The following is a 121418-nucleotide window of genomic DNA, read 5'->3' as shown; positions in this document are numbered from 1 at the left end:
TTCCTATCTCTAACTCCCTCTGGTCCCCACATCCCTCCCTATCTCTATAATACCCCTCTGTCCCCTACATCCTTTCATCTCTGTAACCCATATGGTCCCCTACACCCCTCCCTATCTCTGTAACTCCCTCTAGTCCCTACACCCCTTCCTATCTCTGTAACCCCCCCCCCCCTCCTCCATCCCTACACCTATCCTTGTCTCTGTAATCCACTCTGGATCCATACACTCCTCCCTTTCTCTGTATCTCCCTCCAGTCCCTACTCCTCTCCCTGTTTCTGTAACCCCCTCCAGTCCCCTATATCCCTCCCTGTCTCTGTAACCTCCTTCAGTCTCCTACACCACTCCCTGTCTCTGTAACCCTCAGTCTCCTACACCCTACCCTGTCACTGAAACTCCCTCCAGTCCCCTACACCCCTCCCCGTCTCTGAACCGCCCCCCCCCCCTCCAGTCCCCTACACCACTCCATGTCTCTGTAAACCCCTATACCCTCCCCTGTCTCTGTAACCTCCTCTGGCCCCCTACACCCCACCCTGTCTCTGTAACCCCCTCCAATCCCCTATACTCCATCTTGTCTCTTAAACACCCCACCCCCACCCTTCCAGACCACTACATCCCTCCCTAACACCTACTTAGGTCTGGAATTCTGTTCATACCCATCCATTCTTCTCTCAAAGACTTTTTAAACCTCCCTCTCCAATGCCCTCTCTCCCCCTTACCCTCCCTCAGTGTCTATGTAGCCAGTGAGAAGGTTATTTGGTGGTATAGCACCAGACAACCAAGTCGCTTTACAAATGCAAGTCCTCCAGGTGGCGCATAAAGGTGAACCATCAGGTGAAAAAGACAATGGGAGCACATGGAACTAAAAGGGAGGTGAAATCCTGGAAAAGTTTGGCTGTAGACAAATGTGCCTTTATGAATGTCTAATTGCAGGCCTGTGGTATATTGAACCCGGATGCTGGTAAGCTGATATGATATCCAAACGACAACAGCTGTTTAGTGTCATAGTTGGGAATTTTTGTTTTTTTTTTCCAAAATAAATTTTGAATGTCAGTGGTTTGGCGAGGGACTAGAGATTTGTGTGTGGGAGCAGTGTGTAGAGGAAGACTGGAGGGATATGTGTATCTGATTGCCCATATTAGGATGTGTGTCAATTAGCATTTGATATTGCTGTTCCTCTATTGGGTAATTTATCCAAAATCCAAGTCTTTCACGGGCAGTGTGGAAAAGTTTCTGGACACTGATGTCAGCCCTCGTCTGCGTGATCCCAAATGACGCTCCTCACCTTTCAACGGCAAGCTCATTCTACAACAGTGCTTTCGTAGCAGCTTTTGTGACTGTCCTTTGGGGAGCCTGCGGCCCTGAACGGTGCCACAGAAATATAACTAAGGCTGAACGGGTCCCGAGGGCAGCTTAAGAAGGTAAAAGGCAATAACTGGAGGAAAGAATGAATAAAGATCTCCCCTCCCCATTCTTGCGATGATCTCTGGCCACTTATAAGATCCCTGTCATCCTGACCCCCATTCCCTCGGTCTGACCTCGTCGTGGAAACAGATTAAAAATTCCCGAGGGAAGGCACGCGGTTGTATTACTGAGACTTAAGGAATGCGTTAGTGCTCCGAGACCATGCTGCCACTTTATCTGAACCTCAGGGCTGGTTGGGCAGGAGTATTTTAATGTCCCTGTGCATGGGGCGGTTGAACGAGGGCACTTGGACCGCCCGAAATATGTAGGCCCAACTCTGACTGCATGACCATGGTAGTAAAACACGCAAGTCTGCGGACACCATGATTGAAGTTAAAAGCACATAGCTAGGGAATCCCGTGACTCTGGTAGCTTGTGTTTTAAATCCTGAAGTCATTAAACAAAACATCTGGTGTCGCGGTTAGCACAACGCCAGCCGATCGGGACCGGACCGGGGTTCGAATCCCGTGCTGTCCGTAAGGAGTTTGCACACTCTCCCCGTGTCTGTGCGGGTTTTCCCTGAGGGCTCTGGTTTCCTCCCACCCTTCAAAACGCACCGGGCTGTAGGATTATGGGCTGTAAATTGGGCGGCATGGACTCGTGGCCCGAAATGGCCTGTTACTGTGCTGTATGTCTAAATAAATAGAACAGAGCTCCAAAAGTTGTGAAAATAAGTTCAACTTACCAATCTCCCTTTCATTTCTGCCATCCTTCCCTGGTCTGGCAGTAGCTGACTCCAGTCCCACTGCACTGATTTCAGATTTATTGCCAGAGTACGTACACGACATCATATACAACCCTGAGATTCTTTTCCTACGGGCCAGGCAAAATCACCACTAATTGGGAGTGCAAAAAAAAAATGACACAGCGTAAACATGTAAACAAATGTAAACAAACTGTGTGATAAAGAGAGAAAGAAAATCAATAAAGTGCAAGAGTCCTTAAATGGGTCCCTGATTGAGTTTGTCGTTGAGAAGTCTGATGGTGGAGGGGGAGCAGCTGTTCCTGAACCTGATGGTGCGGGTCTGTGGCTCCGAGACCTCTTTCCTGATGGCAGCAGCGAGAGCAGAGCGGTGTGGATCCTCGATGATTGTCCGACAGCAGCGTCCCCGTAGATATTCTCGAAGGTGGGGAGGGTTTCGCCTGATGATGTGCCAGGCTGTGTCCACGTTCTTTTCCAGGGCTTTACGCTCAAGGGTATTGGGTTTCCCCCGTACCAAACCCCGATGCAGCCGTTCAGCGCATGCCTGCATTTCCTACACACCTTTTGCAATGGCAGGATGGTCCAACGCTGGGAAAGGTTTGGGGAGGGAGCTCCAGACTTGGGACTCTGACGGTCGAAGGAAATTCCATCACCGTAGGGAAGCCTATACGTTCATAGTGGCCAGAGTAGGAGCCCCCTGACAGCAGCTGGAGCTGCCAACGTGCAGAGGGCAGCAGTAAAATGAAGCCTTAACAGAAAAGACAGTTAGTTGCATTGCTATGGAGTACTTCACATCCCTACCAAGACATTCCAAAGAGTTTCACCATCAGAACATAGAATATTACAGCACTGTACAGGCCCTTCGTCTCTCAATGTGGTGCTGACCCATATACATCCAACCCAAAAAGATACAATCCTTCCTACCTTTTCATCTATTTTTCTGTCATCCATTGGCCTGTTTAAGAATCTATTAAATGCCGCCTAATGTCTTAGCCTCCACCGTCACCCCTGGCAAGGCATTCCAGGAACCCACAACTCTCTGTGTTTAAAAGAAACCTACCCCTGATATCTATACTAAACCTTCCTCCTTTCACTTGTACCCATGCTACTCCTGCCCTGGCCGTCCACCCTATCTATGCCTCTCATAATCTGTAGACCTCTATTAAGTCTCCTCTCATCCTTCTATGCTCCAAAGAGAAAAGTCCCAGCTCTGCTAACCTTGCCTCAGAAGACTTATTTTCCAATCCTGGCAACTTTGTGGTAAATCTCCTCTCCATTGGCTTCCACAACCTTCCTATAATGGAGTGACCAGAACTGAACTCAATACTCTAAGTGTGGTCTCACCAGAGAATTGTAGAATTGCAAGATTGAAGTTATTGAAGACATTGTTGTAATTTCCAGAAAGCCGCAGATGACAATGCCTCAGTGGTTACTGAAAAACCCTCTCTCTCCTGGTATGTCCTAGAATCAACGACCAGGTGTGAGATGCTGGGACTGACTGTCTGGAACGTTCTGCACCAATCTCTGACTCGTGAATCTTCAGTCATTGGAGTTCTCGGCGCGACTGACGGGAGCATCGACCAATCAGAAGAAATGCAAGAACTTGCCTGGGGCAAGATAGGAGATGCTGGAGAGACTCAGCGGAGAGAAATGAGGGGTCAGGCCACCTGTAAATTGGAGGAGCACCACCTAATTTTCTGTCTCCAACCAGACGGCATGACTTCTCCGGTTTCTGCTAGCCCACTCCCCGTTCTCCCTCCCTTCCCCAGCCCTCGTCTCCTTTCCTCCAGCTCTCCACCCCTTTCCCTCTCCATTCCCAGAGCAATCCCCCCTCCCCCTGTTTGCTGGTGTTCCCTCCCTCCCTTATTTCCAACTGCTTGTGGGACTGTGCTCCTCCCCCCCGCACAACCATTTTGTTCAGGCACCTGCCGACATTTTCCCACGCCTTGATGAAGGTCTCAGGCCAGAAACATTGGTTCTGTATCTTTATCTTTGCTACATAATGGACACTGTTTGACCTGATGAGTTTCTCCAGCCTCGTGTTTTAATTTCACTCATGGTGTCCGCAGACCTTCGTGTTTTACGGATGAGCAGCCATTGGTCCACTCTCACCCATGGGAGGGGCGGACCACATGCGCAAGTGACCAATCCAGAGTGAAGTTGGAATGGGTGGACGTTGAGTTGGAGCAGATGAAGGGTACAGGTACCAAGCAACAGACCTTGCATCCCTCAGTCAGGGCACTGATCTTCCACAACGGAGAGTGCGAGGGGAGGCAGAGACTTTCTGATGATCCTCACCACTTGTATCAACAGCACCTCCAGTTCCAAGCCAGCTATCAAACAAAGCCTAATCAGTTACCTCCACTGGCCCGAAAACCTTTTTCCTTGCAGCACCAAGCAGCAATGTTCCCTTTAATGTTTAGTCGTCAGTGCATGCAAAAATCTTACGTTGTACAAATTTTTTTTTTAACCTGTGACAAAAGTCTGGGCTCACTGAATGCTTGTGCAAATGTAAACTTGAAATTTTTTCAAGATCATTTTAGCCCAGCTCATAAAACTGTGTTGGCATGTTTTAATATCATACAATTACGATCGCATTCTACGAAGTAATGGATTTAGTTAAGATTTTAGTGATGTGCAAACGTGATACTTGAAAAACCGACCAACTAGTTAACAGAAGCAGTTGGCTAAGAGATTGTTTTCGATAAGTCTAATTATTAATTACTACATTATGTTAGGGAACTAATCCTTTGTGCGCACCTTGATTCCCTTTGTGCGCTGGTTGCAAACCGTGTTTGCGTGCCTGGCTAGCTCAGAGGGAGGAGTCCTGTACAGTTATACAGGCCCGAAAAGTTGGTTGTACATCTTTGCTTTTGTGTATTAGGTATAAATCCCAGCGTCTGCAGACTTCCTTGTTTCACTACAGGGTCTAACACAGAATCTCAATAGGCCTTACTCTGAGGTTATTGGATAATGAGCACCTAATGTCTCGGGACCCACAAGGCAGGGTCTAAAAAGTGACTTGATTCAAAATTCCCTATATTGTCATGTAATAATACAGAATATGTAATATTACACAAAATTGTCTTCTGCCTGTCGTAAGGCAAAGTGTCCCCTCAAAGACACTGAGTATCCGTGAATTTGCCTCCAGTGATCCCTCTGTAGCTACACACAGATCCATCGGCCCAAGCCCCAGATTCAAACCTCTGGTATGAATAGGAGGCTTTCAGTTCCCAAGAACCTTCAGGAGCCCTTCTTGACCTCAGCACCCTCTCGAATCCTGGCTCCGATACTCCCATCATCCAGCAGCCTGCGTGAGTCCCCCGCCCGCAGGTCCCCCGCAGCTTGTGTGGGTTCTTCAGCCGCTGAGCCCCCTCACTGATCCACTGCCTGTGGTCGCCGTCCTGAAAGCCCTTTGCTGGCCGACTACCACGGGTACTGTCCTGGAGGGTAATCTCCTCTGGTTCTCCTCAACGGTGGGGGGGGGGAGGGTGGGGGGTGTTCTCAACCATTTCTGGTGCCCTTTGCTGGTCCACTGCTCCCTCCGGAGTCTGCTACCCCTCGTGCCTGCTGCCGAGCACAGGCGCCACCACTTTGGGCCCGGTTCTTGCGGCCACAGGATTTTCTTTGAAGGAAAAGGGATGGGGTGAGAGCAATGGAAAGCTGAAGTCTGGGGCTCTGAGCTCCTGAAGGTGAAGCAAATTTACATCCTGGATCAGTTGAGGCTGGAGGGGATCGGGCAGCAGGGGAAATGAAACCAAGGATGAGATATAAATGGAGCCCTTACTTCTGAGACGCACAGTGGACCTGTGGGCTCAGTGGGTGGTGGGTGTCATTCAGCTAAGTATAGATTAGACTCTCCACCTCTTCCCAATAACCTTCTGAGGAGATGGGCGTGCCTGCAAACCACCAAAAATAGATGCAGAAATGAGATTTAATTTTAAACTGGCGGGAAGGTTTTATTTTTGAATATTGGGATGGGAGGGGGGGGGAGAATTCCCGTCTGGATTCTCATCAGATCCTGTTGACAGTTTTGTCAAAGCAACCAAACCAAGATCCCCACAAGCGACAAGGTGTCGACGTCCCGTGGTGTTTGATTGCAGGATGGAAACTGAATGGGGAGACGGATCTGGGAGTGTGGCTGATGAGTAGGGTCACTAGGTGACCTACATGATGTACCTAAAGAAAAATGTGACAGAGTTTGGATGAAAGCCAAAGCAGTCACTATGACTGCAATAAACATGATGGATGTAAGAATGCTTCCTCAAGAGTGAGCAGAGGTTTGGTATGTCATCGGAAAGCCGCAAATTTCTACAGATGTGTGGTGGAAAGTGTGCTGACGGCTGCATCATGGTCTGGTTTGGGGACACCAATACCCCTGAGTGTAAAGCCCTGCAAAAGACAGTGGACGCAGCCCAGAACATCACAGGCAAAACCCTCCCCACCATTGAAAACATCTACAGGGAAGGCTGCCATGAGAGAGCAGCAGCGATCATCAAGGATCCAACCCACCCAGCACATGCTCTGTTCTCGCTGCTGCCATCAGAAAAGAGGTCCAGGTGCCACAAGACTCGCACCATCAGGTTCAGGAACAGCTGCTCCCCCTCCGCCATTGGACCCCTCAACAACAAACTCAATCAGGGACTCATTTAAAGACTCTTACTTGGGCACTTTATTGATTTTTTTTTTCCTCTGTGTATTGCACAGTTTGTTTACATGGGGTGGAACGGTTGGAAGGGATACCAAAGTGGAGGGAGATGTAGCAGTTGCAGAGATAGGAAAGAGTATCATAATTAGAGCGGTTACAGAGACAGGAAGGGGTATAATGGTTAGAGGGGATTGAAGGAATAGAGTGTTGGAGACATAACACTGTGTACAGTTTTTTTTTCACTATTGGTAATTCTGCCGCGCCCGCAGGAAACAGAATCTCAGGGTTGTACGTGATGTCATGTACGTACTCTGACAGTAAATATGAACTTTGGAGTGGCAGTTGTCATGTGGGACTTTAACTTGCACAGTGATTGGATGAATCAAGTTTGTTGGGACAGACTTGGAGGACTTCATAGAATACATCTGTGGTAACTTGGTTGAACAGCATGGTACTGCAAACCACTACAGGTGTCCCGTCTCCTCTCTGCCATGCCTGAGGCAGGCTGGTTGATGGGCCAGCTCCTTCTGCATGGGAACATGCTGACTTAGGTCCAGACCTATGCAATGAGACAAGTAGAATTAATTATCATAGTTTGGGATTCTCTCCGATCACAGTAGGACTGAATATCTCATACAAGGGGAGACCCCTGCTCCTATTTCATATGTCCTTGTATCACTAGGGTCCTTTATACACAAATCATAGAATCATACATCGAAAGAAGCTCCGCATCTATCTGCATTAAATCTATTTACCTGTGTTAGGTATGTATCCTTCTGTGGGAGGGAAGGTTCCAAGTGATGTGCAACGTTGTGGGTATTGGAAAAAGTTCCAGAAAAAAGGAATGTATAGGAATTACAGAGATAGGGAGGGGTGTCATGGTTGGGGGGGGGGGGTTTGCAGAGATAGAAGGGGTGTAAGGGTTAAAGGGATTCTAGAGACAGAGGAGGGTGTAAAGGTTAGAGAGGTTCCAGAGATGGGGAAGAGTGTAAGGGTTAAAGGGGTTCCAGAGATGGGAGGGCTGTAAGGGTTAAAGGGGTTCCAGAGATGGGGAAGGGTGTTATGATGAGAGGGAACTGCAGATAGAGGGAGGATGGAATCGTTAGAGGGGATTGAAGGAATAGAATGTTGGGGACATAAACAGTTAAAGTGGTATGATGTAAAAGGTTTGAATGAAACAATCTGTTGCCCGGCACTAGTCAGTAGGTTAGTTGGTAGGTTATAGTGCCTTGGTAAGTAAGTAGGTTAATATTTAGGTAATTGGATTGGTTACACTCCTCTCTTCGTGAGGCACCCCTCTCTCCCCAAGAATTCCCTCTATCACCTGGACACCCATCTCTCCCCAGGACAACCCTCTCTCCCCTGGGAATTCTCTCCCTGGAACTATTGATTGTACCAAGCTCCCCAGGTTGGAGTTAGCTGTCAGTCGAGAACTGAACCTACTCTCCCCACACTCACACACATCGCACGGATGTTAGCTCATTAACAGCACTGAAATCGGGAGCGGGAAGGACAGGTGTCCCGTCTCCTCTCTGCCATGCCTGAGGCAGGCTGGTTGATGGGCCAGCTCCTTCTGCAGTCAGGGAGACAGATGGCAAGGCTCAGAGCACAGCAGTGGACCAGCAGACAAAAGGGGGATTCACTCAGGAAGTGCGTCTGTCAGTGATGCCAACATCTCTGTTTAGCCCTGATAAACCTATTGTCTCAGTACCTCATCAACTGCTAATTATGTTAAAGAACCACAAGGTTAACTCTCTGAAATTCAGTTTGCCCTCAGAATCTGTGAGGCAGAAAATCATCCTTCAGGGAGAGTGTCTGGGACAGAAACTGTAACGTGAGACAGGCTTCAAACCAGTGGGCAAACACTGCCAGTAAACCCAAGTGGTCCTGACAATACCAATGTCAGTCCTGGTCACCTGGATATGTCCCAGAGTGATGGAACAACCAATAAGGGACTTGGAACTCGGCTCACTCTTGTGTGGTCATTATTTCCTGTGGTCAGCAAGCTCCCACAGACACCAGAGTGACAAAGATCTGATGATCTATTGCAGTGGTTTTCAAACTTTTTCTTTCCACTCACATCCCTATACCATCGGCGCTCTGTGATTGGTAAGGGATTGCTTCAGGTGGGATGTGGATGGGAAGGGAAGGTTAAGAATCACAATAACCAATTGTTATTGAAATATTTTGCTTGAGAAAAATTGACATCGGCCCATTTCCTTTGGAGTTCTGAAACCGTGCACATAACGAGTTCATGAGGTACGATTAAAATGGTGGGTTTCAAACTTTTTCTTTCCACCGACATCTGACCTTAAGCAATCTCTTACTGATCAGAGCTCTGATGGCCTAGGGATTACTTAAAAGTGGAACATTGGTCAATAAACTCCAGGAGCATGCTTCTGTCTTTAAAAAAAAAATTATTTAATTGTTTGCATCATTACAGGAAAAAAATAAATAAAACATTAATCAAAGATCCAAAGCCCAATGAAACAAAAAAAAAATATTTTTCTCCCCATCTCCCCCTCCCACCCAAAAGCAAAAAAAGGAAAGAAACACCTACCATTTAATATACAATAATATTAGCATAAACAATCATTAATTTGTTATTTAAAAAATTACTAATTAAGAGGAGTGGATAACCAGTGCCATGGGATCTTCCCATTCTCCAGGAGAGTGAACAGGGCCATTGTTTAATGTCTCATCCAAAAGAAGGCCCCATGAGCAGTGCAGGCGACTCTAGTCTATAAGAACTGGCTGGTCGCACCACAGGCTGGTTTAGCTATTCAAGTGCCCAGGAATGCAGAGGGTAACGAACACAGCCAGGTCCATCACAGGCTCTGACCTCCCGTCTATCGCAGGCATCGATGTGGGGCGCTGGCTCAAGAGGGCAGCCAACATCATCAAGGACCTCCATCATGGTCTCTCAGGTACAGAAGCATGAAGGTCTGGCACCTCAAGATTCAAGGACACTGTGGTTAAAGTAAAAACACAATCGCTAGAGAAACTCAGCAGGGGTGTAAGGGTTAAGAGGGGTTCCAGAGATGGAGAGGGGTGTAAGGATTAGAGGGGTTCCATAGACGGGGAAGGGTGTTATGATGAGAGGGAATTGCAGATATAGGGAGGATATAGCAAACATAAAGATACATAACCAATATTTCCTCCAACAAATACAATAAATGTTAAGATGTAGATTGGTGCAAAATAACTTTCTGCACCAGTTACATCTCACACCGCAAAAGGCTAAATAAATGTAAATCCGATATTTCGGATCAGTGCTTTAGGTGCTTAGATAGGGAATTTTCTACACTCAACTCGGGCTTTTCAAAGGTAAGACCATTTTGGATAGATCTGGGGAAACTTTTCGAGCAAATTACCAGAATCCAATTTCCACAGAACCCAGAATTATTCTTTTTGGAGAATATTGCAGCCCTAAGATCCAAAATGAGGTCATCCCAACATCAAACAATATTCGTTCATATCGCATTGGCCGGGAAATGTATAGTGGTTGCTTGGAAGTCGGATTCGCATCTTGGTCTGGCCTCCTGGAATGCGGAAATGCATGGCTGTGTACCCCTTGAAGATCACCTAAGAAATAAGTATGACAAATATGGCAGGTGCAGATCTTCACTGGCGTTCAATCTCACCCATGGGACCCCCTTGAGATCTAAGTAAACTTTGAGAATGTGAGATTTGTGGGGTAGACAACGGACTCCCAACAATCCCTGCTCCCTTCTTTCTATTCTTTTCTCTTTTTTCATCTCTTCATTTCTTTCTTCGGGGCTGATTTCTTTACCTTATTTACTTTTCATGGGGGAGGGGGTGGGAAGTAGTGGAGGGGATTATAGCCACCACGTATCGAAGATTATGATTTTTACTTTGTATTCAATTTTTTATTCTATTGTTGATTTCGTGATTGAGGTGTAAAATGTAACTATTCCCTCAAAAAATCTTCATCAAGATTCGTTTCTTTCCAACAGCTATCAGGTTCTTCAACTTCCCCTTGGTACACGGGTCCGACACCACAAGAGGACCATCTGCTTCTTTTGTTTTGCATGGGGATTTCTGCAAATATATATTATTTATCTTATGAATTTCCTGTACCAGTTAATTAATTTACTATTGTAATATTTATTTACGAGTACCTGTTCGACTGCAGCAAGTCAGAATTTCATTGAATGTGTATGACAATAAACTCGCCATCATCAGCTGCCCCTCAGGGCTGACCCATCAGCATGATAAAATTCCCTCCCACCATGCAGCGCTCCCTCAGAACTGCTCCTTCCTGCACAGAACTGCCCCCTTTTTATTTTACCCTGATGGCCGTAGATCAAAACCATCCCTTTATTCTTACACCAAAAGTTACAAGTCCTACATTCGTCTACAATTCGCATAAAACACGAGTTACAAATTGAACCATAATTATCTCCGTCGATACCATCGTACCCCTGGGGGAGCGAACATTTCCTGGAGAGCCTGAGGGGTCCTTCTCTTTTTTTTTAAATTTTTTATTTTTAGGGGTCCTTCTCCAGGGATAGTTCACCCTTGATTTGGAGGGCCGTCTTGGCCAGTCCCAGTACCAGAAAGATGAGGGCAGCCCTCGACCAACCCTCCCTCCTCTGTACCGGGTGCCCGAAGATCAGGGCTGAAATGGAGCCAGATCTTTAGGAGTTACCTCTTCTCAGCACGTGACCAGGCGCTGCACCCTCACACACTCCATAGCTCCGGGAAACACGGTCTCAACCAAGCCACTGAAGTGTCAGACGGTTGGTGAGTCCATGAATCGACTCAATCGACCCTTTGGGTTTCATAGACAGATCACTGATTTCCCTTCATTTTTACACTCGCTGTAATGGCCGGGGTGGGATGCCATCACTCCCCAACATTTGTGGATTTTCCAACTGTGATATAGTTGGGGACAAGTATCATGAATGCATTCTTATCTTCCAGTGATGCGAGAGAATTCCTAACACAGAAGTTGTTGAATTTGTTGGCCCAGCGTGTGGGCCTCAGGTCTTTCAGAAGATGCGGTTGGCATATTTCTGTAAACAAAGGAGACCACTGTATAAAACAATAGACCACAGCAGGAGAAGGCAAGTCTCATGTTGACTGAAGCCCGTGCTAACTCAGTCTTCCACGGAGCGCAGCATCTCCTATTCCCCTCGTCGAGACAAGAGTCCTAGATGAGAGTCCTTTATCTGGGCGTCGAGATAGCAGAGCGGTGAACAGAAATCCCCAGACATTTCGTGAACTGGCTCCCTGGCGATCCGCCAAAGCCTCCCCAACTCCTCGAAGGTGAGGCCGATTCTCCCAGGCCTCCGAGATCCCATCGAAGAGTCATCGACAACCGACCGCCGAGCTAATCAAGGATGAACCGGCAATGGAGTCAGCGATGTTAAAATTTTAAGTGAAAAGTAGTAGCTCCGGGGTGGAGTAAATCCACCCTGGCAAACTCCAGCTAATTGCTCAAACTGAAGAGGGTGCGCAAAATCATTGAGGACCCCTTCCACCCTGTACACAGCACCTTTCAGCTGCTCCCAGCCGGGGAAAGAGATACAGGAGGATCAGAGCCAGCACCTCCAGGCTGAGGAACAGCTTCTTCCCACGGGCAGTGAGAACGCTGAACGACCAGAGGAACTGCTCACACTCACCGTCCAAGGCTCCCATATTCACAAAACAATATTTATTGATTCATTTGCCCTGCCTATGTATTGTTTGTGTGTAGTTGCGTTATGTCTTCATGTATTGCTCTGAGGACCGGAGAACGCTGTTTCGTTGGGCTGTACTTGTACAATCAGATGACAATAGACTTGACTTGCATTGTTTGATCTGACCCTGGTGAACCTGAGCCAAGTAACTGATGGGAGAAATGACCCATCAGTTTGGATTTGCTATCATGGTGTTGAGTTACTAAGGGAGGAGAAGAGGTCTCGACTGGGTGAGAGATGTGGTGGATATCCCCTCTGCCCCGAACTTACGTACCCCAAGAGGCAAGAAGTTTGAGTTGACTTTTGCAGATGGAACAGGTTCCTTGGGCAAATTGACCCCTGTTGAAGAGTTTGCAGACATTTGTCATGTTATGACAGAATACATATTGAATATAAGGCTAATGTAAACAGGGAGAGAGACCGGAAGTTGAGAATGTATACAGCGAGCTGAAGATCTTGCTTCTAATTTCCTTTCCACACGAAAGGTTTGTGACATCCCATTCCTTTGTGTTCTGGGGAGTTTGATGCAGTGGTGCCAATCCCTCTCTCCTCAGGCAGGATGTGTGGGGGTTGGGGTGGGGGGGTGGTGTTGGGGATGGAAGGTTGACGCTTCCTGCATTTCTGTGGGTTCTGAGGCTGGAGTGGAGCCTGGGCCCGGTGCAGGAGGTGTCTGGGTGAGGCAGGTGGACCCACCCTCCCATTCTTTCGCTGTCATTCCCACGGCCTACCCCAATGCCGCTTTCCCCATCTGTGGGGATGTTAAGGTGGGGGGGGAGGGTCCATCTGTGAATGATCTCTGCCATGAGCCTGGAAACCTTCTGCTGCATCGCAATGGAGCTCGGATGGCAGAGTGGAGGAGGTTGGTGTCAGGCATGTCTGATGGAACTACCTCAAGCCGTCCTGTTGGAGATGTTGGCCTGAGGAAGAACCTGATTGGTTCACACATTTAGAGTCCCAGCCCAAAGATTAGACTATTTCAGATTTATTGTCAGAGTACGTACATGACATCACGTATAACTCTGTGATACTTTTCCTGCGGGCGTAACAGGATTACCACTTATTGGTAGCGCAATAAAAAACTGTACACAGTGTACATGTATAAACAAATAAAGAAATGTAAATAAACAGTACAATCGAAAAAACATCAATAAAATGCAAAAGTTAGAATCCTTAAATATGTCCCTGATTGTGTTTGTGTTTGGGGAGTCTGATGGTGGAGGGGGAGCAGCTGTTCCTGAACCTGGTGGGTGCGAGTCTTGTGGCACCTAGACCTCTTTCCTGATGGCAGCAGCGAGAACAGAATGAATCCACTTTGTTGAAAAGGTGTTAATTGAATATGATAAGGGACTATGTGAGAATTTTTCATGTCTGCAGGAAAGGAGACAGGAGGGGGGAAGAAGGGGGTGGGTTTAACGAAAGGCAGAGAAGTCGACGTTAATGCCATCTGGTGGAAGGTTGCCCTGTAGGAAGATGAGCCGTTGTTGGTCTGGATTCCTCCCCCCATGGTTTGAATTCTGACACTTTCTGATATGTCCTGCTTCTGATTTTTCCATGAAAAAGGCCCGAAACCTCGGCAATGTATCTTTGTTTCCTATAGCTGAAAAGACCAGCTGAGTTCCTCCAGCATTTTGGTGATCTTACTAACATCAAGAGCTATCCAGCAGCAAAGATCCCCAGCAGAGTGGGCAGAGACGTAAAGTAATTAGGTTGTGGCGGGGGAAGAAGATGAGTGAGGAGAGGGGGTTCTGAAGCACTCTGGAGGGGTTGAGTTTAGGAGCAGGGAGGTTCTGTTGCCACCGTACCAGGTCCTGGTGAGGCCATGTCTGGAGAACTGCGCGCGGTCCTGGTCCCTTGACTTCAGGAAGGGTGGACTGGCTTTGGAGGCGGTGCAGAGGAGGTTCACCAGGTTGATTCCAGAGAAGGGGGTGGGGGTTAGCCTTTGAGGAGAGATCGAGTCGCCTGGGACTGTACTCGCTGGAATTTAAAGGAATGAGAGGGGATCTTGCAGAAACATGTAAAATTATGAAAGGCGTAGATAAGATAGAGGTCGGTAAATTGTTCCCATTGGTGGGGGTGACCAGAACTAGGAGACATAGCCTCAAGATCGAGGGGAGTAGATTTAGGACAGAGATGAGGAGGAACTGCTTTTCCCAGAGGGTGGTGAATCTGTGGAATTTGCTGCCCAATGGAGGCAACCTCAGTAAATGTATTTAACACAAGGTTGAACTTACCTAGTTGGGGAACAGGGAAAAGGCAGGTAGGTGGATATGAGCCTAATGTCAGATCACTGAAAGGCGAGCAGGCTCGACGGGCCGGATGGCCTCATCCTGTCCCTATTTCTTGTGTCTGAACGATGGGAGAGGCAGCGACCCCCCCTCGTTGAAATAGAGACATGGACCTGGGGTTGGGGGATTAGGCGGGTGATCTCTCTGTCTAGCATAGGCAGAGGGGCCGAACGGTTCGCTCTCTCTCTCCCGCAAGTGTTCTCCCCGCTCCCCGGCAGTGGGTCGGAGCTGTGGGGAGAGGGCTTGCTCCAATGAGACGGAGACGGAGCACACAGGGTTAACGCGACTCCGCTTTGTGTTGGGGAGGGGAGGGTCACAACTCGCTTCGCTCTCCCCCGGACCGAGAGGGAGAGCTGCCTCCTAACTCTGCGGGGACCCCTTCCCCAGGAGCTGCGGCGGGCAGAGCCCGGGCTGACTCCCACCTCCCCCCCACCCCAGGCAGGGCTGAACAGCGGGGGAGAGTCGCAGCGTTTCACATGGTGGCGGCGCCGAGCGGAGCTGGGAGGTGGGCAACGCCGGAGTTAGTCGGACGGTAAGTGGGAATGTTCACTCACTTAGGTCTCTCTCTCTCTCCCCCCACCCCACCCACCCACTCCTTTATTCCCTCTCCCCTCTCCCTCTCCCTCTCTCCCCCTCCTCTCTCCCCCTCTCCCCTCTCCACTTCTTTCTCCCCCCACCCACTCTTTATCCCCTCCCTCTTCCCCTCCTCCCTCCTCTCCCACCCCTCCCCCCACCCCCCTCCCCCTCTCCCCACCCCTTCCCCCTCTCCCCACCCCTTCCCCCTCCCCCCCACCCCCCTCTCCCCACCCCCCTCTCCCCACCCCCCTCTCCCCACCCCCCTCTCCCCACCCCCCTCTCCCCACCCCCCTCTCCCCACCCCCCTCTCCCCACCCCCCTCTCCCCACTCTCCCTCTCCCCACCCCCCACCCCCTCCCCCCTTCTCTCCCCCCCCTTCTCTCCCCCCCCCTTCTCTCCCCCCCCTCTCTCCCCCCCCTCTCTCCCCCCCCTCTCTCCCCCCCCTCTCTCCCCCCCCTTCTCTCCCCCCCCCTTCTCTCCCCCCCCCTTCTCTCCCCCCCCTTCTCTCCCCCCCCTTCTCTCCCCCCCTTCTCTCTCCCCCCCTTCTCTCTCCCCCCCTTCTCTCTCCCCCCCTTCTCTTCTCCCCCCCTTCTCTCTCCCCCCCTTCTCTCTCCCCCCCTTCTCTCTCCCCCCCTTCTCTCTCCCCCCCTTCTCTCTCCCCCCCTTCTCTCTCCCCCCCTTCTCTCTCCCCCCCTTCTCTCTCCCCCCCTTCTCTCTCCCCCCCTTCTCTCCCCCCCCCTCTCTCCCTCCCCCTCGGTTGCGATACAGCGGAAACACCCCGGGAGGTGGCGGGAGGTGAAGGGTTCACAGTCGGTCACGTCTTCACTCCGAGCCGCACAAAGTGTTGGAGTCGCTGCTCCGGGACGGTTGTGTCAGCGGTTCGCGGCTTCGAGTGAGTTGCCACGGAGCGGAATGAACGCGGAGAGTTCGGGCCCGGGGAGGGGTGTGAGGGGAGGGAAGGGGATGGGAGAGGAGAGAGGGAGGGAAAGGGAGTGGAGGGGAAAAGATGAGAAGGAGGGGGAGAGGGAGGGAAGGGGAGAAAGAAGGGGAAGGAGGGGGAGAGGGAGGGAGGGAAGAGGAGAGGGAGGGGGAGAAGAAGGAGGGGAGAGGGAGGGAGGGAAGAGGAGAGGGAGGAGAGAAGGATGGGAGGGGTGAGGGGAGGAGAGAGAGGGGGAGAAGGAGGAGAGAAGAAGGGGAGAGGGAGGGGAGAAAGAAGGGAAGGGGATGGGAGAGGGAGGGAAAGGGAGTGGAGGGGAAAGGAGAGAAGGAGAGGGAGGGAAGGGGAGGGGGGAGAGGAAAAGGAGGAGAGGAGAAGGGGAGGGAGGGGCGTGTGGGGGGGGGTGGTGGAGGGAAGGGGAGAGGAAGGGAAGTGATAGAAGAGGCCGAATGAGGTGAATCATCTTGGTGTGTTACTGTGATGGAGGAGACACGCTGGTCACATCCTCATCAGAGTTTGTGGGATCTCGCTCTCTGAAAATGTGATTTGTGCCTGTGTGGGGGGGGGGGGGGGAGTGGCTGGGACCCCCAGTATTTAAAAAATGATCAGAGGTATTTCTCATTCATATCTCGCCCAGACACCCTTGACAAATTGAACCCCCACCCTCCGGAATAATGAGACTTTGCCCTCATCAATGCTGTCACACTTCCTGGGGTGTTGAGGCAAGTTAACTGTATAATGTAATAATGAACAACATGCCTCAGGTACCACTGACTAACACTGTGTGCCTGTGTGCATTGGGAGGTGGGAATGGGTGGGTGTTGGTGTGTGCATTGGGAGGTGGGGATGGGTGGGTGTTGGTGTGTGCATTGGGAGGTGGGGATGGGTGGGTGTTGGTGTGTGCATTGGGAGGTGGGGATGGGTGGGTGTTGGTGTGTGCATTGGGAGGTGGGGATGGGTGGGTGTTGGTGTGTGCATTGGGAGGTGGGGATGGGTGGGTGTTGGTGTGTGCATTGGGAGGTGGGATGGGTGGGTGTTGGTGTGTGCATTGGGAGGTGGGGATGGGTGGGTGTTGGTGTGTGCATTGGGAGGTGGGAATGGGTGGGTGTTGGTGTGTGCATTGGGAGGTGGGGATGGGTGGGTGTTGGTGTGTGCATTGGGAGGTGGGATGGGTGGGTGTTGGTGTGTGCATTGGGAGGTGGGGATGGGTGGGTGTTGGTGTGTGCATTGGGAGGTGGGATGGGTGGGTGTTGGTGTGTGCATTGGGAGGTGGGGATGGGTGGGTGTTGGTGTGTGCATTGGGAGGTGGGGATGGGTGGGTGTTGGTGTGTGCATTGGGAGGTGGGGATGGGTGGGTGTTGGTGTGTGCATTGGGAGGTGGGGATGGGTGGGTGTTGGTGTGTGCATTGGGAGGTTGCTGTGCATAAAGTTTTTCCTCATTAGAACAGCAACTATCAGGTGTTTCATCTATTTTTAAAAAAAATGTAGGCATAGAGCATGGTAACAGGCCATTTTGGCCCAAGAGTCCGTGCCGCCATATTTACACCCCATTAACCTACACCCCCCCGGAATGTCTTTGAAGGGCAGGAAGAAACCGGAGCCCCTGGGGAAAACCCACGCAGACACGGGGATAACATACAAACTCGTGACAGGCCGCACAGGTTTCGAACCCTGGTCCCAATCGCTGGCGCTGTAAAGGTGTGGCGCTAACCGCTAGGCCAACCATGCTGCCCCCCTACTGTAAAATATTTTCAAGGTTCCATTATTCCTTTCTATTATCTCTTTTTCCGTGGCTTGGCACATTAAGGTTATTTAAGTTGCTGCACCTATGTGAGAATTTTGGTGCATCCGTACGTTCTACTCATGGACCTGACGGACTTTAACTCCACGGCGTTAGAGGTGGCAGAGAATACAATCAACGTGGTACTTTGTCATCTTATTCAGGGGAAGGAGATCCTCCTCAGTACGCTGATGCTCAGGGTCGGCGCCAGACCAAGTCTTAGTGGGAGGCACAATCTGACGCTCGAAAAGTCACTCACCAGAGGGGGTGGAGGGGCACACCATGTTAAATGCAGTGTCCCGGGGTTCAATGGCCGTATGCGGCCAGTTTCGTCTTGCACGTGTGCACTAGTTCCAGCCACTGGCATCACTTCACCCTCCCTCCCACGGAAGTGATGCTAGTGGCCCTGCACTCCGGTCCAGCCGGCGCTTGTGCAAGAAGAAGCACGGCCTGTGGACCACGGGACCGAACTTAACATGGTAAGTGCCCCTTTCTGTCCCTGCACCCCCCTCCCCCATGGGGACAAATTAACGTCTGGCTCGAGGTGGCGCTGGATGGAGGACAGATAACTCAAAAGCTGGACTTCCTGGCCTAAAACCGGACATCTGGCCACCCTGGCGTTTGGGAGGATCGTCTGGTATCATTCAGCTCCGTTCCTCACCAGAGCCTCGGTGAGGGTCTGCAGCGTAAGTGCAATAGCGCATCTCCCACGATGCAGAGGAACACCCCCCTGGGTTCCAACTGCCCAGGCGGTGCCTGTCTGCTTCCTGGAGGTGCTGCTGTGTTTAGGGTGCCGAAGAAAGCCCCAGGCACCCCAAACACTCTCGTAACATTGAAGTAAAGCCAGCCCTGCCCAGTGGGCTGTAAGGTTCACCCAGCAGGGTCTGGTCTGAGGAGTCTGTGCGGACTGAATCATCTCGAGTTCACCTGGATTGGAGGAAGGTGTAGCGACGTTCATCATTGCTTCACAGGCAGACCAGATGCTTGTGCATGCTATCCAGGCAAGTCAACTTGTTCAGCGGGTCGTGCAATGGTAACAAATGGACGAGTGTAGCAAGTAGTGTTACAGTAGCCCTCTTTTACACGTGGACCCCTCAATACTGTCGTAAAGAAGACCTGTCATTAAGCCGGCTTTGCTTGTTTACATTGAACCAAACAACGGCGGCATAATTACACACCAAACCGGCATTCTGGGTGCATAAAGTGTGACGTATAGCTTACACGTTCCCAGCCTGCCAGCTCATTTTTTAACACCGACATCAATTCGGCGCTGGGACTTCCTCCGCTGCCGGCTTAAAGGCAATGATCCCCCCCACCCCCCCCCCCATTCCATGTTTGCACCTTTTACACAGAAGGTGTGGCGCCATATTCCCGCATTGAAGTGGCTGCAAAAGGGGTAAGTAAGTGCAGGGTATATTAGGGAAAAGTACAAAGGGGTGTAATCTTTTGCCAGTACAGTGTGAGATTTTGTTGCCTTATCCCAGCCCAAGAGAATGATGGTTGACAAGATCTTGGGGTCCTAGTCGACAGGACACTCCAAGCAACCACACAGGTTGATAGTGTTGTTTAGAAAGAGTATGGTGTGTTGGCTTTTTTATTAACTGTGGGATCGTGCTCAAGCGCCATGAGCTAATGTTGCAGCGATGTAAGATCTCACTTGGAATATTGTGTTCACCACCTCACTACAGGAAGGATGTGGATGCTACAGAGAGGGTACAGAGAATATTTACAAGGATGCTGCCTGGATTGGAGAGCTTGCCTTTAGAGGATAGGTTGAGCGAACTTGGTCTTTTCTCCTCGGAGTGATGCAGGATGAGGGGGGACCTGATAGAGGTGTACAAGATGATAAGTCATTGATCCTGTGGATAGCCAGAGGTGTTTTTTTCCAGGAATTAATTGTAGTTGATCGTCCTTCCTAGTCGAAGAGGACCATGGCTTCAAAAAATAAATACTTGGGTTTGAAGTCATGACTTGGATTAAAGTGAGGGAGAGTTGCGCTGGTCGTCAGTCTCACTCTCTCTCTCGCCCCGGCCTATCTGGACCCAGTGGCAAGACGTAGTCGAGATGGCTGGAGACGGGTCAGGATGCAGTGGACGGCCAGCAGTGTTCTGTGTGCGTCTCACTGCGCCCTCTTAGCACTCCACGACGCATTGCTGAGAACTGCCCTTCTGCCCGTTGAACCAGTGATGGTTTCTTCCGCACAGTCCGCCGAATCACACGCTAGGTAGATGAGGCCTGAGTGTTGGGGGTCCACGGCAGCTCTTGCGGCGGGCTCACAAGCCTCCCCCACCATTGTTGGGCATCTTCATCCGCCTTTGGGAGATGTCTCCTCTTCCGCCTGCTCTGGCGTTGGGATGGAGTAGTAATGACACCAAACCCTCCCCCTCCACTTGTTTCCGCCTGCTAGCTGAAGCAGTTTCCAGGGTGTGGCACGAGGAGCCAACAAGTGAATGATGCCCCCCATCCCCACCTGAGTGAGGGGCAGTCCTCAGCTCCCTACCCCCCCAGGATTAATTACAGGGGGGATGTAAGTTTTTCATACATGGAATGCACTACCAGCAATGGTGGTGGAGGCAGGTACAACAGGATCCTTTTAAGAAAGGTACATGGTAAAAATACACAAATGCTCGAGGAACTTGGTTGGTCTCGCAATGTCCATAGGAGGAAAAGATATATTACCGACGTTTCGGTCCTGAGCCCCTCTTTCAAGGTATAAGCAAAAACAAGAGGGCATCTGGATAAAAACTGGAGAGAGAAGGGGGGGAGGGGGAAAAAGTCCAGGCCAAAAGCCAAAATGTGTTAATTGGATCTGATAAGAGGAAAAGTGGGAATTGATGTTGGATCTGTTAAAGGAGAGAGATGGGGGGGGGGGGAGGGGAGGTGGGGGGGAGAGGGTGAGACACGGGGTGGGGGGGAGAGAGAGAGACAGGAAAGAGAGAGGTGGGGAAAGGTAATGGTTCATAGATGGGGGGGTGTGTGTGGGAGATTTAATGGAAACTGGAAGTAGATGTTGATGCCATCTGGTTGTAGGATGCCCAGGTAGAAGATGAGGTGCAATTCCTCCAATCTGTGGATGGTCTCATTCTAGCAGTGTATGAGATCATTGATATGTTGGCAAGAGAATGGATGGGGAATGGAAATGGCTGGCCACTGGGAGATCCATGCTATTGCTGGAGACGGGGCCAAGGTGCTCAACGAAGTGGTCTGCGCCCCATCTATCCAAGGTATAGAGGAGGCCACAACGGGAGCACCCTGGTACACGGAACTGAGAAAAATGGAAGGGAGATCAGAAATGAAATTCTAGGCAGTCAGAGTAGGTTATTAGGTCAACACAACATTGTGGGCTGAAGGGCTTGTTCTGTGCTGTAGTTTTCTATATATGAGAGACCCATTTAAAAGTTTGATCATAGCAGAGAAACAATTGTGGAGATTTGAAGGGGGAGAAGTGGATAGATCTGTAACAAGTTAGCATAAACAAACATATTTGCTTTAATATGAACCTGGTGGGGTTTGAGAAGATTTTGTACTTTCAATTTTTGGAATGACTGACACCAGCTATTTTTTTTCCAGATTATTTAATTTGCTCGATTTAATTTCCTCAACTATTGTGTGCATGTGCTAGCCTGCAGCTGCCTGGTGCCTGTCCACACTCTGCAACAGTGGGTGCCCTGAATTCACTCCTGCAATCGTTCCCATCGGGCTGAGGCAGCAATGCTTGTCTCCATCTCGTTTGGAAGGTGGGAGAGTGCCCAGATCACTCCAGTGAGCACAGAGGGAAGGACCAACAGACCCAGACCCAGGGCTGTGTGTACCCAACCAGCTCCCACAGATCGTGGTGTTCACACAGCCAATAACCGCACTCCCATAACGCGCCCTTGATTCCGTGCTCCCACTTGGGAAGAACTTACCAAGGGGACAAAGGAAAAGATGAAAGAATATGGTGGCAGGGTTAGAACGTAGAACACTACAGCACAGGCCATTCAGCCCTCAATGTGGTGCCAGATATTCCTTAAAAAAAAAGTACTAAGCACTCCCTATTTTCCTTCCATCCACATTCCTGTACCTTTTCACACTGCCAACCCTCCAGAAAGGCAAGAAAACGACCCGTGTTGTAGTATCCGGTATGCCGTTCACAGTGAATCATGAATGACCTGGTTCATGAGGATATCTCGAATCTAAGTGGGGGGGGGGTGGGGGGGGTGTCACACCTCCACTGGTGACTTCCTGAGTGAAATATTATGTACTCGCAGGGCAGTGAAATCTAGCAGGAATAAAGCATATAAGCGCGCAATGTGTAAAAGACCATGGGAAAACCTAACTCAGTGGACTCCAGACTGTTCAAGCTTGGGAACTGAGCACTAATGCAGCTTCTGTGATCATACTGGGTAAAGAAGAACCACCTAGCATTTACATTGTATTGGGTACTACAAGTAACCTTGATGTAGTTTAAAGCACAGGTACACTCTGGCAGCCCCGCCAGCCGTTCTGTGACACCTCCACCGGCCACCTTGTGAAATATAACCGCACTGATATTAAAACAAGCAGAATAACACGCGCAGACAGGCACTGACGTCATCAGGGTACTTGGTAGAGCCGGTTGCCCGTTCACATTGCAGTCGACCAGATACAAGTCAAACCCAAGTCAACTCGGCCAGGCTCTGACACGAGAGTCAGAACCCAGTTGACTTTCAGGGGGGAAAGTTGGGACCTTTCACACCACCGGATTACCTGCTACGGACCCACTGGTTCAACCTACTTTGTACACACGTGCTCCGGTGTTTGCTATTCCTGCCCTGGGGGGGATAAAAAGCGCTGACTGCCCAACCCATCTATGCCTCTCATAATCTTGTGACCCTCTATCAAGTTTCTTTTAAATTTAGCACGAGCAGTGTTTACCCACTTGTGGAGGGTTCTGGCCGGAGGGTGCGGTGGTGTGAAATTGGGGCGGTGTAATGTGGGTTTGGCACCGTACGCTATATAGACTCGTGGCTGGGCTTCTCCAAGCAACTTAGACTCTCATCGTGTGAGGTGTGCTTGGTGGAAACACAAGCACGTCAAATCCACTTCTCATCTCCCCACGTTTGATTTTGTGCCTGAATTTTGCACAGCCAAGGGCTCTAGTCTGAGCTGGAGGGTTGCAATATTGGCCGGTTCAACATGTTCCTCCCCAATACCCTGGCAACAGCTACTGCTACTTCAGGACTTGGCAACCAGGGCTTTGACCTGAAGTCTCCAGGAAATCACAGTTTATTTCCAGGTCAGTCCTGGTAGTAAAAGTAACCCACATGCACTTTAAGGAACGTTCTTTGCAAAACAAAACTCTGAGAAGTTTTGCCCTTTGGGTGTAAAAGTTTTGAAGATGGGGGCCTTGGGGCTCATTTTGAATTCTGGTCAACCAATGGCTGGAGAGTATGAGCAGAGGGAAAGGGGGTCATGTGACATCTTCCAGGACACCTGCTGGAGACCTGGTGGTCCTGAGTTTAACCCTTGTGTGTTTGGTCACCTCCTCTCCCTATGGTGGGCGAAGATGGAATCCTTTGCTAACAACCCCCCCTCCCTAAGTTCCACTCCTCCCTTCTTCCTCAGGCCGTGAAGATCTGACCCTAACCCTAAAGAATAGTTTAAAACCCTGACTCCACGTGAGGGAGAGATTGGGGGGGAGGGGGTGGATAGGCTTGAGCCAAGGCTCCTTGTTAACATCTAGTTAAATTCATCTTGGTAAAGTCTAGACAGGGTCACTGCATGTATACGGGATGGCTTTGCAATTCGAGATGTTAAGAAATTAACAAAGGAAAAGATAATTTTGCACGAGGTGTTGAATTTAGGAGTAGGGAGGTTGTCCTGCAACTGTACCAGATACTGGTAAGGCCGTATCTGGAGAACTCTGTGTGGTTCTGGTCCCCTTACTTGAGGAAGGATGTACTGGCTATGGAGGTGGTGCAGAGGAGGTTCACCAGGTTGATGTCAGAGATGAGGAGGGTTAACCTATAAGGAGAGATTGAGTTGTCTGGGTCTTGCCGGAATTTTAGAAGAATGAGAGGGAATCTTAGAGAAATGTATAAAATTCTGAAAGGTGTAGATAATATAGAGGTAGGTAAGTTGTTTCCATTGATGGGGGAGACCAGAACTAGGGGTCACAACCTCAAGATCAAGGGGTACTTGATTTAGGACAGAGATGAGGAGGAACTGCTTTTCCCAGAGGGGGGTGAATCTGTGGAATTCGCTGCCCATTGAAGTAGTGGAGGCAACCTCAGTAAATATATTTGTCGAGGTTGGATAGTTTCCTACCGAGTAAAGGAATTAAGGGACATGGGGAAAAGGCAGATGAGTGGAGGTGAGCTGATTATCTGATCAGCCATTGAATGGCAGGGCAGGATCGACGGGCCGACTCCTGCTCCTATTTCTTATGTTCTTGTGTAATATTATGCAACGAACCTGGATTTGCTGAGGATATTGAAGATTCAAGCAGCACCGGAGCATGTCCTTTGGCCCATCCATCCACACTAGTCATCATCTACTCATTGTACTAACCTCAGGTGGTCAACTATAGTTCAGCAATTCCGGTGATAATCCAAATACTTTCGACATGTTGTGGGGGCACCTTCCTCCATCACCTCACGCAACGTGTCCCAGAATCTGATCGTCCTCTGGTTTGAAAAAAGTATTTCCTCCAATTCTGTCCAATTCTGCATTCTGAATAAGCTTCCTTCCTGTCTCATTGTATCAGCTTCTCAAAGGTCCTTGTGGTGCAGGAGGCGGCTGTTTAGTCCATCGGTATGAGCTCTCCGAGTGGTTCTATCAATTCCACCCAGCAACAACTTCTTCCCCCCCCCATCGACCACCAACGACTGCCCTCATTCTCCCACCCCTCACCAATTTGTCCGGGAACCTGTGCATGCAGACTTCAGTAAAGTGTTCACAAAAGCCCCTTTTACACAGCCGTTAAAAGGTCAGGAATTAACTGCCTTTTAACCACTTCGCCCACCTGTATCAACACAACGAAGGTGGGATTGGGGGGATGGGGGTCATTTTCATCCCATGTCTGACACTACCAAGGTTGGTTGTATCAGAGCCGGTGGGTTTCGCAATGGCTTCTGTCTAAAAGGCTTACCGGGCTTGCTGGGTTCGGTCGAAGGCTATGACGTTGAATGCATGTGACTTGCCAGTGGGAGATTCAAACTTGAACCGGTGGCAATGAGGTTGCGCAGATTATACATCGCACAGGACTCCGGCGCTGTGCTCCAGGATGCCGGCTTCCTTGTGTAAAAGGTTGCACTGGCCCGGCATTTCTTGATTCAGTGTGAACGACTCGAGCTGCCCTTAAAGACACGGGTCGTTCACATTCCGAGTAAGTGTGAAAAAAGGCCTAAAGCTTCGCGGATAAAGGTCCAGGGTGAAAGATTAAAACTCTTTGGAGGAAACCGGCCATCCCGCCTCCCCCATCCCCGGAATATTCCAACTCTCAGGATGCTTTATAATGATTATTGTTTTGAACTGAACAGTTTTTGTATGTCTGCAAGTTGTGGCTTCTCCACAGAAGAAGTTTGGAGGCCAGCTCGAAAAGTTTGTTGGCTGCAGACAAGGGGCTGAGTTGGCTCCCGGCATGCTGTTAAAGTTCCCTGGAATGATTATTTTTGTTGTTGCGAGAACTCTTGTCTGATTTAGTCCTGGTGAGCTGGGATGACATCACCTCCCATGCATCTTGTTGCTGCTTCTCCAAGGGGATTTACAGCCACAATTGTTCCTTATTTTCTTTTTTTTTAATTAATGGAATGCTGCAGTGGGTTGGTTGGCAGCCAAATGCAATGGCGGGGTCAGCCATCCTTTCGGATGCATTTCTAACCCAACCCCTCAGTGCCACTGCAGGAATTTGGGCTCTCAGTGCCCAGATCAAAGACTGTTCCTCGGTGGACTGGAATTTCTGGGAGCATTGGATACACCAAAAGCTGTGGGATCAGACAATATTCCCAACTGCAGGCTGCTCTGGCCAACCAGTTTCAATCCAGCTTCTAATTGGCGACTTGGAAGATTGCCCAGGTACATCCTGTCCACACACACACAAAAAAAAACATGCAGCCTGGCCAATTGCAGCCCATTCTATTCTCCATTGTCAGCAGATTGATGGAAGGTTCGTCCAGGTCAGGTCACTCGCCGGAGTGCTACTGGTGACTAAACCGGCTCTTCTCCACCCCCCCCCCCCCCACCACCCTCCCCAACCAGAGGAGGGTGGCTGGACGCCCTGCAGGATGAAAAACATGTCAAAGGGTGGACGAACCCTCTCGTGGGGTCAATGGCAGTCCAGTCAACTGGTGGCGTGAAGCGTGGAATGGGAATCCCTTGCATCGAAGCTTCGACTGGACATTCACTGCTACAGAACTTCTCCACCCGCCCCAGCCATCTTGGACCTCACCATCTGGGAGGGGATGTCGAGAGGTCGGGTTTGGAATTGTGCAACCCCCTTCTCACCTAAAATCCATTCACGCACACACATGCTGTTCCTTTCTGAGGAGTGAGGTACCCACGCAGTCCCTGTCAAGGATCGACCTGTACAGCCACTCTAGGACGTACGTATCAAACCCCACAAACTGAAGAGAACCACCTCCATCTAGGATGGATAACCAGAAGAAGAAGGAAAGTTCATGGTGCCACCTACTCACTGGTAACTTGCTCATTGATACCCAGCCTGAGATTTACCAGGACCATCCCTGTCCACAGCCGAAGGCCTGAATTCCAAGGTGAGAGCAACTGCCCTAGAGGTCATGTCACCGGTTGACAGAACATGGCACTGAGGAGGCCGGGTGAACCTGACGTTCAAGGGGATGAGTTGGAACAGCCCACTGGTTGGAGCCGTTCTTCACACCAAGGCGGACGGGTGTGGTTGTTGAAGATCAATTATCCCTAGTCCAGATCTCACTGCATGAGTCACTCAAGTCAGGGCCCTGGGCCCTGTCCCTCTTCACCCCTCCTCAAGGACAGAAGTAGGACACTTGCTCCAGTCACAATTGCTCGACAGACAACCTGGATAACGTTCAGAATCAGAATTTATTGTCATTAACAAGTCACAAAATTTGTTGTTTTGTGGCAGTACAAATATTTATATAAACCACCTTATAAAAACGATGCACGAGAAGTCAAAGTGAGGGAGTGTCTTTGATTTGTTGATCGTTCAGGAATCTGGTGGTGGAGGGGAAGAAGCCGTCCTTGTGCCGCTGAGTGCTCGTCTTCGGGCTCCTGCACCTCCTTCCCAATGGCAGCAGCAGAGTGAAGAGGACATGGCTGGGGGTGGGGGTGTCTTTGAGGATAGAGGCTGCTTTCTTCAGACACCGCCTCTTGTAGATGTCCTCGATGGAGTGAAGTCTGGTGACTGTGATGTTGCAGGGTGAGGTAATCAACCCTCTGGAGTTTTTCTCTTGTCCTGAGAGTTGGTGCCTCCGTCCCAGACTCTGATGCAACCAGCCAGAATGCTCTCCACGGTACTACACCTGTAGAGGTATTCCAGAGCCTTCCGAGACGTACCGAATCTCCTCAAACTCCTTACAAAGTATCACCGCTGGCAGTTTTCTTTGCGATTGCATCGACATGGAGGCTCCAGGACAGATCCAGATAAGTGCTGATGACCGACAAGTAACACACAAGTGTCAGGCGGGGACCATCTCCAACAAAAGAGAGTCCGGCACTGACCCATGACATTCCAAGGCATTGCTACTGGTAAGCACAGTTCCAATAACTCTCACGAGGCATGGTACCAATCAAGACAAAGCAGCCTACTATTCATTCCCTGTACTGTCGTACACTTGATACTGTCCATGAAGTGTACTGCAGTAATTTGTCCAGGCTACTCCATCGTCACCTTCCAAACGCATGACCTGTACCTATAAGGACAGCAACATGAGGCAACACCACAATGGTTTTGATGGTGCTCATACCTTGTGGAAGGGCTCAGGCCCAAAATGTTGGTGATATATTTTTACCTCCTATGGACGATGCGAGTCCTGCTGGGTTCCTCCGGCCTTTTTGTGGGTTTACTACAAAACTAGCAACTAGTACACTTTCGTGTTTCACTCCCAACTGGGCTCCGATACCCGGCCCATTGACCCTGGGGCGCCTTTAACCCGAAGGACTGCCGTGATGGAAGAAGAGGGCTCTTCCTGCCTTCTCAAGGGCAGGTGATGGATTATAAATGCTGACTTTGCCATCAATGCCCACATTCTGGAAAAATGCGCGCTGGCATCTGAGATGCTTTGTGAACTTGAATTTAGACCTACACCCATTTTGGCCCACAAGTCCATGCCGCCCAATTTACACCCACGGGTACGTTTCGAACAGTGGGAGGATACTGGAGCCCACGCAGACTCGGGGAGAACGTACAAACTCCTTACAGGCAGTGCGGGATTCGAACCCCGATCGCTGGCGCTGTAATAGTGTTGCGCTAACCGCTACGTCAACCGTGCCGCCCTCTAATCTTCCAGTCTTGCATGCCGGATGGCATGGGAGAGGAGCAGTGCCATTGTGAGGTTGGTGAGGATGGGTTGAGATTAGCCATGGCAGCAAAAGAGAACCCAAGCCATGCACCCTCTCTCTGAGGGTGGTTTCGGTAACAACATTGATTGAACTGATGGGGCAGTGGGTGCGTGATTCCACCAGAAGGGTTTAAATCGAGAGGTGAAAATGGAGTCTGGAATCCAACGTCAGTCTCGGTAACTGTGGACATGAGAGGATTGGATTGTCATAAAGTTCCCACCTGGATCGCAAGTGTCCTTTGGGGAATCAAACCTGCCTCCCTCATGGGCCTGGCCATGACCCTTGACTTTCTGAATTTTTTTTGCATAAAATGTTGTTTTTTAAATTTAGACACGCAGCACGATGACGGGCCATTTCGGCCCACTGGTCCGTGCTGCCCAATTAACCTACAACACCTGGTACGTTATGAATAGTGGGAGGAAACCGGACACCCTAAGGAAAACCCACGCAGACACAGGGAGAATGCACCAACTTTTTTAGGCACTGCGGGATTCAAACCCCAGTCCTGATCGCCGGTGTTGTAAAGGCGTCGCGCCAACTGTGCCGCCCTATGAGTTAACTCTTCACGCCCAAGCATGTCCCTTCGGTCTGGGGGAAGGAATGAATGTCAACCCTTCCTTCATCCTCTGAATATTTTTTTTCAACCGAGTGCTCAATATTTCTGAAAAGTGGTAAAGAAAAACCTTGGGATAAGATCAGAAACTACAAGAAATGTCTGTGGAGATTTGTTTCTCTGTTGGAGACTGGTGGTTGGAACAGGTTTGAAGGAGGGAGAGCAGAAGATTAGTGCCATTGAGGTGGGCTTTATTAGGGCCTCATTCTCCAGGCAGTTTGCTCACAGGTTTGACCTGTCAATCAGGCCCTCCACCCGGCCTGCAGTAAATGGGGCTGTCCAGAACCACCTTTGGTCAGAATCTTTTTCCGGGAAAGGATGTTGCGTACCAGAGGACATGTGATTCAGGTGGGGGGCAAAGTTTAAGGAAATGTGTGGGGGGCAATTTTTTTTTCAGGGGGGTTCATGGAATGGGCTTCTAGAAGTAGCAATGGAAGCAGATACAAATGTAGTGTTTAAGAGGTGTCAGGATAAATTCATGACTATGGAGGGATACGTAATATTTGCAGGCAGAAATGTTTTAGTGTAAATTGGGCACAGACGTGGGCCAACAGGCCTGTACCTGTCCTATGTTCCTGCTCTTTGGAGTTGACCAAACTTAGCCTGCTGTGAGCCATTGGGAAGGTCTTGGAAGGTGCCAGTCTGCGCTCTGAAGGTGCCAGTCTGCGCTCTGAAGGTGCCAGTCTGCGCTCTGAAGGTGCCAGTCTGCGCTCTGAAGGTGCCAGTCTGCGCTCTGAAGGTGCCAGTCTGCGCTCTGAAGGTGCCAGTCTGCGCTCTGAAGGTGCCAGTCTGCGCTCTGAAGGTGCCAGTCTGCGCTCTGAAGGTGCCAGTCTGCGCTCTGAAGGTGCCAGTCTGCGCTCTGAAGGTGCCAGTCTGCGCTCTGAAGGTGCCAGTCTGCGCTCTGAAGGTGCCAGTCTGCGCTCTGAAGGTGCCAGTCTGCGCTCTGAAGGTGCCAGTCTGCGCTCTGAAGGTGCCAGTCTGCGCTCTGAAGGTGCCAGTCTGCGCTCTGAAGGTGCCAGTCTGCGCTCTGAAGGTGCCAGTCTGCGCTCTGAAGGTGCCAGTCTGCGCTCTGAAGGTGCCAGTCTGCGCTCTGAAGGTGCCAGTCTGCGCTCTGAAGGTGCCAGTCTGCGCTCTGAAGGTGCCAGTCTGCGCTCTGAAGGTGCCAGTCTGCGCTCTGAAGGTGCCAGTCTGCGCTCTGAAGGTGCCAGTCTGCGCTCTGAAGGTGCCAGTCTGCGCTCTGAAGGTGCCAGTCTGCGCTCTGAAGGTGCCAGTCTGCGCTCTGAAGGTGCCAGTCTGCGCTCTGAAGGTGCCAGTCTGCGCTCTGAAGGTGCCAGTCTGCGCTCTGAAGGTGCCAGTCTGCGCTCTGGGACCTCTGGTTCAATCCTGACCTCTGCCGCTGTCCGTGTGGAGTTTGCACATTCTTCCTGTTTCTCCAGTTTCCTCCCACGTTGCAAAGATGGGTTAGTTGGCTGCTCTAAGTTGCCCTGAATGTGTTGATTAGTGGTAGACTCGGTGGGGGGGGGGGGGGGGAATGGCATTAGTGCAGATGATTCGCATGGACTAGATGGGCTGAAGGGCCAGTTTCTCTGCTGTAGGATTGTGCGAGACCTGTCTGCATTCGGTCCCAACAGACACCTGAGGACCACCTCGACCAAATACCACCACACTGTTATATAAACACAAGTTATAGCTAGCCTGTGTTGAGCTTTTAAACTCCCAATGCTCTCTTGACAAGGTTCTGATGGTCTGGTGCAGGGCCCCTCAGCCCTGGCTCTTGTCGGGTGGTTGAGGGACTTTGCCGTGGCTGGAGGGGCAGATCATTCAATTGACTTCCTGGAGAAATGTCCTGCAGTCGCCATGCACAAATTTTAATTTTTAACTGGACATACAGCTCTGTAACAGGCCAATTCGGTCCCATGAGTCCACCCCGTCAAATTTCTGAAGGGTGGGAGGAAATGGCAGGCCTCCAGAGAAAATGCACGCAGACACAGGGAGAACGTACAAACTACTTTGCAGACAGCGCGGGATTTGAACCCAGGTCTCTGAAGGCGTTGCGCTAACCGCTACACCAACTGTGCTGGAGAATCCAAGCCGGCCACACAGCCTCTATAGGAAGAAGAGGCTAACCAATGTTTCGGGGCCCGAGCCCTTCGAATTGGTTGCTCTTTGCTCCCTTTAGCCATTGGGTGACCGGTTGAGTTTTTCCAGCACCTTAAGTATGTAATAGTTGAATTTTGGTCTCAAATTTTGGGGTTGACATTTACATGGGTCATACTTTTGAGGGGTTAAAATTCACACAAGAATCCAAAAGTGATAATCGGGTTTTGGGGACCCAATTTGTTGGGTCGAATTTGGAGTCAAGTACTACCTTTGATTGCGTCATTCAAGCTGTTGTGAGCACGGGGGTGGGGAGTGGGGTGGGGGTGGTGGCGGGCGACCGGGACGAGAGTCCGCAGGTAGGGCCTCGGGAGCTCGGGGGGGGGGGGGGTGTGTTGATTTTCACAAAGGAAGGGTTGACTATTTCATGGGATTGACTATTACACGAGTACAGGGAGTCCCCAGGTTACGAATGGGTTCCGTTCCTACGCCTGTCTTTAAGTTGATTTTGGAGATGTCGGAACGGGTACATACGGTTCTTATTTAGCATTAGTTCATCAAACAAAAGTCTTAGTTTTAAAAAAATTTAAAGAAACAGTTTAGATCAAAAAAAATCATGGTTAGAAGTTAACACTACCTCTTGTTCCTTCGACATCTTGCATACTGGAAGGGGTATTCGTGAGGTAACATTATGTGCATGCGCGAATTGGGGGCACAATTTGCTTGTAAGTAGGAGTTGTATGAGTTGTCCATAAGTAGAGTCCCTGTATATATGGTATATGTATTATGCTGGAGGATGGGGTAACTTTAAAGGCCAAAGTGCCCCCATGACGAAACGGGTTTCGGTGTTTCTCCCAACCTCTTGCGGTTGATTTTCTCCGAGTTTCTGCTCTCAGTTTATTGAGCGTCAGTTGTGTTCTGATCTCTGCTGTCTGAAGCCCTGACTGAGACTTCTGCTTGGAATGGAGTTGAGTGTCTTCCACTGCAGCTTCTCCATTTGATCTCTGGCACGTCCTTCCGGCCACTTAATCTCCACCTTTTATCCCCTACAAATCAACATGGCTCCAATCCAAGGGTCTTTCATCTCACGTATATCATTCTTCACATTTATTTTCAGTCGGATCAGATTTAGGATCCTCTGCATTTATTTTAGATCCAGTGATTAAGAGGAGGTCGTTCAGCCCCTTAATCCTGTTTTGTGAGGGTAGGAGGCTGTTAAGCTCATCGATCCTGTTACATTGGGACAGGAGGAAGCCATTTAGTCACTTGACACTGTTACACTGGGTCAGGGCGAGGCCCATTTCCCTGGGGCAGGAGGCCATTTAGCACTTTCTGCCCTGTTTCACAGGGGCAGGAGCAGTGGGGTTCTGAGCCCTGTGACCCCCCCCCCCCCCCCTGGTTCACCCAACTGCTTCCCCCATTCACGCTCCAGCGATGAGCTTTTTGTGATAGCCGAGCAGCAAGGCTGTGGGATTTCTCCTGGCCGATTACTTTGTTTAATATCCAACGTTCTGGTTCTTGCCATGTCTGTGGGGCATTGAGTCCGATGCAGCTTGAGGGCGAGATGGATGGAGACCAGTACTAGCAAAACACTCCTGGCTGCTAATCTCATTCGGAGGGGTTGGCAAGGTGGGGGAGGGGTTAGCAGGGTAGGGGCTTAGTGCAGGGAGGGGGGGGTGGTTAATGGAGGTGGGGGGGTGGTTTAGGGTATAGACCAAATGCAGGCATATGGAACCGGCTCAGAATACCAACTTGGGGAGTTGGGCCAAATGGCCTGCTCTATGCTGTTGACCTTGACTGTCAGTGGGACACAAACCACCACACACTATGATCCTTTGTCCATTTGACTCGTGCACATTTTAAGAGGTCATAAATTCCTCTTTTGGCATAGGAGGAGGAGGACATTCAGCCCATCAAATCAATGCCAGCTTTGTGCCTCCTAAATGTCCCATTTCCCTGGAACCCATTCTTTCTCCCACTTATCAAAGATGGCCAAGAGTTGTCTTCCAGCACATCTTTGGTAAGTGGGAGAAATCTAGTCTCCTCCTCTTCTCCACCCCCCCCCCCGAGTCTCCTCCTCATCTTGCCCCCAGTCTCCTCTTCTTTCTCCCACCCTGGAAGTAACTCACTCAATCACATGGAGAGCAAGCAAACTCCATGCTCGTCGTAGCACTGGAGGTTAGGATCGAACCTGGATCTCAGGACCCGTGAGATAGCTGGCCCCTGAACCCCTCACTGTAACGGTCTTGAGTTGACGTAAACTCCCTCCTTTGAACTGGAGCAGCCACTGTCAGCTGGGAGAAGTTAGAGGGACAGAATTGCGGCCCAATTTCCATCCAATTAACCTACAACCTCCCGTATGTTTTGAAGGGGGGGTGGGAGTAAACCGGAGCCAGTGGAGAAAACCCATGCAGACATGGGGAGAACGTACTGTTATGGAGTCCAGAGGACCCGAAAAACCAGCAACAATAGATATGCACCACAACACAGGGTTACATAAACAAAAGTAGTTTTTAATTATAATTGAACAAGAAAGCACATTTGAACTTTAACTTATTATTTAACCTACTTAATCCCTCCCCCCACTCTATACTAAGCGCAGGTGTGTGTAATGTGTATGTAAGATTAGAAAAGTTCTTTGGATCACAGTCCAATCTCACTGGTTGCAGGCAATTCTTGTTCTGTGCACAGAAGTTAGCATTAACAAAGTTCACCAGTCTTTGGTGTTTAACAGGCAAATGGTTACCACTCAGGTGGGTTCTTGCTGGTTTTCAGAGAGAGATTCCTTTTCCAGGACATCCGCAACAGATTCCTTCTTGATCAGTTCTCCAGATGATCCTCTTTCTTTCAGGCCACCTTTCACACCGTCAGTCTTCTCCGTTGACCAGGCAGCCTTCCAAAAGTTTGCCAGCTTGTCCTTCAGGAACTGTTTTCTGTCTCTCCTCTCTGAGAGTAAAACTCTCCTCCTCTGCCTGCAAAGATGACATGCTCTCAAAAAGCATTCTGCAAAAGTCCTGCAAATATTCTGTGTGTGCAAGCTGCTCTAATAATTCCTCCCAAACCACCTCTAAGTACTCTGCCACAGTACAAGCTCCTTACAGACAGTGTGAGATTCGAACCTGCGCCACTGGCCCTTTAATAGCTGCAGCATATAAAGCGACCTTGGAAACACCCAAAAAACAGGGGTCGTTGTCTTATTGGCCAGATACAAAAAAAAGTGACCTGAAAATTCTACTCAAAATGTCACTTGATAGCTCGGCATATCGCCCCCACCCCCAATTCCAGCTCGGCGGTCTCGCCCCACCCCACAGCTCGACGGTCTCCCCACCCCCCTACAGCTCGGCGGTCTCCCCCCCCTCCCACAGCTTGGCAGTCTCGCCCCCCCCTCCCACAGCTTGGCGGTCTCGCCCCCCCTCCCACAGCTCGGCGGTCTCAGCCCCCCCTCCCACAGCTCGGCGGTCTCGCCCCCCCCCCACAGCTCGGCGGTCTCGCCCCCCCCTACAGCTCGGCGGTCTCGCCCCCCCTACAGCTCGGCGGTCTCGCCCCCCCTACAGCTCGGCGGTCTCACCCCCCCCTACAGCTCGGCCATCTCACCCCCCCGAGCTCGGCCGTCTCGCCCCCCCCCCCCCCCAAGGTTGGCCTATGCTCGTATTAACATAAACATAACATAACAATTACAGCACGGAAACAGGCCATTAGGCCCTTCTAGTCCGCACCGAACCAAACACCCCTTTCTAATCCCACCTCCCTGCACAATGCCCATAACCCTCCATCTTCTTCTCATCCATATACCTGTCCAACCTTTTCTTAAATAATACAATTGACTCCGCCGCCACTATTTCTCCCGGAAGATCATTCCACACAGCTACCACTCTCTGAGTAAAGAAGTTCCCCCTCATGTTACCTCTAAACCTCTGCCCCTTAATTCTTAACTCATGTCCTCTTGTTTTAAACTTTCCTCCTCTTAACGGAAATAGTCTATCCACATCCACTCTGTCTATCCCTTTCATAATCTTAAATACTTCTATCAAATCCCCTCTCAACCTTCTACGCTCCAAAGAATAAAGACCCAATCTGTCCAATCTCTCCCCATACTCCAGATGCTTAAACCCAGGTAACATTCTGGTCAACCTTCTCTGCACTCTCTCCACTCTGTTTATATCCTTCCTATAAGGCGACCAGAACTGCACACAGAACTCCAAATTAGGCCGCACCAACGTCTTATACAATCTCACCATCACCTCCCAACTCCTATATTCCATGCAATGATTGATAAAGGCCAGCATACTAAAAGCCTTCTTCACCACCCTATTCACGTGAGTTTCTACCTTCAGGGAACGATGTACCGTCACTCCTAAATCTTTCTGCTCTTCTGTATTCCTCAATGCTCTCCCATTTACCACGTATGTCCTGTTCGGATTCTTCTTACCAAAATGAAGCACCTCACACTTATCAGCATTAAATTCCATCTGCCATTTTTCAGCCCACTTTTCTAAGCAGCCCAAATCCCTCTGCAATCCTTGAAAACCTTCTTCATTATCCACTATTCCACCTATCTTAGTATCGTCTGCATATTTACTCATCCAATTCCCCACCCCATCATCTAGATCATTAATGTATATAACGAACAACAATGGGCCCAATACAGATTGGGGGTTGTGTTGATATTGAGGACTCTTCTTATCTGAAGGTCATCTATTGCGAAATATATGGCGCTAACCGTGCAGCTCAATGGTTCTAGATGAGTGGGCAAAAGGTTCTAACTGTTGCGGGTCAACGCAGCACATAATTTGGATGGGAGAAATTGCTCAGAGGTTGAAGATTCGTAATTTTAATTTTAAAACTCTTTTGGCATACAGCACAGTAACAGGGCAATTCAGCCCACGAGTCTACACCCCATTAACCTATTCCCCCGCATCCTGGTATGTTTTGAACACTGGGAGGAAACCGGAGCCTCTGGAGCACAGGCACGGGGAGAACGCACAAATTCCATACAGACGGTGTGGGATTCAAACCCCGGACTGGTCCCCATTGCTGGAGCTGACTCCTATTTCAACTTAGATACTTGCAGATTTTCCTAAGTATCTTCTGGGCAACGTCAAGTTTGGATGTTCAGGGGAGGAATTCATGATCAGTTTTGTCTTCTGATCTTCCCCCATTTTTTTTAATTTATTTTTTTATTTTTCACACCATAAATCACATTAGCCATGATACACACTTTTTCCTTTTCACACATATACAGTGACATTTTCTCCCCCCCCCTCCTCCCAACCCACCCCCCCCTCCCATCCATTTAAGGTATACAATCTAGGATACATTAAACCAGTCAGTGATCTTCCCCATCTTGATGGGGCACAGATTAACGGTTCTACCAGACGCCATCTGTCCGGGCATATCTCCCCTGGCCTGGGGTGAACATCGGCTTAATAGCTTGAGTCCTGTATAATTACCCCCGATGGGCCCATGGTGGAGGTAAACTGGTCTGAGCCAATCAGCTGCCACGTTTTAGACCCTTGCTAACTTTCTTCATTGGAGCCAATCAGTGTAGAGATCACGTTGGTGTGAACGGGCCAGGCTTCTGATTGGCCTGGGTCTGAGCGAACAGGTGGGGAGTGGAAGATGGAGGCTGAAGAAGGGGCCATGGTGAACAGAGGAATAGGGAGAAAAGGAATGTGGGAATGGAGAGGGTGGGACAGTCATCCCTCTAGACTCGGGAAGGGGGGCTGGTGGTGCTTTTTTGGGTGTGGATGGTGTATAGACTGATCCCAGTCACAGTGCAAATTATCTCCACCTCCCCTCCCACACACAACCCATCTCCAAACCGCCCCCCGCTCTCAGCGAGGGGGAAAAGTGTGACCTGGTCAGACTGTATCTGGAGTTCGCATCCGAGTCTCGACCCAAAACGTTGAACGTTCCTCCTCCCCGGATGCTGTTCGACTGAAGTTCCTCCTGTCGACTCTCTGTACCTGCTGCCCTTCCCTTCCTTGCTGTGCAGGTGACTCCAGTTTTGTAGCTTGAGAAGGACACCAAGAGCTGACCTTGCTAATGTCACCTGCCTCCTGTGAATGGGTCAGGACTTCCTGGTGCTGTGGGCAGTGTTGGGGCCTGTTGTGTACCTCTCAGGTCCCTCTGACCCTGCCCAGGTTCCAGTGGTGAACACCCCTCTCCTGCTTTGAGAGGAGTGCTGAGATGAGCTTGCCCTTGCTGTGGACCACTCAGTGTGAACCCGCGTTGTGAGTGACTGCAGCAGCTCGCACCACTGCCACGGCGCCAGAGACCTGGGTTTGATCCCAACCTTTGGCGCTGTCTGTGTGGAGTTCGCATGCTCCGGGTGCTCCAGTTTCCTCCCACCACCTAAGGACATGCAGGTCGGGAGGTGGGGGAATTAATTAGCTCCAGCATTACCCCTAGTGTGCCGGTGAGTGGGAAAGCGATGGAGGAATTTTTAGAAACTGGTTGGTGGTCAGCATGGATGTTGGGCCGAATGGCCTCTGTTGTATTTCTCCAAGATGCTCTGCTGGGAAGGGGAAGAATTCTGAGTTTAGCCAGTTGAGTCAGAAAACTGCATAGAATCTAATGGGGGAGAGAGTTAACTAATCTCAGAATGTGCTGCCTTATAAGGGAAGGGTTTCAGAATCTCTCAAAGAGCCCTAAAAAAATAGCACATTTTTTCATTTTTTAAATAAAATTGGGCCCTGGGGGAGATCTGGTATTTTTCCTTCTCTCCAACTCTGCAACACCCCCCGCCACCCCCAAGACTAATCACGCCCTGGAACCTAGCCCACCACTGACATCTGAGCCTTCAGCCACTGAGCCCTGGGTCCAGGAATCCACTCCCGAAACCTCGCTGCCTCACATCTTCAATCGGTTCTGATATTTGCTGACATGTGAGAATAGTCTGTGAAGGGGTAGAACCTCTTGGGTACACACAGAGTACGCTCCAGAGTGTAATTCTTTTTCTCACTCCCATCCCTCTCTCTCTTACCACCTTTTTCCCCTCTCTCCCCCCTCTATCGTAGACAATCTGCATCTCCCTCTCCCTCATTCTCTCCCTCACCTCCCCCCCCCCCCCCAATAATTTTAGACTCTGAAATGTCTCCCCAGGCCCTGCCTAACTATCCTGTGTCAGTTTCACTGAACCGTTAAAGACATTGTTCTGAATTGGTTGTTCCGTGAAGAAATTCACTGCAACAGTTTGTGGAACATGGATATCATTTAATGGTGTTTGGGAGGGGTGTGGGGGGGGTGGTGGAATGGAGTCACCAGTAAAACATGGAAAGAAAGAAGATTTTTCACAAAGTTAAACCCCAATTCTACTCACTGCTGGAGCCATGTAACTTTGAGAGGAAATCGTATTCTCCCTGTAACTGCGCTGTACAAGTGGCGGACCTGTCTGATGGCAGCGTGTGTGCGTTGTAGCTGGCGATGTCATTAGGCAGGCACCTGGCGAGACCTTGAGGCATTTTAAATCAACGTGCCTCAGCACTACTGGGAGACCTGCTCCTCTCCACCCAAGTTTAACCTAGACAGCTGCTTTTCCATATAATTGCCATCAACAATATGGCATCGAGTTTCCCTGCATCTCTCCCCCCTCTCTCACTCTGTGTGGACACAGAGTCGTGGAGCCACATAGTTCAGAAAGAGGCCATTTGGCTCACCTCACACATGCTGCCCATAGGGCCTACCTGATGGAGCACGTCCCATTTGTATACGTTTGGCCCATGCTCTTCTACTTTTCCTATCCATGTAGCTATTCAAATGCACCCATTTCCTCTGGCAGTTCGTTCCGCATACCCACCGCCAGCTTTGGGGGGCAGAATTGCTCCTCTGGTCCTTTTTAACTCTTTCTTCCTCTTGAGAACATAAGAAATAAGAGCAGGAATCGACCCCGTCCTGCCGCGCCTGCTCCACCGTCTGACATTAGGCTCATCTCCACCCACCTGCCTTTTCCCCATATCCCTTACTCTCTAAAAATCTTGTCTTGAATATATTTACTGAGGTCACCTCCACTGCTTCAAGGTGCCTCAAATTCCACAGCTTCACCACCTTTTGGGTAAAGCAGTTCCTCCTCATCTCTACCAACCTGAATCTCGAGGCTATGTTCCCTCGTTCTGGTCTGCCCCACCAATGGAAACAACTTGCCTACCTCTATCTTCCATAATTTTACATGCATCTATAAAGTCCCCTCTCATTCTTCTAAATTCCAGTCCAAGATGACTGTAGGCCAACCCCTTCATCTCTGGAATCAACCTGGTGAACCTCCTCTGCACCATTTACAAAGCCTGTATGTACATCCTTCCCTCACATCGTAAACCAATGCCCTCCCATGTTTAGATTTCCAACCTTGGGAAAAAGACTGTGACCAATCAAGATTTTGTCCTGCAGTGGGATATTACACAAAATTTGTTTTTGTTTGTCGTAAGACGGGCACATTTCTCCATCAGCAGAAATTGCCTGAAGTGTCTCTTACAAGCAAAGAGAAACAAAAGAGAGTCCCCTTGGAGTAATTGAGTGTTTGCAGATTTGCCTCCATCTCTTCCAAGTCATCAACAGCCTGTGCTCCAGTCCTGTTGACATTATTTTGGGCAAGTCCTTGAGGGGCCTCTTGATTTATTGCAGGCATGTCAGCAAGGAAGTGGGTTGGAGAATTGAAATGGGTGGCCACTGGGAGATCCCTGCTATTGAGCCGGGCACAGCTGAAGGGATCTCCGATGCAGAGGAGACCACAACGGAAGCACCGGATGCAGTAGATGACCCCTGCAGATTCACAGTCCCTGCAGAAGGAGGAGAGGGGAATATGCGTCTAGTGGTGGGATTGTGTAATAAGTGGCAGAAATGGTGGAGGATGGTGAGGTGGTAGTTAAGGACAAGGGAGATCCTGTCCCTGTTGTGCGTGGGGGTGGAGGGGGCGAGGGTAGATGTGTGGGTCATGGAGGATATGCGGGTGAGGGCCAAGTTGATGGTAGAGGGAAAGCTGCGTTGTTTGAAGGAGGAGGACATCTCTGAAGATCTGGCATGGAAGTCCTCAACCTGGGTGCCGATGTTATGGAAATGGAGGAATAGAGAGAATGGTTCCTTCCAGGGGACAGGGTGGGAAGAGGTGTAGTCGAGGAAGCTGTGGGAGTTGGTGGGTTTGTAGAAGATGTCAGTCGAGAGTTTGTTTCCTGAGATGGAGGGAGAGAGATCGAGGAGAGTGTTGCTAGAGATGGATTTGAAGTCGGGGTGGAAGTTGGCAGCAAAGTGGAAGTCAACGAGCTCACCACGGGTACATGAGGCAGCACCAAAGTGGTCATTGATGTGGCGGAGGAAGAGTTGAGGGGCCTTGCCCGTGTTGGCTTGCAGCACGGATTGCTCCATGTAGCCAACAAGACAGCAGGCAGAGCTGGGGCCCACGCGGGTACCCGTGGATACCCCTCTAACCTGGAGAAAATGCAGTGAGTCAAAGGAGAAATTATTGAGGGTGAGGACGTTCAATAAATAAAAGGTCCACTCTGCTCAAGAATGCAGCCTTGTGGGCTTTATTTATTGATACAGATCAGTCAAACTTTATTTAAAGTTTCAGCTCCTCCTTTGAGTTTCTCCTGCTCCAGTCTTTCCTTATGAGGTTCAAAGCCCGGTTTTGATCAATGACGCTTGTGGTGCTCGTTTGAAGGCACGCACTAAATAGAAGGTGGTGCTTATGAATGATAGGATCCGCGCAAACTGATCCAGATTCAATCCCAGCCTTGGGTGCTGCCTGTGGGGAGTTTATATGGTCTCCCTGTGACTCTGGGTGGTTGGGGGGGGGGGGGGGGGAAGGTTTCTGGCTTCCTCCCAAATCCCAAAGAGATGATTGGCTGCTGTAATTGCCCCGGTGTAAGTAATGGTAAAGATTTTTTTAAAAAGAGGTGAATAATGGGACGTGAGAGAATGGTACTGAGGGCATTGCACTTGCGGGGGTTGTCATGAACCCAATGGGCCAAATGGCCAGTGTTGCAGTGGGACAGGAAAATGGAGTGGGGAGTGAGTTCTGTTTCCAACCTCTTTCCGGTTGAGGTGCATGTGTAGCAACCACAGCTATTCTTTAGGAAAGGCCCAGGGTCTTGCCTCTCCTTTCCAATGGGGAATTCAGGAGAACCCATGGACAAGGTGGGTGGGGAGGGGGGTGGGGTGGGGGAAGAGAATTTGGATTTCGCTCCCATCAAGGAGGAGAAGCTAGGATCAGGACAGGAAGGAGAAAGGAGCAGGAGGAGCTAGGGTGACGGAAAGGACGGCTGAGAGGGAGGTGTGGGAAAGTATCACCAGCACAGTGTGGGAGGGCTGAGTGGCCTGCTTCTGAGCTGGGGGAAAGAACAGCACCGGGACATGTTCCCTTTTCCCTCGCCCAGCCACTGCTCCCTGTGAAGGCCCGGTGCTGCTTGTAAACCTGTCATAAATGAATCAGGTGGGAACACGAGGTGATTATTGGGAGTTACCTGACCCCCACATTCATCAAGTCAGGGGAACTCCGTGACAAATTTTATTCATGATTTGCAAAGCCTCCAGAGAAAGGAGCTTGGTACAATGTTTGCACTTTGTCTAGACAAACGTCTGTAAGGCTGGTGGTATGTGTTTGTTGGATTCTATGTTTCCTTATGACATTGAAGGAGGCCGTTTAGCCCATCGAATCTATGTGGGCTCACAGATCAGCCCCACTCCCTCACTCATCTTCCGTGTCATCTCCTCCCCAGACCGCTTGTCTGTGCAGCATACTGCCAACAACCCATGCCTCTTCAGGAAATGGGAGGAGGCCCACCCGGGTCATAGGGAGAGCATGCAAACTCCACACAGGCAGCACCAAAAGTGGTATTGAGCCTTGCTCTGTGCTACTGAGGCAGTGGCACCACCCCTACACCACCTCGGTTGCCTGTTGTAATGATGCACTGGGTTTTGGAACTGGAACGAAACCGTCCCAGAGACCCCGGCTGTGACCTTGAGCAGACAAGCAGGTCCTTCAGGAAATGGTCTCGGGGTCACCTGATTACTGCAGGCTTGCATGAGAGCCAACGTCAGTGATTATCAGCTCCACACGCAAGGCGGCAGCAGTGGATCCGAAATCTCAGTATTTCCGTTGCTAGAGAACAAATGTCGCCTTTGCCAACGTTGGCAGCCAATCCACACAACAGCAAGGTCCCAGATACTGGCGTAATGGCAGCTGAACCACGGACAGCAAGATCGCCAATATCATTCAGTTCATGCACTGCAATCCCACGTACCGCACGCAGTGGCCACTGAACTTCGATCAGAAAGATCCCATGTGTGCACATCATCCAACCTGTGCTCAGCAAGATCCCAAATTCCACATGTAACAGTAGCCAATCGGTGCACAGGTCCAACATGCTACACCTAATGGCAGCCGACCTGTGCACAGGAAGATCCCACACTCAATGGCAGCTGGAGAATGCACAGCAAGATTCCACAGCACCTAAAACATCATTCACCCTCTGCACAGCAAAATCCCACACTCCCCATAATGTCATCCTGTCTGAACAGCAAGATCCCATGCTGTCCATAGTGACATCCAATCTTTGAAGCAAGATCCTATAACCCACACCAGCAGCCAATCCATGCATAGCAAGATCCCGCAAGCTTAAGTCACATCTGCAACCGATCTGCACCGACAAAGTTCAATGGGGAGGTTTTGTTTTAGTGATAAAATATCCTAGGGACACTGAAGAAGGCCCCACCCTCCCATTCCCCCAGTCTTCAGATTGTGGCCTCGGAGTTCTTTGCATTTCGGCCGTGTATTTTCTGAAAGGCGCCACATTACTCTTTGGGACTGGTGATCAAGGAGGACATAGGAGCGAGCAGGGCAAACCTCGTGGCCAGCCTTGTTCACTGAGCTCACCCCTCCCGATTGCCCCTCTACTGCACAGGTACTGATGGTTTTGTTCTCTTGCCTCAGGTGCCCTCCTCGGTGACGAGCTCAACATGCCTGAAGGAGCACAGACCTCCAGTGGAGACCACGCGAGTAACCGAGGTCAGTTCTGAGACCGGGGCCGCGGTGGCTCCCATGGTGGAGTGCCGTCGGCCGAGGGAGTGTGGCAGGGTGAGGAGGGAGGGGGAGAGGGCGCTCTGTGGTGTTGGAGGGGCAATAGAGAGGAAGCTCTGCCTCGTGGGAGGGAGGAGGGAGCTCTGCCCTGTTTGAGGGGCAGGGAAGAGGGAGCTCCACCAATGATTCATTGCCCTCCGTTAGACGATCTTGCTGGCTGGAGGCTGCATTAAAGGTGCGTACACTTGGAAATGAAAGTGAGAATAAAAGGAGTTGAAATGCTCTGTTTTATTTATATTGGAACTGGACAGTGTTGTGATAAGAGCCCACTGGATACATAGTTATATTGTTATTAATCATTTTGTGATTAACTGCAGTTGATGAGAAGTAGCTGGTAATATCTTGGCAAACACGTTCCACGTGGCTCGCTGTTATGTCACAGCGATCGCAGCCTACTTCCCTTGGGTTTCTGTGTGGCTTTAATTGGAAACAGAATTCGCTTTGCTTTGGAAATGCCAAAATGCAGATCAGAGGTTGGATGGATGCTTCTTTCTTTCTTTGCCCAATATCCTGGTTTAACCAGGTGTGGGAAACCACTGGCTGCTATCGACTGGACTTGCTTCCTGAGAACGATCCCATCCATAGCCGCTTGCAGGCTCCCCCCGCCCCCCCTGTTTGATAGTGTTCCGGTCTTTAGCTATTAAAAGCCTGATTGTCGGACCACTCAGCCTTTTGGGAGCGATTGATGGTTCTTCAGCAGGGAAGGGTGATATTATGGGAAAAGAATTTATCGACGTGAGCGCGCCAGGAAATTTGTTGCTTTGCGGTAGCATCACAGGCGCAAATATTGCTTTTAAATCACATTTTTAAAAAAATTAGTGTAAAAGAGGAGAAAGTGAAGCGATGTGTGTGGTTCATAGTTCATTCAGAAATCTGATGGTAGCAGGGAAGAAGCTGTTTTTGTACTCATCTGTCCCTCCTTCCTGATGGTGACAGTGAGAAGAGGGCGCGGCCTGGGTGGTAGTGGGAGACCTTGAGGGTAGAGGCTGCTTTCTTAAGGCACCGCCTCCTGTTGATGTCCTCGATGGAGTGCCCGATATGTTCCTGGCCGAGTTCACAACTCCCTGTATCCTTTTCCTCTCCTGTGCTTTGGCACCAGAATGCTTTCCGCCTGCAGATATTTGCAAGTCTTTACCACATACCAAATCCCCTCTCAAAGGACAGCCGCTGGCGGGCCTTCATGATTGCATCGACATGGAGGCTCCAGGACAGACCTTCAGAGATGTGGACACCCAGAAATTAGAGGTTCTAAATGGCAGCTGGAAGGCCCCAAGTACTAATAAAAATGGATCCTAGATGTGTTAACATAGAAAACAGAAGATAGGAGCAGGAGTAGGTCATTTGGCCCTTCGAGCCTGCTCCATCATTCAATGAGATTATGGCTGATCTTAAAGTTCAGTACCCTGTCCACGCTTTCTCTCCGTAACCCCTAATTCCCTTATACTGAAGAAATAGATCTAATTCCCTCTTAAATATATTCAATGAACCTGCCTCTACTGCCCTCTGTGGCAATGAATTCCACAGATTCACCACCCTTTGGGTAAAGAAATTCCTCCTCATCTCGGTCCTAAATGGTTAGCCTATTATCCTGGAACCATGGCCCCAGGTCCTGGACTCCCCCACCATTGGAAACATCCTTCTGCATCCATTCTGTCCAGTCCTGCCAGAATTTTATATGTCTCTATGAGATCCCCTCTCAATCTTCTAAACTCCAGCGAGTACAATCCCAATTTGCGCAATCTCTCCTCATAAGTCATTCCTGCCATTCCAGGTATCAGCCTGGTGAATCGCCTCTGCACTCCCTCCAATGCAAGAACATCCTTCCTCCGATAAGGCGACCAAAACTGCACACAATACTCCAGGTGGGGTCTCACCAAGGCCCTGTACAGCTGCAGTAAGGTATCCTTGTTCCTATACTCAGACCCTCTTGATATGAAGGCCAACATACCATTTTCCTTTTTAACCACCTGCTGTACCTGCATGCTCGCCTTCAGTGACTGGTGCACAAGAACCCCTAGGTCTCTCTGCACTTCCCCATCTCCCAATCTATTGCCATTCAAATAGTAGTCTGCCCTCTGGTTTGTATTACCAAAGTGGAGAACCTCACATTTATCCACATTGTAGTGCATTTGCCATGTATCTGCCCAGTCCCCCAATTTATCCAAATCACAATGGAGCTTCCTGACCCCCTCTTCAGTGCACACAACCCCTCCTAGCTTAGTGTCGTCTGCAAATTTGGAGATATTACATCCAATCCCCTCATCTAGATCATTAATGTAAATTGTGAACAGCTGGGGTCCCAGTACAGATCCCTGTGGCACCCCACTGGTCACCGCCTGCCACTCAGAAAATGAGCCGTTTATCCCAACTCTCTGTCTTCTATCTGCCAGCCAGTTCTCAATCCACATCAGTACCTTGCCCCCAATCCCATGAGCCTTGATTTTGCATGCCAGTCGTTTATGTGGGACCTTATCGAAGGCCTTTTGGAAATCCAGGTACACGACATCCACTGGCTCTCCCCCATCTATTTTACAATTAATGTGCATGTGAGGTCATTGCACAGCGTTTTAGAACTTCACCATTCCCACACCAATCAATCCAGTCCCTCCATTCCTCAATGTTCCCAAAAATATAGAGAGCCTTTCTTGCATTTCTGTACCATCTTTCACATCTTTACTCTAGTTCTCTCCTCTGGTTCTCTTCCCCCTCCCCCCCCCCCCCCACCCCCCACATTCCAAAGATGTGCGGGGTTAGTAGGTTAATGGGCCACATGGGGTGTAATTGGATGGCACGGGCTTGGGGGTAGAAGGGCCCGTAATTATGAAAAGAAAATTCCAAGGACGCCAAAAGCCACAAGGAACTTTGAACGAATCTGACATCTTAAATAGAAATAGAATCAACGATCATCAGTCCTAGTTGTTGGGCTATGGAAATAAAGGCCACCCAACCCTCTCACCCTCCATCTGACTCATGCTTGGTGTCTTTGGAGAATTTTGTTTTACTTGAGGGATTCTTGCCATAGATAAGGTGGACAAGCCAGCACCTTTTTTACTCCCAGGGCAGGAGTAGAAAGCACCGGAGGACGTCTGTACAAATCGAGGGGAGGAAAGTTTAGGGGAGACGTCAGGGGTAAGTATTTTTTTATACAGAGAGTTGTTGGGGCCTGGAATGCCTTGCCAGGGGGGGTGGTGGTGGAAGCTGGAACATTAGGGAGCATTAAGAGACTCTTGGACAGGCACACGGATGGAAGAAAAATAGAGGGTTATGCGGTAGGGAGGGTTTAGTTTTTTTTGGTAGGGATTTATAGTATGGCACAACATTGAGGGTTGAAGGGCCTGTACTGGGCTGTAGAGTTCTATGATATGGGCATCATTTGCAAGTGGCATTTATTGTCCCCTTGGTTGTGTGTCCCTCTACAGGGGACAGGTTAAAGCTTGCAGTGGTTTTCACCAACATTGATGTGGCAAAGGTTCAGAAGTTTTTGAGTAGGTGGTTGTGGATCCCAGCCGAAGAGAAGGATGTTTATTGAATTGTGGTTTTCACTTTTCATCAGAATTCTGATACTAGAGGTGGTTGTTTTACGCAGGAGGTTCTGAACAGAGCGTGGGTCATTGTGCCTTCTCTACATCAGAGGGACAGGGCACCGACTGGGAGGTTGCCTCGCTGAGCACATTTGCCCTGTCTGCCTCAATGACAGGATCTCCCAGTGGCCGACCATTTCACTTCCGCGCCCCACTCCCATGCTCGCGTGTCTGTCCAAGACCACCCGTAAATTGAAGGAGCTACACTTGATTTTCCACTTGGGCCCTCTCCAACCAGGTGGCATCAACGTCGACCTCCGGTTTCTGCTAGCCCACTCCCCATTCTCTCTCCCTTCCCCATCCCTCTGTCTCCTTTCCTCCAGCTCTCCACCCCCTTCCCTCTCCATTCACGGAGCCACCCCCCTCCCCCCCCCCCCCCCCCATTTGCTGGTGTGCCCTCCCTGTCTTATCCATCTATCACCTCCTGCCTGTGGGACCGTGGTCCTCCTCACCCCCCCCACCCCACTGCTGTCACTAGTGGGGTGCGGACCGCCATGGGTAACACCATCAGAGAGGATGACATGAAAATGACTGTCTTTAACATTTTTGTGCAGTGTTTCAGTAGAAATTTATTATTTTTATAAAAATATCCCCGTAGTTAGTTATAACAACAAAAACATTTTCCGTAAACCCAGCTGACATGTATCCATATACCTACCAGGCTAAAACGCGATTCTCATTTATGTTTTGAACCTTCTAATGGCAACGAGGCTTCGAATCACGAGGTTTCATCTGCACCCACCATCAGCAAGCGCTGTTGTTTTTGTTGCTGCTGGTGTTTTTATAGTCGCTGCTTTTGCCAAATTTTCTGGTGTTTTAGCTACAATATTGTGGTATTAGTGTTTGTGATTTAGTGATGTAGTACAAAAAACATTTCTAAAGATTTTGTATGGGAGGAGGTCCAGGGTGGTGGGGGGGGGGGGGGTGCGTGTGACACCACATGTTACCACACCGGATGACACCAACCCTACCACTGCCATCCACCATTTTGTTCTGGCGCCTGCCTGCATTTTGCTCATACCTTGATGGAGGGCTCAAGCCCGAAACGTTAGTTATGTATTGTTCATTTTCTTGGCTACATGAAGGACACTGTTTGACCTACTGAGTCTCACCAGTGTGTTTTTACTTCAACCACAGTACCTGCAGACTTTCTTGTTTTGCATTTTATTTTAGTACTGCTTATAGAGTTCTGTAGCACAGAAACAGGCCCGTCAGCCCAATTTCTCCATCTGACCCAGTATAATTTGGCTGCCTTCAGCCCAGATCCCTCCATGCCCATGTGCACGTTACAATGGTCCTTGCGTGTATCCATTCCACTAGCAGCTCCTTCCGCGCACCCACCACCCTCTGCCTGAAGAGGTTGCCCCTCGGGATCTTCGCAGGCTTAGTCCATCCCTCTAGGTTTGGACTCCCCGACTCTGTGGAACTATTTTCCTTGTCCATGCCGCTCATGATGGGATTAAGAAGTCCCAGCCTCTCCTCATAACCCGCATTAACTTCACTTTTCAGGACATTTCAACAAGGGAAGTGGATAATTCTCACGGGAAGCCCAAATTTCACGGGAAGGTCACAGGGACTAGGCAGAATAATAGCTTGGCAGGGACCAGATGGGCCAAAGGGCCTAGTTGTGTGTTGTAGTGTTCTGTGGTTCTATGGAAACACTCAGCAGGTCAGGTGGCATCAGTGGAAGAGGGGCAGTTAGAAGCCGTTGGTCCAAACCAAAGAACACTACATCACAGTACAGGCCCTTTGGCCCATCAGTGTTGTGCTGACTTGTATATTCTTTTAAAGAAAATTCTTATCCCATCCTACCCTGTAACCCACTTTTTCTTCTATCCCTGAACCTAAGAGTTTCTTAAATGCCCTTAATATTTCAGCCTCCACCACCACAATGGCCAGGCATTCCAAGCACGCACAAAAAAAAAATCTTACTCCTGATGTCTCCCCTGAACTTCTCTCCCTTAACCTTGTACATGTGTCCTCTGGTGTTTGCTGATCCCACCCTTGGAAACAGGTGCCGGCCGTCCACCCTATCTATGCCTCTCATAATCTTGTAGACCTCTGTCAAGTCTCCTCTCATCCTTCTACGCTCCAAAGAGAAAAGTCCCAGTTCTGCTAACCTGACCTCAGAAGATTTTTTCCGATCCAGGCAAGATCCTGGTAAATCTCCTCTGCCCCCTCTCCGTAGCTTCCACATCTTTCCTATAACGATGTAACTAAACACGACACTCTAAGTGTGGTCTTTCCAGAGATTCGTAGAGTTGCATGCCCTCTCCACTCCTAAACTCATTCCCCCTATTAATGAAACCCAGCACCCCGTCGGCCTTCTTAACTATCCTATCAACCTGTGCGGCGACCTTGAGGGATGTAGACTCCAAGGTCCCTTTGTTCATCCACACTCTTAAGTAACCAATCATTAACCCTGTACTCAGCCTTCTGGTTTGTCCTTCAAAATGCATCACCTCACACTTATCTGGATTGAACTCCATCTGCCATTTTTCTGCCCCACTCTGCATCCTGTCTCTATCCTTTTGTGACCTTGGACAACCTTCAGCTCCACCCACAACTTCTCCAACCTTCGTGTCATCAAAAGAGGAGGGGAATCTGTAAAGTTGCTGAAACAAAGCGGGGATATCTCTGATGGGATAAGATGAATTTGGTCATTGAGTAGATAACCCCTGCTTCCAGCTTATCCCCAAGTTTAACCTGGCTTACCGTGGTTGAAGTAAAACACACACAATGCTGGAGAAACAGTGTCCTTTGTATAGCAAACCATTTTGGGCTTGATCCTTTTATCAAGTTAGGCATGTGAATAAGATGGTGGCGGGGGGGTGGGTGGGTGGGGTGGGGGTGAGGAGGGCAAGTCTTACAGGCAGGAGATAATAGGTGGATGAGGGAGGGCACACCAGCATACGGGGAGAGGGAAGGGGTGGAGAGGAGAGATGGTGGAAAGGAGACAGAGGGACTGGGGAAGATATGGAGAAAACGGAGCGAACTAGGAGAAACCAATGTTAAATGCTTATTTGGTGGGGCCCAGTCCTGTTGAAGGGGTAAGTAAGAGGAGGCTCTGTTTTCTGCAAGACCACTCCCAGTTTTCCCACTTTCCTCCAGCTCTCTGCCCCCTTCCTTCTCTGTTCGCAGAGCCATTTCCCCCCCCTCCCCCTGTTTACTGGTGGGCCCTCCCCTCCCTTATCCACCTATTACCTCCTGCCCGTGCTCCTTCCCTTGCCCCAACCTCACCATTTTATTCAGGTGCACAGCCACATTTTGTTCATTCCTTAATGAAGGGTTAAAGCCCGAAATATTGGTTATGTATCTTTGCTATATAAAGTACACTGTTTGAGTTGCTGAGTTTCCCCAGCGATGTGTTTTTACTTGACCCTGTGAGACATTCCTCTCCCCAACTCCCTGCAGCTGAACCAGCCACTCCCTCTCCATCCCAGGTCTGTCCAAGTGTCTTTTTGATTTGAAACATTAGTCCCATTTCTCTTCCCACACATGCTGCCTGACATGGTGAGCATTTTCAGCACATTGGCTGGCCTAGTGGTTAGCGCAGCGCTTTTACAGCGTCAGCAAATCAGGACTCTGGTTCGAATCCTGCACTGATTCTCCCCGTGTCTGCGTGGGTTTTCCCCAGGGGGGCTCCAGTTTCCACTGTTTGAAACGTACCGGGGGCATAGGTTCATGGGGTGTAAATTGGGTGGCAAGGATTTGTGGGCTAAAATGGCCTGTTATATATCTAAATTTTTTAAAAATTATTTCCAGCGCCTGTAATTTGTTGATCAAAAATGTGGGTAAGGTTTTGGGAGGGGGTTTAAAGGTTGAAGAGCCAGCACAGGTAGGAGGGGCCAAATGGCTTCCCCTAGTCATTCCTGCAAATATTTAGTGGGGTGGAGACCTCATCTAATTCAATCTTTTATTTTCCTCTACTCACATACCCCCTGAAGTGATCCCTTACGAACCACAGAGCATCTGAGGCGAAAGGTGTCATAGCTGCTCTGTAAGGTGGTAGATGAGTGGAAAGGAGAGGTTGAGAACCACTGATCTAATCCATGAGGCCTCACAGAAACATTTAACATTCCGAGATTCCATTCCCCTAGCTGGGAAAGTTGCCCAGAATTGAACCTGGTAACTGTGTGGAGCTCGACTACTGTGGCCGGTCGCCAGAATGAAGTGAGCAAAGCAGACAATATAAAATCTAGTCTGTTGTCTCTCTTCCGGTCCAGATAAATCTAGCTGCTCCAGATTTCTCCTATTTTTCCTTTCTCTTTTTTCTTGTCTGATTCTCTCTCCCCCCACCCATCTCCCTATATTCACCTGCAGAGACGTGACTGGGAGTTGAGTAGGACACTTAACCCTTCGAGCTTGGTCTCCTTCCAACCTTGATTCCATTTCTCTTTCTCTCTCCGGCAATCCAGTAACCAGAATCTTCCACATATACCTTAAAAAAAATATTCAGCCAGTTCCCTTTACACACAAGAGTTTCAAAAGCCTCATCATCTTTGGTGAGAACAAATTCTGCCTCAGATGAATGGCTCCATGAGGAAGGTTCTTCCACAAGAGGAAACACCCTCTCCACATCCACCTTGGTGGCACGTCAGGTTATCCCTCATTCTTCTAAACTCCAGCAGATACAAGCCAGTCCCATCTGATGATTTCCCCATGAGATGACCCACTCCTTCCCGAGATTGGTCTGGTAAACTTGAATTAGAAATAACAAAACTGATTAACCTGAAGTGTTGGTCAATTCGGTGTTGATACTGCTGAATACAGACACTAATCCAGGAGAAACAGTAAGTCCACAAACACAAGGACAAGCAAGGCATCCGTTGGAGGACACACAACTCCACTGCTGTAATGGAGAGGCCGATTTTGAAGTTAATTTGAACCTCCTCCCCCCAGCAACGCCCTTCCCATAGTCTGACACTTCGCACACGGCAATGAGAAAGCATACAGGAGGGAGCATTGAGTGGTGTCACAACAACAATCTAATGCTTGCAAGACCAAGGAGATGACTGTGGAAATCAGGAGAACACGATCCAGTCCTTGTCGAGGGGGTCAGCAGTGGAGAGGGTCGAGAACTTCAAATTCCATGGGTGTCAACATCTCCGAGGATCTGTCCGGGAGAATCCATGTCGAAGCAATCACGGAGGATGCTCGCCAGCGGCTATTCTTTGTGAGGTGCTTGAGGAGATTAGGTCAATCACCGAAGACTCTTGAAAACTTCTACAGGTGGATCCTGGAGAACACTGGCCAGTTGCATCACTGTCTGGTACGGAGACCCCAACTCTCAGGACAAGAATAAATTCTAGAGGGTTGTTAACTCGGCCTGCACCATCATGGGCACCAGACTTCAATCGATCAAGGACATCGACAAAGGCGGTGTCTTAAAAAAAGCAGCCTCCATCCTCAAAGACCTCCGCCACCCAGGCTACACACTCTTCACTCTACTACCATCAGGAAAAAGGAGCCTGAAGACGAGCGGCACAAGGACAGCTTCTTTCCCTCTGCCATCAGATTCCTGAATGAACAATGAACCGCACACACTAGGTAAAACACGAAAGTCTGCAGCCACTGTAACTGAAGTAAAACACAGGGCTGGAGACACTCAGCAGGTCAAACAGTGTCCTTTGTGTAGCAAAGATAAAGCTACAGAACCAATGTTTCAGGCTTGAGCCCCACTTGGTCTTTTTCTTGCATTCATATTTATTTTGAAATACAGTTTCTCAAAATGTTTGCATTTTGATGCTGCCACAAAGCAATGAATTTTGAGATGTTCTGATTTCCCTCAGTACTGCCCCCCTCCCACAGTGCAACCCTCCCTCCGAAGTACAGCAGGACACGTTATCGGGATGCGCGCAAACATCTGAGGCCTTGTGTTTGATCCCGCAACCTCTGACCCAGCACAGCTTGTGGTCTCTCGCTCTCTCGATCCAACCTTTACTGAAATGTTTGCAAATCACTTGAGATGCTTCCATTGATAGAATTTACTCTAAATATAATGAGGCTTCCCTCCAGGTAGTGTCTGAGCTTTGCCTACTGGCCTGGCTTTGATTTCTGTCTTCCTGTGATGTGTCCCACTGTGGCCAAATGCTGTCTTTATTTCCAAGATCCATAACAGTAGTATAAAACCTTTGGGTAGATTATAATTAAATGTCAGTGAGGATGAGGGCATGATGGTGCGTCTTAGCTCAAAGGATTAAAGGGCGTCTGCTTGATGGGGAGGAGTTGGGGAGGAGTTTCTTCAGCCACAAGGTGGTAAATCTAGAATTGGTTGCCACAGGTGGTTGTGGAGGCCGGGTCATTTAAGGCAGAGATTGATTAGCCAGGGGATCAAAGGTTTACGGGGAGAAGGCCGGGTAGTGGGAGAACAGATCGGCTCATGGTTAAGTGGTGGAGCAGACTCGATGGGCTGAAGAGCCTGTATCTGCTCCTAAGTCAAGTTTATCGTCATCTGATTGTCCAAGTATAACCCGACTGGCCCTCGGTACAAACCACGCAGGCACACGGCCAGACAAAACTTGCATACCTACAGACAAACAATACATGTGCAGGACAAGTATTTAAACTAGACAAATAAATATTGTTTCATGACTATGAGACTCTCGGAGGGTCGGTGTGAGCAGTTCCTTTGGTCGTTCAGCGTTCTCACTGCCCGTGGGAAGAAGCTGATCCTCAGCCCGGTGGTGCTGGCTCTGATCCTCCTGTATTTCTTTCTGGATGGGAGATGCTGTGTGCGGGGTGGAAGGGGTCCTCATTTATTTTGAGTGCCCTCTTCAGACAGCGATGCTGGGCGGGAGGGAGACTCCAGTGATCCCCTCTGCCGCTCTTGTGCTCCTATGGATTGGCCTCTTATCCATTTTGTCTGCAGCAACTGTACCCACACTGTGATGCAGCCGGCCTGGACGCTCTCGATAGAACTCCTGTAGGAGGTTGACGTAATGGTGGCCGGTAGCCTGGCCCGCTTCAGTCTTCGCGAGAAATGCTGTTTTACCTTCCTGACAAGTGAGGAGATGTTGAGTGTCCATGATAGATCATTAGTTAAGTGAACTCCAAGGAACCTGATACTCTCCATGACAGAGTCGTTGATGTGTAATGGAGGGTGGTTATTCCTGGTCTTCCTGAAGTCCACGATCACCTCCTTCATCTTGTCCACATTGAGACTCAGGTTGTTATTCTCGCACCACATCACGAGATTTTCCACCTCTTCTCCGTAGTGCGACTCATTGTTGTAGGTCAGAGGTGGGAATCCTTTTACTGTGCATGTGCCGGATGGTGTGTCAGTGGTTGAACAGTGAGCTTCACCTGATGCTAACGCAAGTCAAGTCGCGCTTCTCCAGGACCAGAGAGTATAAATATATGTCAGAATAGAAGTTTAAAACAAAACATTAAAATATTAAGACGTATACGATAAAAGTCCACGGTGCACACATGTTCTGGGAATTCAAGGGCCCGATGGCTTGGGTGAATAAACTGTTGCCCACTCTGGACGTACGGGCCCAAATGCTGTGGTGCCTCCGACCAGATGGGAGAAGGGAGAACAGTTTACGTGAGTGAGGGGTGTGTGGAGTCTGGCAGGTGCGGGACAACGGGTCATGCACGTCAGTAAGCAGGCGCCATCTGCTAAATGGCTCGCACCAAGCAGTCTCTGCCGCTCCCTGCGTTAAAGGGCTCGCGCCATCCGACCCCCACCGTCCTCTAAGCGGCTTGAGCTGGGCCTGCAGGCTGGATAAATTTGGCTTGCAGGCCAGATCCGGCCTGTGGGTTACTCACCCCCTATATTGGTGGTGAGGCCAACGACCGTTGTGTCATCCGAGGTGCTCAGTGTTCAATGCCCTATGGTCTTAAAGTCAGTCTGAGAAGCAACACCCAAAGCATTGGAGGAGTTCGGCGTGTCAGGCAGCATCTGTGGAAGGCGAGGGACCGTCAACATTATGGCTGGAGCCCTTCATCAGGCCAAAACATTGACCGCCCCTTGCCTTCCACGGCTGCTGCCTGACACGCCGAACTCCTCCAATGTTTTGTGGGCTGCTCTAGGTGACTGGCACCTGCACCTGGCTTTGATTGAGGAACATTTTCCTCACTTGCGACGCTTGTGCCGGGATCTTTCCCAATCGTTCTACGTGTCACTCCTAACTGAGTGCGGTCAACTTGCGACAGTGCTCTTGAAACGGCCCAACGATTCATGGAGTTGAAAGGGCTGTGTTGATTTTGACCAGGCGAACGGTTGTGTTCTGAATGATGGGCTGAATGGCCTGTTCCTGCCACCAGTCCTTGTGGTTTTGGAAGCAAAATCAGAAAAGTGTTGGGAGGAACTCAGCCGGTCTTGTGGCCGCAGAGGAGGTAAAGAAATATTACCAATGTTTCGGGCCTGAGCCTTTACTCAAGGTATGAGGGCTACTTAAAAAATGGATCTTGTCCAACAATGCACAGACCACGGAGAAACTGAGAAGGTCCTACAGCCTACTTTATCCAGTAAAGATACACAACCAACGTTTCGAGCTTGAGCCCTTTATCGAGGTATGAGCAAAATGTCGGCAGGCATCTGAACAAAATGGTGGGGGGAAGGGGTGGCGGGAGGAGCACGGTCCCACAGGCAGGGGGTAATAGGTGAATAAGGGAGGGAGGGCACACCAGCAGACGGATTGGGAAGGGGAGGGCGGAATGCCTCTGAATGGAGAGGGAAGGGGGTGGAGAGCTGGAGGAAAGGATATGGGGGATGGAGAACAGGGAGTGGGCCAGCAGAAACCAGAGAAATCGCTGTTAAAGGCCATCCGGTTTGAGAGTGCCTAGACTGAATATGGCTCCTCCAATGTATGGGTGACCTAGGCTTGACAGTACGCGAGACCGTGGACAGTCCCGAGAGTGCGGGAGTGGGGTGCAGAATTGAAGTGGCTGGCCGCTGGGAGATCCCTGTCATCGGTCAGAGTGAAGGAGGCCCAGCGAAGGGACTTCCCAGTCTGCGCCTGGTCTCTCCGATGCAGAGCAGTCGCTGACTCCCCGCGGGTGCACGAGTGAAAGTGTTGCTTCACTTGGAAGGGCTGTTTGGGGCCCCGAATGGCGGTGAGGGAGGAGGGGTGGGCGCAAGGGTGGCCCTTCCTGGAGCCACAGAGGAAGGTGCCAAAGGGGCTGTTCGTGGCAAACCATAATTGCTCGCCTGTAGTAATGATTGGGTTGTTAGTGATGAGGTGAACGTCATTTAGCCGAATCATTCAATCAAGCATCACCATTGGGTCTCTTCACTTCTTGATTGGCCCAAGATGACAAAGCACTGCAGATTAGCATTCCTTGTGGCCAAGAAGAACAGGGCAGGACAAGGGATGATACCTCAAAACCTTGAATTTTGTGACCCCGTTCAAGACAACAAATTCTGATTCTGCAAGCTCCGGAGATCGGAATTGATACCAGGTCCCTGGAGCTGTGGGGTAACAGCACTACCCACTACGGCACGTTGCCCAGCCCACGCAAGAGGCCTCCGCACTCTCACGCAGTGACACAGTTTGGGCAGAATGTCCTCGGCCAAGCCATGGATCCGCCCCTGCCCCCAATCCCACCCGGAGCATGCACTGATATCCAAATTGTTTCAGTGGCCGAGTCAGCGGATCATTTCTCAGCTGCAGATGTCTGCAAAACACTTCAAAAACGAAGCAGGCCGGCTGTGAGACTGAGAGGCCTTTGTATCCCTTTTCCCTCTTAAGTAGGTGAGGTGTCAACTCAGACTAACTGCCCTCTGCTGCTGCTCCTGCTCTGTCCAACGTTGCTCTACGTCAGTCCATCTGGCTTGGACACCAGATCCCCCTCTGTTTACGTTGAGACTGTTCCAGCACTAATTCACATCCAGGCTTCAAAGACTCCCTTCTCTTCTGGGTTTGGGAGAGATGAAGTTCAGGTTCGTGAGCTTGACAAGTTGCAAAACGCTGGCAATTTTGAAATCTGGCACTGTAGCTCCTCGAGGAATTTAATCTGGAGCCTACGCCCTGCATCGGGTGATAAGAACGTGATCAGTAAGAGACCATTCAGCCCCTCGCATCTGCTCTGGCGCTTGATTGGGTGGCATGATGGGTCAGCCGGCGCCCCAGGTTCGATCCCAATCCTCCGTGTGGAGTAGGTGCCTGTTGGGTTCACTTCAGTTTCCAGCCACCTGCCTGGGCTGCACAGATGGCGTAGCGGTCAGCACGGTAATATTACAACGCCAGGGACGGGGTTTCGAATCCACCACTGTCTGTCAGGAGTTTGCACATTCTTCCTGTGTCTGCCTGGGTCTCCTCCGGATGCTCCGATTTCCTCCCACCGTTCAAACGTACCAGGGTCAATTGGATGGCGTGGGCCAATGGGGCCTGTTACCGTGCTGTATGCCTAAATATAAATTTAATTTAAAAGTTTTTAAAAAAATGACTGGAGGGTTCATTGGCCACTATGAATTGCTACTGGATGGAGGTGCTGAGAGAGTGGAGAGAATGAAACTTGATGTGGGATCAGTATTTTATGGCAATTTGTTGAGCAGCACAGACAATGGGCCGAACGGCCTGTTTCCACACAGTGAAGTGTTTTGGATTTTGGGGCGGCCCAGTTGGCGTAGCAGCTAACCCAACACTGATGGAATGCCAGCTGCTTAAGCTCAAATCCGGTGCTGTCTGTACGTTCTCCCCGTGTCTGCCTGGGTTTCTTCCCACCATTCAGAACGAGGGTGGGGGGGGGGTGGTCAGACAATTGGATGTAATTGGGTGGCACAGGTTCATGGGCCAGAAGGGCCTGTTGCCGTGCTGGATGTCTAAACTTAAATGTAAAACTTGAGCCAATCTCTTTCTCCATGGATTCTGCTCAACCTTTGAGTTCCTCCAGGAGCGTGTGTTTGACTTCAGATCCCAGTGTCTGCATGTCTCCATGACTGAGATCGTGCCCGTCCATGTTCCCACTGTTACCCCACATTCATCATTCCCCTTGATACAAGTTTGTCTCAGTTTCTGTTTTAGTACAGAGTGGAGTGGGGAGGGGGAATTAACCCATTAATTTCAGGGTAGGGAGTGAGTGGGAAGGGATTTGACTCATTAGATGCCAGGTTGGGAGTGAGTGGGAAGAGATTTGACTCATTGGATGCAGGGTTGGGAGTGAATGGGAAGGGATTTAACTCATTAGATGCAGGGTTGGGAGTGAGTGGGAAGGGATTTGCCTCATTGGATGCAGGGTTGGGAGTGAGCGGGAAGGAAATTGCTTGACGAAATTCTACCTGTGACTGAGAATTGTCTGGGAACAGTTTACTGGTTTTAACGGTCATTAAACAGAGTGTCTCAGAAGCTGAGTGCCAGAACAAGGATACCTTCCCTACAGTTGACATTAGTACATCTCTGTCGTCTGGTTGCTTGGCAACTGCATTTCCCTCTTGTTCATTGCTGATAAGATGCAGTTATTTAGTGAAAAGCCTAAAATGTGGTGACGTGTGCAGACTGGAAGGTGCAGGAGGAGGGGGCCCGTGGACACTGGCCCTCTTTGGCTCAGCCCGAGCCTCGGATCGGATGGCGGTGCTCCTGGCTTCCTGACCTGTCGGATCTCGGGAGGGCGATGCAGGTAAATCAGTTTGTTCCTTTTTTTTCTTTTGCCCGGTGTTTGCTGGAGGGCTGTCTCTGCCCTTTCCTCTTCCTGGCATGGGTTGCTTGGTTTGCACGATCAGCCTCTGGGTTTCGATTGGTGGAGAGAGGGTAGGCATGTGCGGTTCAGCCACCAGCTCACTCAGTGATCGACTCAGTGCAGTCTGAATCTTCCAATCTTCAGCTCTCATCCTGTGGCAGCTAAATTCGGATCACACCGGACAACAATTTGTTTCAAAAGGTTTGCTTCTTGAAAGAAAAATGGTGATTATGATAGACCACCTCAAGTCAAACACAAAGATAATTCCAGATTTGCTGTATTATGTCAGAAGTTGGAGAACCTTCATTGAATTTAGCATGTTTAATGATTGTTGACACATTGCGTTAGTTTTTAACTGACCCAAAAATGTCTTGCCGCTCATTTTCATTTGTACTCAGCATCTGATGCCTCTCGGCTAGTGTTAGTGGATTCTGGTTGCCCTGACGCCACTTTTCCACGGTTGCAATGTCCTGGTGAAACCTTTCACCGTCTTCATCACCGACGGCACCGAGATCAGCTGGGAAGACGTCTCAAGTGCGAATTCAGAAAAGGAATTTTCAGTGGCGTGTTACACTTCATACTTGAAGTAGACTTAAAATATGATTGGAAATCACAAAATAAGGTTATATCTAAATAACGGCATGTGATAGGAAAATTTAAAGGCGATCAGCCCAAAATCCGTAAAATACATCCAAAAGTGTTCAGGAAGCAAAATGTTTGTTGTCCAGTGTGATCTGGCAATCACGTTAACTGCTGTACTACCCCCTGCTTGTCATGTGGTCACATCAGTCCAGCTACATTTCTCCCTGCCCCACCCTTAACTGATCATTCCTTGATGCCCTGCGGTATGTTTCGAACAGGCGCCCTCTCCTTGAGCTGGTGTCTAGGCCGCTCACCTCGGGGCCCTAAAAAAAAAAGTAATCTCCAGGAGGCTTCAACAGTTGAAGGTGTAATCTTTCCCCCTCTCAGGATGTTGAAAGGGATAGGCCCGCAGTTTGTGGCATTGAACAAATTTATGGTCATGCGGAGAGTTTTTATTGTCTGACACCTAAGTAAAATGTACAGACGACAATGAAATTCTTGCTCTGATAAACGTGAAATTTTAAATTAAATTTTAAATTTGGACAGACAGTAACTGGCCCATGAGTGCCCCCCCCCCCCCCCCCCCACATCAACCTACAGCCACTGTATGTTTCGGAGGGTGGGAACAAACCTGAGGAGTCGGAGGAAACCCACGCAGGTCGCAGGGAGAACAGACAATCTCCTTTAGACAGCACCAGATTTGACCAGCGTTGTGCTAACTGTACTGACAAGTACAAATTAAACCTCAATCCTGACCAGCAAGTTGTACCTCATAGTCAGTATGAGGAGTACCATCAAAGGGTTTATCGTAGAAGATTACAGCACAGAAAACAGGTCCTTCGGCCCTGTTATTTTGCCTCGTCCTACTGACCTGCACCCAGTCCATATCCATCCAAACCCCTCCCATCCCATTTTGCATTTAAGAAAAATATGGACAGGGATGGGAGGGGTTTGGATGGATATGGACTGGGTGCAGGTCAGTGGGACGAGGCAGAATAACAGGGCCGAAGGACCTGTTTTCTGTGCTGTAATCTTCTACAATAGACCCTTTGATGGTACTCCTCGTACTGACTGTAAGGTACAACAACTTGCTGGTCAGGATTGAGGTTTAATTTGTACTTGTCAGTACGGTTAGCACAACGCTGCTCAAATCTGGTGCTGTCTATGAGGAGATTGTTCGTTCTCCCTGTGACCCGCTTGGAATAAGGGAAACAGAAAGGAACTCTGCGGTGACCTGAAAGAAAGAGGTTATCATCTGGAGAACCCTGAAGGGGCAGGTTTTGTCAGCAAGACACTGAAGTGGCCGATTAAAAAGGAACAACAAATCTCTCTGAAATCTGACAAGAACCTTCCTGAGCAGTAACCATTTACCTTTCAAGCACCAAATCCTTTATACATGTTAAATTCTATGCACAGTATAAGAATTGCCTGCAACCAGTGAGATTGGAGGAGTGAGAAGTGAGATTGGACTGTGAACCAAAGAACTTTTCTAAATTTACGCACACATTACACACACGTGGGGTTAGAATTAGAGGGGGGTAAAGTAAGTTAATAGTGATATGTTAAAGTTTGATTCTATTTTCATGTTTAAAGATGATTAAAAGCAACTTTTGTTTAAGTAACCCTTTGTCTTGGTGAATATCGATTTGCTGCTGGGTTTTGGGGTCTTCTGGGCTCGTAACAGTAGTTATGCGTATAACTATAAACATAAACATGGCAGAGTGGTAGCGTAATGTTGTGACAGTACCAGCGACCCTGGTTCGAATCTGGTGCCGCCTGTGAAGAGTATGCTCCGGTTTCCACCCACCCTCCAAAAACATATGGGGAGGGGGTTTTAGTTCAATTGGGGCATTTGGGCGGCATGACCTCATGGGCTGGAAGGGCCTGAATTTTAAATCAGCATATATTGGACTTCAAAAGGGGTGTAAATTTCTTAGGAACATCGTGAGGATGTGAAAGGTGCTTAAGAAAACGTGCAACTTTATCTCCGTGAGCATTGAGGTGAGCCAGACCTGTAGTCTCGGGGTGTGTGTCGCCTGCTGCAGCCACTAAATTGCGGGGGATGAACGGACACCTCTGCTGTGGTCCTAATGAACTGCGAGTTCAGCTGGTGAACAAAGATGCTGGAAGCAGAGAGTTTACTCACTGGGTGGAGAAGGAGGTCCAGGGCGCAACTATGACTTCAGGAATGGAGGTATTTGAGTGAGGTTGCCTTGCTGGAAATGAGAGGAGGCGACAGTCACGACCAAAAGCAGACTATTCACAATGTTATTTATAAAACGTAAGAAATAGGAGCGGGAGTCGGACATCCGGCCCATCCGCCATTCAATGAGATTATGGCTGATCTGATAATCGGCTCGTCTCCACCTACCTGCCTTTTCCCCGTATTCCTTAATTCCCCTACTACGTAAAAATCTATCCATCTTTGTCTTAAATATATTTACTGAAGTCGCCTCCACTGCTTTCATGGACAGTGAATTCCACAGATTCACCTCCCTCCGGGAAAAGCAGTTCCTCCTCATTTCTGTCCTAAATCTACTACCCTGAATCTTGAGGCTATGTCCCCTAGTTCTGGTCTCCCCCACCAACAGGAGCAACTTACCTACCTCTCTTATCTATGGCTCTCATAATTTTATACATTTCTATAAGGTCCACTTTCATGGTCCTGAATTTCAGCAGGGTGCAGTCCCAGACGACTCAATCTCCCCTCAGAAGCTAAATCTTTCTTCTCTGGAGTCAACCTGGTGAACCTCCTCTGCACCGCCTCCAAAGGCAGTCCACCCTTCCTCAAGTAAGGGGACTAGAACCGCACGCAGTTCTCCAGACGCGGCCTCACCAGGACCTTGTACAGTTACAGTAGAAACCCCCCTGCTCCTAAATTCCATTCCTCCAGCAACGAAGGCCAACGTTCCATTGGCTTTCTTAATAGCCTACTGCACCTGCAAACCAATCTTTTGCGATTCATGCACAAGCCCTCCCAAGTCCTTCTACCTGGCAGCATGCTCCAATCACTTTCCAGTTAAATAATAATCTGATCTTCCACTTTTCCTTCCAAAGTGGATAACCTCACATTTACCAACATTGGACTCCATCTGCCAGACCCTTGCTCACTCACCTAACCTCTCCATATCTCTCTGCAGACTCTCCATATCCTCTGCACAATTGCCTTTGCACTCAAGGAAAACCATTCAAAGACTCTTCACACCTTTGGTGTCATGTCCATACATTCCCATCGCTGTACATTGTTACCTAAAATGAAAGAGGAAGCTTAAAGGAGGGCAGTAGATCAGGTTGTTGAATGTACCACTTGACATTAACAAAACCACGGAGATGATTGTGGACTTCAGGGGAGCATGACCCAGTCCTCATCGAGGGCTCAGTAGTGGAGAGGGTCATGAACTTCAAATTGCTGGGTGTTAACATCTCCGAGGATCTGTCCTGGAGCCTTCTTGTTGAGAAGGCTCGCCAGTGCTATACTTTGTGAGGTGTCTGAGGAGATTCGATATATCACCAAAGACTCTTGAAAACTTCTACAGCTGTACTGTGGAGAGTAGACTGGCTGGTTGAATCGCTGTCTGGTCTGAGGGTGCCAATGCACAGGACAGGAAAAGGCTTGTGAATTCGGCTGGCGCCATCACAGGCACGTCTTCATTTCATCGAGGACATCTACATGGGGCAGTGTCTTAAGAAAGACCCCCACCACCCAGGCCATGCCCTCTTCACTCTGCTACCATTGGGGGAAAAGGTCCAGGAGCCTGAAGGCGAGCACAAGGACGGCTTCTTCCCCTCTGCCTTTAGATTCCTGAATGATTAATGAACCACAGCCACGGCCTTAGTTTGACTTTTTATACCCTCTTTTACTTATTTTTGTAAGGTAGTTTATATGAATGTTTAAACTGTGAGGCTGTTGCAAAACAATGACTTGTTCATGTCAATTGATTCTGATATTTACACTGCTGCCCCCGCTGTGGAATCTTGACATAACTCCCCCCTCTGTTGTTTGAGGGACTACCCTTTGGTCTTAGCCCCTCATTGCCCGGTGTCGGAAGGACTCTAGATCAGCCATCCTCTTCGGGGCCCTATGGCCCCCTTGGGTGGGGTGGGGGGGTGAAGAGCATATTTTGGTAAAAGCCTTGTTTTCCTTTCACCTCTCATCAAATATTTTTAATGCTTTTTTTTAATGTAGTCAGTAGGAGAGAAGTATGGAAGGAACCAAAACGTGACTGCTTCGGGGGGTGGGGGGGGCATAAACCTTGAGCAGAGTTGAGAATGGCTGTTCTGGATAGCAGCCTTTCCCTACAGTGCCCTAGTGTTGGCTATGCCAGGCCTCCCGCAGCATGTCTCCTGTAAAAGAACTCAACAGCAGGTTGTCATTGGAAGTTTGTTCATAGTGCGGCGTAAATTAAAATTTAGACATACAGCACGGTAACAGGCCACTTCGGCCCACGAGTTTGTGCCGCCCAATTTACACCCCATTATATTTTTGAATGGTGGGAGGAAGCCGGAGAAAACCCACAAAGATGTGAGGAGGACGTACAAACTCCTTACAGACAGCGTGGGATTCCAACCCTGGTGTGGCCCCGATAGATGGCGCTGCAAAGGTGTTGCGCCCACTAGTTTAGCCCGAACCTGCGACCCAGTATGAGCGAGCGGCCCTGACCTGCCTTCCTGTTTGGCAGCATTGCTCCTGGGAGACTGGAGTGTGTTGAGTCCATCTGGGCAGGCCCTCGCTGAGGAACCCGATAGCTCAGGTGGCTGGGATGGCCGCAGGCCATCTTTTAATTCCACCGCTGGATTCCTGGAGCCTGCTCCACTTGGGTGCAGACCAGATGCTGTTTGATGAGGGAGATCTTCATGTGCCAAGTTCCCAGGCTCTCATAGTAACTCTGCCCGCTGTTCTGAATTGGTGTTTATGGAAAGAGTCTCCGCAAACTGCTCAGAGCCATACAATGAAAGTTAATCACCCCAAAACAACTCAGTGATGTTCAGAGCTTTACACCATAACAGATGATCCCAGTCAGAATGGGATGGATTAGATCATCTCTGATTATAATGGGCTGACTGGGGTTGGCTGATGTATGTGATGGTATGCTCTGCAGGGACAGTGTTGAGCTGTTAACTCTTCACTTACTGTAGTTTATTATTAAATTATTTCTTTGTATTTATATTCAAGGGGAAGGTCCAGGGTTTGGGACAGACTAATGCAGCTCATACCGAAACATTTGGCAATATATCTCTACCTTCCATGGCCACTGCGAGACCATAGAACACTGCAGCACAGAAAACAGGCCACTCGGCCCTTCTAGTCTGTGCCAGAGCATCATTCCGCTCGTCCCACTGACCTGCCCCCAGTCCAGGACCCTCCAGAGCTCTCCCATCTATCCAATTTATTCTTAAGAGTGAGTCCACATTTACCACGTCAGGTGGCAGCTCATTCCACACTCCCACCGCCCTCTGAGTGAAGAAGCTTCCCCTTTCACCCTAAAGCCACGTCCTCTCGTATTTATCTCTCCTAATCTAACTGGAGTCTACTCCCATCCACTCTGTCTGTACCCCTCGTAATTGTGTAAACCTCTATCAAATCTCCCCTCATTTTTCTACGCTCTAAGGAATAAAGTCCTAACCTGCTGAATCTTTCCCTGTAACTCGATTCCTGAAGCCCTGGCAACATCCTAATAAATCTTTTCTGGCCTCTTTTGATCTTACTGATATCCTTCCTGTAGTTTGGTGACCAGAACTGCACACAATATTCCAAATTTGGCCTCATCCATGTCTTATACAACTTTAATATAACATCCTAACTCCTGGACTCTACTTTGATTTATGAAGGCCAAGATGACAGAAGTTCTCTTTACAACCCTGTTTACCCGTGACGCCACTTTCAGGGAATTAAGTATCTGTATTCCCAGATCCCTTTGTTCCTCTGCATTTTTCAGGGCCTTGCCATTTACTGTGTACTTCCTACCTTGGTTTGTCCTTCCAAAATGCAACACCTCACACTTGTCTGCATTAAATTCCATCTGCCGTTTTGCAGCCCATTTTTCCAGTTGGTCCAGATCCGTCTGTAAGCTTTGAAAGTCTTCCTCGCTGACTACTACACCTCCAATCTTAGTGTCATCTGCAAACTTGCTGATCCAATTTCCAACATTATCATTCAGATCATTGATAAATAGACCACAATCAACAATGATCCCATCACTGATCCCTGAGGAACACCAGTAATCACAGGCCTCCAGTCTGAGAAGCAACCATCCACTACCGCTCTCTGTCTTCTCCCATTCAGCCAATTTCAAATCCAGTTTACAACCTCTCCATGGATACCTAGTGTCTGAAACTTCTGAACTAACCTCCCATCTCGGACCTTGTCAAAGGCTTTACTAAAGTCCATGTAGACAACATCCACAGCCTTTCCTTTACCTACTTTAGGTAATCTAGACCAGCGGAGTACCTCCAACTGCATCCAGTGCCCCTGTTGTGGTCTCCTCTGCCTCAGCTGTGATCTGGGAGATCGCATTGTTAAGCACTTTGGCCCTGTGCACCACAAAAAGCCAGTGGCCACACACACATTTCAATTCCCCGCCCCATTCCCTTGCTGACGTACCAGTCCATGTTCTCGTGCACTGCTAGACCGAGACGATCCGCAAGTTGAAGGAGCAAAACCTCATATTTCATCTGGGCATTTACATGGACCTCTCCAGTTTCTGTTAAAACACCCTCCCCATCTTGCCTCGTGTCTCCTTTTCCCAACTCTGTCCCCCTCCTCTCTCTCTCTTCCCTTCCCCCCCCACCCCCGACTCCTTTCACAGAGCCAAAATAAATTCTCACCTCACCTCTTAATCCATTGAACACCTTTTGGTCTGGACCTCTCCCCCTCCCAATCTTCCCCCTTTCAATCCCCAGCCTCCATACACTTGACTTTTTTCATACACATCTTGAAGAAGGGCTCAGGCTCAAAATGTCAGTAATAATATCTTTCCCTCATTTGGCCATCGTGAGATATGATGGTGGTAGGTAAGTTGCTCCCAATGTGGGGGTGACTAGAATCCAGGGATGTAACGTCAAGGTCCAGGGTGGCAGATTTAAGATGGAGATGAGGAGGAACTTTTCCCAGAGGGTGGTGAATCTGTGGAATTCACTGTCAGTGACCTCCTCGAGGTGCGTAGCCTGTGTTTGTCATTGACCTCAGCGAGGCGTATGGCCTGTGTTTGTCACTGATTTCCTCGAGGCATGTGGCCTGTATTTGTCAGTGATCTCCTCTAGGCTTGCAGCTTGTGTTTGTCAGTGACCTCCACGAGGTGTGTGGCCTGTGTTTATCTGTTGTCTCCACAGGGCATAGGGCCTGTGTTTGCCCATGACCTCCACGGTGCCCGCCACCTGTGTACTAGTACATTGGATTGTGCGTGCGCAGCCTGTGTACGTCAGTTGTAAGGCCTCTGTTTGCCAGTGCAGGCACGAGGACTGTGTACTATTGCGTTGGTTGATGCATGCGCAGCCTGTGTTTGTCGGTGATCACAGGGCGCACAGTCTGTGTACCAGGGCGTTGGATGATGTGTGCTTGGCCTGTGTTTGTGGATGGTCCTCACAGGGACCGCGATCCCTGCTTGCTGAACCTAAATTGGCCTCTTCTTCCTTCGCAGCCCCCTCCCGGCCTTGCTCAACGTCTTCTCTTGGCCTGGTGTCCGCGGTGATCGAGGGCATGGCCGTCGAGCCCACCTCGGGGAGCTGCACCTCTGTCCACACCGAGAGCTGGGACAGCCTCAGCTCTTCTGCCTCCTCTGCCTCGCTGCAGGACGGTCACAGCTGCGCCCTGGCCTCGGGCCCCACCACGTCCGGCGGCCCCGTGCGGCATGGCAGCGACATCAGCCTGGACCTGACCCCTGTCGGCCAGGGGGAGCTCCAGCCCGACCAGAGCCCGGCTCAGTCCAGGGAGAAGACCCCGCGGGGGGAGAGAGGCCGTGCCAGCTGGTCCTCTGCGACCCCTCAGCGGGCGGAGTCCGTCCTCAAGCCCTCGCACGTGGACAGGGTGGTGAAGGAAATTGTGGAGACGGAGAGAGCCTATGTCCGGGACCTGAAGAGCATCGTGGAGGTAGGCCGGGGTTCCCAAGACCGGGTGGGCAGTGGTCCACTGGGAGAGAGGACAGGTACTAGAGTCAAGTATAATCAGGCATCACAGTCAGCAGGAGAAATGGTCCAAAGGCCTCGTTTTTAATGAGATAGAGCCCATTTGGCCCTTTGAGTGCTATAGAGCACAGCACAAAAACTGGCCCTTCTATTTGGTGCGGAACAATTTTTCTGCTTAACCTCATTGATCTGCACCCAGCCCATAACCCTCCATCCGTGTACCTGTCCAAATACTTCTTAAATGTAAAAATTTTTTTTTCATTAGGTAACAGGCCATTTCATCCATGCCACCCTATTAGCCTACACCCCACCACCACCCCCCCCCCCCCCAGTATGTAGGAGGAAACTGAAGAAAACCCACGCAGACACAGGGAAAATGTACAAACTCCTTACAGACTACACAGGATTTGAACCCCTGTCCAGTCCCGATCGCTTGCGCTGTAAAGGCGTTGCGCTCACCGCTATGCCAACCCATAAAATTGAGCCCGCTTTCACCACTTCAGCTGGCAGCTCGTTCCACACTCCCACCACTCTCTGTGTGAAGTCATTCCCCGTTTTGTTCACCCTAAACTTAATGTTTACCCTAAACTTTTCCCCTTTCACCCTTAACCTGTGTCCTCTGCTTTGTATCTCACCTTACCCCCAGTGGAAAAAGCCTACCTATATTTAAATCTTCTCAGCTCTCTTTCCATCTTATTGATATCTTTCCAGTCGTTCGGTGACCAAAACTGCACACAATACTCCAAATTTGGCCTCACCTATATTTTATACAACTTTACCATAACATCCCAACTCCTGTACTTAGTACTTCGATTTATGAAGGCCAACATGCCAAAAGTTCTCTTTTCAACCCTATCCAGCTGTGATGCCACTTCCAGGGAATGATGTATCTGTATTCCCAGATCCCTCTGTTCTATTGCACTCCTCACTGCCCGACCTTTGAGCATGTATGTCCTTTCTTGGTTTGTCCTTCCAAAATGCAACCCCCTCACACTTGTCTGTATTAAATTCCATCTGGCATTTTTCATCCCATTTTCCCAGCTGGTCCAGATCCCTCTACAAGTTTTGGAAAACCTTCCTCACTGTCCACAACGCCTCCAATCTTTGAGTCACCTGGAAACTCGCTGATCCAACTTACCACATTATCATTGATTATAGATGACGAACAACAACGGTCCCATCACCGATCCCTGAGGCACCCCAGTAGTCGGAGGCCTCCAGTCAGAGAAGCAGTGACCCACCACTACCCTCTGGCTTCGTTCATACAGCCAGTGTTAAATCCAGTTCACTACCTCACCATGAACATTGAGTTTCTGAAACTGGAACAAACATAGAGCTGTCCTAATGCCTAATTTTGCCCTGTCAGCTCGTCATAGAGAATTGCACAAAATGAGGTGACACATTTAACACTGTTACAGCACCAGGACCGGGGTTTGAATCCCACGCTGTCTGCAAGGAGTTTGCACGGTCTCCCCGTGTCTGCGTGGGTTTCTTCCAGTCACATTGAGGGAGGGGCAGTGTTGAGGGAGTGTCATTCTATGGGAGGGTTAGTACTGAGGGGGGTATCACTGAGAGAGGGGCGGTGTTGAGGGAGTGTCATTCTATGGGAGGGTTAGTACTGAGGGGATATCACTGAGGGAGGGGCGGTGTTGAGGGAGTGTCACTCTATGGGAGGGTTGGTACTAAGGGGGTATTTCACTGAGGGAGGGGCAGTGTTGAGGGAGTATCACTCTAATGGAAGGTTGATACTGACGGGGTATCTCACTGAGGGAGGGGCAGTATTGACCATGTCGTGGCGGTCAGTTTTACTGCCCAGCAGTACATACAATTCCTCATTCCTCCCTCTCTCCACCTGGAAGGAGTGGGGGGGGGGTGGGGCTGGGAGCATGATGCACTGATCAGTGCAGTGTATCTGCTTCCTGAGTCGGTTCACCGACACCCCGTCCGCCCGCCTGTCCCTTCTACGGCCTGGAGGAGACGGGGTACCACATCTTTGTGGAGCGCCTGAGGTTGCGGCCCTAAACTCCACTACCCCCCTCCCCCTCACCCCCCCTTGGCTGACCTAGAGGGGCTGTTCATCAAATTCTGGCTGCCCTTCAGCCGGCCGGTATAGGGGGAGGGGGTGGGGTGTCCGGGGGTCTAGTGAAGGTCCGGGCGTCCGGTGGATCTCCTTGTGGGGTTGCTGTTGGGGGTTGGCGAAAGTGGCCGTTGAGGGGGTGGGGAGAGATGACCGCCTGCCTGCCTTTCGGGGGCTATGTCTGGGCCTTTGCAGTGTTGGAGCGGGACCGCACGGTGTCCAAGGGGTGCGGAGGCCGAGGTCCAGGGATAGTGGGCCCCATGGGGGGGGAATTGCGTATGAGGTTAATGATGAAAGTCGTGTTTTAATTTGATGTGTATCAGAGAGGAGGTCGTAATTACTGCCTCTCGCAGTTTTGTTGCCACATGTCATGGCGGTTTTTGGTTTTAGTTGTAGCTCTGGGTGTGTTTTGTGTTTGTCATGTTGTAGTTTGAATAAAGTTTGTATGTTTATTTAAAAAAAAGGACAGTGTTGAGAGAGTCACACTATGGGAGGGTTAGATCTGAGGGGGTGTCACACTGAGGGAGGGGAAGTATCGAGGGAGGGGCAGTGTTGAGGGAGTGTCACGCAAATGGAGGGTTAGTTCTGAGGTGGGGTTTCACACTGATGGTGGGTCACTGTGGGAGGGGCAGTACTGAGAACGTCACTGTACAGGGTACCATCATTGGGCTGATGGGCAGAATGGGCACAGGAGATCCTGCGATTTTTCTGAACGTTGCTGCACTCTGAGTTCGAAGCAACGTGGTCTTGTTTTTATTACATCTTACAGCACAGTGGGAACATTTAATAACATTTTGTCCTTCACTGTCAATGCTGTGATTAAGTAACATTTATAGCTGTCTGGCCAATGGGGAGACTCAAGGAACACTTCCTGTGAAGAACACTTATTAATTAGCGACCCAGTGCACTGCAAACTCTCACAGGGTCACCAGAGGCATGCCTCCCCTGGTCTCGGCTGGCTCCATAGCTCTGGAGTTGGAGCACAGGCTCCCAGATCTGGAATTCATTAGGATCTCACCTGTTCCCCATTTGAATACTTGTAGTTTGAGGGAAGTGGATGTTGAGTCCGAGCGAGTGAGATTCCAGACACGGGGGACGTCAGTTCCCAAGAGGAATTTGGGAATTCGCCTTGAGCAACAGACGCACCCCCCTCATGTCCGCATGAATGGTCTTACTATGCCCACCACCCTTGTGGTTCCTGCAGGAGGGATGTTGGGTGTGGACATCTGACTCTGACCTCCGAGTACTGGGTGAAAGATTCATCTCATTTGAGAGATTTAGGGTAAAGTTGAAGGCTGATGGTCTAGTGAGGGAGCTCCACACTATGGAAGGGGTGGGGAGGGAGCTCCACGCTGTGGGAGGGGTGGGGAGGGAGCTCCACACTGTGGGAGGGGTGGGGAGGGAGCTCCACACTGTGGGAGGGGTGGGGAGGGAGCTCCACACTGTGGGAGGGGTGGGGAGGGAGCTCCACACTGTGGGAGGGGTGGGGAGGGAGCTCCACACTGTGGGAGGGGTGGGGAGGGAGCTCCACACTGTGGGAGGGGTGGGGAGGGAGCTCCACACTGTGGGAGGGGTGGGGAGGGAGCTGCTCACTGTGGGAGGGGTGGGGAGGGAGCTGCTCACTGTGGGAGGGGTGGGGAGGGAGCTGCTCACTGTGGGAGGGGTGGGGAGGGAGCTGCTCACTGTGGGAGGGGTGGGGAGGGAGCTGCTCACTGTGGGAGGGGTGGGGAGGGAGCTGCCCACTGTGGGAGGGGTGGGGAGGGAGCTGCTCACTGTGGAAGGAGTGGTGAGGGAGCTGCAGCGTGGGAGGGGCAGTTCTGAGGGAGCTGAGTTGTCTGGGACTGGAGTTGCTGGAATTTAGAAGAACGAGTGAGAATCTTATAGAAATGTATAAAATTAAGAAAGGCATAGATAAGATAGAGGTAGGTTAGTTGTTTCCATTGGTGGGGGAGACCAGAACTAGGGGGTCACAGCCTCAAGATTTAGGACGGAGATGAGGAGGAACTACTTTACCCGGAAGGTGGTGAATCTGTGGAATTTGCTGCCCATTGATGCAGTGGAAGGGGGGCGACCTCAGTAAGACAAGGTTGGATAGATTTTTTTGTGTAGTCGGGGAATTAAGGGATGTGGGGATGAGCCGATCATCAGATCAGCCATGATTCAATTGAATGGTGGGGGCTCGACGGGCTGGATGGCCGACCCCTGCTCCTAGTTCTTGTGTTCACTCTTGACCTTCCTTGCTAATGGGAGGAGCGCGAAGAGAGTGTGTCCGGGATGCAATTTGTCCTTCGGTTGTTCTTTGCCTTCCAGAGGCAGTGGGAGATGCAGGTGGGTGGCGTCACATGGGAGACTTCCATGCTAGGTTCACTTGCCTCCTTTTGCAAGGCCAGTGCCAAGTGCCTTCCACAATCATGTCAATTTAATTCCGACTTTCCCAACAATCCATCATACTTGGTTAACCGAGAGTGTCGACTGCAACTGGATATTGAGCATGTTTCCTGTCTGATTAATCATGAGCTTATCAATCACACCCTGGCCGTTTCACCTCCTGGCAAGGTTCCTGCAAAAGTTCCCCAAGGCGCCTGTCTTTCTTCCCCAGGATTCCGTTCACTCCCAGTACCTCACCAGGGTACGTAAGAATCGGACAGCAGGCCAGGACTGCGTCACAGTCTGGTACAGAGGCGCCAACGCTCAAGACAAGGGGAAAAAAAAACCACCCCCGGAGGGTTGTTAACTCGGCAGGCGACCACAGTCTTCACCCCGTCGGGGACATCTACAGGAGGCGGCATCTTAAGAAAGCAGCTGCTGTCCTCAAGGGCCCACCGCCAACCCAGGTCATCCCTGCTACCATCGGAACAAAGTAGCCTGAAGACGAACACTCAGCGGCACCAAGACAGCTTCTTCCCCGCTGAATGAACAATGAACCACAGACCCTGACTTTTTCTTGCTCTATTTTTATTTGTTTTATAAGGTGGTTAATCAAACGACGAGTTTTGAGACCTGTTCATGACAATAGATTCCGATTCTTTATTGTGGTTCACGCTTGAAGCGGATAGTCTCCGACCCACTGCAAAATGGCAGGGCTGCGTTCGCGAAATTTCTCAATCAGCATTGAATCTCGTGGTTTAAAAAAAATCTCCCAAAATGGACGGTAGCCTATCAGATGTGTTTGTACAGTCTCATAAGATGAGTATTTAACAATAGGGCTGAGACTTTGCTTGACAAAAAAGTTTTACAATCATTACGCGGTTACCATGGAGGAGCAGGCGACCTTCTGGTCTGGAAGTGGTTGTATTGACGCCAAGGGACCGTGTTTTAACAGCATTGGGTTTAACCTCCGACCCTGCGCCTCTTGGCTGGAATCTTGGAGCCCAGCTTGGTCTGGAATGTGGGAATATCATCGGTCGTAAGCAGAGAGAAAAAAAATCTTCTCATGAGACAAGAGGGAATCACACTTTCCCAAGGAAGGGTTATAGTTGTAACAAAACTGAACACTAAACGGAGTGGGAGGGAGAGAAAGGCAGATAATCCCAGTCTGCAGAGATGCGTCGCTGAAGGCATCTTCCTACTTTGTTTCAAGCCCGCCTGCTAGTTGGAGAGGTTGGGTTTGGGCTGGGGGTCGAGACAAGTTTATCGTCATCTGACCGTACAAGTACAACCCGGCCGAAACAGCGTTCTCCGGTCCTCGGTGCAAAACCTCGCAGACGTACAGCCCGACATAAGACACATGCAGGCAAACAACACGTCCGCAGGCGAAGTGTTCATCTACACAAGATGCAGCGTCCACAGCTCAGCGTGTGAGGGGCCACAGATGTGCTCTCGCAGGACATACAACCATTAGTGAAGTGACGCAGGAGGATCAGAGCCAGCACCGCCAGGCTGGGGAACAGCTTCTTCCCGCAGGCAGTGAGAATGCTGAACGACCAAAGGAACCTCTCACACTGACCCTCTGAGACTCTCAGGCTCATCATTTATTTATTTATTTATATGAATACTAATCCTGCATATGCATTGTCTGTCTGTGTGTGTGCTTTGTCTGGTTGTGTGTCTGCATGTTTTGCACCGAGGACCGGAGAACGCTGTTTCATTGGGTTGTACTTGTACAGTCAGATGACAATAAACTTGACTGGATCTGTGTCCTGGTCTCACTTACAAATGTCATCCATGCATTGACTATTGCACCCTCTCATAATACATAGCACAGAAGCAGGCCCTTTGGCCCATCAAGTGCATGCTAGTCATAAAACACCCATTTATACTGATCCTGTTTTATTCTCCCTATGTTCATACCGACTCCCGCCAGATTCCATCTCTTCCCTACACACCTCAGGGCGATTCACTGAGGGCAATGAATATGACAACCCCGCGCATCTCTGGGAAGTGGGAGGAAGCAGGAGCCCACGTGAAAGCAGGGATAGCATGCAAACTCCACACAGACAGCGCCCAAGGTTGGGATCGAACTGGAGTCTCTGGTGAGGCAGCGGTGCTGCCCCCTTGTGTTCAGAATTGGAGTTGGTGCTCCTACAATAGCAGAAGGGTCAAGGTTTGTCAACCCAGCCGTATGTGGATAATTCCACTTTGCACGTTGTTAAATCACCCTGGGATAAATCACTGCTGGTGGCTGAGAATATTTTTAAGCAAAATCCACTTGGTTCCCTGATGCTCAGGGGAGCGGGTTGTGTGCAGGCCTTCCCCGGTCTAGCATACACGTGGCCCCAGACACAACGTGCTGCCAATTTCAAGCTGCAAAGTTTTAGCAAGATCCGAAGTTCTCGGGACATCAAAATAAAAGGGTGGGGGAAGGGAAGGAACACGTAAGAGAAGCCCAAATTTCTGCGCCCCTTCTGCCTGACGCAGCCCATCCAGTGGGACTGGAGCGCACAGTGTTAACGTCCCGCTGTTCCCCGGAGCACTAAACAATGAAGCAGATGAAACAGATGGTGCTTGGGGGCCAGATGGTTTGCATTCCATTGAATGTTTCATTTGGTTTTTAGGAGGAATGCAAGATATTTAATCTCTTCACCGGTTCGCTGACACTACACAGGTCTCAGTAATCCCAGCTGTGATGTTTCGGCGCAGGGTAAAGCAGCTGATGAACGAGCAGTGAGCCCGCCTCTGAATCCAGGCTGATTTTGGGCAGGCAATGTCCGCGGGCCAGATCGGGACCTTGGGTTTCTGGATCCAGGGCAGGGACTGCAGGAGGGACTCGGCGAAGCCAGGCACCCTCTGGGGGCGGGGGGAAGTGGACAGTTGAGTCAAAACCCATCCAAGTTCCTCCAGCAGTTTGCTGCAGGTTCCAGCCCGGGGCTGGTGTGGCAGTTAGCGTAATGCCTTTACATCACCTGGGAGCGGGGTTCGAATCCTGCGCGGTTTGTGAAGAGTTTGTATGTCCTCCCCGTCCATACCTGTATGGGCTTTTCCCGGTGGGGGGGGGGGAGGGTCCCAGTTTCCTCCCACTGTTTGAAAAGTACGGACTCATGGGCTGAAATGTCTGAATTTGAAATTTAAATCTATAGAATCAGAATGTTACTGTTGTGAACGTGTGTCACGTAATGTGAAGTTTTGTCGCAGGTGTATTAAGTCGCTATCAATCACATCTTTAAAAAAGAAATAAATTGGTGCAAAAAGAAGAGAGAATGTGAGGCAGTGCCTATGGTTCGAGGACAGAGGGGAAAGAAGCTGTTTTTGTAACACTGGGTGCTCGTCGTCAGGCTCCTGTACCTCCTTACTGGTCGTAGCGGTGTGAAGCGGGCAAGGCCTGGGGGCTGAGGGTCCTTGAGGATCGAGGCTGCTTCCGTAAGTGCAAGGTTGCCAATGTGACACCACTCAATGAGCTGATCTATCTCCCTCCTGTACTCTTCCTCATTGCCATCTGTGATTCTGGAGTTAAACGGGTGATATCGGCAAATTTATACGTCGCATGTGAATTGTGCCTTAGCCACACAGTCATAGAACGCTACAGCACAGAAACAGACCATTCAGCCCTTCTAGTCTGTGCCACAGGTGTCATGAAAATAGAGCACGCATCCTTGAGGCGCTCCTGTGTTGACTTTCAGTGAGGAGGAGAAACTCTTAGTCTCCATTTTGGTGTTGGCTTCCATTTCTTAGTTGTGCGGTGCGGCGAGACCATCAGTTTTTGCCCATCTCCAATTGCCCCTTGAGGGCGAGTGGGTGATGGAAATTGTCTGGCTCATTCGGCACATCGTGCCCGTCCTGCCCAATCGTTGCTAGGGGTCTCTACCCGATAGATCACAGCTCTGCCTTCGAGCGCTGTTCTCATATGAAGGTGGTTTCTGCCTCTCCCTCCCTGGCGGACGTAAAATCCAAGAGAGTGTCAGAACCACTCAACTGGTAAAGCAGCGTCTGTGGAGGCTGAAACAGTATCGTTTCAGGCCAGCAATCTCCCGTCAGAGTGGCTGCCTTGCTAGTAAAATCATGGTGTATACATGAGAGGATCTCATTAGTAGATTGGGGTAAACTCGAGTAATGTATGAACAGGTGCATTTGATGGGCCAAATGGCCTGACTCATAAGAAACTATGAGACTATGGATTGGGGGACTGTATTAGTCCAAGGACAAATGCACCAGAGGTCTGAGTTAACACATGGACCGTACACTAGCCGACAATGTTAATACACGAACCTACACCAGGGTTAGTACATATGGAGTTACACATGGACATGTGTTTGAGGATCTCTCACCCAGTGTTTGTGTGTCCGCAGGATTACCTGGGCTGTATTATCGACTGTGGAGAACTACCTCTGCAACCAGATGAGGTGAACACCTTATTCTGCAACGTGGAGGACATCTACCAGTTTAACAGGTGGGTGGTCAGGAGGGAGTTACTGCCGGTGTGTGGGAGCGGCAGGGGTCTCGGGGGGAGACCTTGCTGCCATATCAACCTTATGCCAGGTGATGGGCTGGGATTTCGAGCCCACTGTCCCACATCTCTTGGTGAGGGACGATACACGGGATATGGGCCTCATCGTTTCACACCCAATGACCAGTGGATTCATCTGCTCCCTATCTTTTTTTAAAAAAAAAACAAGGCTGGAGAAACTCAGCAGGTCAAACGGTGAACTTTACGTAGCAAAGATAAAGTTTCGGCCTCAAGCCCTTCGTCAAAAGGTAGGCAGGAGTCTGAACAAAGTGGTGGGGGCAGGAGCACAGGGGGGTGGAAAGAAGACAAGGGGGTGGGCAAGAGGGGGAGAACGGGGAGTTTTCTCGCAGAAACTAGAGACGTCAAAGTTAATGCCATCTGGCTGGAGAGTGCCCAGATGGGAAATTAGGTTTGGCCTTGGTTTGAGAGTCCACGAGGCCACGGACAGACACGTCGGCGTGGGAGCGGGGCACAGTGTTGAAACGGTTGGCCACTGGGAGAGCCCTGCCATTGATGCAGACAGCAAAGGTGCTCAGCGCAGCAACCTTCCAGTCTGCGTCCAGTCTCTCCGACGTAGAGAGGCCTGAGTCCCCCTGCTGGCAGGAAGCGGTAGTGTAGGTCAATGTCACGGTGCCAGCCCAGTGAACACTGACCATCCAGCACCCATTTACATGAATCCCATTTCATTCTCTTCCCCCCCCCCCCACATTCTCATCAACCCACTGCTCCTCCCCAGATTCCACTCGAGGGCTGATTAACCTGACGACCTGCAGGACTTGAGAGGAAGCCCATGCAGCTACTGGGAGCATGCAAACTCCACATAGCGCCTGTAGAGGGGATTGGACTGCGGCTGTGATATGGGGGGCTACTGGCCACATCATAGCCCTGAGAATTTAGACTAACAAAGCAGAAATGTGGGTTCACAACCCACTCTGTGTCCGGAGCACTAAAATTCCGTTAATTAAATCCACTGAGGGTTAAACGTGAAAGTCTGCAGACGACGTGATTGTAGTTAAAACACAGAACTGTGGGAGGAACTCAGCCGATCTTGCAGTGTCCATAGGAGGTAAAAACATGCAACCAACCACTGAACCCATCCGAAAATGTCCAGAAGGTTGTGAAAACCTATCTTTCTCGCTGATACTCTTCCCTGCTCCAGACCAGGTGTGACTCCAGACTTACAGCAGACCTTCCCCCAGCCGACCTCTTATTTTATGACAATCCGGACTGGGTCGGTCTGGATTTTCCGAATTCTTGGGAGATACACCCGTGGCGCTTAATCCCCAGAGGCTGAGAGTTGTCGTTAAGTCTGGATTCTCGGGTGGTCCAGATTTCCGGCATTTGGATTTTTGCACTTCTTCTGTAAATGTTGATGGCAGGCGAACTATTCTCATTCGTTGAATGAGGCAACAAGTCTCTGCCTGGGCTTTTCCACTCACAAGTGTGAGATGTGGCTCCAGTTCCTTTCAATGTGGTCTGTTCCCACTGTCCGTGGTCTTCTCTGGAGTAAGTTCAGTGAGGCTTTTGAAGGTCCCACCAACAATCGGCTTGTGGGTTGGAGGTGGATCGCCAGCATTTATGGGGAAAGGAGATTCCGACAGTGAGAAGTAACCTCCAGACATGTAACTATGGGGAAGGCCAGGTGGTCCTTCAAGCCTTTTTTTATTGACAGCACAGTGGGGGTGGGAGTAGGTGTTCGGCATGGACTCAAAACTACTGTATTTGTTATATGGTTATGTAGTAGAGGCCGATTCCAGCCATTTAAACCCGTGCCGCCCAACAACGCCCAAATTAACCTAAAGTACGTTTTAGAGGGTGGGAGGAAACCCACGCAGACATGGGGAGAATGCACAAACTCCTTGCAGACAGCGCCGGATTTGAACCAGGGTCTCTGGCGCTGTCACAGCATCGTGCTAACCGCGCTGCCCTCTGCTATTCAATTGCATCATGCTTGACGTGCGCCTTCACTTCAGAAACTCTTCCCACCCCAAAGTCCTGAACTAAGCATTTTTTTTGTTGGTTATTTTAAGTAATCGCGACATTTGTTGGTGTTTAAAGAGTTAAAAATTCTTGGTGCTGGAGATGGAGTGCTCAACCAATTAAATGCTGAACCAGTTAAATGCTGGATTTCTAATACCATATCCTCCCTGTAATATGACCACCGCATCTGGACAAACACAGGGGGGAAGAGTCTCTGTGAATTACAATGGTGCTTGTGTCTGCCCAGAGAGGGTTGCAGACTTGAGGTAACATGGTGTCAAGTCCTACAGACAACTCCAGTAGCACATCAACTGGTGAAAGAAAGCACATCTTTCAGCCCGACCAGACTGAAGCGATTAAGATGCTGGTTATATGGACTCGTAGATACTCCTCTGACAGGTTTATTGAGCCTCGGGTCTGCTGGAGCTCTGGACTTCACCCAGCAAGGCGAAGGGTAGGCCAGTGAGGAACCTGTAGACAGATCAGTCTGCATATGGATTCGTTTAAGGGCAGATTACATTGGCCAACAATTTTTTTTCCAAAAGGTTTGCTTCCTGTAAACAAAATAGGGATTATGGTAGATAACTTCAAGCTAAACACAGATTATTTCAGATTTGCTGTATCATGTAGGAAGTTGGAGAAACATTAACTTTTATCAAATTTAGCATGTTTAATCACATAACGATGCCGACATACTGTGTTAGTTCAACTGACCGAAAAATGTTTGGCCGCTGATTTTCATTTATTCTCAGCATCTGATGCCTCTCACGTCAGTGTCCAAGCATTGATAGATTCCAGTTGCCCTGACACCACTTTTCCACGGTCGCCATGTCCTGGTGAAACCTTTCACCGTGTTCCTCACTGGCTGGACCGAGATCAGCAGGGACGATGGCCAAGTGCGAATCCAGAAAAGGACTTTTCAATGACATGTTTCACTTCAGGTTTTTGTCTGCTTGAAGTAGACAAAATATGACAGGAAATCTCAGAAATAGGTTATATCTAAAAAACAGTACGTGATAGGAAAATGTTTGAAGTGATTTTCGTGATCCGCAGATCCAAATCCATAAAATACACCCAAAAGTGTTCAGGAAGCAGAAATTGCCTAAAGCGCCCCCAACAGTCAGAGAAAGGGAGGCAAAAGAGTCACTGAGTGTCTGTAGATTTGCCTCCAGCGCTTCCACAGTCCCACAGGGTCCAGTCCAAACCGCCAGCAGCCCAAGCTCCAGATCTGAACCTCCGGCGCAGTCAGGAAACGTTCAGCGTCCTCGGCACGCTCTCGCGTTCCTGATTCCAGTACCTGGTACTCTGCAGCCAGTCTCGAGCCAGCCTCCAGCAGTCTGCCGCTCATTATGATTCCTGCGTGGGCTCCTCGCCTCCCACCACCGGCAGCCCGCCACTTGTGTGTTCTTCAGCTGTACAACTCCTCTCTGGTCCGTCAGAGGTGCCGGAGGATCAGAGCCAGCACCACCAGGAGAAGAAAAAACTTCTACCCGCGGGCAGTGAGAATGCTGAACGACCAAAGGAACTGCATTCCATTCAGCCCACCATTCAAGAGTCTCATATTTACAAAACAATATTTATTTGTATATACGAATACTTGTCCTTCATATGTATTATTTGACTACGTGTGTTATGTCTTTGCGTGTTTTGTACTGAGGACTGGAGAACGCTTTTCATCGGGTTGTACTTGTGCAATCAGATGATGATGAACTTGACTCGGTATCCTGGTCATATTTTGCAGATCTAACCATGACTGGGCATCAGTTTACAATCCTCCTCTCTCCTTCCACACAAAACATTACGGTGTTCTTTCTTCTTACAGCGAGCTGCTGGAGGACCTGGAGAACTGCAAGGACCCCATCGGGGTGGCGGAGTGCTTCGTGGAACGGGTGTGAGAGCCGGCATTCACTCAGTCCTCTCCCATCCCCTCGACCATCCCAGCTGATTAGCAGCGCTGTCCATTTCTGAGGCACCGTCTGCTTCACCGTGAGCTCTGTGGGTTAGACAAAGGAGTACCCTCTCGGAGGAGAGGAGAGCAGAGAGGTGTTAGGAGGCAATTCCAAAATCTGGGGCAGTTGGATGAACGGCCACTGGTGGTGGGGTGATGGGAATCCACAAGGCAGTAGTTAGTGATCATCCGACACTGCTCATCTCCCTGATCTGATGAGAGGTCATTGATTTGAGGCCTTGGAGTATCCCTCTTGTTTCATTGGTGCAGCAGATTTTGATTCACAATTGTGGTGAGGGGTTTGGAAGCATGTCTTGAATCCCGATATCTCGATCCATCCATCCATATCCATCCCTCTCTCTGGTCCATGTTCTCTTCCACTCCTCTTTCTGCTTTATTTCCCCCTTCCCCTCACCCCTTCCCAGTCTCCTACTTTTTGCTTGACGTTCTTTCCACGACTCTCTACCCCCTCAGCCACCCACTCTCCATAGAACATTACAGCACAGAAACAGGCCCTTCAGGTCTGTGCACCCAGTCCATATTCCCTCCAGACCCCTCCCATCCACATAGCTGCCTAAATTCTTCTTAAATGTTAAAACTGAGCCCGCATTCACCACTTCAGCTGGCAGCTCGTCCCACACTCTCTGTGTGAAGAAGATACCCCCCCCCCACCAAACCTTTCCCCTTTCACCCTTGACCCCGATGCTCTGGTTTGCACCGCACCGACCCTCAGTGAGAAAAAAGCCTGCTTGCATTTATACAAATGTCTATCCCCCTCAAACCTCTATCAAACCTTCCCTCATTCTTCTACGCTCCATTTTGATCCCAATCCTGTCTCTCTAACCTTTGTCCATTGCTCTCACTTTCCCGTTTATCTCTCTGTGCTTTCTCACTCCATTTTCTCGTTCCCAGACACTCTCTTATTCTTTCCCCCTCTCTCTCTCTCTCTCTCTCTCTCTCTCTCTCTCTCTCACACTCTCTCTCTCCCCCACCCCCCCATAATGAGTAGGATTCCGTGCCGGTTCCCGTGGCAGAGATGATGCTGTGCAGCCCTGAGGATTCGTTAATGTTTTTATTTGTCTCGTCACTTTGGTGTAAGGCGCATTGAGACATTGTAAAAGGTTGATTCCCGGATCATCTGGCAGAAAAAAGGTTGGCATTTCTCTCACCGGCATCGGGAGGAGCGCGACGCTGTCTGTGACCACGTTGTATTCCGAGGTCGAACCAGGAGTCTGTAGGACTGGAATGATGCCTGAAAGTTGGGGGTGAGGGAATCTCAGCAGGTCACGTGGCATCCGTGGAAAGTAAGAGGGCAGAGTGGGCTGGTGGGAAATCTCGGCACCTCAGAGTAAGGCTGGCCCCTTTAAGAAGTCAGACACGAACATCTGGCGATATCCGGGGCGAAAAGCTCAGGCCTGAAATGTCGACTGCCTCCCTTCCCCTGTGCTTCTCCAGCAGGCTTCTGCCTTGTACCCAGCCCCTTTAAAACAGGGATGAGGAGGGATATCTCCCCTCCGCATGTGGGAATCCTCTGCGATCTCAGGCTGAGTCACAGAGTACAGTCAAGGCCAAGACAGGCGGGGTTCTGGGGAGCGGCCAGCGAGCCAAGGCCAAGAACAAAGCAACTCTGGTCTAGCGATAGGAGAAATAGGTCAAGGGGTCAAAGAGCCTTGTTCTCTGCAGACAGAAAAGCAGGGATGTTGTCTTCCCATTCCTGCGAAGAAAGCCATCCGCTTTCCTGCAGGACAGAGCCAGCTGTCCGGAGGTTAAAGACGAGAGGTGCCGTGACGATCGTGCAGCTGAGAAACCCAGCAGGTGGCTCACCATCCTTTGGAAGCCAAGGGTGACCAGCGGGCCTGAGCCCTTCGCCGAGGCACAAGCAAAGAGCAGGAGGGCGGTGGGGGGGGGGGGGGGGGGGGGGAGACAGAGGAAGGGGCAAGAAGAGAAGCACAGGGCCACAGGTGGTTCTGGGTGGGAGGGTAACATGTAGAAAATCTGAGGGGAGGGGTAGGGGGAGCTGGAGGAAAGGAGGCAGGAAAAGAGAGGAGTAGCTTCACGGAAACCTATACATGTTATTGCCGTCTGGTTGGAGGGGCCCTAGATGGAATATTGCGTGTTCTCAAATTTGCTGGTAACCTCGGTTTGGCCACGCCTGACGTGTCCCCGTGGGAATGAGGTGCGGAATTGAAATGGGAGTCCCCGATATTGCAGTGGGCGGAGCTGAGGTGCACAGCAAAGCCATCTCCCAGCCTGCATCCAGTCTCTCTGATGTCGAGGAGACCACAGCGGATGCCGTGGACAAACCCCATCCAGATTCACAAGTGAAAGTGGTGGTGAGGGAGGGGGCGCAAGTGGAGCTTCTCCTGGGATCACAGGGGAGGGCGCCGAGGGGACGATTAGTGAAAAGTAAAGAGTCGCGGAGAGAGCGGTCCCTGCAGAAGGCAGAGAGGGAAGGAGAGGGGAATGTGTGTCCAGTGGTGGGATCACATTAGTAGTTGCCGGAAATGGCAGATGTGTTGGTTGAGAAGATTGGTGAGGTGGTAGGTGAGGACATGAGGAACCCTGTCCTTGTTGTACATGGGGGTAGAGGAGGACAGGACAGATGTATGAGTAATGGAGGAGAATTTTTTAATGCCCTGTTGTGGGTTTCAACCAGACTTGGTCAGAATGGAAGGTTCTGCCTAACAACTTCCTGAACAAATCTCTGCTTTCAGAGAGAGGTGGCCAGGAGGCCAATGGGTTAAAATCCCACTCCTTGCGACAAAGGGCACGATAACTGCATTTTTAGCTCCTTAGTACGTTGTGATGAATCAGTTGATCAGATATTTTTTGTGGGATCTTGCCATGCCCTATCCCACTCCATCTTTCCCTCCCTCTCCATCTCTCCCATCCCCCACATCTAACCCTCTTTCTCCCCTCTACCCATTCATCTTCCTCTATCTCCCCCTCCCCATCCATCTCCCCATCCTCCATCTCACCCTTACTTCTCCCCATCCCACTGCACCTAACCCCTCCTTCTCCCCCTCCCTATCTCTCCCTCCCCATTCATTTCCCCATCCTTCACCATCTCCCCACCTCTCTCCCCATCCCCCACCTCTCTCCCCATCCCCCACCTCTCTCCCCATCCCCCACCTCTCTCCCCATCCCCCACCTCTCTCCCCATCCCCCACCTCTCTCCCCATCCCCCACCTCTCTCCCCATCCCCCACCTCTCTCCCCATCCCCCACCTCTCTCCCCATCCCCGCCTCTCTCCCCATCCCCGCCTCTCTCCCCATCCCCGCCTCTCTCCCCATCCCCGCCTCTCTCCCCATCCCCGCCTCTCTCCCCATCCCCCACCTCTCTCCCCATCCCCCACCTCTCTCCCCATCCCCCACCTCTCTCCCCATCCCCCACCTCTCTCCCCATCCCCCACCTCTCTCCCCATCCCCGCCTCTCTCCCCATCCCCGCCTCTCTCCCCATCCCCGCCTCTCTCCCCATCCCCGCCTCTCTCCCCATCCCCGCCTCTCTCCCCATCCCCGCCTCTCTCCCCATCCCCGCCTCTCTCCACATCCCCGCCTCTCTCCCCATCCCCGCCTCTCTCCCCATCCCCGCCTCTCTCCCCATCCCCGCCTCTCTCCCCATCCCCGCCTCTCTCCCCATCCCCGCCTCTCTCCCCATCCCCGCCTCTCTCCCCATCCCCGCCTCTCTCCCCATCCCCGCCTCTCTCCCCATCCCCGCCTCTCTCCCCATCCCCGCCTCTCTCCCCATCCCCGCCTCTCTCCCCATCCCCGCCTCTCTCCCCATCCCCGCCTCTCTCCCCATCCCCGCCTCTCTCCCCATCCCCGCCTCTCTCCCCACCCCCCGCCCCTCTCCCCACCCCCCGCCCCTCCCCCCGCCCCTCTCCCCATCCCCCCACCCCTCTCCATCTCCCCCTCCCCTCCCCATCCCTCTATCCCTCCAGACCCCTTTCCATTGCTCCCCATTTCCACATCCCTCTCCCCTCCCCATCCATCTTCACCCATCCTATTCCCCCCTCCCCCTTCCCCCATCCCTCTCCACCTCTTGCCTTCAACAGCCTGGCTCTGGGCTAAATAATAGGATGAGTGGGGGGGGGGGGGCGAATTGCCTCCCCAACTCCCATGCTGCACCAGGCTGCCTTGACGTTAATGGTTGGTTGCAGTCGGTTTGGAGACTTGTCAGTGGGTGGTCTCGCTGTGAGCTCCTGGTGACTAACTCCACATAAACTTCATTTGTTTGGTGGGGATCAGGATTTGAATTCCTTAGGGAATTCACATCAAAGGCTGCAATAACTTGTCCCATCAGGTAGACCGGAATTTCTCAGGGGTTCATTGACGTGGAGCTCCATCCTTAGTCAACTAAATTTGTAAATTTAATTATTTTTTTATATTTAGACATACAGCATATCAACAGGCCCTTCTGACCCACAAGCCTGTGTCTCCCAATTGAACTACAACTCCCGGTACGTTTTGAAGGGTGGGAGGAAACCAGAGCCCCCTGAGGAAACCCACACAAACACACGGAGAACATGCAAACTCCTTACAGACAGCACTGGATTCTAACCTGGGTCACTGGTGCTCTTGCGCTAATGGCTACGCTAACCGGGCCACCTTGTCCCCACCAGATAGAGAGATGGTAATCTGTCCAACAGGGTGACAAACCCACCGCCTCTGGACTGTCTGTCATGTGACCGGTTCGGTGGATTGTCTCATCGGAGGCTCCTTGCTTCACCTGCGGCTCAGATCTACATTCCTGGAATTTTCTCTCTTAATTTTATTTCTTGAAATTAGATGTTATCACCGTTTGCGTCATGGGATCTTGCTGTGTCAAGGTCCTGGTTGGCCATCGAGATGCAAGCAGTCCCTCAGAGGCATGAGAGATACTGGACTGCGGAGCAAAGGACGAGCTGTGGGAACCACTCAGTGGGTCAAGCAGCGTCCGTGGAGGGAGAGGGCTGGTTGACGTTCATGTCGAGACCCTGACGCAGACCAAGTGTAAAGGGGTTAGAGTCTGTATAAAGAGGGCAGGAGAGGAGGGAGGCCGGTCCTGGCAGGAAATACGTGGGTTCAGGTGTAGAGGGGTGATGGGCAGGTTAGGCTTATGGGCTTCACGATCAAAGCGAACTGGCTTTCCATTTATTTGGAGAGGGAGGAAAACACTTCCCATCAGTCCTGCAAAGATTAAATCACCCAGATTTAACCAGACAAGTGCAATCTTAATCACCCATCCCACCTTCTCTCACACTTCTCCCCCTTCTCTTTCTCTCTGTCTCTCCATTTTTCTCTCTCTTACACACATTCATCTACTCTCTCTCTCTCACACACACACACACCTTTTCTCTCACAAACGCAAACACACCTTATCTTTCGTACACCTCTTTCATTCCGCTTTCTCGCAATCCCTCTCTCCATCTCTCTCTCTCTCTTACATACATTGACCCCTCTCAAGGCAAGTCACCTTTATCGTTCATACCATGGTCACATGATAAAGACGAGATAGCGTTTCTCCAGAACCTCGGAGCAGATTTACATAAATGTAAGTTAGAACATTGAAATATTAAAATGTTAAGACGTATCTCTGTCTCTCACACATTCGCCTTCTTTCTCTCTCTCTCTCTCCCCTCTCTCACACACACACCTTATCTCTCACACACGCAAACACACCTTATCTTTCATACACCTCTCTCCCTCCCTCTCTTTCATTCTGCTTTCTCGCAATCCCTCTCTCTCTCTCTCTCTCTCTTACATACATTGACCCCTCTCAAGGCAAGTCACCTTTATCGTTCATACCATGGTCACATGATAAAGACGAGATAGCGTTTCTCCAGAACCTCGGAGCAGATTTACATAAATGTAAGTTAGAACATTGAAATATTAAAATGTTAAGACGTATCTCTGTCTCTCACACATTCGCCTTCTTTCTCTCTCTCTCTCTCCCCTCTCTCACACACACACCTTATCTCTCACACACGCAAACACACCTTATCTTTCATACACCTCTCTCCCTCCCTCTCTTTCATTCTGCTTTCTCGCAATCCCTCTCTCTCTCTCTCTCTCTCTTACATACATTGACCCCTCTCAAGGCAAGTCACCTTTATCGTTCATACCATGGTCACATGATAAAGACGAGATAGCGTTTCTCCAGAACATCGGAGCGGATTTACATAAATGTAAGTTAGAACATTGAAATATTAAAATGTTAAGATGTATCTCTCACACATTCGCCTTCTTTCTCTCTCTCTCTCCCCTCTCTCACACACGCTAACTCTCTCCCTCTCATACACACTCTTTACCCTCCCCACCATACATTCTCCCCTTCTCCCTCTCTCTCCCTTTGTGCCAATGCCTTGGCCTCTGTAATCCCAGTCTGCTCCTTGCCATTAAATCCCACAATTTGATACTGATTTTTCTGTTCTCCCACAGAGTGAAGCATTTGACATCTACACCCTATACTGTATGAACTACCCAAAGTAAGTGCCCTCCGTGGTCAGAAGCTAACCCCTGGACAGAGCGGACCTCATTAGCTGATGGGTGGGGTTGAAGTTGGTCATGGAGCCTTGGCCTGTCTCTGGATCCAAGGGATAACCTGCTCTGGCCTGTTCCTTGCAAAGGTTCAGGGGTTCCGTTGGAGATACAGGGAGTGGGGGGGTCCCAATGTTGCTGGGCCTCATCCGGCCTGGGCAGTTTCTGATACCCAGCAGAGAGATGGTGTGAGTCTGGGCCTCTGGTTTGCTGCAACTTTAACCCTTGGTGTTAACCTGCAGGTTAAGTCCCGTCTCCACCACGCAGAGAGTGTCTGTACATCGCAAGGATCCTAAAAGTATTCTGGACTAATATCTTGTTGCTGAACTGAGGCTGAAGGCACATCCCTTGGCTAGGGATGAAACCATTACATTTTTAAATTTAGACGTACAGCACGGTAACAGGCCCTTTCGGCCCACAAGCCAGTGCCGCCTAATTACATCCATATGACTGATATGTGTTTGAGGGGTGGGAGGAAACCCATGCAGACACAGGGAGAACGTTTAAATATCTCATAGCAGGGGATTCAATCCCCAGTTGCTACGCCAACCATGTCACCAGCTTTATTAGGCTGGGACCCGTCTCAGGCCACTAGGCCGATGGTATACTCCATTGCTACGATGAGGATTGTTCCCAGGCAGAGACTGTTGAGAGTTGAGGTTGAGACCATGGCAGGGCCAAGGGTCATCCCTTCAACAGGCTGATGTCCCTCTGCCAGGGCCAAATCTGACTTCACCCCGCCAGGGCCGAGGGTTATCCCTCCAACAGGGCCAAGGCTGAACCCTGTGACAGGTCTGAGGCCAGTGTCCCTGCTCTAGGCCGAGGCTGGTGTCCCCGCTCTAGGCTGATGCTAGCGCTCTAGAGAGTTGATTGAAAATGAGGGTGTGAGGAAAGGGGAGGCTGTTGATTTAGGCCAAAAGCTCTGCTCTGCTTCTCTCTGTTCCCACAGCTCCGTCTCCGTCCTGCGAGACTGCATGAAGAATGAAACCCTGGCCAAGTTCTTCCGCGAGCGTCAGGCCACCCTCTCGCACTCGTTGCCCCTGGAAACATACCTGCTGAAGCCTGTTCAACGGATCCTTAAATACCACCTCCTGCTTCAGGTCAAGCTTTGAGATCGACCTTGACCCTGACTGGTTACCCTCTGACACTGCCCTGACCTCCAATGTCCCTTGGGAACAGCCAAAAGGGGCAAATTCACCTTCTCCCCCCCACCCCCCCCCTCCTTGCGTGGCGCGGCTCCTACGGTGGCCTGGTTGGGTCTGCGCTGCGTCACCTGAAGTTCAGGATCGTGGGGGGGGGGGGGTGAGGGTAGCTGGGTTCTCACTGCCCCTTCTTTCCCGGCACAGGAGTTGGCCAAACACTTTGATAAGAGTGCGGAAGGGTACGAGATGGTGAAGGAGGCGATTATCACCATGATGGCAGTCGCTTGGTACATCAACGACATGAAGAGGAAGCAGGAGCAGGCCATGAGGCTGCAGGTAACCCACTGGCGCTGAGCTTGGCACAGGCAGCCTTTCACAAGATCTCCCCCTTGTAACCTCTGCATTCCCACCTCCCTCCCCTCCGCACCGTCTCCTCGCCAATGGCAAGCACTGAAATTGCACCCCTGAACTTCACAGCCACCGCTACTCCATCGCCTCGAGGGCCAGGGAGTGCCCACGACAATCCTACCCCCCCCCCCCCGTACATCTGTGCTCCTTCCGCTCTCGGCCCGGCTCCTTCGCTCCCTCTCCTTCTGCGGCGTCCCTGTGACGGCAGCCGAAGCCTCGCAATGGTGCCTGCCACTGCTTCTCCTCCTCCCCGATCCGAGCAGGGCTCGTCTGATCTTAATAGAGGTCGCTCGGTGGCGCTCAGAGCACGTCCAATGCCGTACCCTAGATACGCCGCTGCTCCTTCATGAAGAATCTTCCCGGACGCTGTTCCCACTGCTCTTCGAGGAAGAGTCCCAAAAGCAGGGAAGACTCGATGGGCTAAATATATGCCGGCATATAAGACAACCTGAAATTTCTGCCCAACATGTAGGTTTGGAGCTATTCTTGCTGCACAAGGCTACCCCAAGTCTACCACTTACCGCTGACCAATAGAGTGATGCTGCTTGGCTCATTTAATATACTAATTCACAATATTTTAAAAGTTAAGGTTGAAATTTTATTACCATATTTTAAAATAAACCCCTTTAACAGGCCGGTTGAAGCCCGAACAGAGCCAACAGTAGTCGGCCTGGTCGGATGGAGCGCTGAGACTTCACTGTTATATAAGGTGACCCCTGGTTTCGGGATGACATTTGTCTCGTGCGCTGGTTTATTTCTTCTCCTAATTTTTATTGACTCGCTGACTCAGAGGAGTCTCACTACGTCCCTGTTCCTCCTGAAGTGACCCCAGTTGAACGTTCTCTCAGCTGAGGTCCCTCTCTGAGGTGGGGGGGGGTGGGGGTGTCTCACTGAGCAGCAAACGGGGGCAGGGGAGTTACTCCGGTCTCTGGACACGGCCTGGATTGGCCGGCGCCAGCTCTTGCCTCTTCCTCCCCGCTGAACCTCGTGGGTTTGAGACCCCATCCAGGATGCCTGTCAGTGGCACACACGGATGTTTGGGATCCTGGGAAACAGGCCCATCAGCCCAGAAAGTCTATGCTGAGCCGCTGGTACCCGTCCACCCCACAATTCCACAGGGCGGCATGGTTAACAAAATGCAGTCACGGCGCCAGAGACCCGGATTCGAACCTGGCGCTGTCTGTTTGTACATTCTCCCGTGGCTTTCCTCCCCGTGCTCCCGTTTCCTCCCACCCTTCAAAATGTCTGGGGGTTGAAGATCAATCAGGTGTAAAATGGGCAGCACGGGCTCGTAGGCCGAAAGGGGCTGTTCCTTTGCTGAATGTCTGGAAAAGAAAAAGCGACATGTTTCCGTCACCTCAACCCCTGACCTCTGTCCCCTCTGCACTCCGGCAGACTTCGGAATGTGGGGAGGGACTAGGGGAATCCCAGGCATGCAGAGAGGGCAGGCAAACCCCACATGGACAGCGCCGGAATTTAGGACTGAACCCCTGTCACTGGGTGCCGTGAGGCAACAGCTCTACTAGCTTCCACTGTCGTGAGTAAAGTCATGGTCACTCGCTGCGAAGACCCCTCAGGATTCATTGTTATATAATAAAGACGGTGTAATATTACACGGAATTTGCTTTCATCTGCCGTTCAGCAGACTGTTACACCATCGGCAGAAATTCCCTGGAGCGCCTCTTACAGTCAGAGAAGCAGAAGAGAATTCCCCCCAGAGTCACCGAGTATCTGTGTATTCACCTCAGCCACACAGAGTCCAGTACAAACTATCAACAGCCCGAGCTACAGATCCAAATGTGTGACACAATTTGGAACCCTGTTGTGTCCCAGTTCTGATACCTGGTACACTTCAGCCACTCTCCAGAAGTCCGCAGTAAATCCCTCGACCGCGGTCACCAGCAGCCCGCCCGCCACCTATGAGTTTCCAGGCCCACTCCTTCCAGCTAATCCCTAGTCTGATGCTATGCTTCCCCCCCCCTCCACCACCGAGTCCCCGCTGCTTCCCTCTCGTCTCCCAGCCGGGGGGGGGTACTGTCAAAGGCCTCTTGCGAAGGCCTCTGTCCCTGACCATCCGTAACCAAAAGAAGACATTTTGCCTATCTTCTCAGGAAATTCAGAACGCGCTGCTGAACTGGAAAGGTCCTGACCTGATCGCATTTGGGGAGCTGGTGCTGGAGGGAACGTTTAGGGTCCAGAGAGCCAAGAAGGAGCGGACGCTGTTTCTGTTTGATAAGATGCTGCTCATTACCAAGAAGAAAGCGGAACAGTACACCTACAGTCTGCACATCTTTGTGAGTGAAGCACGGCTGTGGGGGGTGGGGGTGAACATTCCAGCGATCGGGAGACACTCCAGGAGTTGACCAACTTCGGTGATAGCAAGAGGGGAAGGAGCTAAGAAATTGTGGTGGGCTTGTGATGGGAGAGATAATGGGTGGCCTTCTTATGGGTGGCATTGTTACTGCAACACTATTATGGCGCCAGCAACCTGGGTTTGAATCCCGCGCTGTCCGTAAGGAGTTTGTACGTTCTCCCCTTGTCTGCGTGGGTTTCCTCCGGGTGCTCTAGTGTCCTCCCATCCTTCAAAAAAATCTATGGTAGTTGTAGGATTATTGGGGTATTTAGGTGACACGGGCTCGTGGGCCCAAAGGGCCTGTTACCGTGCTGTTTGTCCAAATTTAATTTTGTTTTAAAATTCAGGAAAAGGAGGAGGGCATGCAAGAGGGAGAGACTGGCACTCATCTGGGTTAAAATTGCCACCTCTCCTGCTGCTCGTTAAGACTGAACGAGGCGAGACAAAGGACATGTAGTGGATGTTGTGCAGTAAAACCGGTTAAGTGATTTTGTCAGTTGCTTGAGGTTGCATGATTGGCAAACTGACCAGTAGGGGGTGGCATTTTAAAACTTTTGTATTTTTAATCTATTTATTAAAGGGTGTACTCAGAATGGTGGGGACTGAGGAGTTCCAGAGGAATACAGATAGTTCCCTGAAAGTGGTGTCACAGGTGGACAGGGTTGTAAAAAGAGCTTTTGGTACATTGGCCTTCGTAAATCAAAGTACTAAGTACAGGAGTTGGATGTTATGGTAAAGTTGTATAAGACACTGGTGAGGCCAAATTTGGAGAATTGTGGGCAGTTCTGGTCACCTAACTATAGGAAAGGTATCAATAAAATAGAAAGAGGGCAGAGACAATTTACTAGGATGTTGCCTGGGCTTCAGGAACTGTGTTACAGGGAAAGGTTAAACAGGTGAGGACTTTATTCCCTGGAGCGTAGAAGAATGAGGGGAGATTTGATCATTTAAAATTTATGAGGGGGATGGGCAGAGTAAATGAAGGTGGGCTTTTTCCACTGGTGGGATACAAAGCAGAGGACATAGGTTAAGAGTGAAAGGGGAAAGGTTTGGGGCATGGGTTTCCAACCTTTTTGTTCCTCTGTACCCTTTGGGCATTTTTATAGGTTCCTGTGTACCCCTAAAAATTAAGGATTAAAAAAAACGACATGGTGCAATCTGACTGCAGATTACAACACCATGTTGTGATAGCACAGATTCTATCACCAATGTGTATGTATAGATTGTAGTGTAGGGTGACTGTGATTGGCTGAGAGTGTGGCCACACCTACTGGCAGGTCTTAAAGGATTGCTCCGAGCCAGACCAGGTCATTCTGGACTGGTCGACCTACATGTGATACGCTCCAGTCTTTTAGTTAATAAAAGCCTTGGTTTGGATCAACAAGCCTTTGATTCTTTCGACGCACTCTACACATGTAGTGGTTATTCTCTCAGACCCAATGTACCCCTGAAAAGTGCAAATGTACCACTGGTGGTACATGTACCCCAGGTTGGGAACCCCTGGTTTAGAGGGAACGTGAGGGGGATTTTCTTTACACGGAGAGCAGTGGGAGTGTGGAACAAGCTGAGGGCGAATGCAGGGCTCAATTTTAACATACAAGAAGAATATAAATGGGCACAGGGATGGGATAGGTTTGGAGGGCTATGATCGGGATCAGTGGGACTAGGGGGGAAAATGGGCTCGGCATAGACTAGAAGGGCTGAAGGGCCTGTTTCACTATAGTGCTCTATTTTCTGAAGTATTTTGTTTTGCCGGTTGCTTGAGGCCTGGTGGCCTGCTTGAATTCTGATAGTGAGGATTTTACTTTATTTGACAAGGTGCCACACATGAGGCCACTTAACAAGCTGAAAGACCTTGGTAAAGCAGGAATACATGGAATGGGTAGATTGGCAGGAAACAGAGTGTGGGCATAAAGGAACCCTATTCTTGTCAGTTGCTGGTTCCCAGTGATATTCTGCAGGAGTTGGTGTTGGCGCCACTTCACTTTGACGTTGCATGTGAATGATTTGGATTGTGGAATTGATGGCTTGTTGGCCAAGTTTGCAGATAAGGTAGAGGGGCAGGTTGTGGGGGGTGGGGGTGGTGGGGGGAACGAAGAATCTGCTGAGGGACTTAGGAGAATGGGCGAAAAGCGGCAATCCTGAACTTCGCCAGAAGGAATAAAAGGGCCGACTATGAGTTGGAGGGGGAAAAAAATTGAAAATTCGAAGGTGCAATGGTTCTTGGGAGTCCTCGTTCAGGCTACCCTAACCTCCAGGTTGAGTCAGTGAAGAAGGCGAATGCAATGTTGGTGTTCATTTCTGGAGGAGTAGGATATTCAGGTGCACCCTGCTTTACAGAACTAGAGCGTTCAATTGGAGGCTATTTTCGCAAGAGTGAAAACCCATTCAAATTTCTTTCGGTCAGTGAGCACAGGTTTTCTTCATAAAAGCAAATTTTCATAAAGCAGGTTTATCTGTATAAGAGCAGGGATGTGGAGTCAAGGCTTTATAAGGCATTGGTGAGGCCTCATGTGGAGAATGGGATACAGGTTTGGGGTCCTTAGTTAAGGAAGGATGTGCTGGCATTGGAGAGGTTCAGAGAAGTTTCACAAGAATTTCTCCTGGAAAGAAGAGATTAGCTAAAGAGGAACGTTTGACGGTTCTTGGACTGTACTCTTTGGAGTTCTGAGGAGGACCTCAAAAGCATTTCAAATGTTGAAAGGCCTGGACAGACTAGATGTGGCAAAGCCGTTTCCCATGGTAGGGGAGTCCAGGACAAGAGAACGCAACAACAGAATTGAAGGGCACCCGTTTAAAACAGATGCAGAATTTCTTTATCCAGAGAGCGGTGAACTTATAGAATTTGCTGTCACGGGCAACTGTCGAGGACGGGTCGCTGGGTGTATTTGAGGCAGAGATTGATAGGTATCTGAATAGCCAGGGTAATGGGGAGAAGGCAGGGCAGAGTGGGAGAATGGAATGGCGGAGCAGAATCGATGGGCCGAAGGGGCTCCTATAACTTGGGATAGTGCTGGAACATCAGCAACAGTGCAAGGTCCTTAAACCTCCTTGAGTCTGCAAGCTTTCCTCTTCCTCTGTAGTGCTGCAACCTGACCTTATCGGAGAACGTGAAGGATTCGCTCAGCTTCCGGCTGACTGACTTGACAGTGCCAAGGCAGCAGCACACACTCCAGGTCAGTGATCCTCCCTGCGGGCTCAGGGCGGGCAGCACACTTGCTGGAGGTGCATCGCTGTGGCGACGAGGCCTGTGGCGGCTGACCTACTTGTCGAGGTTAACAAGGCCTGAATCTGGTTGTCTAGGCCCAGCCTGCTGTGGCAAGGGAGGCCCTGCCATTGCCATGGCCACTACCTGCCATTGACATGTCCACTGCCTGCCATCACCAAGGCCAGGCCAGCAGTTGCCTGGCAAGGCTTGCTAGGAGCTACCAAGGCTAGGGCTGGTGGTTGCCAAGGCCATTCCTGCTGTTGCTTTGAAGAAGTGCTCAGGACTTTTCTCCTATGGCTGTGCATTTCCTGCTGTTGCCAGGAACTGCCTATGGTGGTTACGTGCTCAGTGGGAGCTATAAATGAAGGCTGAGGACCTCATGGACTCCTCGGGAGATGGGGACAGGTTCAACGAATGCATTCCGGAGGCCTCCCCGTTCTCCAGCCATGTTACTGAAGCAACCAACTCCCAACCTGAAGCTGATTGGTTTCTTGTTTCTTAGGCGAAGAACCAAGAAGAGAAGAGATTGTGGATACATTACCTCAAGCGCCTGATTGTAGAGAACCATCCAGCCTCCATTCCACAGAAGGTCTTTGCCTCAAAAGTTGCGCGCATGTGTGTGTGCGTGCGTGCGTGTATAAATATACGATTAAGAATGTGGGTGAGTGTGTGTGAGGTGTGTGCATACGTGTGTGCACCTGAGTGTGTAAGTGTGTGCGCACGTGTGTTTGTACACAAGGGTGTGCTTGCGCGTGTGCTTTGGGCTTGGTTAAGAACGTTAGAAAAAGAAAATGGGTGAGGCCAATGTTCCCTCTAATCAGTGCACCCAAAAATCTTGTGTTGTGCAATTTTTTTCCCCCCATGACAAAAGTCTGGGTACACTGAATGCTTGTGCAAATGTAATCTTGAAATTGTTTCACGATAATTTTGGCCCAGCCATTCTCTCATGGTTTGGTTATTAAAACTGAATTGGTATGTTTTAATATTGTACAAGTATGATCGCATTGTATGAATGCAAGTTAAAATTTTATTTTAATTAACTAAATGACGATTTAATAATTAAGAATTAAGATTTTAGTTTAGGTCAACCTTTTCTTAAAATAATTTTTATTAATTTTGATTATAAAGCAGAGAAAACATAAAAGTGCAAAAAGAAATTGTGAAGTGTTAAGTGTAACTTACAGATTAAATCATTAAAAAAGAAGACACTGAAATCGTAAGACAATTCAAAAACAAATACATTTTTTTATCCCGATTGAAGAGAAATCCAAACCCCAGTCCTACTTTATCAATGTACGATAATAAACATATTTAATACTTGAGGGAATTCACCTCGTGTGTGCATTGATGACCTTTGTGTGCTGGTTGCAAAACGCGTGTGCGTGTGCCCATCTTAGAGGGAACATTGATGGGCCACCTCTCTCCAGGGCCACTGCCTGCCTCGCTGGTTGTACAGTTCTCTCCCTTTGTTAAAAATACTCTGCCTTTATATTTTACTCTTCCAAGTTGGAGGACTTCCTATTTTCCCTCATTGTATTCCATGTGCAACATCATTACCTGTTCCTTCGGTCTTGAGATCTGCCATGAGGGTAGTACAGACATGAATGGCTTCTTCCTGCTCTAACTGTCCATGTTTCTGTTTGGGGTGGGGCGGAGAAGTTTGAGGCAAAGTATCGGGGCCTCAGTACCTACCCCCACAGTCTGGGACCTCCTGCTGGAGCGCCCCAACCCAAACATTCGACCCCTGGCCTCCTCAGCTGTTACCTGGGCCCACTGAGATTCTTTGTCGTTTGCCTCCGGCTCTTTCCATGTCTTGTCAGCTGACTCTGCTCCCACAGAATAGAGCAGATGGGTCACCATTGATGCCAAGGGACTCAGTTACAAGAGACGAGTTAGTGGAAGGTCTCTTTGTTCCAATTTGCTCAATCTCTCCAGCAAGTCCTTTCTCCCGGTCCTGAGTGATCACTCTGCGTTTATACCCACAGGCCAGGCAGGTGTTGCTGGAGAACCACTCTCATTGTAAGTACCCGACCCCCTCCCCTCTACTCTCCTCCCACTTCCCTCTCCTTCCTCTCCTCCTACTCCCCTCTCCTCCCCTTCCCACTGCCCCCTCCCTTCCACTCCCCTCCCTCACCTTCTCCCCCCCTCCCCACTCCCCTCCTCTCCCTTCACCCCCTCTCCCCTTCCTCTCCTCCCTATCCCCTCCAATTCCCCTTCCCTCCCCTCCCCTCTCCTCTCTGCCCCTGCCCTCCCCTCAACTTCCCCTCCACCACCCTGTCACACCCCTCACCGGCCCTTCCCAACCCTGACCGTCCCCGCTCCTCCCCTCCATCCCCTCCTCCCCACCGCTCCCCTCACTGCTCGCCCCTCCCCTCTCTGCCCCTTCCCTCCCAGTCTCCTCCCCTCACCACCCTTCCACTCCCCATCCCCTCCCTTCCCCTCACCAGCATTTCCCTCTCCACCCCTCCCTCTCTGCCCCGCTCTTCGACTCATCTCATCTCCAGTTCCTGTTGCCTCACTTGACCCTGACCATGTTGTGACCATGCTGGTGGCTCAAGTTAACTCCACACCTGTCGTCACTGCTGCTTTACCCACTTGTTGCAAGTGTTCACCACCGTTACCTGCTCGTTTTCAGATTCTCCCGACACTCGGCTCAGCCCAGAGCCCTTGAAGAAAGTCTTTTCCTCGTCCCATCTAGACGATTCTCGAGGATGCTCAGGAGGGCGCAGACAGTCGGGTAAGTGTTTACATGGTCCAGTAAGTGGTTACACGGTCTGCCAAGGGTTTACACGGTCTGGAGAAGGTTTCCGGCAAGGATTTACACAATCCAATGAGGGTTTACACATTCTGGCAAGGGTTTACAAGGTCTGGTGAGCATTCACATGGTGGGCCGAGCGTTTACAAGGTCCAACATGGATTTACATGGTTTAGAGAGTGATTAGGCAGTCTGGTGGGGATTTATGCAGTCCGACAAGTCTTTACCTTGTCAGGCGAGCGTTTACATGGTCCATCAAGGATTTACATGGTTCAGAGAGTGATTAGGCAGTCTGGTGGGGATTTATGCAGTCCGGCAAGGGTTTATATGGTCGGGCGACCTTTCCGGTGATGGTCCAGTCAGTCAAGTGAGGGTCTAGACCAGTGGTTTTCAAACATTTCCTTTCCACTCACGTATCACCTTATGTAATCCCTATGCTCTGTGATTACTAAGAGATCACTTAAGGTGGTATGTGAATGGGGAAAAAAGGCAGAGAATCGCTGCTCTAGATCCAATTATTACTGAAATATTTTGCTTGAGAAAAATTGTCACTGGCCCATTTCCTTTGGAGTTCTGAAACCGTGCACATAACGAGTCCATTAGGGACGATAAAAACACTGATTTTCAAACTTTTTCTTTCCACCCACATACCACCTTAAGCAATCCCTTACTAATCACAGAGCACTGATGGCATAGGAATTACTTAAAGTGGAAAGAAAAAGGTTGAGAACCACTGGTCTAGACAATTCGGTGTGTCCAGACAGTCTGGTGAGGGTCCAGACACCTTAAATGATGGGGTCCCGTTCAGTGGGAGATTGGTTCTATGCGATCTGTTGAATCTGGAACAGGTTTTAAACTCCTGAAAACTCTGTAAATGATTTGTCAAAATGCAGCATTTGCATCTCATCGGCTCCTCTATGTGTCACATCCCAGCATTGCCAGTTTTGTCTTGACATCACCCCACTCCCCCGATCCGCCCCCCCCCCCCCACCGTCTCCAGCTTCACTCGGTGGGAGACCACTTCCTCCCTCTGACCCTTCCTCTCAATATCTGGCACCTGCCAATCATCTGCCTCCCCCTCCCCCCAGCCCCGTCCATTGACCATCAGTCTCCTGCTCAACTCCTTCCACCCTCCCCCCTCATGATTGTGTTGCTCAGGTCGATGAAAGGCGCTGGCCCGAAACGTCGACCTTTCTTGTTCTCCCATGGATGCCACTCGTCCCTCTGAACGCCCACCCCCGTGTCGTGGCTTCAGTTCCTGCCCCTCCTTGGTTTCAGTGAATCTCAGCACAGTATTCCCGTTGACTGTGCGGCCTGTCCATCTCATCCTCTCCCAGCCAGACTTTGGGAGGGTTTGAATCCCACTCCGGAGATCCATTCCGTAATCTTCCAACCGTTCCAAATTTTCAAAGAGTAATCTGCTTTTGTTAACACTTGCGTCTATTACTTCAGGATACATTTTGTTTCCTCTGAAGATCTAACCTTCATTTGAGATAATTGCCACACTCTCTGCTTTAGTTCTGACATCCTGTAGAGAGAGGAACCCACACTTGGAGCTTGTCACACCCGCACCCGCACCTATTAGGTATAAACATTTAAATTTTAAATTTAGATGTACAGCACAGTTACAGGCCCCTCCAGCCCATGATTCCGTGCTGCCCCAGTACCCCCCATGCGCGTTGGGGGCGGCACAGTTATTGCAACACCATTGACCTGGGTTCAAATCCGGCGCTGTCTGTAAGGAGTTTGTACATTCTCCTGGTGTCTGCGTGGGTTTCCTCTGCGTGCTCTGGTTTCCTCCCACCCTTGTAGATTAATTTGTTGTAATGAGGCAGCTTGGGCACATGGACAGGCAGGGCCTGTTACCGCATTGTATGTGTACAATAACAGGCCCATCTGGCAAACAAGTCTGTGCTGCCCAATTACACTCAACTGACCTACAATCCTGTTATGTTTTAAACAGTGGGAGGAAACTGGAGCAACCAGAGAAAACCCACGCAGACATGGGGAGAATGTACTGTGACAGATTATGTTGTGTTTGTATTGTATATAGATATATGGCGATAAATTGGGGCAGTTTTTTTTTAGTGTAGGTCACATACAAACACTACTTTAAAACCGGTCTTATTTTAAAATACTGGATCTCTGCTCATGCTAGACAGTCTGGCGCCAAGAGCCTTTGCAGAAGCTTTGGAGAGTGCCCAAGGGACTTCACTAATGGATTGTTGTTTACAAAAAGGCAACAGATGAAAGAACTCTTCGGGAGCCTCAGGCTATCTGAAGTGGAATTTGCTGTTCTAAGAGGGTCATGTGGGTTTGCAAGCAGAGAGAGTCAAACTGGCTTTCCCTTTCTGTGAGAGAGAAATAGATCAGTTCTGCAGTTTTACAGTCAGTAGCAGCAGCTGGAACTGGAACAGGACAAGCTGGAAAGCTTGTGGAAAATCCCATTTAGAAGACTGGTTGTGACTGCTTAGTTCAGCATGGTCAAAGCCCTTGTGGTTTATGCAAGAGGAGAGGACTGACTGTCTAATGTGTCACTTGAACTAAGAGAAACAAAAAGGATCTCTGTGGTGACCTGAAAGAAAGAGGTTATCATCTGGAGAACCCTGAGGAGGCAAGTTTTTTCGGCAAGACATTGAAGTGGCTGATTAAAAGAAATCAGTTGTGGGTATCCAGCGAACAACAAATCTCTCTCTGAAAACCGTCAAGAACCAAAGCCTGAAGAACTTTATACATGTTAAATTCTGTGCACAGTATAAGAATGGCCTGCAACCAGTGAACTTAGAGGAATGAGATTGGACTGTGAATCAAAGAACTTTTCTGAACTTACACACACATGCACTTAGAATTAGAAGGGGGTTAAGTTGGGTTAGTTAAGTTAATAGTGATAAGTTAAAGTTTGATCCTGTTTTCATGTTTAAAGATAATTAAAAGGAACTTTTTAAGTAATCATTTGTCTTGGCGAATATCTATTGCTGCTGGGTTTTGGGGTCCTCTGGGCTTGTCACAGTACAAACTCCTTACAGACAGCGCCAAATTTGAACCCCGTGTCATTGGCACGGTAACCGCTACGCCAACCCTGCCACCCATCAAATAAAAATCGGGAGATTAAGGTTACTGGATTATATGAAACGCCTGTACGTGAGTTGTCATTGTGAAACCAAAGCAGAGTGCAGGAACATCAAATATCACAGACGCTTGGAAACACTGATGAATATTTTAATTCCATTTGCTATGTTTCAGAACCACCAACGTTCATTTACAGCCCAGAGAGAACGAAAAAGATATATTCCCTGCTGACCATGGAGAACCCTTTGTCATTCCGGCGAGGAAGGCGGCAATCTGGTGAGCCCTTGTCCCCTGGGTCAGATGGGGAATGTTGGGAGTTTATTTGGGAGTCAGTCATCGTTGCTCTGACACCAGCATCCGGCAGCGGGATCTCCAGGTTCCCAGAGAAACTGAAACCAAGCTTTGGGTCTTGATGATTTGGGAACAAGAGGATTGTTTCTGGGATCAATGGCAGAACGTGCAACTGTTCTTCGTTCTGCAGAAATAATTCCCAGCGTTAGGCCTCTGTTTGGGCCTATGGAGATGCTTTGTTCGGACTCAACAATGTCCCCAACCCGAGTGTATTGGATGGGCTGCTATTATCTGGTCTCTGAACTCGTAGGGGTCGTTGTGTCTCCAGAGCAAGAGGGTTCTGACGCAGTGGGTCAACCTGTTCCACCTGCTGCAAGTTCTCTTCTGCCAGCTCGTGCCTTGTGACCATTTTCCCTTACTGATAGTACTTCCCTCTTCAAACTGGAACACACTGAGTGAGGAGCAGGAGAGATCCTACTGTCTGGGGAAAGGGTTTAATAATGAAAGTATCTTGTCTCTCTTTCCAGAACCAAGCAAACAGATTCAGGCAGTGATCGAACAGACGGGTACGTGATTCCCCTTCTCGTCCATCTCGCTAAAGTTTAATACTCATCGTCCAGACGTCTGTCCCTGCGCAGGTTTGCAGGAACACCTCGTATGCACGCTTGTACACGTTCGTGTGTGTGTGTGTGTGTGTGTGTGTGTGTACGAGTCTGTTTGTATGCACGTAATATATATGCTTGCGTGTGTGTTGAGGATTTATTTGCATGTGCGTACATTTGCGCACACGGTGTGCTTGTATGAGTGTGTATGCATGTTTGTGTGTGTAAAAGCATATGCACGTGTGTGTGCACCAACTGGGAGCTGTTGAGGTGCTCTCTCACCTCGTGGCCAGGAGGTTGGAGTTTGCCACCTGATGGGGCATCTAAGGAGAGGTCCAGGCTGATGCCTGTGCGCACGGACAGTGCCGTCCTTCAGGGAAGAGGTCAGCCTGAGGCCCCAGCTTCCTTTCCGGTGCAGGTGACTGTCTTCCTTGTTCCAACCACAAGGCTGTTCTGAGGGAGGGAGGGAAGGGGGGGTGGAGCCTCGCTGCTGTCTCCTGGCCCACAACAGTCATCATCACCTAGTCTAGTGGGATCCTGCTGTGCACACGTTGGCTCAGCATCTCCTACGCCTCTGAGTGCAAATACATTCTCTCACACAGACTACATTTCACCCCTTGTGTGCGCACACGTGCGTGCACTCAAATGCACATACGATGCTTGCACACACACGTATACACACGTGCACATATACATGCTCACACTTATTTGCTCTTGTATCCCAGACACATCATACTACTCCCATATCCCCATGCCCCCACACACACATCCCATGCCCCCACACACACATCCCATGCCCCCACACACACAACCCCATGCCCCCACACACACAACCCCATGCCCCCACACACAACCCCATGCCCCCACACACACAACCCCATGCCCCCACACACACAACCCCATGCCCCCACACACACAACCCCATGCCCCCACACACACAACCCCATGCCCCCACACACACAACCCCATGCCCCCACACACACAACCCCATGCCCCCACACACACCCACATCCCCATGCCCCCACACATCCACATCCCCATGCCCCCCACACACACATCCCATGCCCCCCCACACACACACACCCACATCCCCATGCCCTCACACGCACACATCCCATGCCTCCCCCCCCACACACACATACACACACACACACACACACACACACACACACACACACACACACACACACACACACCCACATCCCCATGCCCCCACACTCACACCCACACACATATCCCCATGCCCACCCACACAAGCACACACACGGACATACACATACCTCTCTCACACAAAAATACCCCCTCTCTCACACGCAAACACACACGCACCCACACCCCCCTTTCTCTCTCTCTCTCTCACACGCGCACGCACGCACACACACACATGCCCACCCACACAAGCACACACACGGACATACACACCTCTCACACGAAAATACCCCCTCTCTCACACACAAACACACACGCACCCACACCCCCCTCTCACACGCACACACCCCTTTGTCACGACCAACACCTCCCTGCACAACTGATTACAATCTGTGTTGTGAGACATCATCCCCTTCCATTAGGACACATTTTAATTTCGAAAATCTTCTGGCCCTTAGGATCTGATCTGTGCTTAACAAATCAGAAAGTTCTTTCCGTTACTCAACAATTCCTCAAAGGATTGTTTTTATCTGTAGCGTTTACCACCCACCCTGGTTTGCCCCTGAGCTAGGGCTGGGAGTTGGAGGAGGAGATGTCAGTGAGAGGACAAGAGGGGGGAAGGCAAATGGTCCTGGATGGCACGAGCTTCTAGCTGCCCTGATACCAGACTTGGGAAGAGTGTTCCCTCCAGTGGTGGATTAACTTCTACCCACACCCCCTAGCTGAGCTTTAGTAAGGCTCCCCCTGATCTTGCCCCCACCCTCCCGTCTCATCCTTTGATGAATAGAATAAAGTGGCGTTAAATATTGTTGTACTATGTACAATGTAATACATGTAGGAGGAAGAAATGTAATGGTCTTGTCGATAATCAAGCTGTTTACACATCCAGTACCTCAAGACCCCGTGGTGAGGGTAATGGTCGCATCCCGATGACCTTGGCTGTCTGCATGACTTTGTAATCTTTGACCTGCATTTTTCCATTCAGAGAGGCCTTTCTTTGAAAAAGCCTGGTCTTCACTTTAAAACAAGTTATCAGTTAAACAGGATGCCTTACCTGTGCTGGGGTTACCGTGATAGATTTCTCACTCCTGGCATTCATGTCCCAACGGGCTTGCACCCCGTCTTTAACCAGTGTACGCGCCGATACGTAGCGACCCCCCCCCCCCCCAAGATGATGGTTGCGGGGGACCGGCAGCCAATATTGTGGCAGATGGTTGGAGTCTCTTATTGCTAAAATGAAAAGATTTGGTTCCTTTTGTAGCTGCATAATTCATCCCTTTCCTCTTGAAGCGACTCCGACAAAGCAGAGGACATTACAGCACAGTTCAGATCCTTCGACCCACAATGTTGAGCCAACCTATACATTAATTCAGGTGCCTTGCCATTTGGCCTGGGCAATCATGTCTCTCCATCCGTCATGATCTCTGACCCTCCCCTCCCCGAATTGTCGTCGTTGCCTCCCCTGTCCTCCTTCGGTGAAGGCTCCGTCTTTAAGCTGACACCATAGTTGATGTTGAGTTCATGCGTTTGCAAATACTGACGTGGTTTCCTGCCACCTTCTTCAGTTGCAGTGTCCGTACTGGACAGGTTACCCTGACCATTGATCAACAGATTCATCTGCCCAGCGTTTTTAGTTTGACAACCATAAACTCCAATTTGTAGAATCTACTTGGAAAAACATCTGCAATCTGTGGCTTCACATGATCCTGATTAGGAGGCTAAACAGGTACTACACCTTACCCAAGGGTCACCTGTAGGCTATCGGATGGAAGGAGGGCCTTACACTTCCTTTTGCTGGGCAATTGCGCCGACAACTTATAAAAACTCCCTACCTAATAGCCTTCCATTTTTCTTTCATCCTGTCTCAGAGTCTCCTAAATTTTAAAAAATTTAGACATCCAGCACAGTAACAGGCCCTTTCAACCACGAGCCCGTGCCGCCCAATTACACCCAATTGAAGGGTGTTTTTGAAGGGTGGGAGGAAACCGGAGCAAACCCATGCAGACACGGGGAGAGGATATAAACTCCTACGGTCAGCACAGGATTCGAACCCCATTTGCTGGCGCTGTAGCGGCCTCGCTAAACATGCTGCCCTAAGTGCCCCTATTTCGGCCTCCATCGCCACCCCGGCAATGCATTCCAGGCACCCGCAACTCTCCGTCCTGATGTCTCCCACAAACTTTCCTTGTTTTTAAATAAATGTTTTTATTGAAGGGATGAGACACTTCCAGCTGTGACACACTTGCTCCCCTTCTCTGGCCAGGGAGTGGGGGTGAAATGTAATTCAGTGCCATTTGTCTTCTCCTTGTGTTTTGCAAGGCCTTTGATCTCAGGCCACTGCTGTCACAGACGGGACTGAAGTGGGACTCAGCTTTCAGGTGTTAAATGTTCAAAGCCAGCCCCTCTTAGTGCAGTTCAGATTGATTCATGCTGTGAGCATTGATCTGGCCAGAACTGAGGGTCCTTGAAAATAAAGCAGGCGTCTGTGCCCGCCCTTCCCTCTCGCGCAGGGCCGGAGATTTCATGGCCACCTGTACCTTCCAAGCCCTTTGTCGTATATTATTTCTCTCACACAAGAGGAACAGCAAGTACTCGGTATTCTGATCAAGGTGGCGTCTAACTGGACACAAATGCAAATGTGACTCTTTTCATGACCTCATGCAAGTTCCCATAACACTCTCCACTCACCCACGAGGGCAGTCGTCACCCTCGAGTGAAATGCTGGTTTTTTTTAGTATTCTCTGTACGTATTGAGTGCAGCCATTTCCATTATTATTCTCCCCACCTGTCCGTTAGCTCCCACCGCTCAGATTTTAAACCTCACTTCAAGTAATAACAGCAGGCACTTTAACCTCAAACCCCCCCCCGAGGATGGGGGAATAAGCCAGGGAGAAGGTGCAAATTCCATAGCAGGCAGAGCCCGCGGGCAGGATCGAACTCTGGGGAGGCAGAGCTACCTGCCCCGCCATTCCCCACCCTCCCCAGGTGCTTACAACAGTGGGTGCGCTTCCAGAGCAGGGAATCCAGGGGCTGGTCTCAACTGCTGAGAAAGTGCAAGACTTTCTGGTTCAAAGGTCAGGCCTAAGGTTGGGGGGGGTGGGGGGGTGTCAGGAAGCTTTCGCTCCAAGTGTCATTTTCTTCCGAGGTCACAATAGAACCTGATGCCAGCTACAATATTAAAATTAATCCAGTTGGCTTGCATGAAGAGAGAAGTCAAGGTCATTTTGTCCTTCCTGTATTTATCTAACAAGCTAAAAATGAACTTTTTTTATAACAATGGCCTTTGCCCACCACCGTGACCGATCTCGGAGATTGATAGCAGATAATGTAGATATGAAGCATTTACAGTTGCCAGGGGGGACTGTCATCATCAGGTTTTGCCAGTGGTCTGGAAGCGCTCCATTTTATCCAGGACACAGGAGGGACAACTCTCCACCCGGAAGTGGAGAGATTCTGGTGCGAGCCCCGTGGGTTAGTGATGCAGGGATCCACTCCACCACCCCTTGGGCCAGGGAGGAGGGAATCTGGTCCGACTCCCTGGATCAGTGAGGCAGGGGATCTGCTCCAATCCCCCGCCCTCCCCCCGGATCAGGGAGTTCAGTGGGAGAAGTTTTATATCTGAGTTGGCCATGTGCAACTCCTGATCCCTGTGCTGAGTAATAGCAGATGTGCATTTAGTTTTAGGGCTCAGGGCTGAAGACCTCCCAGAGGCCTGGTGGATGGTTAATGGGCTCCATCTGCCCCTCAGACAGTGAAAATTCCACGCACGCACACCCCCCACCCCCCAAATCTCACACATGCATACACACACTCCCCTCATTCTCTCTCACACATACCCTCTCTCTCACTTCTTTCTCACACAGACACACTCTCCCTCTTGTACATGCACATTCACAAACTCTCTCACATGCACACTTCCCTCTCTCGCGCACACGCCCCCCCACGCACGCACACACTCCCCCCACCCACGCGCACGCGACCCCCCCCCACTGCGCACGCGCACACTTCCCTTTCTCACACACTCACATAAGCACACCTACGTGTGCAGCCAATCTGGGTGAACTCCTCATTATGCTTTTGCACACTCGGCTACACGCTGGCACACGCGCAGGCAAGACCACTCCTGAGAAAGTACCAGTGGAGGTGGTAAAGCTAATGTGTGAGGATCTCCTCTGTGGCAAGCCCCTGTCCCAGCAAGGGTCCCAGACGTATAGGGGAAAATTAGTGGAATTTAGAGAAAGACCGTGCTTTCCTCCCTCAGCTTCAATCCCAGTTTGTTTGCCCTTTATATGACCTGCGAGAGTGGAATTATAAATGCTTTTTGTTGTAATTTATAAAATTAAGGAAACAACAATTCTGTAATGGCAAATAACAGAGATAAAAGCCAGCTGTGACTGAGAGCTCTCTCAGATCATTTCCTGATACATTATTCTATATTGATGTGGCTCTAATTAGTGCAGAGGTTCTCTAGACAATCCTGGGCAACTCTTTGATTCTTCAGTCACCTCTTCAGAGAGCTGATGGCGTTCCTGTCAAATGGGGCTTTTGATGTAAGTTTTGCAAATGAGCTTTTCCACGTTGTGGGCAAGATTTGAACCCAGATCTCTCGGCTTCCAAGAGACACAAGAATGGGCAGATGCAGGAATCTTGAGCAAACAATGAGCTTCCTGGAGAGACTCTCGCTTTCAGGCAGTGTCTGTGGGTAGAAATGATCCAACGATTTTTCAGGGCAAGACAGCAGTAGGAAAGGGAGATAACGTGGGAAAGTTTCTGGGACAGAGGGTGGGAGAGATGGAGACACAGAGAGAGGGAGAGAGACCACTGGGAGGGGGAAGGGGTTGTTTGAGTGGTGAATCCCTGGAATTCTTTGTCCCAGAGGGATGTGGAAGTTGGATCACTGGGGAGTATTTACATTTCTGGAGATCTAAGGAACTGGCTTAGAGGAGGATATAAGGGTTGGGACCATTCAGCCGTCAACCTGTTGAATGATAGGATAGGCCTGAGTGGCCAAGTGGCCTCCTGCTCTGATTCTCATGATCGGAGGGTGACATCATCTGTGCAATCCCAGCCATCCACTCTGCTCACTGATCCACACTCCACACCTCTGCTCCGAACGTTCTTAACCTCCCATTCGAACCCCACATCCCCACCTCGGGAGCCTCCCTGCGCTGACCAACAAGTACTCGTCTACACTGAACCTACCCTGCTCCCCTCTCCCCATCAGCTCCCTTCAGATTTGACCCCTCACCGCCTCCCCCAACCCCCAATCGATGCGCGATGTTGGGAAGCGGGTGGAAACCTGTGCAGCCACAGGGATGGCATGCAAACTCCACACAGACAGTGACCGGAGGGTGGGATGCAACCGGGGTCTCTGGAGCTGCGAGTTGGCAGCACTACCTGCTGCTCGGGTGCCTGTGCACAAATTGCAGCTGGGTGCCTAACAGTGAAACACTCAATGAATTTCATTGACCCCTCTTTGCACCCCCTCTGTTCTCACTGCTGCCATCAGGAAAGAGGTGCAGGGGCCACAAGACTCGCACCACCAGGTTCAGGAACAACTGCTACCCCTCCATTATCGAGAATGTCTACGGGACCCACCCCACCTAGCACACGCTCTGTTCTCGCTGCTGCCATCAGGAAAGAGGTATCGGTGCCACAAGACTCACACCACCAGGTTCAGGAAGAGCTGCTCCCCCTCCACCATCAGACTCCTCAACGACAAACTCAATCAGAGACTCGTTTAAGGACTGTTGCATTTTATTGATTTTTTTTTCTCCGTCAGTTTGCTTACATTTCTTTATTTGTTTACATTGTGTACAGTTTTTTTTTTGCATTACCAATAAGTGGTAATTCTGCCGCGCCCGCAGGAAAAAGAATCTCGAGTGATATCGTGTATGTAACCTGGTGATAAATCTGAAAATCTGTCAAGATTGAAAGGGGTGTGAAAGTTTCCATATAAATGTAAATCTGTTTTTTTCTGGAATTGTGCCGGTGAATTGGGAATTTTCAGCGTTGGAAGGAATGTTTGAGGAATTAGCTTGAACAATTCAACGGGCAGCTGACAGGCCAGATGCTAACACCTCTCTCCCTTTTTTTGTTTCCTCTTCCACTGCCTTGCTCCAACTCGCTCAGGATCTTCGCTGAAGGTGAGGGCCCTTTGCCGCCATTTCAGTACTTGGTCACCTCATGGTGCATGGGGAGAAGTGCGCGGAGAACAGGAATCCAGCAACTGCCGGCATTCTGAGCTGTTCCATGTTTGGTGCTGGGCAGTGTGAGGTAGAGGGGAGGAGGAGAGGCAGTCTCCTGTTAAAGGCTGCTAGTGGGACAAATCTTCGCTGGCAATGGGCTGAGGTGATCGTCCCAATGGGATCCTGGGTGATGACTTGTAAACCTCTGAGCCACTCACAAGGAAACAAGTCAACCCCTTGAAGAGGAGATTCCCACAAATCGGAAGCTTCAGTTACGTGGAGGGATCAGGGAAGGCTTTTGACGAGATTTGACCAAGTTCAAAAAAATCTTGATCCTAGAAGTGAGGGCCTGGATGTGCGGAATGGACGAGGAACTTTCTATCCAGGGCTGGGATCAATGAGCGCTGATCCACTGGGACAAGAAAAACTGCAGATTTCGGCTGGCACAGTTAGCGGGTTTCTGTGCCAGTGTGACCCGGGTTTGTCTGTAAGGAGTTAGTACATTAGTACATTCTCCCCATGTCTGCTTGGGTTTCCTTCGCTTGCTCAGGTCTTCTTGCCGCCCCCCCCCCCACTTCTGACGGTACGAGGATTGTAGATTAATTGGGCGGCACGGGCTCATGGGCTGGAAGGACCTGTTACCGGGCTGTAGGCCTAAATTTAAATAAACAATCTGCTGGAGGAACTCAGTGGAAGAAGAACAATTCTTGATCTGCCGGATTGGAACACATCACCAAGATGGAGAGAGAGGTGGTATAATGAAGACCAGAAGGAATCAGACAAGGGAAGTGGTGAACCAGGGCAGGCTGAAGGATGATGGGCAGATAGGGAGATAGATGCAAAAAGACCTGGGAGTCCGTATGCCAGATGCCATGAAGGTAAACGTGTAGGTTGGTGATGAAGACAAATGCACCGCTGGCCTTCATTACAAGAGGAATAGATTATAAGAGGAGGGATGTGATGTTTGAGGTTTTATAAGGCCCTGGTGAACCTGTAAGCGAAATGTGGGTAGAAGAGGCTGGAGCCATAGATAGGAGAGATGAGAATGGGTGTCATCCTTCAGCCTGCCCTTGTTAACGGTTGGCGCAGCAGTTAGCGCAATACCAGCGATCGGGACAAGACCTGGGTTCGAATCCGGCGCTGTCTATAAGGAGTTTGCACATTTTCCCCATGTGGGTTTTTTCCGGGGACTCCAGTTTCCTCCCACCCTTCAAAAAACATACCGGGGTGTAGGTTAATAGGGTGTAAATTGGGCGGCACAGACTCATGGGCCAAACTGGCCTGTTACCATGAAGCATGTCTAAATTTAAAAAAAAAAGAATTTTAAAATTATTTTTAAAAGGGTTGGGTTCAAGGGAGTGGTTCTCAACATTTTTTACCCCCCACTCATATCCCACCTGAGTGGGGGAATAAAAGGTGGAGAACCACTGGTTTAAGGGAAGCTGTACAAACTGGAGAGAAAGGGGTGTAAAGGGTTACTGAGAGATGGCGGGTAGTGAGAGGATAGACCGAGGCTGGTGTGAATCAGAAATGACCCTGGACACTCACTGTAACGACTGCACAATTCTCTGACGTTAAGCTTTCCCTATGATGGTCTCAGCAACAGTTGTCTCATTTATTCTCCATCCCAGTACACGGGCAGTGAGGACGACCTGATGTCCAACATGGAAACCTTGAGCTTACTGGGCAGTGCCAGCACCCTGGCATCCAGCGTCCTGGAGTTGGAGATGAGCGCCGAGTCTGAGCCCACGGACACCACATCGCTGGAGCTGCTGAGCCCCTACAGCCTGGCCGGCAGCGGGGGCTTGGCTGAGCCCGGGGGCCCAAGTAAGGAGCAGGAGGAAGATCCCAGCCTGTATGGAGAACCGGAATTCTGTGGCATTGGGAGCATTGATCTGGAGATGGAACAGGTAACTTGCATCATTTTTCAATTCTTTCTGTTGTCCACGTTAAGCGTGGTGTGTGTGTGTGTGCACGCATCTGTATGTTCAGTGATGAGGTCGACTACTGTCATGTCATCTGCAAACTGGATGACCCCGTTGGAGCTGGGTCTGGTAATGCAGTCATGGGGTCAGTTCCATGAACACGTGAGCGCACAGCCCGGAGTTGCGCCAGTTTGACAGTTTTTGATGTTCTGCCGAGCCGGACAGACGGTAGTTTTTTTCCGTTAGTAAGTTCTGAATCCAGTTACTGAGAGGGGTGTTTATTCCCTTCTCCACCAGCCTCTGGGAAAAGATTGTATTAAATGCCGAGCTGAAGCCGATGAACAGCAGCCGGGCGTACGTGTTGTTCTCCTGGCGGGCCAGGACGAAATGAAGCTGTAGCATCATTCTATGGTTTCTTCTATAGGCAGATTGAAATGGTTCCATCACCAGATGCTTGAAGCGTTTCATGATGGTTGAGATGAATGCCACGGGACGGTAGTCGTTGAGGCCTGTTATTAATGCCCTGTTGGGTGCTGGGATGATGGTGAGGGGAGATCCAGCGTTTTGCTTCAGGCCTGATCTGAGGGCACGCTGCTGTTTGGGAGAGCTTTTAGCATTTCTTGCAGTAAAACGGTGAATATAATTTGCTGATTGTATGTAGATCAGCCATTCTCAACCCATTTTTGGCTATGGCTCCCACCACCGCCACCCTTCCTTCAAAGGGAAGCAGTGACGTTCAGGATCAGGATATATCGTCAGGAACAAGTCACAAAATTTGTTGTTTTGTGACAGCGTCACAGTGAAAACATTCATATAAACCACCTTAAAAAATAATGCAAGAAAAAGACAAAAGTGAGGCAGTGTCTTTGGTTCATTGTTCATTCAGGAATCTGATGGCGGAGGAGAAGAAGAAGCTGTCCTTGTGCCGCCGAATACTCATCTTCAGGTTCCTGGACCTTTTCCCCGTTGGTAGCCAAGTGAAGAGGGCGTGGTCTGGGTGGTAGGAGGTCTTTGAGGATAGAAGCTGCTTTTTTTAAGACACTGCCTCATGTCGCTGTCCACAATGGAGTGGGGTCTGGGGCCTGCGATGTCGCAGGCCGAGTTAACAACCCTCAGGAGTTTATTCTTGTCCTGAGAATTGACGCCTCCGTATCAGACAGTGATGCAACCAGCCAGAATGCTCTCCATGCTTCACCTGTAGAGGTTTTCGAGAGTCTTCGGTGACGTACCGAATCTCCTCAGGCATCTCACAAAGTATAGCCGCTGGCGAGCCTTCTGGTTTCTTCTGTAATTCTCTCCTACCGACTATATAAAAAAAACATGAAAAATAATTGAGGTGTAAAGAAAAGAAGGCTTTTGCTAAAATGTGCTGTGGCCCTTGGTGGGGGGAGCTTGGGGCCATAGGGCCCTCATTATAGCAGCTGCTGTTGAGAATGTGGATGGTGCTATACAAAAGCAGGCCTTTTCATAGTTTTATTGGAGGTGGGAATGGCCCGGTTAGCACAACACTAATGCAGTGCCAGCGACCGGGTTCGAATCCGGCGCTGTCTTTAAGGAGTTTGTACATTTTCCCCATGTCCGCGTGGGTTTCCTTCGCTTTCCTCCCATCTTGCAAAATGTATGGGGGTTATAGAGGGTATTTGGGCGTCATGGGCTCGTGCGCCGGGTGGGCCCGTAACTGTGCTGCATGTCTGGGGAAAAAAAAACAAATCAAATAATAAATTCACACTTCCTTTCCTCTCTTGATGCAGATATTTGTAGGGATGGAATGTTTGCAGAAGAAGGCTCCTGATGACCTGCACGACATAGTGGAAGAGAAGCCACCCCAGTGTCGAGCTAGCAGCCTGGATGATTCCTTCATGGATGTGGCAGAAGATCACTCGCCAGTGGACCTTTCCTCCGCCAGCAAAGCCAAAGAGAGCGGACGTTGCGGCCTTGAACCATGTGAAGATCCACGCAGTGGAAATAAAAGGATTCCTTCCTTGCAGAATTTGGAAGATCTAGGAGAGTTGGACCATGAAAGCCAAAGTGGCCAGGTACCAGAGGGTAATGGTTCCGGAGCTAATGCTGTCGCTGGGAGAAGTGACGATGGGAGTGAAGCACAAAACTTGCAACTGAGTAACGACGGTAAGAGCATTCATAGCAGAGACAGTAAGGCCTGCCCGTCCAATGGGAGGGACAGCTCCACTGTCAATAGCCATGAGGTACCAATAGAATCTGAGAACCACGCCATGGAGGAGATGGTGTCCATAGAGATGGTGCCAAGCTCTGTTCCCGGCGATGGACCGGAAACCACTAAAGGGAGCACAAAGGATTCCTTACGGATGGAAGATGATCGGCTGCTGATCGAGAAGATCAAGAACTATTACGAGGCAGAGATGTCCGTTGACCCGTTCTACCTCCAGCGAAGAGAGAGCATCTCGTTTATTCCAACGGGTGTGGTGCGGGATTCCATTTTGCGCTTTAACTACAAAGTGACCCACGAGCGCATAGAGGAGTCCCATGACGACAGGGCTGGCAGTGGCGAGCCCGCGCCTCGGCCAAGCACTTTGCCCAGCTCAGGGCCAGAATCCCTGCGGGGAGGCAGCAAGTCCCGCTCCCCTCCATTCCCAGACCAGGAGGAACCCAAGGGTCCCCCCCCAGGCCCATCGTCGCCGTGCAATGCTGGCGAGAGCGAGGCAGGAACTGAGTTCAGGTCATGCACCGAGATCATCAAGGTTTGGAGGGAAATGGAGAAAGTCGCTCACTTCTGGAGCAGTTGCCACCAGGTGACCGACATCAGGAAAACTTCGCCAGAGCTGCGGGGGATGAACGTCGGGGAGCCGCTCCTCATACTCGAGGACCCTGATCTCCACTCGACGGCAGAGATTCCTGGCGACTCTCCGGCCATAGGGAAGGAACCTCCAGAGGAAGACCAGGACCCAAGGAGCAGTGCGGAGCCTCACAACTGTGCTCCTTGCTGCCATGGCAGCCAGCTTCTCTGCCAAGGCGCCAATGGCTGCCTCCTTCAGAACACCGAGAAGATCATGAACAAAGTCCAGTTGTTGGCAAAAATGTACAACCAGCGCATCAGCCGGAAGAAGGCGCCCATGCAGAGACGGGTCTGGGAGCTGGGTCCCGAGGCAAAGCAACGCAGGAGGAGACAGGCAACAAACTTGTGCAGAGCCCAGGAGTGCCAGCACCATCAAACCTACGGTGGGTGACGTCCTCCGTCCTGTCCTTCTTCCCTCCGCACCTTGTTTGCAGTAAACTCTGTCCAACCATCCGGGAAATCCCGATCGTTTGGAATCCGGCTGACCACGAGACGCAGGCCGCCTTGTTTTCCCACATTCCCACTGGGGGGGGGGGGTCCAGATCTCTCACTCCCTTCCCAGTCTCTTGGACCCCAGACCCTGAGCTCTCCACTCACTGGGGCTTCCCAGCTCCCTCCCTCCCTCTCGCCAGGACCCCAGATCTCATCAGGTCTCCAGTTCCCATAGACTTGGACCATGCCTCCATATATAACCATATAACCGTTTATGGAGCGGAAACAGGCCACGTTGGCCTTTCAAGTCCGCACCGGTTCACTGATTTTGTGTGCCCACTTCAGGCATTGGTGATTTTAAGTGTAGTGTATCTTTGAGAATTTTAACATCTATCCATAGGTACTCTGTACTTTGGATGTGAAATCTCAGGTTAAAATATTCAAAAACATTGGATATGTGGGAGAAGCCAGTGAATGGCCGTGGACAATAGCTTCTCAGACTGGAGGCCTGTGACTAGTGGTGTGCTGGAGGGATCGGTGCTGGGACCAGCGTAGCTTGTCATCTAGATGCACAATCTGGACAACAATGTGGTGATTGGATCAGCAAGTTTGCAGACAATACTCAGATCAGAAGCGTTGTGGACAGCAAGGAAGGTTTTCAAAGCTTGCAGAGGGATCTGGACCAGCTGGAATAAACAGCAGATGGAATTTAACATGAACAACTGTGAGGTGTTGCGTTTTGAAGGACAAACCATGAAAAGACGGTGAACGGTCGGGCACTGTGGAGTGCGGTAGAACAGAGGGAACTGGGAAAGTGCTGTCACAGGTGGATAGAGTTGTCAAGAGAGTTTTTGTCATATTGGCCTTCATATATCAAAGTACTGAGTTTCAAAGTGTGGAGTTTACGGTGAAGCCAAAATTGGAGTCTTGTGTGCAGTGCTGATCACCTAACGACAGGGAAGATATCAATAAGATTGAAAGAGAAAATCCACTAGAATGTTGCTCGGACTTCAGGAAATCAGTTCCAAGGAAAGGTTTAACAGGTTAGGACTTTATTGCCTGGAGGGTAGAACGTTGGTAAATTTATTACAAAGCTGGGCTATATCTTTTTTTTTAAAAAGTGAACGAAAACGTTTTGAGATACAGTAAAATCCCTGGTATCGGGCATCTACCGGGATTGGGGATGTCGGAGAAGCAAATTTTCCAATTACCTGAGACACACTCTTACAATGCCTAACTCATTCGGGATTCTAAATGACGTCATGTATGCACTTTGACAATAAATCTAAATCTGAAATCTAATTAATACATCTGCATTAAGAATAAACAGTTTAAAAGACGAGAGAAAAAGCAAAATATCATTTGGAAAAAAAGTCAGATTGTAATCCTTAATTATGTAAAGTTCACTTTAATCAGTTAATTCCTACAACTTACAAAATTTAAATTTGAACCCCGTGTCACTGTCATAATTAACCCCCTCACCCCCAAGTTTACAGATAAAGCCTTACTAATGACCAGGTAGTGAAGAAAACGGATGCTACGTTGGCCTTCATTTGCGTTCATTTCAAGAAGATTAGTGTATAAGAGTAGAGAGGTGATAATGAGACTCTGTGGGGCACTGGTGAGACCCCATTTGGAGTACTGTGTGCAGTTTTGGGCCCCCTATCTACGAAAGGATGTGATGTTGGAGAGGGTGCAGAGGAGATTTACTAGGAGGATTCCCGGAATGCAAGGGCTAACGTACGAGGAGCATTTGGCAGCTCTTGGGTTGTATTCATTGGAGTAGAGGAGAATGAGAGGGGATCTCAGAGAGGCATTTTGTATTTTGAAAGGTTTAGATAGGGTGAGTGCGGGTAAGATGTTTCCTTTGGTGGGTGAATCGAGGACAAGGGGTCTGAAAATTAGAGGTTATCCATTTAAAACAGAGATTAGAAAGAACTTCTTTACCCAGAAGGTCGTGGATCTGTGGAACTCGCTGCCACATACAGCAGTGGAGGCCAGATCACTGGGATTATTTAATCAAGAAATAGACAAGTATCTCATTAGTAATGGTATCAAGGGATATGGGGAAAAGGCAGAAATTGGAACTAGTGTAGAGTAGCTTAGTGTAGATTTACAGAACAGACTCGATGGACCTAGTGGCCTGCTTGTGTTCCTTTCTCTTGTGACCTTGTAATATACAGTCCTTAGCAAAGATAAAGGCTTACTAATCTCCTGGATAATAAACTAATAAAGAGAAAGACTATACCCAGCAGGGACAGGGAGACAATGTGGGAGAGTCACCCTCAGTGGCGGGCAGCATCGACCAGCTCTCCATCCCGGGCATTGCCATTTTATTCAAACACAATTTTATTGAAACCTGCTGCAGGCGGGGGCGCTTCGCTGGCTGAATGTTTGCTCCCATCTTCACCAAGGGGTTGTGCATGTGTCACTTTGGAGAACGTTTACTTTTACCATTTTAAATTTAGATTTAAATTTTTATTTATTCTTATACAGTTTTCTTAAAAATCAATTGTTTATTTCCTCTTTTTTTTTGTGGGGGGGTCAGTTGGTAGAATTCTGGATACCAGTGATGTTTCTGTATTAATTTTGAAAATAGTCAATGGTCTGAAAAGCGGTTTGACATTGGCACCACCAGTCGTGGGCTTATGGATTATTGAGTTTCTCTGCACTTCCCGTCCCATTGCAAAGCAAAGAAACCGCTAATGCTGGAAATGGGAAAGAGAAACAAATCAGTGGGAATGTTTCGAGTGGTAAAGTCAACCAGGTAGGAAACATCAGCGATGGGAGTCGTCCACCCGGCCTGTCGAAGCTGCTCCACTCTTCAATAAGATCACGGTTGATCTGGCCGTGGGCTCAGCTCCCACCTGTTCTCCATAACCCTTAATTTCCCAATTCTTCCAAAGTGTATCTGTCTGTGTCTTAAACACATTTAATCAGGGAGCATCCACTGTTTCATTGGGTAGAGAATTCCACTGATTCGCTTCTCTCTGGGAAGAGGCAATTCCTCCTCATCTCTGACTTAAAAACTACTCCCCCAATTTTGAGGCTTTGTCCCCTAGTTCTCATTTCACCTACCAGTGAAAACAACCTCCCTGCTGCTATCCTTAAATAATTTTATACATTTTAATAAGATTCCCCCCCCCCACAATTCCTTCTAAAATGAGTAAAATTCACATACAACACGGTTACAGGCCCTTCCTCCCACAAGCCCATGCTTCCCAAATCACTCCCCGTACGATTTTTGAAGTGGGCAAGGAAGCCCGTGCAGAGAACGTGCAAACTCCTTTCAGACAGCGCTGGGTTTGAACCTGATTGCTGGCACTGTAAAAGCATTCTGATCAAGTTCCAGGCGACACAACCTTTCCCCATAAGCTTAACCTCTTATTTCCAGAACCCACCTGGTGAACCGCCTCCAAAGCCAGTCCATCCTTCCCCAAGTCAGGAGACCAGAACTGCACGCAGTTCTCCAGACGTGGCCTCACCAGCACCATGTACAGTTGCAGCACAACCTCCCTGCTCCTAAATTCAACCCCTCCAGCGATGAAGGCTATTTGCCTTAAGTTTAAACACAAAGCTGGAGAAACTCAGCAGTGTCCTTTATATTAGCAAACGTAAAATTACAGAACCGATGTTTTGAGTGTGATTCCTTCATCAAGGTATGGGAAAATGTCGGCAGACGTCCGAACAAAAAAGTTCCTTCCCTTCTCCACCTATCACCTCCAGCCTTTGCGACCTCCACTCCGCCCGACTCTCTTGTTCGAAAGCAGATGGGCTTCTCAGAAGAATTCTATGCAGATCATATACGGACAGAAAACAAAGAAAGTTCCACACGGTCGGTGCCAGAACAAGACTTAGCAGGGGGCATGAGGGGAACCGCAGGGAGGGCACAATCGAAAACTCGCTCAGTGGGGGGGGGGGGGGGGGAGGTGGTGGTGCCTACCACGAACCACCTCCGTGCGGCGCCACGGCCACCCCCTCCGACGTAACACTCTGCTTACATTGCGGACTAGTGATGCTCGGCTGCGGGTTGGGGGGGGAGCAATGGTTGCAAGCTGGTGGGACGGGGGGGCGGTCACAACACCTCTTTTGAGGAGGGGGAATGCCCCCCCCCCACCCCCTTGACGCTGACCCTGGTTCAAAACGTACAAAAAAGAATCAGAAAACAATCAAAATTCTTCGGACACATCATGAGAAGAGATTACATTAGAACATTCAGTTACAACTGGAACGCTGGAAGGAAATAGAAGCCGCAGCCGACAGAGAATGAAAATATAGATGGATTAACATCATTGTTATAAACTGGGGATTCAGAGAGTCAGGTGGATGGAGAGACGAGATCGTCCCCACCAAACAGCCTGAACGTTTATAAAGGACACAGCTTTGACCTGCTGAGTTTCTCCAGCTGTGTGTTTTTACTTCAGATTTTCATGTTTTATTTCTTTCATTCCATTTGCCTTCTAGATAATCCGCTGTTTCTGCAAACTCACGTTGTTGAAAAGCAGCCCCTTAGGCCCTTCTAGCCCATCAAATACCCATGGGTACTAATCCCACTTCCGAGAACTGGGTCTGTCGCTCGTCCTGCACCAGGACTCCAGTGCTGGTGGAGATGGTTCGTTTCACAGTCCCTGGCAGGTATCCAAACTGCCCAGTAACAAGTTCTGCATGCTCTCCCCATCTCCCTCAGTCCTTCAGCAATGGACAATGAAAGGAATGTGTGGATGAACAATCCTGAGACAGCCGCTGTGCCAGTGATATTGGGTAAAGAGGCCGAGGGTGTGGGCATTAAATGGACATGGTTAGACTCCAGACTGTGGTACGCCCTCACTGATTCTCTCCCACCTTCCTCTCTCGCTCTCTCTCACACACACAGATTCCGTTCAGGGTTTGGAACCAGCAGCTGGATTCGGACACCTGATCGTTCGAGAACCGGTGCCTCTCCTCTATGCCCAGGAGAACAGCATCTGGGCCGGTGCCTTCAGAGACAAATCCAGCCCCATCCCCACAGCAAAGCCACTAATGGGGCATATCTCTCCAGCAAATTCCAGGCCAACGCTATCGTTGCTGGACGTACTAAGCCCTGAACCCCCAGGCACCCTGCTGGACGTACGGAGGCCTGAGGCACCCGGATCCCTGATGGACGTACCGAGCCCTGGGACGCCAAGCTCCCTGATGGACGTACCGAGTCCCAAATCCCCGGTATCTCGCCCGGCCATGGGCACCGAGCATCGGCTGGAGCTGCCCAGTTCAGCGACATGGATCTTCCACAAGCATACTCCCATAGAAGCCTGCTCCATGGCACAGGGTCCGGGATCCGTGCACCTTGGCGGCCGGCTCAAAGTCCCTATGGGTCCCAGCCCACCTTCGCCTGCTTCCAGTCTGAATCCTCCACGGGTTGACTCAGCGGAGACCGTCCTAGGGCCAGGACTGGGGGCTCTCCCATACCTAGTCACCCAGGCTCCAGATTCCAGCACAGGCCACCCCTCTGGCCAAGTGAGGGAAAGGGTGCTGGCACGGGCAGTGGTCTCCCCAGAGGAGCCAGTGATCGGGTCAGGGGTGCCACTGCTATGTGCAGCCTCTGACCTCTGCTGCCCACTGCCCAGTTGGGTGAGTCTCCGGGGCAGGTCCCCCTCGCCCTCTGCCATCAAGCAGCTGGAACAGTGGATCCGACAGCCTAAGGGTGCCCACACCGCCCAGCCCTGCCAGACCCCGGGCGCCCAGCCCTGCCAGACCCCGGGCGCCCAGCCCTGCCAGACCCCGGGCGCCCAGCCCTGCCAGACCCCGGGCGCCCAGCCCTGCCAGACCCCGGGCGCCCAGCCCTGCCAGACCCCGGGCGCCCAGCCCTGCCCGACCCCGGGCGCCCAGCCCTGCCCGACCCCGGGCGCCCAGCCCTGCCCGACCCCGGGCGCCCAGCCCTGCCCGACCCCGGGCGCCCAGCCCTGCCCGACCCCGGGCGCCCAGCCCTGCCCGACCCCGGGCGCCCAGCCCTGCCAGACCCCGGGCGCCCAGCCCTGCCAGACCCCGGGCGCCCAGCCCTGCCAGACTCCGGGCGCCCAGCCCTGCCCATCCTCGGGTACACACACCGCTCAGCCCTGCCCGTCCATGGGTGCCCAGCCCTGCCCATCCTCGGGTACACACAGTGCTCAGCCCTGCCCAACCCTGCGCACCCACACCACCCAGCCCTGCCTGTCCCCAAGCGCCCAGCCCTGCCCATCCCCTGGTACTCTCAATGCTCAGCCCTGCCCATCCCCTGGTACTCTCAATGCCCAGCCCTGCCCATCCCCTGGTACTCTCAACACTCAGCCCTGCCCATCCCCTGGTACTCTCAATGCCCAGCCCTGCCCATCCCCAGGTATACACACCACCAAGCCCTGCCCATCCCTGGACACCCAGCCTCTGACACCCATGGAAAGCCGATCATCAGCGGCCAAACCCAGGGCACGCCCAGGAACCTGCCCGTCCCTCAGGCTCCGCTCGCCATCCCCTTACCGGGGTCAGAACCGTGCGGAGCTGCCGCCAGCCCTCAAGAGCCAGCGGCCTGGCTTCCTCCCACTGTGCTCTGGGCCACCAGGGCAAAATGAGCCAGCACTAGGGGGCTACAGAACCACAACCCGTGGGGACCAAGCACGCCCAGGGGACGGGGCTGGATCGCTCCCAGGGAAAGGGATGACCACTTCCCCCAGCTGCAGCCATGGACCCGCCACAAGGAGCTGGGAGACTCCAGGAAATTCCTTGCCCTGCGAGAACCCAGCATTCTTCCTCCCACACCCCCACAGATCAAGGGATTGGGACCATGGGCTGCAATCTTCGGGGCCCACCACTGGGCTCCGGTCCCCTGCCTCCCCGTTCGCCTGCCAGTGCCCACGACTCACATCACCCAGCGAATGCAGTCCGGGTGTCACTCAGGGCACTGCCACTGCACCCAGGGAACCCTGCGCCCCTCCCGCAGAGGACCAGGAGCCGCTCAGCCGGCCAGGCCGTGGAGGTGTAAGCCCGGGAGAGGCAGAGCGGGCGCACCGCCCGGCCGGTGGTTCCCAGGGAGCCGGCGGCCGGGCTAGTTACTCCACCACAGTGAGCCTGCAGATCGGCGGGGGTGGCAGGCCAGCCACCATCAGCAAGGCACAGGTCAGCCTGACCCAGACCTTCCTCCCTGCCGCCACCCGGAGCCCAAGGAGGGTCACAGGGACTATCGCTGGCAACTCACCCGCAACGTGAGCTGGGCCCCACCTCGCCCTTCCGTCCGAGGGCAGGAGCTTGCCGATGGCTCCCGCACCGAGTTAACCAGCCTGAGGGTCTGGGATCTCTCTTTCCCCCCCCTCCCCACACCCCTCAAAGGTTGGCGCAAGCACAAAACAGTGTGAGCTGGGGCACTCGGGGGATTTGGGACAAGGCTGCTATCCTCATTACCAGCAAATGTCGCTGGTTGGGCGGAGGAGACAGGGGTGGGGGAGTGTCCCAGACCCCTCAAGCTGGCTGGGAAAGCCACTCTTCTTCCCCCACCCTTCTGCCTTCTCTCCTCCCCTCCATCTACCCTTGCCCTCCCCTGCCCCTCTTCCCCATCCATCAAGAGTGGATCACGGCCTGGCGAGGATTCTGGGGCAGGTGTGAGGGAGCGAGGCAGAATGGCTCGGGTCCTTGGGATGTGCGTCTCAATGGATCTGCCTTTGCCCCCCCCCCACCCCCGATGCCCAGTGGCCGTCCGCCGGACTGGGGAGCGGCCAAGAGCTGAGGAAGGAATTGAGCTTGCACTGTGTCCCACTAAGACCGACCATCAGCCTCATTCCGCCGTGGAGTTTCTGTTAACAACAAAGAATCCTAGTTTTTATATTTTTTATTACATTCAGCTCGCCACTATAATATCTCTTATTTGACATAAACGCTCAAGGAGATGAGACAGACTTTTGTAAATATCACAGATGAATAATGTGTACATGCATTGCTGTCCATGGTAATATCTCTTCCCAATTTTTATGAAATAAAAAAAAACTGTTCCAATTACCCCAGCAAACTTCCCTGGCGAGATATTTACAACCTTACTACTTTTCCCCCTGTAAATCTGTCCACGCGAGGTTGTGCTGTGGGAAGAGTAGCCTCTGCCCTCTAATGGACCAGCCCCTGTGCAAAGCAAGCTCCCACCCAGCAAAAGTCTGGAGCCAAACTGGGGGGGAGGGGAGAGTCCTCGACGGATTCGGGCCTGAGCACCTTCATCAAGTCTGTTCTTTTCCTCCCGCCCACGTTGATCTTAGGTCTGCACTGTCCCCTTGTCTGCTTCAGTGACAGCCGTTTGAAAGGAAATAGGGAAGCCTGCAGACGCTGTGATTGCAGTAAAACTCGCAGAAATGCCGGAGGAACTCGGCTGGTCTCGCAGTGTCCTT

General features: G+C 50.4%; 1 protein-coding gene and 1 long non-coding RNA gene across 3 annotated transcripts; both read left to right on the top strand.

Annotated features, from left to right (window-relative positions):
• Nucleotides 1–7992: 7992 nt before the first annotated feature.
• LOC138748732 (uncharacterized) lies at nt 7993–10876 on the top strand. Its single transcript, XR_011348227.1, has 3 exons — nt 7993–8044; nt 9482–9739; nt 10790–10876. It is a non-coding gene; the product is annotated as an uncharacterized lncRNA (long non-coding RNA).
• A 4109-nt stretch (nt 10877–14985) lies between these two features.
• Nucleotides 14986–121041, top strand: LOC138748853 (pleckstrin homology domain-containing family G member 3-like). 2 transcript variants are annotated; one of them, XM_069909675.1, is made up of 19 exons: nt 14986–15334; nt 43250–43324; nt 66822–67270; nt 76105–76205; nt 80065–80131; nt 86611–86657; nt 87659–87809; nt 88056–88187; nt 90371–90553; nt 93696–93788; nt 94323–94409; nt 95806–95839; nt 96456–96557; nt 99819–99920; nt 100463–100501; nt 107819–107832; nt 109506–109784; nt 111551–112994; nt 117917–121041. In XM_069909675.1, the coding sequence occupies exons 2-19, from the start codon at nt 43276–43278 to the stop codon at nt 120256–120258; spliced, it is 5715 nt and encodes a 1904-aa protein (XP_069765776.1). In that variant the 5' UTR covers nt 14986–15334; nt 43250–43275; the 3' UTR covers nt 120259–121041. The 2 variants fall into 2 exon arrangements, with proteins under 2 accessions (XP_069765776.1, XP_069765777.1); XM_069909676.1 differs by lacking the exons at nt 14986–15334; nt 43250–43324; nt 66822–67270; nt 76105–76205; nt 80065–80131 and adding an exon at nt 84361–86357.
• Nucleotides 121042–121418: the final 377 nt, after the last annotated feature.

Source organism: Narcine bancroftii, chromosome 13 (assembly GCF_036971445.1).
Source record: "Narcine bancroftii isolate sNarBan1 chromosome 13, sNarBan1.hap1, whole genome shotgun sequence".
Taxonomy (NCBI): Eukaryota; Metazoa; Chordata; class Chondrichthyes; order Torpediniformes; family Narcinidae; genus Narcine; species Narcine bancroftii.
This window is presented reverse-complemented; position numbering and strand designations above follow the sequence as displayed.

Bases quoted from the DNA above. Each gene is read 5' to 3' on its own strand.
- LOC138748853 (XM_069909675.1), top strand. From the start codon at position 43,276: ATGCCTGAAGGAGCACAGACCTCCAGTGGAGACCACGCGAGTAACCGA. The intron at 80,132-86,610 runs GTGTGAGAGCCG...GTTCTCCCACAG, and splicing joins CGGAGTGCTTCGTGGAACGG to AGTGAAGCATTTGACATCTA. The intron at 88,188-90,370 runs GTAACCCACTGG...CTATCTTCTCAG, and splicing joins AGCAGGCCATGAGGCTGCAG to GAAATTCAGAACGCGCTGCT.